The sequence below is a fragment of the Haliotis rubra genome, unplaced genomic scaffold, assembly GCF_003918875.1.
Source record: "Haliotis rubra isolate DU_JTF1 unplaced genomic scaffold, ASM391887v1 Scf186, whole genome shotgun sequence".
NCBI lineage: Eukaryota > Metazoa > Mollusca > Gastropoda > Lepetellida > Haliotidae > Haliotis > Haliotis rubra.
In genome coordinates this window covers 247,399-352,383 of record NW_025765847.1, presented here as the reverse complement: position 1 = coordinate 352,383, position 104,985 = coordinate 247,399, and the positions used below count along the sequence as shown (strand labels likewise).

The 104,985-nt window shown below is 40.8% G+C and overlaps 3 protein-coding genes across 12 annotated transcripts in view; 2 read left to right on the top strand and 1 right to left on the bottom strand.

The window, feature by feature from the left end:
* Window positions 1-9,548: 9,548 nt before the first annotated feature.
* LOC124273943 lies at window positions 9,549-68,027 on the bottom strand. 3 transcript variants are annotated; one of them, XM_046709287.1, is made up of 19 exons: window positions 67,910-68,027; window positions 66,341-66,362; window positions 42,789-43,334; window positions 42,451-42,532; window positions 42,216-42,268; window positions 41,914-41,928; window positions 30,510-30,543; window positions 29,044-29,163; window positions 24,379-24,581; window positions 18,333-19,402; window positions 17,792-17,831; window positions 17,458-17,555; window positions 15,973-16,743; window positions 15,541-15,621; window positions 15,238-15,365; window positions 14,593-14,740; window positions 14,228-14,458; window positions 13,971-14,045; window positions 9,549-13,681 (listed from the first exon to the last, which is right to left on the bottom strand). In XM_046709287.1, exons 2-19 carry the CDS (start codon window positions 66,360-66,362, stop codon window positions 13,556-13,558), a joined length of 3,843 nt encoding a protein of 1,280 aa, XP_046565243.1. In that variant the 5' UTR covers window positions 67,910-68,027; the 3' UTR covers window positions 9,549-13,555. The 3 variants fall into 3 exon arrangements, with proteins under 3 accessions (XP_046565243.1, XP_046565245.1, XP_046565246.1); XM_046709289.1 differs by lacking the exon at window positions 41,914-41,928; XM_046709290.1 differs by lacking the exons at window positions 41,914-41,928; window positions 42,216-42,268; window positions 42,451-42,532; ... (1 more) ...; window positions 66,341-66,362; window positions 67,910-68,027 and adding an exon at window positions 36,358-36,573.
* Window positions 68,028-74,648: 6,621 nt separating this feature from the next.
* LOC124273941 (beta-1,4-galactosyltransferase 3-like) lies at window positions 74,649-89,681 on the top strand. Of its 8 annotated transcripts, none has more exons than XM_046709286.1 (10): window positions 74,649-74,908; window positions 78,732-78,977; window positions 79,781-80,013; window positions 81,459-81,646; window positions 82,285-82,407; window positions 83,733-83,828; window positions 85,818-86,006; window positions 86,340-88,518; window positions 88,768-88,805; window positions 88,850-89,681. In XM_046709286.1, the coding sequence occupies exons 2-8, from the start codon at window positions 78,791-78,793 to the stop codon at window positions 86,362-86,364; spliced, it is 1,041 nt and encodes a 346-aa protein (XP_046565242.1). In that variant the 5' UTR covers window positions 74,649-74,908; window positions 78,732-78,790; the 3' UTR covers window positions 86,365-88,518; window positions 88,768-88,805; window positions 88,850-89,681. The 8 variants fall into 8 exon arrangements, with proteins under 8 accessions (XP_046565242.1, XP_046565241.1, XP_046565237.1 ...); XM_046709285.1 differs by having other exon boundaries at window positions 86,340-88,556; XM_046709281.1 differs by having other exon boundaries at window positions 86,340-88,707.
* A 13,937-nt stretch (window positions 89,682-103,618) lies between these two features.
* LOC124273940 (melatonin receptor type 1A-like) overlaps window positions 103,619-104,985 on the top strand; it is a 9,693-nt gene continuing 8,326 nt past the window's right edge. Inside the window, exon 1 of the mRNA XM_046709278.1 lies at window positions 103,619-103,835. The gene's annotated coding sequence lies outside the window, so the exon portion shown is untranslated. The remainder of the gene's footprint in view (window positions 103,836-104,985) is intronic.

The window sequence follows — 104,985 nt, the reverse complement described above, 5'->3', positions numbered from 1 at the left end:
ACTACCCCCATATACATAAACACTACCCCATATATACATAAACACTATCCCCATATACATAAACACTATACCCATATACATAAACACTACCCCCATATACATAAACACTACCCCCATACATAAAAACACTACATAAACACTACCCCATATACATAAACACTACCCCATATACATAAACACTATCCCCATATACATAAACACTATCCCCATATACATAAACACTACCCCCATATACATAAACACTACCCCCATATACATAAACACTATCCCAATATACATAAACACTATCTCCATATACATAAACACTATCCCCATATACATAAACACTACTCCCATATACATAAACACTACCCCCATATACATAAACACTATCCCCATGTACATAAACACTATCCCCTGAGCGAATGTTAATGTGATGTAGTGTGCGCGTTTGTGTGAGTGTTAGTGCCTGATGTTTTTCTGTTACTTTGTGATTTCACGTGTGTGTGGTTTTGTTAGTCGTGTGTGGTGTGCACATGCGTGTGCGTGCATTCCAATAAGTACATGCATGTATGTTGTACTCTTACGTTCCATTATTTCAATCCAGAACACCGCTGACTAATTTCGGCTGTTTAATTACATTGACGCAAATTATTTGTTTTCATATTGTTTATTGAATTTATTTGAATGACGTGGAATAATTAACTGTTTCAAAATCTGCAGCTTGCCAGTCAATGTGTTATTCTGTACCCTATACCCCCATCTGTGCTCCTATTTAACTGTCAATCAGCAGTTATCTATCCACATGGCTACTCTTCATCTCTATAGAGTCTTACCAGTGTAAATGTTTAATCTGTTTCATCTTCAATTATTGAAACGTTGTTATACGACGACAGCAGCAATTAACAGGCAATGCAGAACGGGCAATCTATGCCGCCTCCTTCAGTAGTGATGTTCGATAAGCCGTGGCGAACAATTGGATTAATTGAAGTAAGTAAGTTACAAGATCTTGTCAAACACGTCGCTCCGTCAGAATGTAACGAGACACCCGACTTGATTACACCGTAAACTGTCAGTAATGGTGGTGCGTGCATGTCGTTGTTTTCAACAATGGTGGAGTCGAGATGACACTTATCTCACTTAACGACGAGGAAGATACCCCGTTACTTGTTCTGTCCGAGTTTCGTTTTCCGTTCCACGTAGTAATAATAATTGTCATGTCCGGCCATTACAACAGGAGGATGCGTCAGTCACAGTCTAAGCCTTGCCCCAAGTCTACACTGATTAAATCAGTGGATAGTTGGCAGTTCAAACTTTTAAACAGGCTACTCTAAATAAATGGACAGTTAAGGATGGGAGCCTTGCAAAGGGGCAACGCGTTGTTATTATGTGTATGATCTAAGAATTTTGATTGACACTCATGACAAACCCCTGAGTATTAAGTCTGATTGTATGCTTTGGATTGCGGTACTAACGCTTAACGAATTTTACGTATGCTTCACCGACTTCGTCCTTGCCATGACAAGTACTCGGTTGGTTTGTACACTCAGCATTATTCCAGCTATATGGTGGCGGTCTGTAAATAATCGAGTCTTGACCAGACATTCCAGTAAGCAACAGCATGAGCGTCAACCTACGCAATTGGGATACGATGACATGCGTCAACCAAGTCAGTGACCCTGACCACCCTATCCCGTTAGTCGCCTCATACAAGCATGGATTACCAATTCTAACCAGAACTTCACGGGTAGACAAGTGTGCATTGGGGTATTCAGACATAGATTGACATATCATATAGTTAGAATCACAGTCATCAGAAACAAACATGGACGTGACACGCAATGTCCTAAGGTCAGTCACAGTCAATCAGAATATATATATATATAGTCGTATAAATAAAAAATAAGATTGAGAAAGTTCAACGCCGGTATGAACAGTATTTCTGTTGCATAATGGCGACACAGATCGACGTGAGAGGGCAGCCCTAGGTGATGCAGTCTTTAGATGTTCACCACACTAAAGTGAGTGAGTTTAGTTTTACCCCGCACTCAGCAATATTCCAGCTATATGGCGTATTCCAGCTATATGGCGACGGTCTGCAAATAATCGAGTCTGGACCAGACAATCCAGGGATCAACAGCATGAACATCGATCTGTGCAATTGGGCTACGATGACATGTGTCAACCCAGTCAGCGAGCCGGACCACCTGATGCCGTTAGTGCCTCTTACGAACAGTATGGCTTACTGAAGATCAATATTCTAACCCGGACCTTCACTGGTCTCACCACACTTCAGTGAAACCCAGGGACACGGCTATGCTGCTGACAAACCAAGATCATAACCCGGACGAAAATCGGATTCTAATTTCGCTATCATATGATATGCACCAACATTTCTCGCGTCTTGCTGGATCATTTCCGGCATTGCTCAACAGGACATGATATTTTACAATGTTGTTCATGATGACAGAGTTGTTTCTGCAAAGTATATACACATATACCAGGATGTGAGCTGGTGATCTGTTTTGAACAGGATTTCAGTTATATCAGGATGGAGGATCTGAACGAGTTGATGTGTGGGTTTATGGATCTTATCGAGTTTATCTGATATACACATGCGTTAATTGAACATCACCCCATCAGAAATCCGGACACCAATGACAAACCCTGACCATCTTGGCCACCAAGAAGACCCTCTTGGTCAAACCCTGACCATCTTGGCCACCAAGAAGACCCTCTTGGTCAAACCCTGACCATATTGGCCACCAAGAAGACCCTCTTGGTCTAACCCTGACCATCTTGGCCACCAAGAAGACCCTCTGGGTGTAACCCTGAACATCTTGGCCACCAAGAAGACCCTCTGGGTCTAACCCTGAACATCTTGGCCACCAAGAAGACCCTCTGGGTCTAACCCTGAACATCTTGGCCGCCAAGAAGACCCTCTGGGTCTAACCCTGAACATCTTGGCCGCCAAGAAGACCCTCTGGGTCTAACCCTGAACATCTTGGCCACCAAGAAGACCCTCTGGGTCTAACCCTGAACATCTTGGCCTCCAAGAAGAAACCCTGACCACCCTCTGGGTCTAACCCTGAATATCTTGGCCACCAAGAAGACCCTCTGGGTCTAACCCTGAACATCTTGGCCACCAAGAAGACCCTCTGGGTCTAACCCTGAATGAAGTGTCCCACACAGTGTCCCAAGAATGGCTACAGATCCCAGTGTTGGAAATCAGACCTCTAATCAGCAGTGTGGGGAGAGGCCTGTTGACTGTCATCTGTGAGAAGGGAGGGGGGTACCCCAGATACCACCTGGACAGTCTACAGTGATTCCTAGTTCCACAGTAATCATTTCTTTACTCCTGGACATGACAGTCCAATTTGTGATAGTGCCAGTTTATCGGTCAGTTTGGTGCTCATTTGAGTGTCTCCAACAATAAATCAGACCAGTAATTGTTCTAATGCAGTATATATCTTTAAATTCCTTTGGAAGGAACTAAAAGTTTGGGTTTTCAGGTATATAAAAGAAGTTTTTGAAAATGAAACATTACCTATTACAATGAACAGAAGGGTTATTACTTGTATTCCTAACAAAAGCTAACAAAACTAGGAAACTTTTGAAAAACTGGAGGCCCATTTCTCTATTAAACTCTGTATACAAAATTATCAGTACATGTATAACTACGAGGATTACGAAAACTCTGTCCTCACTCATTCATGAAAACCAAGCAGGATTTATCCCAGGCAGATGTATTAGTGACAACACTAGGATACTTTATGATATTATGTTTGAAATGAAGGCAAGAAAGAAAACTGGTATGTTACTGTTAATTGATTTTGAAAAAGTGTTTGACACTGTCTCTTAAGATTTCATTATGCTAGTTCTAGAAAAATTTGGCTTTGGAACAAAATTTAGAAAATGGATCTCAATCTTGTCAAGTAATGCCAGCTCTTATGTCATACAAAATGGCCATTTATCTTCACCATTTTATAATGAAAGTGGCTGTAGACAAGGCAACCCCATATCCCGTATCTTTCTTTCTTTGTAGCCGAAATTCTGAGCTGTATAAGGCAAAACAAAGACATTAAAGGTATTACTTTGCATGGGCAAGAATATAATTTTGGACAGTACGCAGATGATACCCAACTTTTTCCTAACGGATTTGAATCAAGCCTAAAAACTGCTATTGAAACGTTACATTCCTTTTATGAAATGTCCGGCCTCAAAATGAACATTGAAAAAACAAAAGTTATCTGGATATGCTCTATGGCTGGTAAAAATATTAAGTTTTGTGAAAACTTAGATTTGGATTGGCACACAGACAACTTTGAAGTTCTTGGCATCATCCTTAATGCCAATTTACAAGACCTCTGAGTCATGAATACAAGAAAGAGAATTGAAACCATAAAAAGAATCCTCGCATCATGGAAGCATAGATCACTGACTTTGATTGGCAAAATTAGTTATTAAATCCTTAGCCTTATCTACCTTAGTTCATATATTTTTAGCCCTACCTACTCCCCCTGAAGCTTTTGTTAAAGAATTAAATCAAATATTTTTTAACTTTGTATGGAATGGGAAAAGGGACAAAATAAAAAGGACTAATATGTTCAGGAAATATGATGAAGGCGGTCTAAGAATGATTGATATCAATTCTTTTATTCAAGCCTTAAAACTTTCTCATTTAAGAAAATGCTGCCAAAATCCCAACTTTAAGAACCCAAGCCAGTTTCCCTTATCTGAAATTTTCTCATTGGGAGCAAATATTAATATCCGAAATAACTGTAAAAATCCTTATTGGAGAAGTGTTCTGGATGCATGGTCAAACTATCTAAGAATCGAGAAAGAATATCCTGATAATATCAATTACATCTTATCTCAACCCCTTTGGTTGAATTATCAGTTTAAAGATAAATCCTTCTTTATACAAAATTGGTACCATAAAGGGCTGCATTGTGTTAGGGATGTTTGTAACACAAGTGGCCTAATGACTTTCAATGAACTGAAAAAGTATATATATAACATCCGGGGAACTTTCTTAGATTATCACAGACTGCTATGAAGCATTGCTTCTAAGTGGAAACAGTGCATCAACCAGCAAACGTGTATTATATAATCTAACCTGATTATTGGAAACAGTTTACTCGACTTGCTTAATTAAGCCTGGAAAGGGCTCCCTGTGATACGTGCCCCACAGTGTGTAACAAATGGGAGGAAAATTTTAATCTTGCCTCTCCAAACTGGAAAAATATAGATCTCCAGTACAGGTGTTGTACAAAAGATGTAAAACGTTTTTCAATTTCTTCACCGCATAGTCTACACTAAGAGGGAACTAAAGGTTATGGACCTAGTAAACGATGATATCTGCACTTTTTGTAAAACTGACCGGGAGGACTTAGCTCATGTTTTCCTTCAATGTATAATATGTAAAACATATTTGGGCGACTCTGGAACTACTTTTGAATACCCACATTAATATGGGTACCTGGATACCAATGCAATTCTTTTTGGCTATCCAGACCAATATAAATTGCTGAATCACCTAATCCTACTGAGCAAAAGGCATATATTTCTATGCAGTCTAAAGGGCAACACCCTATCAGTGGATAAGGTTATAAATAACATCAGACAAGCTTATGCTATTGAAACGTTCATTGCTTCAACTTTGAAAGTTCTTGGCATCATCCTTAATGCCAATTTACAAGACCCTCTGAGTCATGAATTACAAGAGAAGAGAATTGAAAACCATAAAAAGAATCCTCGCATCATGGAAGCATAGATCACTGACTTTGATTGGCAAAAATTAGTTATTAAATCCTTAGCCTTATCTACCTTAGTTCATATATTTTTTAGCCCTACCTACTCCCCTGAAGCTTTTGTTAAAAGAATTAAAATCAAATATTTTTTAACTTTGTATGGAATGGGAAAAGGGACAAAATAAAAGGACTAATATGTTCAGGAAATATGATGAAGGCGGTCTAAGAATGATTGATATCAATTCTTTTATTCAAATAGCTTAAAAACTTTCTCATTAAAGAAAATGCTGCCAAAATCCCAACTTTAAGAACCCAAGCCAGTTTCCCTTATCTGAGTTATTTTCTCATTGGGAGCAAATATTAATATCCGAAATAACTGTAGCCTTATTGGAGAAGTGTTCTGGATGCATGGTCAAACTATCTAAGAATCGAGAAAGAATATCCTGATAATATCAATTACATCTTATCTCAACCCCTTTGGTTGAATTATCAGTTTAAAGATAAATCCTTCTTTATACAAAATTGGTACCATAAAGAGCTGCATTGTGTTAAGAATTGAATGTCAGTTTGTGTGTTTGCACTGAAAAATGAACGATGTCAAAGCGGTGTTCAAACTCGTGTGTGAACGAGCGAGTTTTACGAGCGAGTTCACGCGAGATGGTGAACAACGCTTTACATCGTTCATTCAGAATAAGCTCCCTGAAACTGGCTGAATAATGCTATAATTCACCTAATTTCCTTCGAAGTTTACCACAATACGTTTTCCACCCACTTGTAGATGATCATTGTTTGGTGTGTTTAATACCTGTAAAATGTTGTAATGCCATTTGGTTCAAGAACGTACGTATTGCAGCGATGTTTGTATACACAGCGATTTTATTTTTACACATGTGTCAACCCTTGAAGAAATAGTTCTCAAAAGTATTCGATCTTTAAAATATAACAACAAATTCGTTATGAGGTTTGAAACTGCTTTAATAAATTATAATCAATAACGGTATCAAACAGAAACAAATATCAGAAGCAATAACAATACCATTTTAACAAACTGGCGTTGTACCTTTTCACTTGTAAATACCTTGTTTGACCGCGTAATAATACACTGACCGACTTTGAAGTTGTGCGGCGTGGCGAATAGAAACAGATCTTGTTGTATTCTATTTATTTGTGATTGTTTATTGTGAAATTTTTGAGCAGTTGTTAAAATGAACAGACCTCAGGGCAGAAAACCGCCGGATGAACCGCAAACTACGAGACATTAAACTCCTGTGAAGGAACAATGTTCGGCAATCCCGTTTGGTAGTGACATTTGCCAAACTTTGGGGTGACTTGAAACAGGTTCGTTCGCGAAATTTGTATCACCAATTATTGGGGGTCCTTGAAACCGAAGCGAAAAACGTTCACACACGTATGAACGGTGTTTACACAAGTATAGGGGTTCAAGAGTAATGAACTTACTTGAAATTTAGATCACATGACCGCTCTCTCAACCAACCAACGTTCGGGAATCTGTATGTAAACTTGAAGCACGAAATTATTTAAGAATTGAATGTCAGTTTGTTATTTTGCACTGAAAAATGAACGATGTCAAAGCGGTGTTCAAACTCGTGTGAACGAGCGAGTTTACGAAGCGAGTTCACGCAGGCTGAACTAACGCTTTGACATCATTCATTTTTCAGTGCAAGCACACAAACTGATTCAATATACTTTCACACTTTGAAAGTTTCATTAATACGTTACCACCACTTGTAGATGATCATTGTTTAGTGTGTTTTAATACCTGGCAAAATGTTGTAATGCCATTCGGTTCAAGAACGTACGTATTGCAGCGATGTTTGTATACACAGCGATTTCTTTTTTTACACATGTATCCCAACCCTTGAAGAAATAGTTCTCAAAAGTATTCGATCTTTAAATGTTAGGGATGTTTGTAACACAAGTGGCCTAATGACTTTCAATGAACTGAAAAACGTATATAACATCCGGGGAACTTTCTTAGATTATCACAGACTGCTATGTAGCATCCCTCCTAAGTGGAAACAGTGCATCAACCAGCAAACATGTATTATAAACTCTAACCTGACTATTTGAAACAGTTTACTCGACTTGCCTGGAAAGGGCTCCCTGTGATACCTGCCCCACAGTGTGTAAAAATAGGAGGAAAATTTTAATCTTGCCTCTCCAAACTGGAACAATATATATCTCCAGTACAGGTGTTGTACAAAAGATGTAAAACTTTTAGAATTTCAATTTCAATTTCTTCACCGCATAGTCTACACTAAGAGGGAACTAAAGGTTATGAACCTAGTGAACGATGATATCTGCACTTTTTGTAAAACTGACCGGGAGGACTTAGCTCATGTCTTCCTTCAATGTGAATATGTAAAACATTTGTGGGTGAGTCTGGAACTATTTTTGAATACCCACATTAATATGGGTATAACTCTGGATACCAATGCAATTCTTTTTGGCTATCCAGACCAATATAAATTGCTGAATCACCTAATCCTACTGAGCAAAAGGCATATTTTTCTATGCAGTCTAAAGGGCAACACCCTATCAGTGGATAAGGTTATAAATAACATCAGACAAGTTTATGCTATGGAAAGGTTCATTGCTTGTAAGAACAACAAATATCATGCCTTTGAAAAAAAATGGTCTCCACTCACAAATAGTTTTAAACTTTAAGTAGATGAATTACATATAGATGTTATTTAGTATTGGCTTTCAGCCACAGTTACTACTAAATGTAAACAATGTACAATCACTAAACTTTGTAGTTCAAACACACCTGTACAATTTTAATCAGATAAATTATGTATGATTGTTGCATATTACTGTGACGGCAGCTACTGACTGTCTTCTCTCGGAGAACTTTGTACCACTTCTGAGTCTTAGGACCCAAAGCCTGTAGAATTTTAATCAGATAAATTAAATCTGATGTTGTTTACTATTGGTTTATAGCCATATACTTACCTCAATTTGCAAACACTATGCCTTCTTGAACCTTTGCAGGTCAAATATGTTTACACATCTATAGTCAGATAAAACACACCTGATATGGTAGCCTATTTGCTTATAGTCATGAAGTGACTTTCCTTGCACACTTTCTGCCACTGTTCAATTATTGTATTTTCAAACATGCTTGTACATCTCTAAGCTGACAAATTACATCTGATCGTGTATACAATTAGCCTTTTGATATGCTATTAGCCTATAGCCATATGTGCCTTTCTTGAACTTTGCATCTCAAACAATCAGATTAACTATATCTGATTTTATGTATACTGGCATACAACCTTGAAGTTTACGTTCTTCGACAAACATTGTGCCATTCTTGAACCAGTTTGTACCAGCTTGAGATAGAGTATATCTGATTTTATACAGCAGTTTTATATAATATTGTATATCTGTACAGCCATAGAATAACTTCATTATACTTTCAATGTCCATCTCCTTGACCTTTGTTATGAAGCCAGTACAACATGCTGATGACTGTCCATACCATGTGATTGTACCCATTATGCTGGAATAAAAAAAAAGCAAAAAAAAAGCATATATCTGAGTGAGTTAAGTTTTACACTGCTTTTACCAATATTCCACAATATCAAGGCCAGGGACACCAGAAATGATCTTCACACATTGTACCCAAGTGGGGAATCGGACCAGGTTCTTCGGGTGACAAACAAGGCTAACCACTAGGCTACCCCGCCACCCTCTCATATCTGACATATTGGGTGGCCCCAATAAAAGCGTGCGTGTATGTTACAATCACACCAGTCACAGCAGGTGGTAAATCAACAACGAACCAGCGTCCATGAACAGATGCTTTTATTCAGACATAATTGAACAATCACCAGTAATACTTGCATCAACAAGCAGTGATACAGGAGTAAGGCAACATGGCACCCTTATACACCGGACTCTGGAGCAGTTCAATGGAAATACACACACAGGGATGGCAACCATTACACAACAATGTGTAGTTTATTCAGCACTTCTAACTGTGCAGCTTTGGTTCATGCAGTCATCCTTATGCGGGAATTATCATGGTTTCTATAATTCAATGAGGCTTGATTTGGCTTGATATTTACTTTGCAAGTCCTGATTGGTTGCTATGGTAACGCTAGATGATGTCAGATTGGACACTATTTCTGGTAAACGTGACATACTAAATGTAGATATGAAATATAAATCCTTCATATTGACTACTCCAAGTTGCATGGTATAAATTTCTTTACTGAAAACAACTGAATCTTTGTGACCTGACATCTGTTTTAAACATTCATCCTCAGTTCCCATCTTTAAGGAATATGGAACCTAAATAAACAGGGAACAGAGTAATAGTGAGGTGGAGGCTGTATAACCAGGATGTCCTGAACATGTGTACATTTAACTTGGAACCGCCTCTGTTGTCCAGTGGACACAGCGCCTGCCAGGAGAGTGTAAGGTATGTGGTTTCATCCCCAGTCATATCATGGAAACACACAGTGAAAGGTGGTAGTTGTTGCTGCCCTGCCTGCCACTTAGCATTAATGGCATCAAACAAGAACTGGTCGGCTGGGAGTCAGTATCCTGTGTCTGACTGGGGTATCCCTGTCAAACTGCAGCATGGAGTCTGGATGAGCTTGCACCAGAAAACCATCCTAACTCCAGACTAGTACCAGCAGGACTATTGCCCATTGCAGTATTTTGAATTCATAATCTTGAATGCAACAATAAACTCCATTTCTGTTAACCCACCAGCACTTACATTGTACTCTCCCAAAAATGTTATTTCTGCTGATGTACAAATATTCTCACTTCCTGTTTTCCATAAGAAAAAATATATGATATAGAATATATAAAAAAGTCAACACGTTTTGGTAACTTGTAAAATCAGTCTATCACACGGAATAAGTAGAAGTTTGAAGGAACATTTAGGGGTGCAACATGACTCTACACTAGCGATCCCTGTTGAAAGACAAGAGGAAATGTTGGACACTGCCCTCCCATAGCAAGAAGGAATGGCTGGCAGTAGAACAGACCAATTGCATGAAACAAGCATCATCATCTTTCAGGATGAATCAAGAACAATAATCTATAGAAAATAGAACCAAAAAGGATTTTGGTGATAATTCTTTGTACCGAATACAGATCACGATTTCATGAAAATATCCCCCCAACATTTATCACTTTTCATTTGGAAAACATGATCAACACTAAATGTCGAGCATCATCCTGACCCAGTAGTTTAAGAATGTGGTAGATTATTGCCATGGAATGACATTTTATTGGGAAAGGTATCTACTGGGCTGGGACCCTGTACACCATGCTATTGTGCCTTGAGGCCTAAAAATAAAAATGTTGTGGTTTCCATTACCCGACCGACCCTTGAATTCTGGTGCCGACCCTATATTTTAGTATGAATAAAAGAAGCATTCAGACACCATTGTTTTTTCCTGACACTGACGGACATCAGGCATTCTGATAGAGAAAGTCGACATGACGGCTGCAAGCTTGATTGAATAAACAATTACACATTGATAAATGTGTTATTAGTTTGTACTTTACTTCTGAAAAAAATAATGTTAAAAGAACAAAAATCCTACCTACCCTAAATTTTAAAGAGGTGTAATCAGAACCACAAGATTTTTTTATTTAGCCTAACACATTCACAGGAACACACTTTGCCCTGAGACAACTCAATGCTGTCTACAGCTATACAGAACAGCTACATACTGACTAAAAGCTTAAACAGAATCAACAGATTTTGGATAAAAATAAATATTGTTAGAGTTATTAAAATATCTTTATAACTCCATAAAAATGTTTGATTTTAATTGCATATACAACAACACTGTAACAATTGAAACAGCAAAATTCTTACCCACCAGATTTTGAACAGTTTGGTGAGTCAAGGAATGAACAAGGAAGACGAAGATGAATGAGATGGGAAATTGTACAGTGAGAGATGCAGAGACATTGCTGGACAAACATGGTTGTAGGTCTCAGCTGTAGGAGGCTGGCTTGGCTGGACACACATCCTACAGATCAAACACACATCCTGCTGACAGAACACACATCCTGCTGACAGAACATGTCCTGATTCTACTGGTGCCCAGTTGATATGTAACAATTTTCAGCAGCAAACAATTACGCCGATCTTTGACAATTTTTGTTATTCCTTTGGCAGAATAAAATCAAAGCATCAAATATAGCTAAAAATATAGTGTGAGTGTCTCTTGTAACCAGCCTTCTGTAGTTGTGCTCAACTGGTTGAATTGCAGCCATCATTAGGTGACATCTGTATGCTTCATGTTAATGAATTGATGTGCCATTTAATGTTGTTGTGTCCATCTAGGTAATATGGACTGCGTACAAACCTAATCTGGTAGATATCCAGTCACATTTAATGTTGTTGTGTCCATCTAGGTAATATGGACTGCATACAAACCTAATCTGGTAGATATCCAGTCACATTTAATGTTGTTGTGTCCATCTAGGTAATATGGACTGCATATAAACCTAATCTGGTAGATATCCAGTCACATTTAATGTTGTTGTGTCCATATAGGTAATATGGACTGCATACAAACCTAATCTGGTAGATATCCAGTCACATTTAATGTTGTTGTGTCCATCTAGGTAATATGGACTGCGTACAAACCTAATCTGGTAGATATCCAGTCACATTTATGAAAGTATTGTCAACAAACCAAACACTAGTTATATACTGCTAATATTGACACATTACTAATGACCGAGACAGATACAGAATCATTATTGGCCAAACACCTGTATTCCATTCATCATTAAATCAGTAGGCCCGACACCTAGGTTTGTTGTTTGAGGAGACGAATATTGAAACTGCGTGTACAAAATGACTGATGATGGTCTTTGATTGGTTACAAACTGGGAGATCAACATCTCCCCTAGCAACAGGCAGCTACATGTATAGTTGTAAAATTGCTGACATAGGCAGAAAGAACATTTCCCACATCATAGTAATACATGACAGAGCTCATCTGTGTGGATTCAATTCAAAATACATTGCCTTGGGCTGAACGGTTACAAATACCAAAGGCTGTGGTGTTCGTGGTATACACTCCTGGCCGACAGCGGATGAATACTTGGTTGCATGGCATTGATGAAACAGTTGACACACTGACGCTCCTTGCAACACTATTACAGCATCGGAAACAGACTCGTTAACCACACGTCATACTGTGTTTACAGATGCAAACCCTCCGGATGATGAAAGCAAGCAGGTGCTTGTTACTGATGCATCTAGCTGTCTAGCAGGACTAGCTTGTGGGTACATGATTCTAGTCAGTATACTTGAAAGCAGAGTGATGATGTAGTCCTGTCACCATGACAGGTCATCCTAAAAATGATGTGACATCAAGCAGCTGTGTGGTGAGATAGCAGCAGCTGTGTGGTGAGATGCTGGCATCTGTGTGGTGAGATAGCAGCAGCTGTGTGGTGTGAAGGTGGCAGCTGTGTGGTGAGAATGGCCTCATGAAAATGTGAAGATTGATGAAGGTACGGATGGATTCAGTGTGTGTAGGAGTTGTCCACTCTCCCTTTCTCGCACAGGTTGCATGATGACTTCTCTGTCATATGGTTTGTTTGTCCATTTCGTGCTTGTGTAGTACACCACTTGTCATTCTCAAGAAGGATTTGGATATTTACACATCTCCATGGACAGAAGAGCAGCAAATGGTTATGATGTGCAGAGCTAGAAGCACAGCTCCCCTATGCTCCCTTTTCCTGGCAGTCTATGGTCTTGGTCTCACAATTTGAGGGTATGCTTGCGCTGATAGCTGGAACTTGTCCCTGTGCTACACGTCTGTCTGCCGTGTGCTTCGACGATGAGGAAGACTGCGAGTTGACCTTGACATTAGCGGAGACCAGTGAGACTGCATCATAAGTTGAAGGTTCAGACGCTGAATTTCATTGTCTTTGGTCTGAAATAGGAGAATAGAAGCTGTAGACCAATTACCTTAAATCTCCCAAACATTAGCTGAATGCTGAAGGTACATCTAAATTCGAGAAAGCCTCACTGTCTTCTGCATCAGACACCATACTTCCATCAAACCAGCTGTCCAAAATGTCCAATATTCACTGAAGCTGCATATGTATATAAAGTTTAAAATCTCCAAACAGCCACTAACAAAGCCTGTTCTCCCTGGTGAGACATGTATTTGAGCAACTGACCTGCATGTCCAGGTGGAGACATGTATTTGAGCAACTGACCTGCATGTCCAGGTGGAGCTGCTGTGTGCTTCGATTCATCTCCTCCCGCATCTCCTCCATCAGTGACCGACGCATCTGGAATACACAGTAAAGGTAACCATGACATCATTCTTTCAAGACACCATACAACCAAACACAACACAATGAAATTATATCAGAAAACATTTACCATAAATCCGTTTTTTATATTTTTTAATCCATCAGAATGTTTTTCCCACGGGCAGTATGGACTGTCAGTGCACTGCAACATCCCCTACCTCATCCAGGCTGTGCTGTGGGTTGTACTCTGGAGGCCCGTTGCCAGGGATACCGAACACAGATGAATAGCTAGTCATGGGTGAGGGTGGCAGGAAGGGGGAGCTGTGGGTGAAGGATGCCTGGGCTTCTCTCTCCTCACACATCTCCTCCTCCTCCTCCTGTTCCTCCTCCTGCTCCAGACTTGGGCTCACCGTCTGCTGATACATCTGCTCCTTCAGCAACTCTGTCATCTGCAACACACCAAGTACACCCATGTCAGCCAGTAAACACTAAGTACAACCTTCTATTAAACTTTATTTACACATGCTTTTAGTTTAACCATTTTGATCTACAGAAGTTGTTATCAATCATTTGTGTGACTTACAGTCTGGATGACGTTCAGTGTTGAAAGGAAGGTGAAGAAGTCGCTGCCCTTGGTGACGGCCTTCATTCTGTGGGAGAGCAGTTGCTCCATGTTGTAGATCTGCTCCCTCAGCTCCCTCCACAGCATCTGCAGCTCCTCCACCTCCTCCCTGCAACAGCGACCACCACACTGACAATGTGTGAAGGAGGTACTCAGCCAAACTCATTCCCTATGCCACACACACTGCCATTCACACACACACCCTTGCCATGGACACACATCTCCCCTCCCAATCCTGTCACTGGTGCAACTCCCTCCCAATCCCCTGCCATCGACACAAACCCTCTCTTCCCAACCCCTACCATGGAAAGGCCACTTCTCCCCACCCTCTTACACAAAAACACCCACCTCTCCCCATTCTGTCACAGGTACTACCGCTTCCCACCCCATCCCCTGTCATTGACACAAACCCTCTCTTCCCAACCCCTACCATGGAAAGGCCACTTCTCCCCACCCTCTTACACAGACACGCCCACCTCTCCCCATTCTCTGCCACAGGTACTAGCGCCTCCCACCCCATCCCCTGTCATTGACACAAACCCTCTCTTCCCACCCCCTGCCATGGAAAGGCCACTTCTACCCACCCTCTTACACAAAAACACCCACCTCTCATCTTCCGCCATGTCCTCGTAAGCCAGCTGGTACTGCAGCAAACAGGACGTTTCCATCACCTGCAGCTCGGCCTTGTACGTCTGTAGTGAGTGTTGAAGCAGGCGTGTCTCCTCCTGGACTCTCTGATGACAAAACATGAAACAGGTAAGGACAACTGGAGAATCAGGTCTCTCAAACATCTGAATCCTCTGTACAAACACAGAACCAGTATTTCATGCATTTTCATCCAACATTAGATAACTCAAATTATATTGTGTTAAAGATAGATGTCAAAGGGAGACAACCAATGTTACACACCTTCTTCCTCACCAGATTCGGCCAGTCCTTGATGGGTCTCTTTGGTCGGTAGCGAGTGAAACTTCGACGACGACGACGACCCTGCCATATAAAATATACACAAGCATGAACACAAGACACTGATGAAAAAAAATTAAATGGATCTAACTATGATGTGATTGGAATCATTTTGTTTGGCAAAAACATAAAATTATAAGTAATAAGGAATATTTGAAATGTAAAATCTTGCTCTCAAATGAATAGGACAGAGTTGGGTGCCATTCATATGATTCGGTATGTTCCTCTTGCTGTCATGCATCATGAACCCCTAAAGATAATTGCATGTGAAAGAAAACGGAGTGGTTCTGGTTGGAAAATGACAGGCAGGTTCACTGTTTAAATGTGGGGATATTGAGACTGACAATGTTTAAATGTGGGGATATTGAGACTAACCCTGTAAGTGTCAGGCTGATTGATGAGGCGAACCAGTTTCTTGTAGTCGAAGATCTCTGAAGAGCTGCAGCTAGCCGTGCTCTCTGCCATAGAGGAACATGAGTAGTCACTGTCATCCTCTGCCAGCGAAATCCGGGACCCGAACTCACCACTGTCAGCAACGCTCAGGTTCAGCACAGACACTGCGGAGGACGGGTGTCCCACATTAGACACATGCCTAATGCCATGACCTGACACATGAGGAAAGCGGTAGCTCTCCCTGAGGTCTTCTTCAGTCTCGAATTCCTCAGGTTTGGCTAGTGGGGCTCTGATCTCATAGTACGGTGACACATGGACCTCCTTGCTTGTGTGTACTGTCTTCACCTGGGACTTCTTCTCTTGACTATTATTTTGAATTTCAAAGCTCTTTTGAGATTTGTTTGGCACAATCACAGAAACTCTTGTCTTCCCAAGTACTAAGCTTTGTCCATAAACTTTGGTTCCAGAATCTTCTTTGTCAACTGACGAGGGTGATGCTTTGCTCAATGGTGGTATATAATATGTACTGATATATCGACTAGATAGATGACCATTGGGCTCAACATTCTCCCCAAAAGTCCGTCTGAAAGAATTCAACTTTGGAACTGTCAACTCCATTGCTGTCACATGACCTGCATGCTCTAACAGCGACGTCTGTGTGGCCATATCGGTGACAACATCGTGCACAAGGACGGCGGTGTTGCTGCTTGCCAGCGTTCCTGCACTCTCGCTGCTGCTACCAAGGCTAGCCACCTGTCAAGCCAACAATGTTACAGTGAGACATCAACACTGGAACCTTGGAGGGATGGAAGCACCCCCAAATTCAGGACAAGAAAGTCTTGGAACTGGAGACTGTTGCTATAATTATATAAATATCAACGTTTCTATTGCAAGTTATTAATCACATCTTGATCTTACTGTTGGTACAACAACTGGTAGAGGTATAACTGACAGCTGAATCTCTACAGCCGTCGTATCCGGTACCTCACAGAGCAATCCTGCATCATGCAGAAACAATCCTGAATATTAACCAATTTATACTACTGCATTCATTGTCGGATGGTCCTTGTTTGTAGGTTGCCCCATCCAGCAGTGTTCAAGCTGCAGGTTTTAACGAGGCCATCAAATCACTGAGTCCATACCAGACAATCCAATGATTGATACTGTCATCAGTGATCCCTGTACGCTACCAAGTGTCGGAGACGACCATCCATATAGACGCTTCTTACAACCACCATAGGTTGTGGGGAACCAGTGGTATCCCCATGGATGTGAGCTACATGATGAGACACTTACCCAGGCCCTCTCATTCTCTGGTGCTGGCATCCGTGAGCTACATGATGGGACACTTACCCAGGCCCTCTCATTCTCTGGTGCTGGCCTCCGTGAGCTACATGATGGGACACTTACCCAGGCCCTCTCATTCTCTGGTGCTGGCCTCCGTGAGCTACATGATGGGACACTTACCCAGGCCCTCTCATTCTCTGGTGCTGGCAAATCTGCTGTGTTGTCCGCGTCACCAAATCCGCTGCTGTCAGACTGCACACTCCCCATCCTTGTCAGATCTGGTTGACAGACAAATACAATACTGTTTGAAAGTGTCCCTGCCATGATGACATGCAGCATAGCTTGACTGTGTGATATTAGAAGATATTTGCAATATGGTTGGTACAGAGTTAATTTGGTATATGACCTTTTGCTGGGGTTGAATTGAGATGTGTCTGAAGAGGAAATGCATTTGAATAGTGGCTGAAGTGAGGTAAAGTATGAGCTTAGTATACAAGCTCTATGGTTGACTTACCATCCTGACTGCGCTTCACATCATCAATAACAGACTTCATCTGAAACATGAAGAAACAGTGAAACATATCTCATACTAAACAGCTATATGACAAAATTACCCAATCTCATGTGGAGTGAGTGAGTGAGTGAGTGGAGTTTTACGCCGCTATTAGCAAAATTCCAGCAATATCACAGCAGGGGGACACCAGAAATGGACTTCACACATTGTGCCCATGTGGGGAATCGAACCCGGGTCTTCGGCGTGACGACCGAACGCCTCAACCACTAGGCTACCCCACCGCCCCCCTACAACCTGAGTATGTTGTAGATAAATCAAACATCTTAATGGTGAAGGAATCTTGGATCCTCATCCAACACATCCCCCCGGCCACAACTACTGACAGAAGGTTGTTGCATGTTACATGAGGCAATCCCGAACCCTGACTTCAATAAACACAAACATCTGATCCATAAAACTATAATACCAACATGGCAAGACCTAAACTTACATTGGACATTGTCACATGGCAGTTTTACTCCGGTAGAACTCTCAACATTACCTTAGCTGACGACATATTGTCATTTTCATCTAGCTTGTGGCCGTCGAAAGATGTCTGACAGCTGACTGAAACACTTCTGTCTGTCCGATCTGACTCTTCAAACACAGAATCTTTAGACAATGTCTGTATGAGAACAGGGTGTGATACTTCCACATCCGTTGAAGGTCGTGGGCTTTCTACCAGGGTGTAATCTGACCCAGAGTCGGACAAGCGCTCCAGCTGAGCGTTCACAATAGTCAATAAGGAATGAGTGCCATTTGCTGACTTGGGTAAGATGCTCCCTGAATCAGTTACATCCCGAGCACTGGGGTCCGTATCTGAAACCACAATCTTTACGTCATTTCTGTCACTGCCAGCTTCAACCACTGACCCTTCTTTCTCGATAGTGCTCTGCTTTGATGGACCGCCTGACACAACATAGTTCCCATCCTCATCATCGTCATTCATCAGAATGTTCACCTGGTGTTCCCGGTTCAGGCTGATGCTACCAAGATCCTCTCCACTCCTCTTCATCATCTCCAGCTCAAATATCCGCCTCTTTTCACTGATAGAGGACGTCCTGGAATCATTAGCTGGGGAATCGGAGCTGTCCATGGAACTACTGAAGTCAGTGCCAGAGTGTCTTCCCTTGGACTCATCCAGACTCCGGGAAATCCACACCTCCCCACTCTCCACATTGCCTACAGGATCTTCTGATGACTCCACCATGCTCCATCGCTTGGTGGATCTCGTCTTCTGGAAACGTTCCCGCCTTGTTGCAGCATCCATAGGTTTCCTCCTCATCTGAACAGCATCAGCTGTCGTCTCCTGTCTGACAGCTTTTGTCACAGCGTGGGGAACGTTACAGTCATAATACCCCTGACTAGCCAGCGCACGTTGATTCTCCACACTGAGGATGCTCGGGTGCATCACATGCTGTGGAGACTCAGCATCCGGAGGTCCTGACTCAGGAGGGGCAGCGATGTTGTTGTTGTTGCTGCTGGGAGGAGACGCTGCTGTTGTGCTTTGACCGAGGACTGACTTCATGGCTAGCATCGTTGAGATGGATCTGGACACAGATCCCCATTTCCCTGCAACAAGATCACACAGTAAACAAACAGAAATGCCTTCTAGGGCATCTGGAAAGTATGTTTGATTAGCCTTGAAATTAGGGATTGTAACTTAACATTTAGCAGCAATATAATCATGATAAAAGTAGTGTTTCAGAGGAAAGTATTGTTGACATAATATTTGTTTTAATAAGAACGAATTCATATAAGATTAACAATATTCATAATTACTTTAAGAATCAGAGATAAACTTAAGAACATTTGAAGAGGTTGCTTATGGAAAACATTTACTCTCATTTGACTTATTAATACGGAAGTAAAATATGGGAAGAATTCATGCAAAAATATGAATAAATCAGAAAAAATCAACCAAATTAAAAACAAATCAAAAGTAAAGACACAATACGATCATGCACACTGAACATCTCCATACTAAGACCAACAAAGTCTGAATCAACATCGTCATGACAACAGTCTTATTGCTGTTCCACATATCAGAATGATTTAGTCAATGTACTTTAGTGTCAAAGAGTCTTGAATAAAATCTGTTTACTAACTACACTGTGCACAGATTCATTAACAAGGGAGCAAGAAGTCAAGGTCATTCTGGTCAAGGGTAAGTTGAGACTTTATGAAGTTCAAGCATTTCATGAACAAACAAGGCGAAATGAAACAGGCACAGTTCACCATACAACATCTGCTAACAAAACAATTATTTGCAATGACCACAGTTTAATAAAACATATGGGATGACAAGCAGCCATGTTGTGGGAAACAGACACCGGACTTTAAGAGGTGAAGGGTTAACACAGCAGGCACTGAGCTACCTCACCAGATTGACCAATCGGTTTATCACTGAGCTTGCTGTCATCTCTGAAGCTCACAACATGACACATTACTTGAGACATCTTATTATTTTTAAAAGTTCACTTTTCATTTTTGTTACATTTTTGTACACTGTATCACATGGTTCCATGTCAACCGATCCGTGTTAGAATTGATCTTCAGTCACCCATGCTTATCGTAAGAGGCGACTAACAGGATCGGGTGGTCAGGCTTGCTGACTTGGTTGACACATGTCATCAGTTCCCAATTGCGTAGATTGAAGCTCATACTGTTGATCACTGGATTGTCTGATCCAGATTTGATTATTTACGGACCGCCGCCATATAGCTGGAATATTGCTGAGTGCGGCGTAAAACCAAACTCACTCACTCACTCACTACATGTTAACAGCAAAAATAACATTAAGTTTTAACACGATATTAGTATATACACAATGACAGGAATTCACAACAACATTGAACTCTGAAAACTGAAGGTGGACGAACAGTTTACAAGGACACTGGTTCTTATCTATGGATTCTTTACTGAACAACACCCTTGACCCATTCACCAAAATATCTTTGTTTTGAAAGTAATATTCCCAGCCTCATTATCAGCAATTCCCACAAAAATTCTCCTATAATTTAATGGCTATATTCACGCTCCACTAACATGGCAGCATATGGGATCAAAGAATCAAATATAATGGAGTGATGATATTTTGACACAGAAAAACTCAAGGATGCTAATCGGTGGAATTCAACATGAGTGCGGAACTACAGACAAACACACAGGTGGCAGTGCTATCTGACGGGGAGGAACCAACCACAAACGTCTTCAAAACCATAACACAGCAGCACTCAAAATTATTTTCAGTTCACAAATTGATCATTTTTATCATGAAATAACTGAAGGAAAACTAAGTTCTATGGATAGTCAACTTCTTTATTGCAATGAGTGTGATGTTTTGGCATAGGTGCTAACACCGTTATCAAGCAAGTATCACATCACTTGCTTGATAACGGTGTTAGCACCTACCCTGAAACGTCGCACTCATTGCAATAAAGAAGTTGTCTGTCCATAGAACTTGGTATTCGTTCATCGCCACAACTTCTAAAATGCCTCTCAAAGAAGGATGTAACTGGTTGGACGACTTGTCCGTTATGACGACATGGCTGGTTCCTTGTCTGTGTGAACAAACAACAGACCACATTCTCAGTCAACACGTGCTCAGACCACAAGGATGTGTCCCTTGTACAACAGACAGAGGAGACAAACATGTGGACATGCTCATTTTACCTGGCTCAGGTGTTCTGGAGTCTACTACTGGAGCAGGCAGTCAGTGTTCTGGGATAGGTTGTTGTATCTCCCAACATGACACCCGTCTATCTCTATAATATGTCCCAAGACTTCACTGGTCTATCTCAAGAACAGGTCCCAAAACTACACCCACCATTATCCATAGAAAATGTTCTACACCCACCAGGCTCAACAACATGTCCCAACAGATACCTGCTAATGTCAAATCTCTCGATTGTCCCAGCACAAACCCTGTCTATCTCTTGAATCTCCCAGCACAACTCCTGCCTATCTCTTGAACGTCCCAGTACAACCCCTGCCTATCTCTTGATCATCCCAGGAACATAGGACTGTCCACAGTGAAACCCTGATAATCTGGACACAGTTAATACAAAATACCCACTTTCCAGACAATTCCTGTAAAACCTATCATCATCGACATGATGAACAATGGTTTGTAAATCCTTTCGGTTTGTTAAATTTCAATACAGACTGATGAAACACTGCCATCAACATTGACAAGATATGAAAGTATAAGATATGTCTACATAATATATTTTGTAAGTGTTTATTTTCAAGAGCAGTACAAGCTGTACATCAAAGCAGTGACTGTCCAATGCTTGCACACTTCAGGGAAATTCACCAACCATTCAGGCCACTTCAATAAATAAACATAAAAATTTGGCATACAGTCCTTCCACATATAACTGATGAGATCTGGGAAGTCTCAGCACATTTATCTAATGGCAACAAAATAAACAACAGCCTGTCCTGTGTATTCCATGCGTCTTATTCCAGAAAGCAATATTAGTGCTACAATTATTGTAAGTCTCTGACCAACATCCATTATGGCAGAAAGAAGGTGATGCCTGACAACAGGAGTGGAACATCATCTGCATCAGGTGCTGTACTGGGAACTAGCTTCCTGACTGGACATAATGCCACCATACATGTAAGCAATGGCAATATAAGGAAGAACTGTCCATAGAGTGTTTGTATCAATCATATCACTCATATTATACTCTCAATATTTGGCTAAAAAGGACATGGGAATAATAAACTTAAAATTCTCTCTGTCTGTAAACTTTGAACGTTTGAACAGCAGTATAAACAATAGTATGTGAAGAAAGAAAACAAAAGTGAACTGATTCCCAGCATCAGCATTAAATAACTCCTAACAAGACATTGAGAAGTTCCCCCTCACTAACAGCACAGGTGAAGGAAGCACCAGTAAAATACTTCCCCACTCACAACTACAGCAGTGTGTTCTGCTTCCGTTTCATTCTATAAAACAGTTGCATCAATCTGTCTGTCACAACAAGTGCTGTCTCTATTTTTAAAATGTAAAATGTTAACCTCATGAAAATAAGGCAAACAAGTCCGAAATGTTGTACTGCATCATGTCTATTACTTTTCAAAATTGATGAATATATATATTTCTTTTGCCATCCCTTCCATAGATTAATTACACTCAATGATAAAACGATTGTTTATGTGAATAAAGTATTTCATTTTTTCGAATAATTAAAAGAATTTCTTCACATCCCAATTTTGTCAACTTCTATCAATGCTGTATTACATAAGTGGGAGTGGTCTCCCTTGAGCTTGGTTTCAATGTGGAATCATGTCACAACAAAAACACAACCAAACTTTTAGAGAAAAAAAGATCTCCGCAAAAAACAGGTAATAAACTTGAGGTTAATGGTGGTGACCAAAACACATTCAGCAATAATATACATGTTATATCAACAGTTAATAACAAACTCAACAGCTTTTAATAGACCCATCCAAATATGGAGGATAAAATCAGTCAACAGGAATATATCACAAAGTTAGCTACTGAAATCTACCATATGTACATCATGTCAACAAGGAAAAATATATCACAAAGCTACATAAATAATAAATTGTGATAAGAGAAAACAGTTTGGCCAAGCTTAATCTCACAGTTGGAGTATTTGGCAACTTGTATCTGACTACACGTAAAGCTGATGACCTTGTGTTGAAGGTCAGCCTAGAAGAGATGTGAGACATTAGCACATATGGTGAGATATTCTGTTCCTGGCCTTCCTATCAACAACTCTCCTTGTTTAGATCCAGCAATAATCCATATCCCACCAATCAGCTGTTTGACAACAGAATTCATCATTTGTTTGTTTACACCACACTCAGCAATATTCCAGCTATATGGTGGCAACTACAGAATGAGACTGTCCTGTGAATTGCACTGCAGCAATCCGGGCCTGATCACCTTTAAATTCCAGGTACACTAGGGGCAGTTTGTGAACCTACAGTCTATGTGCAGGGCAAGTAAGTGCTTCCTGTTCAACCAGGGATTTGCTCCTGTTTCCACCTGGGGCGTGATCCCCCACTTGTTTTCACTAACCTTGCAATTACCAAAATATATATCAAATATGCATTAAATGGGACTTAAACAAGAGATTCGTTGGGGGACAGCATGACATTGAAGTAATGGTATGCATCCTGGGACATGGACGAGGTCGAGCCAGACGACATGCTGATGGAATCACTCTCAGATTTGCATGGAGGTTCTAACAGGTCCAGGTTCTGGGGGCGTGATTGACCGAAGCAGTCTTCATCATCAAGTGCACAGTCTTTGACTAAAGGTGACATGGGTACATTTTGTGGTGTCTTGAGCTCGTTCTCCAGGAAGTCAACATCTTCGATCTCCAACGTTACACCATCTCTACTCAAGGTCATACCAGTTTCTTCTTCATTACCGTTCAAGTCAACAATGCCGACAATGGTACGGTCTTCCATCAGCATGGTGAAGTGCTTCCGAGGAAAATAGGCTGGAACACGACAGTCAATCATATCATCCATTTCAGCAGAATATTCTGAAGTGAACTGACCTGACTTCTTCATCATGACTTGCTGGAGCTCGGGATACTCAGCAAGGAATTCAGCAATGTTGATGCCACTGGCATGAGACTTCTGCATGAAGCGCACTGGCACGCGCAGCATTGGCGCCTCTTGCTCGTTGGCGAAACCGAAACCAAGACTTCGCAACATCTGCTCTGGATCCACATTACGTTGAGACAGTAAAATGTCGAGACTGCAACCACAAAAAAAACATCAGTGATTAAAATGATTCTACGTAACCTTTTCAGCTTACGACCAACGCCCTGCTCCAAAAGGCAGCTGAAGCACCAAGTGGTCATTCCTCCCATGCTTTAACATGGACTTAAACTCTCATAGTGCACTGCTGGCTTTGTGGAATGGTGCTCCTAGGTGCCCAGGACTGACTAGTCACATGTTGGCATTAAATTGATAATGAAATACACACATAAATAGATACATACACATCTGTGATAGTAGCAAAGTAAATAAGCAATTACATTTAAAGTGAAAAGGAGCCCCCACATAGAAGGGAATGTCATACCATGAAACTGCCAAAGTTTGTAGAGTTGCTTCATTTTGGGCTAAGACTTTCCAGAAGGAGTGAGGGAAAGGGAAAATATTACGGTTGCAGTGAAATGGGGACGTACTAGATAATCTCATGAAGTGTACCTATATGTGACAGTCCAAGATTGTACTGCCATGACACAGGCAGATATCAAACCTCAAAGTAATAGACTGAGAAAAGACCTCCATTTGACTGTCAGATATCCAATCTCTGTGTATCAGACTGATATTAGACCTCCAAGTGACAGACAGAGGGTGTCATACCTCTACATATCCATCACAGACTAGACCTCCATTTGACTGTCAGAGACTTGCTTCAAACACTGTGACAGTCAGGGATCAGACGGACACAAACCTTATCTCCATGTGGCAGTCAGAGATCATACCCCCATGTGGCAGTCAGAGATCATATCTCCATGTCACAGACAGAGATCACACCTCCATGTCACAGACAGAGATCACACCTCCATGTCATGTCAGAGAGAGATCATACCTCTATGTGGCAGTCAAACACCTTATTTTCATGTCAGAGACAGAGATCACACCTCTATGTGGCAGTCAAACACCTTATCTTCGTGTCACAGACAGAGATCATACCTCTATGTGGCAGTCAAACACCTTATTTTCATGTCACAGACAGAGATCATACCTCTATGTGGCAGTCAAACACCTCTATCTTATCTTTGTGTCATGTCACAGACAGAGATCATACCTCTATGTGGCAGTCAAACACCTTATCTTTGTGTCACAGACAGAGATCATACCTCTATGTGGCAGTCAAACACCTTATCTCCATGTGGTAGAGAGAGATCATACCTCTAAGTGGCAGTCAAACACCTTACTTCATGTCACAGACAGAGATCATACCTCTATGTGGCAGTCAAACACCTTATCTTCGTGTCACAGACAGAGATCATACCTCTATGTGGCAGTCAAACACCTTATCTTTTGTGTCACAGACAGAGATCATACCTCTATGTGGCAGTCAAACACCTTATCTCCATGTGGCAGAGAGATCATACCTCTAAGTGGCAGTCAAACACCTTACTTCATGTCACAGACAGAGATCATACCTCTATGTGGCAGTCAAACACCTTATCTCCATGTGGCACAGACAGAGATCATACCTCTATGTGGCAGTCAAACACCTTATCTTCATGTCACAGACAGAGATCATACCTCTATGTGGCAGTCAAACACCTTATCTTCGTGTCACAGACAGAGATCATACCTCTATGTGGCAGTCAAACACCTTATCTTTGTGTCACAGACAGAGATCATACCTCTATGTGGCAGTCAAACACCTTATCTTCGTGTCACAGACAGAGATCATATCTCTATGTGACAGACAGAGATCATACTCCGAAGTGACCCAGACTGACCATACCTTGATGTATCAGACAGTGTTTGTCCCGACAGGTAATGTGGCAGAGATCATACCTCCATTTGACAGACAGAGATCATACTCCGAAGTGACCCAGAGTGACCATACCTTGATGTATCAGACAGTGTTTGTCCCGACAGGTAATGTGGCAGAGATCATACCTCCATTTGACAGACAGAGATCATACTCCGAAGTGACCCAGAGTGACCATACCTTGATGTATCAGACAGTGTTTGTCCCGACAGGTAATGTGGCAGAGATCATACCTCCATTTGACAGACAGAGATCATACTCTGAAGTGACCCAGAGTGACCATACCTTGATGTATCAGACAGTGTTTGTCCCGACAGGTAATGTGGCAGACATGTCACAGACAGAGATCATACCTCTATGTGGCAGTCAAACACCTTATCTTCGTGTCACAGACAGAGATCATACCTCTATGTGGCAGTCAAACACCTTATCTTCGTGTCACAGACAGAGATCATACCTCTATGTGGCAGTCAAACACCTTATCTCCATGTGGCAGAGAGAGATCATACCTCTATGTGGCAGTCAAACACCTTATCTTCGTGTCACAGACAGAGATCATACCTCTATGTGGCAGTCAAACACCTTATCTTTGTGTCACAGACAGAGATCATACCTCTATGTGGCAGTCAAACACCTTATCTCCATGTGGTAGAGAGAGATCATACCTCTAAGTGGCAGTCAAACACCTTACTTCATGTCACAGACAGAGATCATACCTCTATGTGGCAGTCAAACACCTTATCTTCGTGTCACAGACAGAGATCATACCTCTATGTGGCAGTCAAACACCTTATCTTTGTGTCACAGACAGAGATCATACCTCTATGTGGCAGTCAAACACCTTATCTCCATGTGGCAGAGAGAGATCATACCTCTAAGTGGCAGTCAAACACCTTACTTCATGTCACAGACAGAGATCATACCTCTATGTGGCAGTCAAACACCTTATCTCCATGTGGCAGAGAGAGATCATACCTCTAAGTGGCAGTCAAACACCTTACTTCATGTCACAGACAGAGATCATACCTCTATGTGGCAGTCAAACACCTTATCTTCGTGTCACAGACAGAGATCATACCTCTATGTGGCAGTCAAACACCTTATCTTTGTGTCACAGACAGAGATCATACCTCTATGTGGCAGTCAAACACCTTATCTTCGTGTCACAGACAGAGATCATACCTCTATGTGACAGACAGAGATCATACTCCGAAGTGACCCAGACTGACCATACCTTGATGTATCAGACAGTGTTTGTCCCGACAGGTAATGTGGCAGAGATCATACCTCCATTTGACAGACAGAGATCATACTCCGAAGTGACCCAGAGTGACCATACCTTGATGTATCAGACAGTGTTTGTCCCGGCAGGTAATGTGGCAGAGATCATACCTCCATTTGACAGACAGAGATCATACTCCGAAGTGACCCAGAGTGACCATACCTTGATGTATCAGACAGTGTTTGTCCCGACAGGTAATGTGGCAGAGATCATACCTCTATGTGACAGACAGAGATCATACTCCGAAGTGACCCAGAGTGACCATACCTTGATGTATCAGACAGTGTTTGTCCCGACAGGTAATGTGGCAGTGATCATACCTCTATGTGACAGACAGAGATCATACTCCGAAGTGACCCAGAGTGACCATACCTTGATGTATCAGACAGTGTTTGTCCCGGCAGGTAATGCAGTGCAGCAGCAGTGAAGCAACATGGGGAATGGTTGGGTACCTGCTTGACCCCTCAAACAGGTTTCCCATCTGCCCAGGGGGCCAACTCCTCATAGCCTGTGATAGTATTACATCACACCCCTGGGAAAGTATTGTTTGTGAGGGGCACCTGTCTGCACATATGCTGTACTGTGTCAACATCAGGACACAGAGTTATCACCTGTCTGACTATCTACCTGTCAATCAAACTCACTCATGTGTGAACAGTAGTAATTTCTATCACTGAGGACTACGTGAATCAGTTTGCCTCAATCATGTGCATACTGGACCAGTGTTGTGCTCTGTTCTGGAATAGTGTTTTGTTCAGCACATGAACAGCCTTTTGCTTTGAACAGAAATAGTGTTCTGCTCTCTACAGGAGCAGTATTTTGTTCAATACATGAACAGTGTTTTGTTTAATGCAGGAAAATTGTTTTGTTCCATACTGGAAAAGTAAGTGTTTGGCTCTGTACAGGAATAGTGATCTGCTCATATTAGGAATAGTGTTTTGTTCAGTTTAATAAGAGTATCATGATCCATTGAGGCTCAAGGAACCAACTATACCTGTAGAGAATCAGATGTATCAGACTGTTTTCTTAGTCCTTACCACTTGTTGTATATTTTAGTCAAAAAGATCATTACAATCTACAGTTATAACTCAAAGTGTGGGACATACATGAGCAAGGTTGATGCCTGCTCTAGAACAATTAGTGATGCCCTGAACTTGATCTACTAATGAAGTCAATGGGACTTCCTTGAGACTATGGGTCCCGACTCATGGTCACTATGATATAATGTACGAAATCAGCATTTCTTCTGCAAATACTTGACATATTTTGGAAACTCTTGTTTCACCTAACTGCCTGATACCTTTTCTCGGTTGTGCTGTTTGGACTCTCTGCCTGATAGTTTCAATGATGCTCCTTGGTGGGCCTTTAAACAAATTAAGAAACACAGATGTAAATGAGTTGCTCATGATCTACCTGTTGGCGCTTGAGCCGCTTGTCTGGCCTGAGACCTCGGAGTTGAAGCTTGTCCAACCGTAGTTACCAGCAGCTTTCAGACTGGACAGCCGTGGGTCAAGTGGGGGCACTGCACTTGTGCTAAAATAATAGATAAATAGCATTCATAATTTAGGGTGAAATCAAACATTTGTTGACATGTTTTCTAGGAAATCGCTATCACAAAATAGCATTAGGGTATCATAAATTAGATGGTAAAATGTCACTAAAAACAGGTCACTAATTAAGATTTCATTTCTTTTACAATCACTCCTACACACAATGGTCAACAACAATCACTTCTACACACAATAATCAACAACAATCACTCCTACACACAATAGTCAACAACAATCACTCCTACACACAATAGTCAACAACAATCACCCTACACACAATGGTCAAGAACAATCACTCCTACACACAATGGTCAACAACAATCACTCCTACACACAATGGTCAACAACAATCATTCTTTCACACAATGGTCAACAACAATCACTCCTACACACAATGGTCAACAACAATCACTCTCTACACACAATGGTCAACAACAATCACTCCTACACACAATGGTCAACAACAATCACTCCTACACACACAATGGTCAACAACAATCACTCCTACACACAATGGTCAACAACAATCACTCCTACACACAATGGTCAACAACAATCACTCCTACACACAATGGTCAACAACAATCACTCCTACACACAATGGTCAACAACAATCACTCTTACACACAATGGTCAACAACAATCACTCCTACACACAATGGTCAACAACAATCACTCCTACACACAATGGTCAACAACAATCACTCTTACACACAATGGTCAACAACAATCACTCCTACACACAACAACAATCACTCTACACAATGGTCAACAATCACTCCTACACACAATGGTCAACAACAATCACTCCTACACACAATGGTCAACAACAATCACTCCTACACACAATAGTCAACAACAATCACTCCTACACACAATGGTCAACAACAATCACTCCTACACACAATGGTCAACAACAATCACTCTTACACACAATGGTCAACAACAATCACTCCTACAACAATCACTCCTACACACAATGGTCAACAACAATCACTCCTACACACAATGGTCAACAAAAATCACTCCTACACACAGTGGTCAACAACAATCACTCCTACACACAATGGTCAACAACAATCACTCCTACACACAATGGTCAACAAAAATCACTCCTACACACAGTGGTCAACAATCACTCCTACACTGAACACTGAGTGGGTAGTATTGTACACAGTAGTCAACAAGAGTCAGCCATCTAAAGAAGACCAGGGTGTAGATGCAGACATACACTCCTACAGCTCAATGGTCAAAAAGTGGTCAAGAAGACAACAACCTATAAAACTGTTTACTTATGTTTGTTTGAGTAGCCAGAAAGAAATAACATACCTCGCTGCGCTGACGACGGCTGATAATGTGTTTGCTGAAATCAACAAGAAGATATTTGTCAGGTGCAAAATATGAAATGTCTATAAGTTGAAGAGTTCATGTGACTGCAAAGAATGTGCTGACTAACTCCGGCTGTCAACAGCGATGCTCCACTAGATGTTATCACACTTTGTTTGTTTCACTTCCTTCAGTTGATGTCAATACCTATATTTACCTCATTCACTCTGCATTATTCTATTTTTTGTCTGTTTCCTCATGTAAACACGATAAGCCTTCAGGTCGTGAATTCATTCATGTACACTCCACACACAAGAATAAGATTACCACAAGCAATATATATTTCATGAAAAATATAAATTCTATTTATACTTATAATTAGTCATTAAAGACATTATGAAACATTCCCACCACATATTAGAGAAGTAACATTTCATAAATGGTTCCAGGTCTTTGATAGCATAGAGGAGACCTAGAGCTGTATACAACACGCAACGGACGGGAATACAAGCATGTAGAAATGTGCTTCTTCTTCCCATCGGTCCTATCTTTCACTATGTAGGAAGTGTCCATTAAGTAGGTTGTTAATTGTGAATCATTAAAACTGATTAATCATTAAGGTTAATTGGGTAGCACTGTTTTGGTAAACTGACAAATGCTTCTATATTGGATCCTGGGGCAAAGGGCCTGGAGAAGATGGGCAGGGTTGGAGAAGAGGGGCGAGGAGTAGGTCAGGGAAGGGGTGTGTGTGTGACAGTGTTGGAGAGGGACACTGAATGGAAGTGAGGTCTTCTCAAAAGACAATGGGTAAATCAAGCTAAGGATACGAGTCAGGTTTTCTTTCTAAAAATTCTATCATTTGCTTACCTCAAGACTGGCACAGACCTTATAATTTAAAAACAGTGTTTATCATCTGAACTGCTCACACAGTACACATTCAGTGCAGGTTATGGAGCCCACAGTGTAAATACTGCTCTACAGCCAGCAATAGATTGGGTTGAGTGGTGTTAAGAATCTGGTACCTAAACCTTTTATGTTGAGTTGAGGCCAGACAGAAGCTGCAATGGGATGTGAGATGTGTAGAGCAAGGACCAGATGGGAACCAATTATCAGGATGGCAAAACACTGAAAGTATCTCAGTTCTCAGGTTTGGGCAGCAAGTTGCTGCATTCCGAACAGAAGCCTGCCCAGATTATTGAGACCATTACAGAAGCATGGTGGAGGGTTTCGTTTGAGATATATACAGAGAATGCTGTGACCTATGTCCTGACATGCTTATCTGCCGTGTGTAATCTGTGTACCCTGATAACACCCCAGGCCTCCCCTCCCCCCTACCAATACACCAGGAAGTAATGTGTGAGGGCAGTTCCTGTAACCTGCCTCATAGGTCATCCTATCAGCTGACCCTGGCATTGATGACCTGACACTTGGTCAGAGTGGACGGACCAAGTACCTTGAAATCTGTTGTTAGGTATATTGTAAGTTCGGATACATCACAGCAGTAGCAGAATATAATGAAAAGAAAACCTTTCCTCTATGAAGACGAAAGTTCACCTGGATGACAGAAATCATTAGTATATCGGGGAACAGTCACATATAGTACATACACCCGCACACACATATAACAGGTACATATAGTACATACACCTGCACACAAATATAACAGTCACATATAGTACATACATCCGCACACACATATAACAGTCACATATAGTACATACACCCGCACACACATATAACAGTCACATATAGTACATACACGCGCACACACATATAACAGTCACATATAGTACATACACCATGCATAACACATATAACAGTCAGTCACATATAGTACATACACCTTTTATACACACATATAACAGTCACATAGTACATACACCCCACACACATATAACAGTCACATATAGTACATACACCTGCACACACATATAACAGTCACATATAGTACATACACCTGCACACACATATAACAGTCACATATAGTACATACACCTGCACACACATATAACAGTCACATATAGTACATACACCTGCACACACATATAACAGTCACACATACACCTGCACACATATAACAGTCACATATACACCTACACACACCACATATATAGTACACACACACACATATAACAGTCACATATAGTACATACACCCTGCACACACATATAACAGTCATATATCACATATAGTACATACACCTGCACACACATATAACAGTCACATATAGTACATACACCTGCACACACATATAACAGTCACATATAGTACATACACCCGCACACACATATAACAGTCACATATAGTACATACACCCGCACACACATATAACAGTCACATATAGTACATACACCTGCACACACATATAACAGGTACACACATACACCTGCACACACATATAACAGTCACATATAGTACATACACCTGCACACACATATAACAGTCACATATAACAGTCACATATAGTACATACACCTGCACACACATATAACAGTCACATATAGTACATACACCTGCACACACATATAACAGTCAGTCATATAGTACATACACCTCACATATAACAGTCACATATAGTACATACACCTGTAACACATATAAGTACATACACCTGCAACAGTCACATATAGTACATACACCAAGCACACATATAATAACAGTCACATATAGTACATACACCTGCACACACATATAACAGTCACATATAGTACATACACCTGCACACACATATAACAGTCACATATAGTACATACACCTGCACACACATATAACAGTCACATATAGTACATACACCCTGCACACACATATAACAGTCACATATAGTACATACACCTGCACACACATATAACAGTCACATATAGTACATACACTGCACACACATATAACAGTCACATATAGTACATACACCTGCAGTCACATATAGTACATACACCAAGCACACACATATAACAGTCACATATAGTACATACACCTGCACACACATATAACAGTCACATATAGTACATACATAACAGTACATATACATACACACACACATATAACAGTCACATATAGTACATACACCTACACACACATATAACAGTCACATATAGTACATACACCTGCACACATATAACAGTCACATATAGTACATACACCTGCACATACACACCTACACACACATATAACAGTCACATATAGTACATACACCCACACACACATATAACAGTCACATATAGTACATACACCCGCACACACATATAACAGTCACATATAGTACATACACCTGCACACACATATAACAGGCCTGGGCCTAGATTTTCTAAGCTCTCTTAGCGCTAAGATAGTCGTAAGTTAATGTTAATGCATGGCACTTCCGACTATCTTAGCGCTAAGAGAGCTTCGAAAATCTAGGCCCTGGTCATTAATAAAAATATCATGTGGGCTGTATTCTGTGGAATGCTTTTGAACACACAGTATCTCTAATGGTGGGAACACACAGTATCTCTACTGGTGGGAACACACAGTATCTCTAATGGTGGGAACACACAGTATCTCTACTGGTGGGAACACACAGTATCTCTACTGGTGGGAACACACAGTATCTCTAATGGGGAACACACAGTGGGTGGGAACACACAGTATCTCTAATGGTGGGAACACACAGTATCTCTAATGGTGGGAACACACAGTATCTCTAATGATGGGAACACACAGTATCTCTAATGATGGGAACACACAGTATCTCTAATGATGGGAACACACAGTCATCTCTAATGATGGGAACACACAGTCACATCTCTAATGGTGGGAACACACAGTATCTCTAATGGTGGGAACACACAGTATCTCTAATGGTGGGAACACACAGTATCTCTACTGGTGGGAACACACAGTATCTCTACTGGTGGGAACACACAGTATCTCTAATGGTGGGAACACACAGTATCTCTAATGGTGGGAACACACAGTATCTCTAATGGTGGGAACACACAGTATCTCTAATGGTGGGAACACACAGTATCTCTCTAATGGTGGGAACACACAGTCTCTAATGGTGGGAACATCTCTAATGGTGGGAACACACAGTATCTCTAATGGTGGGAACACACAGTATCTCTAATGGTGGGAACACACAGGAACACACAGTATCTCTAATGGTGGGGAACACATCTCTAATGGTGGGAACACACAGTATCTCTAATGGTGGGACAGTATCTCTACAGGGAACACACAGTATCTCTACTGGTGGGAACACACAGTATCTCTACTGGTGGGAACACACAGTATCTCTAATGGTGGGAACACACAGTATCTCTATCTCTAATCTGGTGGGAACACACAGTATCTCTACTGGTGGGAACACACAGTATCTCTACTGGTGGGAACACACTCTCTACTGGTGGGAACACACAGTATCTCTACTGGTGGGAACACACAGTATCTCTACTGGTGGGAACACACAGTATCTCTACTGGTGGGAACACACAGTATCTCTACTGGTGGGAACACACAGTCACATCTCTACTGGTGGGAACACACAGTATCTCTACTGGTGGGAACACACAGTATCTCTACTGGTGGGAACACACAGTATCTCTAATGGTGGGAACACACAGTATCTCTAATGGTTGGCTGGGCTCAAGTGAAGCAGAGTTTGCTAAAGTTTAAAAAGCTCATAACAAATATACGTCATAATCTTTCACAGTAAAATCCTGTCAATTCTATTGTATGGTCCTGAGGATTGGGGCATTGTAAGGTATAGATGACAAAATACAGCTACCAGTAAATGTTTTCTCCTCCTCCAGAAATCAACAACTTGTGACATTGTACTTCAGGAATGTGCAAAATACCCAAAATGTACACTGAAATGTTCTATATTTATACTGGTTAAAACTCATCTCCTAACCACTATCCGTCTTAAGCTGCTTAGATGTTATTTTTTATCTGGCTCAAAATGTAAGTGATGCTAGAAATATAAATAACTTGGCTATGTTAATTAAAACCACTCTGTTTCAACTGCGTCTTGGATACGCTGGTTTGTACGGGAAGTTGGGGATGTTGAGTTCTTTCATAATGTATGACATTGTTCATATCAAGAACGGACTGAAAATATTCAAACTGGAAAATGTTCATATCATATTCAATGTTTAAACATGGTATATGTGAAGATTTATGTGACTGCTGTAAATTTAAAGATCTAAGATGTCATCATATCAACATACACATTCTGTAAACTAATGTCAACAGAACCTGACCAGCTTCTATAGACTGTGGCTATATTCATACACCATGTAATGTCAAAATGTACACTTGAACGTATCACTCACATATTGTAATTGTTTTACTGCTACTACAGGCCTTTGACCTAAAGTAAAGAAATAAAGAGGTACCTCCTCGACTGAACAGTTCCTGGAAAGGACAATGTGATTCTAATGCATGTGTTTACTAAATATTTCCATGGATTTACTATGTACTAAGTGCATCAGAGTTCAACAAGTGACCAAAATCTGTTTCAATAAGGGAGTTCGATATCATTTGAGCCAGAATGAGTCATTAAATTACCACGGGGAGTCTAGCTGAAGACCACAAATTCAACAAGGATAATAAAAATCAATTATATGAGCATGTTTACACACATGCCTGAAAAAACACTACAGCTAAGAAAGTGTCATATATCAATATAGTCGATATGGTAGCCATTGATAAAATATGTTTGTGAGAAGTTTTAAATCATTGTAACACACTTCACATATACTCTTATGTCACCTGGGATGTTATTTTAGAGGTAAAGTGTTTCAAAAGTAGGATTAGTAGAATGAAGTTCATAACATCAAAATGACAGTTTCCAAATAGTCATGATTGTACATACACCCGTGATCCACTAGAAACGCCTGCCAGCTGTATACACTCAAATCCATAGCTTGTTACTCCATTCTACAGCACTGTAAGGCAGGTCTACACAGGTAGGTAGATATGAAGCCTTATCTCACACATTATCAGTGACTGCACTCAGCCACGTTTCATAACTGTTTTCTAAATCAGGCAAAATCCTCGGAAAACCCCTGTTTAAAGCGTGTGCCAGATTTCTTCCCAAGCTGTGCCAGGCACTGCCAATACACGTGAGGCCAGGTCAGCCTCATCTACTGCTTCAGAGGAGAGGTTTTCTTAAAGCTAGGGGATTAAATATGATTGTATTGTCAGGACTGCTCACTCATGATAAAATCTTCGGAGGTGATTTTTTATAATTGATTTACAGTGAGACAGCTGAAGTTGTTGACATATTTATGTTTGGTTATAAATAACTCTGCACTGTTAAAAAACTTATCTGGAAAGGAGAGAGAGAGAGACGGAGTGCATGTGTGTGTCCATCCGTCCGTGTGTACTGAGAGTTGAACTGTAACAGTGATATATGGCCATCAAAGGCTGGTCAAGTGGCTGGGCTCTGTGGCTGGGTGTGTTGGTCCTGACTGATTTACTTAGCATGAAGAGGTATGTTTGTTATCTGATCACCATGTAGAGTTTATGAAGATCCTAAAGCACCTGTCAACATGTGAAATATAGGATCATCGAAGACCTGGAAAATCGAGGCAGACCAATGACAGAGATGACTAAGTCCACACTAAACTGGTGATCGTCCTTAAACTACACAATCATTACATTTTGCCATAATATCCGTAAATGAATCGTTAATCGATGATGGCACAATGCCCCGTCAGCAGCACAATCACCAACAGGTGACACAATGCCCCGTCAGCAGCACAATCACCAACAGGTGATACAATGCCCCGTCAGCAGCACAATCACCAACAGGTGACACAATGACCAGTCAGCAGCACAATCACCAACAGGTGACACAATGCCCCGTCAGTAGCACAATTACCAACAGGTGACACAATGACCCGTCAGCAGCACAATCACCAACAGGTGACACAATGACCCGTCAGCAGCACAATCACCAACAGGTGACACAATGACCTGTCAGCAGCACAATCACCAACAGGTGACACAATGCCCCGTCAGCAGCACAATCACCAACAGGTGACACAATGACCCGTCAGCAGCACAATCACCAACAGGTGACACAATGCCCCGTCAGCAGCACAATCACCAACAGGTGACACAATGACCTGTCAGCAGCACAATCACCAACAGGTGACACAATGCCCCATCAGCAGCACAATCACCAACAGGTGACACAATGCCCCGTCAGCAGCACAATCACCAACAGGTGACACAATGACCCGTCAGCAGCACAATCAACAACAGGTGACACAATGCCCCGTCAGTAGCACAATCACCAACAGGTGACACAATGCCCCGTCAGCAGCACAATCACCAACAGGTGACACAATGCCCGTCAGCAGCACAATCACCAACAGGTGACACAATGCCCCGTCAGCAGCACAATCACCAACAGGTGACACAATGCCCCGTCAGCAGCACAATCACCAACAGGTGACACAATGCCCGTCAGCAGCACAATCACCAGCACAATCACCAACAGGTGACACAATGCCCCGTCAGCAGCACAATCACTAACAGGTAACACAATGACACAGTGAATTACAGGTAAGAAAGGGTTTTACACTCTTCTTGTATCAAACATATTTCCACAACTATCAGGCATTGCTGAGTATGTTATATCAGGGGTGGAAATAACCCATTGCCCGATGCCCGAGTCCAGTCTTTTTTTCTGTCGGGCAAGCAAATTTGTATATCACACTGTACCAGTGTCCAGTTGACTTTCCAATGTTAATTATGCTGTTTATTTAAAAAATCAACAAGAAAATCGGCCAGTATAGTGGTAAAATTATCAGGGCAAGTGATTTTACTTGTGCCACTGTACCGGAGTACACTAGCAATTTTAAAGTTATTTCCCCCCCTGTATATGTTGACCAGATTATGTAAAAATATTTAAGTCCTGTCTTTTATGTAAGCAGACATGTTTATCTAAGGGCCTGTTCGATTATTGCGAAACTGGTTTTGGTTTTTGAAACTGGTTTCTCCTCTTATAAACAAGTGTCTAGTTTCGGATACATGGTTTCAAAGTAAAACTAGTTTCTAGTTTTATAAACGAGTGGATGGTTTCACCATCCGGTTTCAAAATGGATACCAAAAAAATGTCTCAGCTACTGTATATGTGGAACTAATTGGATGACAGCATATGTTTTTCATTTTATCAGTGAATTAACAAATAATAAAGAGATGAGATGCTTTTGGAGATAAATATTTGCGTATATGTAATTATATCGTTACAAGTTATTATATATATACAAGTTACATAAAATAGCCATGTTCAATAGACTGGGGTTTTAAATAATATTTTCCTAGTTCTCAGTTGATTTTTATCATTATTTTGGTTCCAAAAACTGCTGCTCTATTTTGCCACCAAGATCAGCTGAACTTGGCTCTTTCGTTTCCGCCATGTCTGTTGTGAGAGAACGCGAAACTGAAACTGCGAAACCTGCCTCGGAGATGGTTTCGAAGTTTCAGATCCCAGTTTTAGGTTTCGACATAATCGAGTGCATGGTTTTCCCGAAACCAAAACCGGTTTAGCATAATCGAATAGGCCCTTAAACAGGTCAAGGGAGATAATTCATGAAGGTCTTGAAACATATATTTGTCTTTTGAGGTGGATCTACTCAAGACATCACCAAGAACCATGGTGTCTCTGTAGTAATGACTATGTGTTCTCGTGTATCTGAGGAGAAATGATTTCACACTTGCAGGTCAACCTGTATGTTGGCTTGATGACAATGCTGCTGATGATCAGTCAGGAGTAGGGGTGAGGATGGTGTTAGTTTGACAGGCATCAAACAAAATCTAAACAAATCAGTTTTCAACAAAGTCGCTTCTGTTATCAGATGTTAGAACACAAGCCTCTCTATCTGGACAAGGTTTAGTTTGTCCATAGGAGCCCTCTCTATCTGGACAATGTTTAGTTTGTCCATAGGAACCCTCTCTATCGGGACAAGGTTTAGTTTGTCCATAGGAACCCTCTCAATCTGGACAAGGTTGAGTTTGTCCATAGGAACCCTCTCTATCTGGACAAGGTTTAGTTTGTCCATAGGAACCCTCTCAATCTGGACAAGGTTTAGTTTGTCCATAGGAACCCTCTCAATTTGGACAAGGTTTAAGATGAGGGGGAGATCTGGTGCCTGCTCCACCCTGGAGATCAGCATGTGTGTTCATGGTTAATGTTAGAAATATCTGTGTTAGTGTACAAGGGTGAGACATTGGAAAGTCAGCAGTTGCTGCATAGTCACACCACATACCATGGAGAGTCACACCACATACCATGGAGCTGACACAAACAGTGAAACCTCGCCATCTGACACGTCACCATCTGAAATCTTGCTATCACAAACCTCCCCATCTGAAACCTTGCTATCATGAACCTCGCTATCATAAACCTCATCATCTGAATCTGAAACCTCCCCATCTGAAACCTCCCCATCTGAGACCTTGCCATCTGAAACATTGCCATCTGAAACCTCCCCATCTGAGACCTTGCCATCTGAAACATTGCCATCTGAAACCTCCCCATCTGAAACATTGCCATCTGAAACCTTGCCACCTGAAACCTCCCCATCTGAGACCTCACCATCTGAGACCTTGCCATCTGAAACATTGCCACCTGAAACCTCACCATCTGAAACATTGCCATCTGAAACCTCACCATCTGAGACCTTGCCATCTGAAACATTGCCATCTGAAACCTTGCCACCTGAAACATTGCCATCTGAAACATTGCCATCTGAAACCTTGCCATCTGAAACATTGCCATCTGAAACATTGCCATCTGAAACATTGCCATCTGAAACATTGCCATCTGAAACCTTGCCACCTGAAACATTGCCATCTGAAACCTTGCCACCTGAAACCTCACTATCACCATCTGAAACATTGCTACCATAAACCCCACCACCTGAAACCTCACCATCTTAAACCTCACCATCACCATCTGAAACATTGCCATCTGAAACCCCACCACCTGAAACCTCGCCATCTAAAAACTCACCATCGGAAACCTCGCCACCTGAAAACTAAACATCTAAAAACTTGCCATCTTAAACCTCACAATCTCCAACCTTGACACCTGAAAAATCACCATCTAAATACTCACCATCTGAAACCTTGCCATCTGGAACCTTACTATCTCAAACAGTGCTTGCTCAGACCTCGCCAAGTCAGACCTGGTTAAAACAGTGTATGAAATAAGGCCTGTCCAACTGCCCAAGATGGGCTAGATTTGATAGATTTACAGCTAGCCTGCCCGATGATCTGGTAACATTTTTAGATAACATGTTCCATACGTCTATGAAAAATTGAGTTATTTTCTTTGGATTGTCTAGTCTGGTTAAATCCATTTTGGGCTGGTAACATTTTGAAGTTACCAGCCCTGATGTCTGGCTGGGGTTTTGGCATATTTCATACACTGCTTAAACAACACACTACTCATGAACTCCAACCTTACACATTGCGTCAGCATAATAATCCATCTCTATTAATCTCTATTAATTAACTCTGATGAGACAGACATCAATATGTGGGATCCCAAACATCAAGCTGGATGAGTTGTATCCACGGTCGGGTAGACACTGACGACACTGACAGATTGAACACTTCCATGAACTGCTAGCTCCACAGATGACCATAGACTTACTCAGGAACACATTCTACACCTTGAATGTTGTTGATGATTGTTTGGTAATAACAACCTGTTATTGCATCTACAGATCTAATAGCCATGATTACACCTTAACTAACATGTGTAGAAGTAGTGTAGTGATCAACACACAGTAATGCTCTTAACTGGATGGTTGACTGTTGTATAACACAATATACACACAGATATATTGTCAGGCAGTTAAGACATTGCTTATAGCATACGATTAACATCAATGTCAGGAAGCAGATTGCTCAGGCTGATATTGTGTTTTTACTATTGTCCACAAATGAAGAGGTTTCACTGTATGTATTACAATGTCAGAAATGACCAATCATAATAATCTTGGGAGTTTCATCATTATCAGTAAATTAACTGAGGAGAGTTATGGTGCTATGCTATGACCCTGGATCGCAGGTGTAGTGAGGTGCTCCAGGGATTTATCTAGCCCTACTTCAAGGCCAACATTTCCAAATTCATGCTGTAATAAATACAGTTATGGCTTGTGGAGGTGACTTGTATTACTCCCACCAGGGATAATATGTAATTCAATTCGCTTTCACATTATTACATTGAATGCAACGTTAAAAGTCGAAATTTAGGAAAATATTGATCCGAATTTGAACAAAATAACAATTTGTTCCCAGTTTGCCTGCCCAAATCACTGGGTGTATTATCCTAGATAAATCCCTGGCCCTGAAACTGTGCACTCCTGGTTAGTAGCAACAAGGAAATTAAAGGGGGAGTTTTACAAACCTGGCGAGAAACAACCTGAAGACAAAGTACTTCTTTAAGAAAACTGACAAATACGAGGGCATAGACATTGGGTGTTTATACAGCAATGAGATGGTTGTATCAACCAAGTATTTAGCCACTGTCTGCTTAAAGTGGTCTGCTGGCGTGACAACGTCTTGAAAATATATTTCAATTGCAAAGGTTACATGAAAGTTGAAAGGCATGCTAGACAGAACACAGATATGTTGGATATATATGTATAGAGTTTGTGCAGTCAGTGTGTAGACCCCTCATCCAGAAAGCCATCTGGCAGCGCCACCTACCTTCACTTCCAAGTGGAAGGTCATCTACGAAGGCGTCATCATCAGCCTTTGTCCTGAAACATTTAACAAAGTGACACTCATTCTGACACAAGATCTGGTTCTGAAACATATAGGCACTGATCTGTCATTGTCCATTTTTCGGGAAAAAGATCTCTGTGTTATTTTTGTTAAACTCCCAGACATCCTTACAAAGAAAATCAAATTTTATCAAGATATTGAACACAGTAGTACTTACATTTCTGGCAATGGTTCCTCCACTTTAGGACTCAGGCTGTCCATCAGTTCTGTCCAGCTCTTGACCCCTTTTCCAATCATATCTGTCACAGGAAGTGAGTTGGGTTCAATGTGGGCAAACAGACAGTAGTTCAGTTTCATATAATGGCATACCAGCTTGTGTGGGAGGAAAGTTTCAAGTCATGCAGACATTATAGACTTTGGTGAAACACCATGGTGGGAACTTGGATCTGAACTCATGATCATAGGTGTCTAGTACAACTAAGGAACACAATTCTGCACAGAGACCCAAGGACAGATGGGCCTCTGAGATTGTAATGAGATCACTATGCTACTTACCTGACACAGATGGGGCCGACCTCTGACCTGTTCCAGACTGGGCCGGCTTGTGCCCTGGTGGAGCTGCTGCTCCATGGGACCTCACCTCTGCTCCACCAACTTCCTTCATCACTGCTTCGTGAGCCGCGCCCTCGACAGACACGCTCCGACCTACGGCCCGCTTTACCGCCATGACATCCTCATGACCAACATCCTGGATCTCACAGTGTCCGTTACCGTCCGTCACAAAGTTTGGGAGGTCCTCATCACTACAGCAGGAGACTGGCACAGTTTCATCTTCTCGAGCTGCTACTCCTCGCCGACGTATAAAACGGAATCCAGAGAAATTTTGTTGAAAATGTCGCACTTGTGCTCTTAAGTAATCACGTTTGTTCAACAAAGCCTTGACAAGTCGTCTAGAGTTTGAGGGTGTATTAGGCTCTCTGATTGGCTGTTCTGATTCAAGATCGGAAGTGTCAGGAACGTTGATTTGTTGGTCTACATCAAAGTCAGTTACACTTCTTTGGATGTTCTTGTTTCGATCAAAGTTGGCAGTTTCTTCAAAGTCTGGAAAACAATTAAATATACTTAACTCAAATATACAAATCATATTTAAACAACAGCATATTGTAAGCAAAACTGTCACATGCACAGAGGAAACTTACCCAAATCTATATACAATAACATGTTTTGATCCACAATGTCAACACACTAAAGGAAGTCCTGGTGGTCCTACTGTTGGGGACATCTTCCTTTAATCGGAAGGTCTGTTTTGTTAGTTAACCCAAGCAAAACATAGAAGTAGGATCCTCATAGTTAGTTCAGGAAGGGAAGCTGGCCTCAGTGTCTGTGACAAGCATTATATCATGACCTGACCTGTGTTCAGCTTCTCTACATCTTCACTTAGATCGTACGACATCATATAGAGCTTTAAACACCTAAATCGTACGACATCATATAGAGCTTTAAACACCTAGATCGTACGACATCATATAGAGCTTTAAACACCTAGATCGTACGACATCATATAGAGCTTTAAACACCTAGATCGTACAACATCATATAGAGCTTTAAACACCTAGATCGTACGACATCATATAGAGCTTTAAACACCTAGATCGTACGACATCATATAGAGAGCTTTAAACACCTAGATCGTACAACATCATATAGAGTTGAGTTGAGTTGGGCTTTACGTCACATCGGCATTATTCCAGCCATATAGTGACAAGAACAAGTCTGCATTAGTAAACATTGTAAGTACAGAGTCAAAATGAGTTTTATTTCAAAAACATATATTCATTTCATTGTCATTTAAATCAGAAAAAGTCATAGCACTAAATTTAAAGACAGGCAATTTGTTAGTTACATTACACAGTTACAATTTATGATACAGATCAACTTCCCTCAGGTAGTTCACTATCAGATGAGCGCTCACACAGGAGAACAGATCTTTCAGATTTGTTGCTTCATAATGTGAGTCCCTTGCAGACGATAAGTCCACACAGTCAAGCAGAATATGCTTGATGGTGAAAACCTCATCACAAGAGACACACATGGGGGGTCCATCCCCATCCGTTTTCAGCAGATAGTCATGAGTAAACCAGACTGTGGCCAATACGACATCGTCGTAAAATTACCTCATCATGTCTTGACTGACAACCCAAGTAGGTATAACCAATTGTTGGCTTCAATTCATACAGTTTATTTCTTCCTACTTGAGTGTCCCACCTTTTTTGCATGAGGTCCCGAGTATAGCTTTTGATAGTGGGGTGAAATCACTGTACGGGATCAGCAGTGGAGATAAGGTCTGTCAAGTCACACATCATATAGAGCTTTAAACACCTAGATCGTACAACATCATATAGAGCTTTAAACACCTAGATCGTACAACATCATATAGAGCCTTAATCACCTAAATTGCAGCATCAGCAGAATGCAACGTTTCAGAAATCTCAGCCTTCAACCATCATGCAGTTAATTTCACAAACAAGATAAGAACGTATGAAGTCAGAAGACAGTGTACAACACTCAAAAGATTATTACAAATGTGGTTCATTACACAAAGCAGGGAAATGGTTCTATGCATGACCAAGTGTTACCTGAGGGTAATGAGAAAATGCATTCTTGCAAAACAGTTACTGATTTCCATGACTACGTTCTGGCACTGGAGATATGGCATGCTTGGTAGGCTTGACAAGGTCAAGGTTGAAGCAACTGGTTCTGTTGCAGATTGATTAACAAACATGCAGCAACAGACTCCTAGAACAGGACTTGCTGCAGCAACAGCATGGGAAGAGTCAGATACCAGGGATTAAAACTTGTGATGATATGACACATATTTACATATTCTACCTTTGTGTGTATACAGGTGAAGTAGGGAGTACATTCAGGATTCTGGAGAGGAGGGACATACAGTTGGTAGAAGCACAATATATTCGTATCACATGAAGTTGGATATACAGGTGTATGACAGGTGATATATACATATCCTGGAGGTGGGTTATACAGGTCCTGGAGGTGGAATATACAGGTGCTGGAGGCGGGATATACACGTGCTGGAGGAAGGTTATACAGGTCCTGGAGGTGGAATATACAGATGCTGGAGGCGGGATATACAGGTCCTGGAGGTGGAATATACAGGTGCTGGAGGCGGGATATACACGTGCTGGAGGAAGGTTATACAGGTCCTGGAGGTGGAATATACAGGTGCTGGAGGTGGAATATACAGGTGCTGGAGGCGAAGGATATACAGGTGCTGGAGGCAGGAGATGGGATATACAGGTGCTGGAGGAAGGTTATACAGGTCCTGGAGGTGGAATATACAGGTGCTGGAGGTGGGATATACACGTGCTGGAGGAAGGTTATACAGGTCCTGGAGGTGGAATATACAGGTGCTGGAGGCGGGATATACACGTGCTGGAGGAAGGTTATACAAGGAAGGAGGTGGAATATACAGATGCTGGAGGTGGGATATACAGGTGCTGGAGGAAGGTTATACAAGGAAGGAGATGGGATAAGCAGGTGCTGGAGGAATATATACACATGCTGGAGGAAGGTTATACAGGTCCTGGAGGTGGAATGGTGGACAGGATATACCGTGCTGGAGGAAGGTTATACAGGTCCTGGAGGTGGAATATACAGGTGCTGGAGGTGGGATATACAGGTGCTGGAGGAAGGTTATACAGGTCCTGGAGGTGGAATATACAGGTGCTGGAAGATGGGATATACACGCATGCTGGAGGAAGGTTATACAGGTCCTGGAGGTGGAATATACAGGTGCTGGAAATGGGATATACAGGTGCTGGAGGAAGGTTATACAGGTCCTGGAGGTGGAATATACATGGTGGAAATGGGATATACACGTGCTGGAGGAAGGTTATACAGGTCCTGGAGGTGGAATATACAGGTGCTGGAGGTGGGATATACACGTGCTGGAGGAAGGTTATACAGGTCCTGGAGGTGGAATATACAGGTGCTGGAGGGGATATACAGGTGCTGGAGGAAGGTTATACAGGTCCTGGAGGTGGAATATACAGGTGCTGGAGGCGGGATATACACGTGCTGGAGGAAGGTTATACAAGGAAGGAGATGGGATAAAGCGATGGTGGAAATGGGATAAACACGTGCTGGAGGAAGGTTATACAGACGCAGGAGGTGGGATATACAGTCTGGACCAGACAATCCAGTGATCAACATCATGAGCATCAATCTATGCAGCTGGGATATGATGACATGTATACAGGTGCTGGATATACAGGTGGTAGAAATGGTGGCTTAAGCAAATGCTGTTGGTATGGAAGAATTGGGAGGTGTGGGAGGGGATGGAGGTGCTGAAAGTATGGGATGCTCCAGGTGTTGAAGATTCTTGGATAAAACAAAAAGAAGATGCAAGCACCTAATGACCTCTATACGTGTGTCCCCAGCACTGTACAGCAGTAACTGCCATCACTATACACAATAATAAATGAGATGCTATTCCATGAACACAGTTGGTCCAACACGACACAGCTTGTGTTGTGATACCTGAAATGGGCTCCAGGTCAGCACATACACAAGGCAGAATGTACCAACTCACACTCACAGGGATGGGTCACCCTTGGCCCTTGTAACATAAATATGAAAACTTGCTGCACATGGAATGGTTCTACCTTACAAGACTGTAGTGCAATAGATAAACCTAAAAAATACTGTTATACCTAAATACTGTAGTGCAATGGTTATACCTAAATACTGTAGCGCAATGGTTATACCTAAATACTGTAGTGCAATGGTTATACCTAAATACTGTAGTGCAATGGTTAAACCTAAATACTGTAGTGCAATGGTTATACCTAAATACTGTAGCACAATGGTTAAATCTAAATACTGTAGTGCAATGGTTAAACCTAAATACTGTAGCTAATGGTTATACCTAAATACTGTAGCACAATGGTTATACCTAAATACTGTAAATGGTTACTGTAGTGCAATGGTTATACCTAAATACTGTAGCGCAATGGTTATACCTAAATACTGTAGCGCAATGGTTATACCTAAATACTGTAGCACAATGGTTATACCTAAATACTGTAGCGCAATGGTTATACCTAAATACTGTAGCGCAATGGTTATACCTAAATACTGTAGCACAATGGTTAAACCTAAATACTGTAGCGCAATGGTTAACCTGACAACCTCATGTAAATAAATCTTGTAAAAAAAACACACATACAAGCGCGCACTCACACACACACACGAGCAACCACCACACACACAATTCCCTCTATGTACAGCAGCTGTGTAACCTTACAACCTACATGAACACCGCAACAGTGTCTCTGAATGTCTTAAATCATAATCTTCTATTCAGGAAGTGCAACTGGTCAATAAATCAACGAACAACACACCAGTAAAGTAATAAACCAGTCTACCATTAAAACAAAATATCAATACATACAACCAACATGGCCGAGGGCTTATCAAGAAATTGTTAGGCAACTCTCTGTCACTAAACTGTTAAATATGGGTGCAATATCTATTTGAGAAAAGGAATGTGCAAACTAAGGGAAGAAATTGAAATACAAGCTGGTTGAATATCCTGAACTTCCTGAGAACATGTCTTTCCATAGTATTTTAGAAGGTGGAAAGTACAAGATAGACAAATTTTATGGATAACATCTTTATTTGGTGAGTGCAATGTTTCGATATAGATTCTTGTACCGTTGTTCACATCTGTACAAGAATCTTCATACAGTTTGTTGATAGTCCTGAGAACATCCCAGGTCACCTGACAGAGCAACTGAGAACATCTCTGGTCCCCAACAAGATGACTGACAGGGTCCCTGGTCCCCAACAAGATGACTGACAGGGTCCCTGGTCCCCAACAAGATGACTGACAGATCATCCCTGGTCCCCAACAGGATGACTGACAGGGTCCCTGGTCACCAACAAGATGACTGACAGGGTCCCTGGTCCCCAACAGGATGACTGAGATCATCCCTGGTCCCTGGTCCCCATCCCAGGGTCCCTGGTCCAAGGATGACTGACATCATCCCTGGTCCCCAACAGGATGACTGACAGGGTCCCTGGTCCCCAACAGGATGACTGACAGGGTCCCTGGTCCCCAACAGGATGACTGACAGGGTCCCTGGTCCCCAACAGGATGACTGAGAGGGTGAGAGGTCCCTGGTCCCCAACAGGATGACTGAGATCATCCCTGGTCCCTGATCCCCAACAGGATGACTGACAGGGTCCCTGGTCCCCAACAGGATGACTGACAGGGTCCCTGGTCCCCAACAGGATGACTGACAGGGTCCCTGGTCCCCAACAAGATGACTGACAGGGTCCCTGGTCAACAACAGGATGACTGACAGGGGTCCCTGACTGAGATCCCCTGGTCCCCAACAAGATGACTGAGATCATCCCTGGTCCCTGACTGAACAGGATGACTGAGATCATCCCTGGTCCCTGATCCCCAACAGGATGACTGAGAGGGTCCCTGGTCCCCAACAGGATGACTGAGACTGAGATCATCCCTGGTCCCCAACAGGATGACTGAGATCATCCCCTGGTCCCCAACTGGATGACTGAGATCATCCCTGACTGGATGACTGAGAGGGTCCCTGGTCCCTGATCAACAGGATGACTGACAGGGTCCCTGGTCCCCAACAGGATGACTGACTGATCATCCTGGTCCCCAACAAGATGACTGACTGACAGGGTCCCTGGTCCCCAACAAGATGACTGACAGGGTGACAGGGACTCCCTGGTCAACAACAGGATGACTGACAGGGTCCCTGGTCCCCAACAAGATGACTGAGATCATCCCTGGTCCCCAACAGGATGACTGACAGGGTCCCTGGTCAACAACAAGATGACTGACAGGGTCCCTGATCACCAACAGGATGACTGACAGGGTCCCTGGTCCCCAACAACAAGATGACTGACAGGGTCCCTGGTCAACAACAAGATGACTCATGAGATAGAGTCCCCAGTTGCAACAGACTGACTGAGAGGATCTCAAACTCTGAGAGAACATATCTCTTATTTGACTTTTAGGGAGTTTTCTACCCTAGTTCATGAACATTTATAGATCCATCCGCACTATTAAAACAAAATATGCACATTGAGCCTCACCAGTCAATATCACCTCTAATGAGAATCTACACTCGCCTCAGGCACAACATTCTTCTCGTGTAACGATCCAATGAATTGACAGCTGAAGCATGTTTTTATACTCTGTGAACCGAGTCATCAGCACAACTATATGGCAATGGAAATATGTTATTTAAAAAACCTTTTTGAATGGCTGACATTTCACATTCTTATGAACTGCCATGTGGTCTAGTAGGTCTTAAGAGTAACGGCTCCAAATTTCAGAATGGGAATGGTTTTACTGCAGGAAAGCAAAAGTTTTCTGATGATATACCACTGAAGTTGACTGACATTAACTTTATTAACGCATGCATGGTCAGGATGAAGTGTGACCATTAGTGACATGCAGTGTAACCATGGGGCTTTACTGTTATTGCCGTTAGACAGTATATCACATGACTGGTCCAGGTATTCCTGTGGGCACCCACGTCCTACTCAGGACCTCCAACACAAGTACACAGGTACTCAAGTTACCCAATCCTGGCTTAACAGAAATGCTTCATTTAGGGCACAGTTTTCAAACTGGCTCATTTGGGAATGAAATACAGAGACATTTCATAGATGAGTAAAATATTTCAACTCAATTTGGATTGGAAAGATTGAAGTAATGCACGTGTTAGATAACCCACTCAACATAATGAGAATCTGTACCAAGAAAGTGTAATCCCTAATATAATAATATACTATTCACACTTAGCTAAGGATCAAACCATTGATTTAACAGAAAACTATGATGTGGCATCTAATTTGGTTTAAATATCCAAGCTTATTGTAAGCATGGATCCTAGGTTTCAGTATTTCACTGCATCTTGTGGATCCCATACCTGCTATTCACAGGTGTTGTGTCCTGGTCAATGACTCGCCATGATTTGCAAAATGGTTGATTGGTACCATAAAAACATTTTTATGGTTACTCATGTATCAAGTGCATAAGGTTAGATTAAAGTGGCTGTTTGCCTAAAGAGGGGTTACCATATTATTATTTATCCAGTTTTAAATGGATACAACTTCAAATTATAAATCTGTTTAAGTAAAGTTAGGAATTTTTGTGATCCTTAGCAAAGTGTGAGTAGTATATATGTTACATAACCACTTTGGGTGACAATTATGAATATTGGTGTGGTACTGACACACCTACAGACATAATCAGGATCATCTACAACAGTACGACACTTGAAAGTCATCGAGTCATGTTTAACATCAAAGTTCTGGGAGAAGTTCACCAGGATCAAACATGCAAAGTCACAGCATGTGATATGTCTTCATGTGAAACTCGATGACGATAATACCTGACAGCCAAAATATGCATTAGAAAATACATATTTCACTGACACAAGAATACCGTTTGCTTCCTCATGCATTCTAGAAAGTGTCTGTCTTCTTGCACAATCCCTCCATGGCCCTGCACCATGTGACCGAGGGTAAAATGACTGCCGGCTAAACCTCCAGGCAGGTGACAAACTTCCCCCCTCTCCTCACCTGCAATTAGCCTTGTATTATATACATCTCATATTTACACTACCTCTGACACAGCAGTGTCCAAGTCACAACGACACTCTTGTCCCTAGTGTTGCAGATATGCCTGCATGTCAAGGTGTTCGTGTCACACAAGTCACACACAAACCTGCATGTCAGACAACATTAGATCCATCACTTACCACATTTTTTCTTTTTATGTCTTCTAAAAGACAAGAAGTATTTTCCTCGCTTCTTCTTTTTCTCCACACTCGTACAACATGTACAGTTTCCCTGAGAGCTCATTACAGTGTAGACATTGAAGGGTTCTTGTCCTATATCAATTGTTTGCTCAGCCTAATTCACAGAACGCGGTCATGAGGCCTGGACTGCGTGGTTCACGTTCCAATTATTAATGTTATTTAGATATCTTACCCTGGTATTCATTGTCAGGTGGGTCACACACCCGATACCAACAATGCTCATGTCCAATGGGTCCAGTGAAAGCAAGCTTATCTATGTGTCTGGGCCCTCTCCTCCTCAGACTCTCAGTACTTGCTGTTAACAGTGATGCATGCTGGGCCCACTCCTCCACAGACTCTTAGTACTTGTTGTTAACAGTGATGCATGCTGGGCCCACTCCTCCACAGACTCTCAGTACTTGTTGTTAACAGTGATGCATGCTGGGCCCACTCCTCCACAGACTCTCAGTACTTGTTGTTAACAGTGATGCATGCTGTGTCTTCTCCTCCAGACTCTCAGTACTTGTTGTTAACAGTGATGCATGCTGGGCCCACTCCTCCACAGACTCTCAGTACTTGTTGTTAACAGTGATGCATGCTGGGCCTTCTCCTCCACAGACTCTCAGTACTTGTTGTTAACAGTGATGCATGCTGGGCCTCCTCCTCCACAGACTGTGTCTTCTCAGTACTTGTTGTTAACAGTGATGCATGCTGGGCCCACTCCTCCACAGACTCTCAGTACTTGTTGTTAACAGTGATGCATGCTGTGTCTTCCTCCACAGTACTCTTAGTACTTCAGGACTTGTTGTTGACAGTGATGCATGCTGGGCCCACTCCTCCACAGACTCTCAGTACTTGTTGTTAACAGTGATGCATGCTGGGCCCACTCCTCCACAGACTCAGTACTTCCACGGTTGTTAACAGTGATGCATGCTGGGCCCACTCCTCAGTATTTGTTGTTACAGACTCTGTCTTCCTCCTCAGTAGTATTTGTTGTTGACAGTGATGCATGCTGGGCCCACTCCTCCACAGACTCTCAGTACTTGTTGTTAACAGTGATGCATGCTGTGTCTTCCTCCAGATTCTAGTACTTGTTGTTAACAGTCCTCCACAGACTCAGTAACATTGCTGTTAACAGTGATGCATGCTGTGTCCTCCACAGACTCTCAGTACTTGTTGTTAACAGTGATGCATGCTGTGGCCCCTCCTCCACAGACTCAGTACTTGTTGTTAACAGTGATGCATGCTGGGCCCACTCCTCCACAGACTCTCAGTACTTGTTGTTAACAGTGATGCATGCTGTGTCTTTTCCTCCACAGACTCTCAGTATTTGTTGTTAACAGTGATGCATGCTGTGTCTTCTCCTCCACAGACTCAGTACTTGTTGTTAACAGTGATGCATGCTGTGTCTTCTCCTCCACAGACTCTCAGTACTTGTTGTTAACAGTGATGCATGCTGTGCCCACTCCTCCACAGACTCTCAGTACTTGTTGTTAACAGTGATGCATGCTGGGCCTACTCCTCCACAGACTCAGTACTTGTTGTTAACAGTGATGCATGCTGTGCCCACTCCTCCAGACTCAGTAGTACTTGTTGTTAACAGTGATGCATGCTGGGCCTACTCTCCACAGACTCAGTACTTGTTGTTAACAGTGATGCATGCTGTGTCCCTTTCCTCCAGAGACTCAGTACTTGTTGTTGACAGTGTTGACAGTGATGCATGATGTGTCCACATCCCTCCTTCTCCATTCAGAGACTCAGTACTTGTTGTTAACAGTGATGCATGCTGGGCCCACTCCTCCACAGACTCTCAGTACTTGTTGTTAACAGTGATGCATGCTGGGCCCACTCCTCCACAGACTCTCAGTACTTGTTGTTAACAGTGATGCATGCTGGGCCCACTCCTCCAGACTCAGTACTTGTTGTTAACAGTGATGCATGCTGGGCCTACTCCTCCAGACTCAGTACTTGTTAACAGCGATGACTGTATAACAGTCCATTTATCTTCAAAGTGAGATTGGGTATTATTCATAGTTTATCATTTATTTTTCAAATTTATTTTGGATTGATGTTGACTTTTTAATAAATGTGTAGTTGAGTTACCTGTGTTGGAAGTTAAAAACATGTAAGTGAACTCATACAAGTAACTAGTAAATATTGTATGGCTACAATACAGTGATCAGTGATCCGACTGACGCTGTGCTACCTGTCAGAGGACACATCAAGCAGGACCATTACACAGCTACTATGACAGAGTGAGAGTAGATCCAAGCGGTGACATCCCGGAACTACAAGGGAACAACGCTAACCAGGATATTCAATTAATCCCATGAACTGCATCATAATCCACGCTCCACACACTCATAAAGCACTGTAATGGGTTAACAGCTGTTTCATGTTGAAAAAAGAATTTACCTCTTTGGAGACAAAAATTCAGTTCGATGTGACAGAATGAAAATTAATTCATCTCAGCCAAGGCATAAAAATGTAGATATGACACAGGAAAAGTGATTTACCTCACTGATCATAATACAACAGATTCAATATGAGATGAAAGTCTCTGCAGTTTCGTAAAATAGGATAAATAATTCACTGATAAAAGAGATATACCTCAGTCGTGTCCCGATCATTTCCCAATATCGTCCATCGGTAACCCTACTCCTCCCTGTATGGCGAAATGAGCAACGCGAGCGTGCATGAGTCAGCTGGGGACACACACCCAACAGAGATCCATAAATCCCCCATTGGTCCGCGACACTTACAGTTGTACTACATACACTGCAATATTTACATACACATAAATCCTGGGATGTTTTTATAGCATACTTGAGCCAGTATTCCTACTTCTCAATTATCCCGGACAGACTAGTGGCGACAAGCTTCAATGGGCAGTGCAATATTGGTCACACCATCTTCCATCTTGTTGATATCTCGACACATAGAAGGGAGCCTTACCTTGGAGTATACTGTGACGGACTGACTATTACTGTTTGGACTGACGGTGACTGGGACTTTCACTTCGTATATCTGGCAAACAAGACTGAAACTTTCCTTTAACTTTCTCCATAATTTTCCCACGACATTAGCTGCTGAAAAATTAGACCTCTATATATTTCAATCAGATCAACAGTTTTCTTTAGTTTTACAAATCTATCTTTAAAATCATGTTTCATACCTTTAATTTTCCAACACAGTATGTATTTTTTTTAAATCTCAATAACGCGGTTATGGTAGAATGGAGAGCTATTATAATTTCGTCATATATCTCTGACTTTCCAACCCATTATGGAAACTATTCAACGCTCCAGACACCACATACTAATAAATATTCCTGTGGACAGGGCGAGCAGTTCTTTTCTGTCTGGAAATAACTCTGACAATCATCAAACAAAATTCCCAGACATCCTCCCACCCCACCCCAAACCAAATTTTGGGCATTTTGTAACAGTTGATAGATAAGTGCCTTTCATCAACAATGTGTCAGCTGTTCTTTATACATCCATTTTGTGGGAAAGTTAATTACAAAATGCCATTCCCCCTAATCATGTTAATGTTGCCTATAATTGTTCATCACAACCTATGAGTTGTAAGGATCAAGCCTGTTGTTGCAAACAGCCCTATCAGCAGTGCTTCATCTGACATGCTTTAGTCGGAGTTGACAAACAAGCTCCTCAAGTGTTTTCCTACAGGCAGCCATTGATGTTAACATGTCTCCATTGCCCAGGACCACTTTGCTCTTCTTGCAACATCAGTCACCTTTCTTCTTCATCAAGATCACACATGGTCAAAGTTCAGTGTGTCTGTTTGTTCAGTGATATATGTCAACCCTCCAGACGGTAGACAGTCGGCCATGAATCTGATAAAACACACCTCTCTCTCTCTCCATCCACACCTGTCTCTCTCCACCCACTCACACACATTCTGGGTACCTTGGAACAATCGGGAACAAGAAGTGTATGGTTCACTAGTTCGAATCAATGCCAGTTAAAGGACAAGCCCACTGAGACACCATACCCCAGTTTCACATAGACCACTTACACACAGGCTACCACAAGCTGACCAGTACTTATGTCATAAACAAGTACAGAACATGTATCGTTTTTTACGTCATTGGTGAGACGCGACCAGGATGTTGAACCTGACAGCTAGCTTTGTGCAGGTAGATGCTCCAACTCCTCAACCGTAGGTAGTCAAAGAGTTTCTTGAACTTCATGTTTTTATGCCAGGGCACCGAGTCAGAATGTCTGTGTACAAGAGATGCAGCAACAGGCCCAGGGATGATAAGTATTGTAACGTATGAATGTATCTACTGTATTCACTGGCTGATTCATTATATACTCAACAACAAAAAAGTTAAGCATCACCCCAATATTCAATATTTAAGCACTATATGGAGCATAACATGAACTACATATATTAAATACTTTAATACTGAAAATTGGAGTGGTCCTTAACTTTTTTTGTTGAGTACACATCAAATTGCCAAGAATACAATGAGATCATCATCCAGGAACGAATACTTCAGCAATCTGAAGTGGAGGTTACAGCCATAGGGTGACCCTCCAGGAAGACATCACTTGACAAAACCATCTTGGTAGATGCATCTCACTGTATCTAGACAGCTTGTCTTTTAGTTTAACGCTGTTGTCCACACAAAATATCAGAATTTTGAAAGTCAGAGTACTGCCTGTATAATCACCAGTTTGGTGCCAACAACAGATTAACTTCAGACATTTGAAAAAAAATCGATGTTCCAAGATTTCCTTTGTGTTGTATATAACATGTATACCACGATGACTGTGAAGTGCAATTAAATGTGTCATCCATTGTTATGTGTCATCCATTGTTATGTGTCGGCAGGACAGAATGACTGCTGCGTTTTGCACACTGTTAGATACGACCATAAGTAACCCATGAAAACAGCAAGTCACCCACTGGCCACCAGATGGATATCACCAGGATGTGCAAAAACAGATTTCCACATCTCAAACTACATGTATTTTTGAATGGGATTTAATCTTAACAAGCCTCATACAAACATGACTTACCTGTTCGTACAGTTGAACCGGTTATTGTCCATATGAATAAACATCACATAACATGGCAGAGATAGACAGCAGAGTATATTGGGGGGAAACTGATAACACTTCGCTGATAATATCAATGATAACCCACATCAAAGCTCAGTGCTATTCCTATATATTACACTGGGTCATGGTGACCTTGCTGGGACAGCAATGGTACTATCACTGAGACAGACATATATGGAGATATTTAAAGATGGCTACAGGCTGCCCAAATAACTGATGCATGGTGTAAAGGTGGCTAATGTGAAGTGCCCTAATGTCGCCCCAGTATCTTTCTATGTAAATGTGTCCCAGTATCTTTATGTGGTCCCAATGTGTCCCAGTATCTTTATAAAGGTGGCTAATGTAATGTGTCCCAGTATCTTTATAAGGTGTGAAGTGCCCAGTCGCTAATGTAAATGTGTCCCAGTATCTTTATAAAGGAGGCTAATGTAATGTGTTTTATAAAGGAGGCTAATGTAATGTGTCTTCTATAAAGGTGGCTAATGTGAAGTGCCCCAGTCGCTAATGTAAATGTGTCCCAGTATCTTTATAAAGGAGGCTAATGTAATGTGTCCCAGTATCTTTATAAAGGTGGCTAATGTAAAGCTAGTATGTAATAAAGTAATGTGTCAGTATCTTTATAAAGGTGTAATGCCCAGTATCTTTATAAAAGGCCCCAGTCGCTAATGTAAATGTGTCCCAGTATCTTTATAAAGGAGTAATCCAGTATCTTTATAAAGGAGGCTAATGTAATGTGTCCCAGTATCTTTATAAAGGAGGCTAATGTAATGTGTCCCAGTATCTGTGGCTAATGTAATGTGTCCCAGTATCTTTATGTAAGGATCTTTATAAAAGGAGTAATGTAACAGTATCTTTATAGGAAGGAGGCTAATGTAATGTGTCCCAGTATCTTTATAAAGGGTGGTATCTAATGTAAGGCTAATGTAATGTGTCCCAGTATCTTTATAAAGGTGGCTAATGTAATGTGTCCCAGTAAATGTGTCCCAGTATAAAGGAGGCTAATGTAATGTGTCCCAGTATCTTTATAAAGGTGGCTAATGTAATGTGTCCCAGTATCTTTATAAAGGTGGCTAATGTGTCCCAGTCGCTATATAAAATGTGTCCCAGTATCTTTATAAAGGAGGCTAATGTAATTGTGTCCCAGTATCTTTATAAAGGTGGCTAATGTGAAGTGCCCCAGTCGCTAATGTAAATGTGTCCCAGTATCTTTATAAAGGAGGCTAATGTAATGTGTCCCAGTATCTTTATAAAGGAGGCTAATGTAATGTGTCCCAGTATCTTTATAAAGGAGGCTAATGTAATGTGTCCCAGTATCTTTATAAAGGAGGCTAATGTAATGTGTCCCAGTATCTTTATAAAGGTGGCTAATGTAATGTGCCCCAGTCGCTAATGTAAATGTGTCCCAGTATCTTTATAAAGGAGGCTAATGTAATGTGCCCCAGTATCTTTATAAAGGTGGCTAATGTAAAGTGCCCCAGTATCTTTATAAAGGAGGCTAATGTAAATGTGTCCCAGTATCTTTATAAAGGAGGCTAATGTAATGTGTCCCAGTATCTTTATAAAGGAGGCTAATGTAATGTGTCCCAGTATCTTTATAAAGGAGGCTAATGTAATGTGTCCCAGTATCTTTATAAAGGTGGCTAATGTGAAGTGCCCCAGTCGCTAATGTAAATGTGTCCCAGTATCTTTATAAAGGAGGCTAATGTAAATGTGTCCCAGTATCTTTATAAAGGAGGCTAATGTAATGTGTCCCAGTATCTTTATAAAGGAGGCTAATGTAATGTGTCCCAGTATCTTTATAAAGGAGGCTAATGTAATGTGTCCCAGTATCTTTATAAAGGAGGCTAATGTAATGTGTCCCAGTATCTTTATAAAGGTGGCTAATGTAATGTGCCCCAGTATCTTTATGTAAATGTGGCTAATGTGTCCCAGTATCTTTATAAAGGAGGCTAAGTATGTAATGTGCCCCAGTATCTTTATAAAAGTGAGGCTAATGTAATGTGTCCCAGTATCTTTATAAAGGAGGCTAATGTAATGTGTCCCAGTATCTTTATAAAGGAGGCTAATGTAATGTGTCCCAGTATCTTTATAAAGGAGGCTAATGTAATGTGTCCCAGTATCTTTATAAAGGAGGCTAATGTAATGTGTCCCAGTATCTTTAATAGGAGGCTAAATGTGGAGGCTAATGTAATGTGTCCCAGTATCTTTATAAAAAGGAATTAATGGCTAATGTAATGTGTCCCAGTATCTTTATAAAGGAGGCTAATGTAATGTGTCCCAGTATCTTTATGTAATGTGTCCCAAGGGAGGCTAATGTAATGTGTCCCAGTATCTTTATAAAGGAGGCTAATGTAATGTGTCCCAGTATCTTTATAAAGGAGGCTAATGTAATGTGTCCCAGTATCTTTATAAAGGAGGCTAATGTAATGTGTCCCAGTATCTTTATAAAGGAGGCTAATGTAATGTGTCCCAGTATCTTTATAAAGGAGGCTAATGTAATGTGTCCCAGTATCTTTATAAAGGAGGCTAATGTAATGTGTCCCAGTATCTTTATAAAGGAGGCTAATGTAATGTGTCCCAGTGTATGTTGTCTGTCTCATTATATAAATTACAAACAATGTAAAGTTAATATCTGAAAAAGTGATCAATCTTTTTTCAGGTATTGGTGTATAGTCTCATTGGTCACCCAAGATAGCACACCTGGCAACTAATTGCATAATGTCCGCCTTTCTTTAAAAGCAGTAATTTTGTTAGCCAATAATGGGCAATCAATCAATGTATTGCGGTTAATCCTTTGAGCGGAGCACGTTGTTTTACGCCAGACATCAGGTAACGACAGAGTGTATTCAGGCCGGATTAGTAAATCTACATACATAAACACTACCTTTTGACAATTCGGCTGTGTAGATAAAAGTAATTAATCAATCAGCTGTTATCGGTTAATCCTTTGATCATGTTTATAATGTTGAATATTTACTCCAGACACAAGAAATGCCAAATGGGAACCTTTGTCGAAATAATCTTGAGTGTGTTACCACTAATTATACCTGTTATAAATTCATTACCTGACCATCAAGTGAATGATGACAAATAACATGTGTAGGTTTATACCACCTAACACGGGTATATTTAATAATGTACCAGGGCTCCAGAGAAGGGCCGTATAGTTTTAATGCGGGGTTTCATGTGCCAGTTAGGATACAAAATTTACTCACGATATGGGAGGAAATAATTTATAAGACGCAGATACCCACCACGGCAATGGTGTACGGTCTTAGAATCATTTACAGACGTATTTATCTGAAAAAGTATTGTTTTATTGTATATTGGCCTGTTTACACAAGACTAGCAATGTTGTGGTGCATATATGAAACAAAACACAAGATTACTGATACTCCATTAAATTCCATTCAGTACTCTAAATGTAGGCTTAAGGTTTTCGAGTACTCCTATATTGAAAAAATAAGGAGTACGTACTCCTGGTGTTAAAAAATTATCTGGAGCCCTGTCTACATTTTCAGCTTTCTTGTCCAACATGTGTATTGTACCACAATACAAATCATCAACAGAAAAACACTGGCAGCAAGAGTTTTGGGAATCACTGCAGACATTACAAGAGAATACTATGTATTCCTGTTGCTGCTTAACATTTCAGCCTGAACACACTCCTTTTATTCCCCTCTTGGATCACAAGGAACTAAAAATCATATTTGCACAGCTTTATGTATGGTATATCTGGATCTAGAGGTAGGAACTGCACAGCTTTATGTATGTTATATCTGGATCTAGAGGTAGGAACTGGCCAATACTAAACCTTTCCTGGATCACAGTTGGCCAGGACTGACTGACTGAGTTTGGTTTTACGCCGCTTTTAGCAATATTCCAGCAATATCACGGCGGGGGACACCAGAAATGGGCTTCACTCATTGTGCCCATGTGGGGATTCGAACCTGGGTCTTCGGCGTGACGAGCCAACGCTTTAACCACTAGACTACCCCACAGCCCCCAGTTGGCCAGGAGCACTGGCCAGCCAAGTACACTGCCTATGTCACTGTAGTCTGGAGATTTAGTCATGAAAGAGCCGAGCCACCCAATATCACTTTTAGCCAGGTTATCTGAGGAGCAGGAGGAGCTCCTACTGTCTCTTTGAATCAATGCGGAGAACAAGGAGGATAATATGTTCATGGATCTGTGTACAGTGACAGCCATTCATCTTGGCACAATATTACATTGTCACAACTGACTGTATGAAAAATAGATTCCTTTTTACCTGTGTTACCTAGGGAAGCGTATCTAATACCAACATAAAAGGTCTGCTACTCCTACCTGAACGCAATCAACATGTCCTTCCGTACAACAGTAAATCCTTACAGACCCTGCAAGCTCAAACCACACAATGTCATCATTTTCCGTATGAAGCACCTCTCCATCATCAACAGAAGGTATACATTTAACACATGACTCAATCCAATGAAAACTACAGTCCGTGACAGGTGCCCAGGGTGCCTATACTCCCTACTGTAGCAGCAGATAATGGAGGTATACACCGCTCAAAGACAAACTATCACCCTTAGCTCTATTAATGTCTTCATATCCAAGATAACCTATCTTGATAAAGGCCATTTGCCCACCAGGTCAAGCAGTCATACTGATGTACACAAGGTCAGCCTTCGTTGCCATGGTAAACAGTTGGTGAAGGACTGGTAGGAGACACTGTCTAGTGGGTGAGGAAACACTGTGTAGAGAGTGAAAGGAGACACTGTCTAGTGAGTGAAGAGACACTGTCTAGTGAGTGAGGAAACACTGTGTAGAGAGTGAAAGGAGACACTGTCTAGTGAGTGAAGAGACACTGTCTAGTGAATGAGGAAACACTGTAGAAAGTGAAAGGAGACACTGTCTAGTCAGTGAGGAAACACTGTGTAGAGAGTGAAAGGAGACACTGTCTAATAAATAATGAGACACTGTCTAGTGAGAGAGGAGACACTGTCTGTCTAGTGAGTGAGGAGACACTGTCTAGTGAGTGAGGAGACACTGTCTAATGAATTATGAGACACTGTCTAGTGCGTGAGGAGACATTGTCTAGTCTAGTCTTGCTTGACAACAGTATAAGGATCTCAAACAAAGAACGCTATTATAGTACAATAAAAAATTGTTATCCATAAATTGTGTCCACACTGTCATCATGTTTATGGCGACACTAAAATCATTTAGTGTGACAGCTGACAAGATAGTCCAGATGATAAACGTCTCCTATAGGACTGTAGTCACCCATACTTGACATTAGTTTCATAAACTTGCCACACAAGGATCAGATTGCCGCTACACACGTAACAACAATTCATTAAAACTCACTAGGTGTCAACAGCTTAGAGGTCTCACTGAAAAAAATCTGTTAAGTAAGCTTTCTTCACATTAAAGGAGAATACGAGTGAATTGCAATAATTTTCTGGGTGAAAGATAAAGTCATCAGAAACATATTCCCAAAGTTTCAATTAAAAATTATGTATAATTATGTTTTAATCGCGAAAACAGTTTCTGTAAATCTCTGCTTCGGCCATTATGCATATTTAGCTGGAACCCACGTGACCTTTCCGCTCTTGACGTCAAATGTGCCTGGAGTCCGCCATATTGCCAAAGACCAAGCGCTACAGTAGTACAAATCGTGTTGTTTCTGTGGGTTTTTTAAATGGTACGATGGTGTATTGCATTGCCTGGGGATGCACGGAATCATCGAACATGGGAAAGAACCACCATTTCTTCCGTTTTCCAAGTGAAATGACAGTCGGATGCATATGAAAGAGACATGCACGCATGGGGTATGGAAATCCCCAAGCTAGGCTGAAGAAGGAAAAAGTACCCACGAGATTCATTTATACTCCATCATTCCCTGTAACAACTTACTGTCAGTGGTATTTTTAACATAAATTAAATCAAGTCCGAATGCCAGTCGAATTTGCCCCCGCTACAAAATGACCCAGCAAATTTGGTCAAATTGCCCCAGTCGGGTAGTCAAAATGCCCCAATTTATTTGAAATGAATAAATATAGGCCATAAATGCATAGTTTTGTCAACTTTGATATTATGTTCTTCATATATAAGTATATACATAGTTATGAGTTTACTAATGAAACATTTATCAGAAATATTACTTCCTAATAATAATGCTGTTTTTCAAAGCTCATCTGTTTGCTTCTGCTAATTGTGACATTTATGACCCATCATCAATCACAGGTCAGGCTACATGATCTAGGTCAGCACCTCATAATGCCAGTAATTAAGTCCTGCACAGCGCTGGCCTGTTTAAGGGACAGGTTAATAACTGCTGGGCTAACAAGCATGTGGCCCACAGGTGGCGAGTGAGTGAGTGAGCATGTACATCACCGTGACAACGTCAGTAATCATGTCATCTTCAACTGATGCCATCACTAATCTCTCTGCAATTGAATACACACTGAATATTACTAATTAAATAGTGACAGAGTTGGAAAATTTTGGATAATAAACAGAATCTCGCCCTCACTGATAAACTTTAAGAACTCCTTAGCATGCTTCAGTGTTTTACATTTATATGTTTATATATTTCATACTTAAAGAGATCTGGGTAAGATTCTCCATTTTGCCAAGCCACTGAGAGGTAATTTAACTGAAAGGGAGCCATGATATAATGTATATACACATATTCAGTAGATGCCAGAACCATGGGGCCCCATATATAGTTGTATATAAAGTTGTGTTTGCTTATATTCCTTATACTGTATTATGTAAGTCACAGCAGGGGCCTGTGAATAATCAGCAGTCAATAACAGACTTGTGACAGGATCAGCGCAGTCTGAGGCACACGTTATTGCTTAACTATTGTCATGGTATATACATATTTATGTTGCTCTTACCACCTCAAGTAGCTATCTTGCCTGACATGTCAGAATGTACCAGCGAGACTTGGTTTAAGGAACTTGATTCAACTAGTACTGGGTGCAGGCTGACATAAACACCTGCCTAACAGCATGTACTTGTGCATGCCTGGTCTGAAATACTTCTCAAAGTTGAAAAATAGTCTGGGTTACTACCAGTTCACATACACTAATGACACATTGCTGTAAAACGTGAAGAGAACATGTGCATATAATCTTTACAAGGAGTCATGACAAGTTACACAAATCACAGGCAAATGTTGTAAATTTAACTTAGAGGTACTGACTGTGTTCAGTCACACACAAATTTGAATGTTTTTCAAATAGACTACCTACATGTAGACATTCATTCTAGGTCACAGTTTTCATTGAAAGGTTACACTTGTGCTTGTATAACATACGTTAGATTGAGCCTTAAACTGTGATAACAGTGTGTGAATACAACAGTGTGTGAACATATCTGTCTGACTTTGTGTCATTGCTCGTGTTCCACACCAAACAATATTCAATTTATATAAACAACAAACAGAATACTAAACTCGTCTCAGTGAAATACCATTTTTATTAAACTCGTGAAAGATTTAAAATCCAACTCGCTTTCGCTCGTTTGTTACCAAATCATGAACTCGTTTAATAAGAATGGTATTACAGGGAAGGTCGTGTGTAGTATTCTCTATGTATTATTAAAGAAGGAAGTGTGACAAGCAAATGGGTAAATGAACGCATTTACAAACATATATGCTTGTTTGCAAGACAGGCTTAATGGCACATTTACTTCTGAAGAGCTTAAGTTCTTTATGTGTGCCCCGTGGAGAACTTCCATACCTGAGAATACATGCTTAATGATCATAGGTGAAGGACATCAACTGCCACGACTATAGTACTGTCGGAAATAGAAAAAAGCTGTATTTTCTCATTTATCTCTACAATTTATGTAGTTGATATGTGAAAGTGTGAAATATCTGTTAAACTAAGTTCGGCCTAACTACAGTCTCGGTGGTAGAGAGATAGGAAACGGAGAAAAAGGACTTTACTGAGGGGAAATTAGTGCAGAAATGAGCAATGCGGTTTTTTCTAAGTCCAAAAAGACTTATTTGGAACAGACCATGGCTTTATGCAAATTAGTGTGCGACGATATTGTATTACAAAGGACACTTTTTAAATGCCCAATTTGAAATTAGACGTAGATTCATTATAAATGATAGCTGCCGTAAAAAATAAAAACTTTATGCCGAAACTATTAAGGATGTAGCTACCATGCAGTCTCACTGTCACTATAAAAAGAAACAGATAGGAGGGGCCGTCTCAAAAGCAAAACCTGGGGTCGGGCTTGGGGATAGAGATATCAGCTAAGATGAGATAATCCTTTAGAGCAATTATACTGGGGAGGTACACGGCACGTCATAACAATTTACAAATAATATCCAGTCCTGTCGATCTTCGGGTGGTCATGCCACCTATATACTACAATGCGTTTCTATGGTTTTCGGGTATCATACTCTTTTACATATCTCAACATAAACTATATGAAACTATATGAAAGAAAGACACGTAAGATGTTAATCAATAGATGAGACATAGTCAACACACATGAAAAAGCACAAAATATCTTTGAGATGACCCCTTGTGTCTGTAGGCAGCACATGCAGTTCATGCCAGGTGAGTCAACGGTCCGTCGTCATACCTGGCTGAGCGACCTAATTGCCATCTATAGTCTGATCTATTGTTTTCAGCTGCTATTCGTATTTTTTCTAAGTTTTGCTTGATTTTACGAGTAAACATGCTTTTCTGGATATCGTATTACACATCCCACTGAACGCCCAGTTAGGCCGAAGTGGGTTATTTCGACATATGCTATTTGCAATTGTGTAAATTTTAGGGATACAGCCTAAAAACAGTTTTTTTTCTACTTCCGACAGTACTTTAGATCTCTACATGCACAGTGTTGGAACAAGCGGACACATTACGCAGTGGACGGACTGTGTACAGTATTAACACAACAGCATTATAAGCCAGGGTACACATATCTACATGCAGGGTCACACTCAACTGTCTGGAATGTTCACATGCAAATCACTGACACTGGTGTGTGTGTGTGTGTGTGTGCCTGTGGTTTTACGCCGCTTTTTAGCAATATTCCAGCAATATCATGGCGGGGAACACCAGAAATGGGCTTCACAGATTGTACCCATGTGGGGAATCGAACCCGGGTCTTCGGCATGACAAGCGAACACCTTAACCACTAGGCTACCCCACCACCCCTATGACACTGGTAGTTTGTGTACAAGGAACTTTGATCTGGAGATGCTGAATCTTGTTGACTACAGCAGCAAACGTCATGCTTCCCTGAGCCAGGGATCAAGTCTAAATGGACGCAAGATGTTATTTGCCCACTAACTCAACTGAGCTTGCTGAGATAGGCAACATGACAAAAGGGAGATAATCAGGTTCGTGCCATGCTTCCTACTTCTCCCAGAATCCATACAGTAAGGCAGCTGTTCTCGATAAGGTATCTGTGTGATATTGTTTACATATTCCCACCGAGTATAACAATACATGACATGGTTTGATGATACAGCACATGATATAGATACACAAAGGTAGAAGGTCATTCACCTCAAGGGGAATAGTAGTCTGTGTCCAACACCAAAGAGAATGAATGAAAGTAACTCAAGCCAGGATTCATTTGGCAAGACAAGGTTCATTTGGAAAATATTGATTGCCAGAAATGAAACATTGTTTTGGGGTCAACTTGGGATTTTTTACATTTAAAAGACATGCATATTTCATTATGATAACTTTTAATGTTTGTGTCCTTGACATCAAAATTGAAAAATCTTCTTTTGCAAAAATGTTTTTTCTTAATTTCAAAGGCATTTTAATATTGCATTCAATGCAAAATGTAAAACTAAGCATTAAAATCTCTTAGTCAGTTAATGTCCCAGTGGCCAGTCCAAGTGCAAGTGACCTCTACAAACACATGAACATAACTAATCACAAAAAACATGTACTGAAAGTCAAATTCTAATCCCTGAGTTTGTACAAGATTGATCCAAGCACCTGAAAACAAATTCAACTTAACAAACGGACCACTTTTGTACATGCAACAAAAATTGAACTAAATAATACTCTTACAGAAACAGGTACAATGACAGAGAAACAGCTGACTAGACAAGTTGCATGACAATGTTGTATAACGATGTTGCAATGCCTCTACATGCTGTTACAGATGCTGTTACCTTTGTCAGGCTCCATGGTCATCTTGGAGCAAAACACACAGAACTCATATACAGGAATCCAGCAGGTTATCATGGGGGCAGGGCAGTGTTAAATCGCAAGCATCAAACATATTAACACAAACAAATAGAAAGTTCTTGTCCAATGATTGAAAGTCTAATATTACATTCCAGCAGTATCATAGATACACTACCCTCACACATTCAAATACATATACTACGATCCCACGTACATTCGAATAAAAAATCACATTGCAGCATTATCATAAATACACTACCCTCCCAATTTGAAACACACTAAACCGTTGTAGTGTGATGTGCTTCAGATAAATATCAATAACACACTTTTACAAAAACATCAACTTTTGATAGGACCTTTTTCTCTATCTTAGCTGAAAAACAATGTCTAAGACATTTTGGATGACAATCTGAAGAGCATTAACAAATTTAAAGTGCACATCTATGAATAAACAAGTTTTTCTTGGTTGGCCCAGAGCGGTTAAACTGAACATCAATAAAATAACACTGCAATGTTAAACAAATCACCAAATACACACACTGGTGAAGATCCGGGTTAGAACAGGTCTTCCGCTACCCATGCTTGTCGTAAAGGCGACTAACAGGATCGGGTGGTCAGGCTCGCTGACTTGGTCGACACATGTCATTGTATCACAATTGCATAGATGGATGCACATGTTGTTGATCACTGGATTGTCTGGTCAAGATTTGATTGTTTACAGACCGCTGCCATATAGCTGGAATATTGCTGAGTGCAGCGTTACACAACAAACTAACCAAGTTTACTTAACGACCACTAGATGAGTATAATCACCGGAGTATAGCCATAATTGTTACTTATCCAGACGTACTCATAGTTCTGTGTTTTAGTGAGCACCAAACATACAGTATTGCACATACTGGGCCAGCTGATAATTCTGGAGGCCACACTTAAGGGTAGAAGCCCTTAATCTGGTGTGACCCTGTAACCAGCTATACATGTACTTTCTGGGAGAAGCACAGAATATGGCTGGTATTCATTTTTATTATATTTGAACCATTAAAGTAAGGACATCACTGTTTAATATTACTGTACAGATTTTCTAGTAAGTAGAGGTGAATCGTTATCTGAAATCTCCTGACAATATGTGGATGATCATGACTTCAACAATGACGAACGATTCTTGGCTGTTACGGCTGAATGCGACAGTTGAGCGAGGGGGATTGGTCTGTCGGAAATGAGCAATCTAACGGAACCAACAACAATCACGGTTTTAAATTCATGTATACTTTGCCCAAAGGAACTAATTATACAACGTATACGTGTGCCTGATACAAGTTAACTTGTCGAATCAAACGTTACGTACCTCAGAGAAACTTGCACCTCTGCAAACCCTCCCTGAGAAATCGTCTTATTCACGACTGGTCTGTTGACACATGACAAATTTTAACTCTTAACGCGGTCACAGAAACCGCTAGAAAGGGCGTGTCCTTATTATAATGTTCAAACCGCGCGGTGATAACTTTGTTCGCAGTTTACTTTGAAATAATGACTGCACAAAGTACGTCACGTACCTGTCCGGCTGTAGACTGTTCCCTCTGAGACGTGTAGGCAGGTGCCCTTCCATAGTCAACATACTTCCGTCATCACACAGTCACACAGACAACACTGTCACACGAGCTATAGACTTCCTCAAAGGGAGGCGACTGCTGTTGTACACAAGAGAGAAAATGTTCAGTTGAGTGATATTGGGTATAATCATATTATCGCCTAGGTTTTCAAGTTCACCTGCTTATGGATCATATCGGGTTTCCTTGCATATATCGATTATGTGACCGGTGTTTATGTTAATACCGCGTGTGTTTGTGTGGTTATGTATATCGCCAGCAGGGGGGCTATACTATAGTCGTGATGGGAAATAACGGTTATAATCATTAGTCGATAACAAATAGCTACATCAGCTGCTGCAGGCGCATGGTGAATGGATGTTGCCGGTGTGTGTTGTGGTGGGTGAAGTAGTCTCCGGGTTCCCTAGACTGTAGCAATGACAGCTAAAATTCTTAAATAAACACAGAGGAAGGTTTACATAACAGGGATTTATACCAGACACAAGTGAGAAAGAGGTTAATAATAACGTACGCCTAACTAGATATTCATAAAAAATACATGAAGTGATAAAGCAGTTGCTGCGAAATCAGATTTTAAAGCAAAGCAAAACAAAACGTAAAAACAAACAAAAAAGTAAATAAATCCAAATTTAGAAACACAAATGTGCTACATAGAAATGCCAGTAAATACTTTAGCAATACATAAGAATGTTTACCACGTTTTAACCACCCGGTGTCACAATACTCTCCCCTTTTTGCCTCAGCATCGGAATGAAAGATGAGTTGTTCTCCACCTGGACATACAGGTTGTCGTTGTGGTAACCCCGTACATACTTATTTCACCTTGGGTTCACAGACAAGTGTTTCAAGAAAGCATATTCATACACAATGCCATTTAGAAAGTGGTTAAATGTAACATATGTTATATTTGGGATTACTCTTTCTTAGGAAAGTACAGATTCTAGTACATTTTGGGGTTGTCCCATCCGGGATTCGAACCCACACCCTCAGAGTCAGGCACCTATTCGCCAGCACGGTGGCTTAGCGGGTTAGGCGACTGACTTTGTGTGCTGGCGATTAGGTGCCTGACTCTGAGGGTGTGGATTCGCATCCCGACTGTAAAGAAACTGTACTTTACTGACTAAGTATAATCCCAAATATAAAATATGTTAAAGAAAGCATATATACGGTATATGGTCTCTGCTTTACACCATCACAGCAAGACGCTCACAAGCCTACCACTGTTTGTTATCAGCGACCCCGCCCATGGTGTTCCTGGGCGCCCCAGACAACCGAGCTATGCCTGCCGTACGACGTGACTCAATGCAACGCGTGGTCAGGTACGGCAAAGCAACGTGTTGGACGCTGCTCCATGATATCAGTCACTGGATTGTCTGGTCCAGATTATGTGTGGGCTGTCTTCATACAGCGGGTGTTTTAACAACAGAAACTGTTGGTGTTGGCTGAGAAGGACAGTGCACATGGGGTCGGGTGTCTCAGGGTAGGGTGGTCATTGTCAGGGTAGGGTGGGGTGTGTCAGGGTATAGGGGTGGGGTGTGTCAGGGTAGTAGGGTGGGGTGTGTCAGGGTAGGGTGGGGTAGGACAGATGGATGGGACGGGGAGTTGTGGAGAGCGACTGAGTATGAAATATATGCTTTTAAAAGGGTCTGTAAGGGAGACTGTATGTAAGACGCATTAATCACTGAATGGATTATCAGCCATTGCACGTGGACATTCACGGTTCTTGTCCCATTATTATTGTCTTGAATATTTAAAAAAGAAATCATAACTCTTTATTTTTATCAAAAGTCTTCACGGTTCCATTAAAAATACTACCCCTCAGGTACTGTGGTTATCGTTGGGATTTGATGCATTCTCAAGCTGAGGCTTGGAGGATCAGATGCCCCGGGCTTGGCGCGGTTCCATCTCCACTGTCGCCTGGGAGACTTATCAACAAACCCCTATGTTCTTTGTACATAGAATCAACGGTAGTTCTATGGCCTTTGAAATATGTATAAATACGGTATTTCCAAACAATTGATGTATATATAGAAATAGAAGCGCCAGTATAATCGCCCCATGGCTCCGTTTCAAATTGACTTGAGTTACATGTAGGTTTCGCGAAGTAATTCTCTCAGCCTGTATTTGCAATGACATGAATCTGAAATTCACCGCCATTGATATTTCGATTTCTACCCCGTGTACACATAAACTAACACAAGTGATTTCAAGCCCCTAGCTTGTGCTTAACACTCCATGGGCTATAAACAGCATACTAAGTTGTTGTCCCAGACCAGCGTTCCCGAAGTGGTTCCATATGTCAAGTATAAAGTGATTCCCATCATCCCTTGATGTGTTCGCCTTATCAGTAAACAACTGTGCAACGTGAGTACACTCAAGGTAAATTAGTTCCGAATGGGCAGTTGATCGGGACAGTAACCTAAGTCATTTTGGAGTGGGCAGATTTCGATAGTTCTGATCTCCAGCACATTGGTAACCTGAGACAGCTGTTACCGTTTTGATGGTACATTTAATGCCTATGTCATCCCAATGCAGTATCTATTTCGACGATCTTGGCACCTACATAGCGGTGCAAAGTACGTTTTACATTGGTATTTGCGCTATAGCTTGTCATGCATTTTGGTTTGCGACAAATTAAAAATAATCCCGAGGTTTCTACATAGGCTTAATTCTATACCGAGTGAACCATTGACATCACGTGGAGTTTGGTGTTGTGCATAGAGCCAGGTCAGAAATAAGTAAAGCAACGTTGATCACTACAATGTTGCATAATATGCTGGCACTTATAATGTTTAGAATTGTGTATTCCATATACAATATTTATTTCAGGACAGAGGGCATAGCAATATATAATTGCAGCAAAAATACTGAAACAATGTGTGGAATGTTAACCAAAGAAGCTATTATTTATCCCACAGAGAAGCAATGCACGATTCCTGTTGTATTGTTCGCTTGTTCGTACCCGGTGAAGCCCATTCTGGTGTCCCATGCTATGGCATTGCTGGAATATTGCTACAAGCGGCGTAAAACTAAACTCACTCACTCACTCTTTGTGTCCGGTGCTTGCTGTGTTGTTCGCTTGTTCTTATCCGGTGCTTGTTGTGGTGTTCGCTTGTTCTTATCCGGTGCTTGTTGTGGTGTTCGCTTGTTCTTATCCTGTGCTTGTTGTGGTGTTCGCTTGTTCTTATCCGGTGCTTGTTGTGGTGTTCGCTTGTTCTTATCCTGTGCTTGTTGTGTTGTTCGCTTCTTCGTACCTGGTGCTTGTTGCGTTGGTTGATATCCCAGAACGCTCGATTAGTTCGCTGCCTCTGCTGTGCCACCGGTCACTTCTATTCATGGTACACGGGCGTATATTCAAACTGATTAACAAAACTGATAATGGGAATGGATCAAGAGTGGTCGGCATCTTTGAAAGGCCAGTCGTTAATGGTGAGTTTTGATGATGAACGTACTTGCTATTCCGAGATTTTTCATTATACTATTATGATTTCACCTGAGCATTGCTTATCACAGTGTGACGCGTTTCTATGGTACAGTCAGTGTGAACAAATGACAGATATTTTCGCATAGGCAATTTATATAACGTGTAAACTGACTGAAACATCTGCCCATGTATCTATTCATGATAACGAAATTCCAACACTTTAACGAGGACTTCATCACAAAGTGACTGAAAATGACAGAATTGAAATATAGCGAGAGCCAATGTACATTTAATTATGTTTGGCTTTTAACCCTAGCATAACTAGGCTATTCATGTTTTGAACTTCATAAATAGACTTTAGTCAGTCTGTTAACTAAAGACACAGACTGTTGAGTCAATATGTAAAATGACTCAACGTGAATCACATTTTACACATATACAACGACTGTGTTATTGTGCATCTCGCATCAAGAACTTCCTAAATGCTAGCATAATGGAACTACGAACAAAATAAATGAATGAGAATACTAGTATCACATTTACAACCGATAGTGGTTACATATGTACCGTTAGGCAGATGCCATGCCCGAGGAATGTATCCGGCAATACAACACAAACATACACTGCCCCATATATCTGGAGCCGTGCAAACCAACATGTTGGATGTCATGTGTCTTGTATCAATCCAGTATTTTAATATCTATGGCGTTTCAACTCGTGCTGATTTCTCAACTTGTCTGGTAAGTCTGTTTCAGGTTTTGTACATAAGTGGCAAGTCTCACAGATCTGCTGAGATGACACACGTGACAGCCATTTTCATGATGTCCCCAGTTCCTTAAGACATCCATGGTGGCAGACATGATCAATTAATCCTTCAACATATTCTCGACTAATCCTTCGAACAAAGTATGTTGTTTCGAAATAATAACAAAATTCCCAGTCGGGTGGGTGTAATCCGTCTGCTTTAATAAAACCACTTATAAAAAAACAACAAAACACTTTCAGTATGCAAGATAACAATGATTACATTTGATGGTACCACTGTTTTGTATTGAAATATGGATGTTTTGGGAAACGTACAGCAGTATGTGTTTTGCTGTCAGCATTGCTTCGGATACAGTTTAGTGGTCCAGAACTTTAGAATTCTTAATGATTAACAACTACATGGCCTGTGCCGTGTCGGACATCATAACATGTCATTTGTGATAATTCACAGATGTGTAATCCGAGATGTCTCCACTAATTATACTTTAGTTCATTAACCGATCATCAACCGAATGACGTCAAACACATGGGTATGATTATACCATGGTTCCAAGACGAATGACATCAAGGGAGCAGTCATTGTATGCGATTTGGTTGCCTGAAACATATGTGTATGTATATTTTTTGGCATTATCATAGGGGAAAGGGTAACGGAAATGGGCTTTACATATTGCACCCATGTGGGGAATCGAACCCGGGCCTTTCACATGAATACATTACCACAAGGTTACCCCAGCACCCCTTTAAAATATAGGTTCGTCGCTATGTTAAGTATATAATTCATTGTTACAAAAATAATACCTAAACATTACTCGTAACAGATTCAGTATTTCTTCCTTCACACGTGTGTACACATCACTGAACTGGTGCCGGGAATAATTCCGGTTTTTCCTGTTTCCAAAGCAACAAGTTCGACTTCAAACGAGGAATCGTTTATAGTTGGCTGGTTTGTTGTTTAACGCCGCACTCATAACAGCAATATTCCATCTACATGGCGGCGGCCTGTAAATAATCGAGTTTGGACCAGACAATCCATTGATCAACATCATGAGCATCGATCTGTGGTACGATGACATGTGTCAACCAAGCCAGCGAGCCTGACCACCGGATCCCGTTAGTTAGATCCCTTTCGACAAGCATGGGTTAGGCTACTGAAGATCAATTCTAACCTGGATGTTTACGGGGCTTGATCCTTTATAGAGATTCACTCATAACATGTTTTCCATTTCTTTGTACCAGGCAAGTGCTTGTATTTTGGCACCGAGGTGATATTTGCAGATTGTCTAGCAAGCGTCCACCGTTTGTTTTGTGTGGTTTCAGGTGGAAGAAATAAATAAACATTCTCCCGTTGTAATATGGAAATCTTTATAATATTGGATAACCAATCAGTGTTCAGAAATGCGTGTTGATATTGCCTCCATGTTCGGTTTCGTTAAGGCCCTATATAAACTATTATTGTTTCTCATCACCGCCCGACACAAACATTCGACCCGACCCTAAGATTTTTTGTTATTTTTTACACTAAAGAAAATGCAACTTTAATATTCAAAATGTGCATGAATTTTTCACACTTCTAAGTTTTGATTTTCTATCGTAGAAAAGGTGTAAATGTCCACAGAAATCAAGGGATTTTGGACATAAAATAAAATGTAAAAATAAAATCCGCCCTCCCGCCCCAGTGAAAATGTGATGAGAAACAAGAATATTCTTTGTGTGACGGTAGCTTAGTCTCCTGTCAGGCTCATCTGTGTCACCTGTCCTCTGACGACACCTAATAAAATCTTGTGGGGCAGTGTCAGACAACTAGGTACAGCCAAAGCCGGTTACAGGCCGGGAGAGCCACATTTCCGAAACAGATAGCCTAAATTGATGTGGCTCTGTGAACATGGACTGTGGCTCTCCCGGCTATGCTGTCAAAACATGCTTAGTGATTCAAACCCGTTACCGTATTTAACAAAACAAGACATGTTTCTTCATAATTTTATTCAGATCACAACAGGTTTTGTTTCTATAATTAGCACAATATAATATACTAATAGCTATATTACATATAATGATAATATCACGTAATAATAATAAATAATAATAATAGGGATAGTCTTTTACCGGTATTGCTAAACATCACGTTTGTGAGTAAGAAAGATTAGTCGTTTCTTGTGAAAACAATATTATACATGGGGACACTCTTTTACCGGTTACGGTAATCCATTAATTAATTAATCTATTGGAAATGTGGCTTTACCGGCTACAGCCATGTAATTGAAATGTGGCCTTCCCGGCAATAGTCATTTTTGAAATGTGGCTTTCCCGGCCTGTCACCGTAAAGCCAGTGCCAGACAACTAGGTAAAAAACCTTAGCCAAACTTCCATTTAACGAGTAAACATTTTTATGCGGTTTGCAACAAGAAACATGATAATTACCTCCCTTACAGCAATGCGGTGACGATAGAAACTGTATCTCATGTAATATTACTCTGCATTAAGAGAATAGCTATGTTATCGAGAATGCTATGTGTTTTCGAAACTTTTCGTTTTGAGGGAGAGACACAAATATAGTTATGGTAAGTGGACTGTATTTTCGCTGTTTGTCTGACATCGATGTTTAGCGTTTGTTTGACTGAAAGGACGGAGTAAAATTATCTAAACACCGGTCTATCAGCGAGAGAGGAAAACATGAAAACAAAACACGAGTGATGCATTGATCTCGATGTTTCCATGTTCGGTTCTTTTCATCGCGAGTTTCCTTCATGTAAATGAATTACTCAACAGTGAACACATGTAAATGACACAGGTAAGATGTTACAATTACTCAACAGTGAACACACGTCGTCAGTATTGAGGTCACAGATGAAAGTGCTTCTTTCTAGTCATGTGAAACAAGTTACAAGTTGTCAAGCATTTCAATACTGTATTTCCGGAAGCTGTTGACCCCCGATGGACATTGTGTGACCTATCGCATGTCTTTGTAACATTGTTACTGAGACAGCTAGCTAAGATACATAGCTAACATGAAGACAACATAAGACCCCAAACCTGTTAGTGTTAACACAGAGCAACAATGTTCAGGAATAACGCCCACATAACACCTTGTACGGTTGAATTATTCATGTTGTGTATGTGAATAGATTTACTAGTATTAGGCAGTCTGGATATATAGAGGTTTTCACACGAGTGTGTTTTTCACCGGGATGGTAAATATTTGAATTGGTTTGATGCCCAAACCTGTTAGTGTTAACACAGAGCAATGACAAGACTATATAATGCTCCCACTGTCTCAATATATCGCTAGCCCTGGATCTTATGGAGTTGACAAGTCTTTACTAGAAAACACCCCATAACCATCCTCACAGAGCTGGCACATCTTTATTGGCAACCACCGCTTTACTGTTCTTACAGAGCTGGCATATCTTTATTGGCAACCACCCCTTTACTATCCTTACAGAGCTGACATGTCTTTATTGGCAACCACCCTTTTACTTACTGATCCCACCCCTTACAGAGCTGACATGTCTTTGATTGGCAACCACCCCTTTACTATCCTTACAGAGCTGACATATCCTCTTTATTGGCAACCACCCCTTTACTATCCTTACAGAGCTGACATGTCTTTATTGGCAACCACCCCTTTACTATCCTTACAGAGCTGACATGTCTTTATTGGCAACCACCCCTTTACTATCCTTACAGAGCTGACATGTCTTTATTGGCAACCACCCCTTTACTATCCTTACAGAGCTGACATGTCTTTATTGGCAACCACCCCTTTACTATCCTTACAGAGCTGGCACATCGCTTTATTGGCAACCACCCCTTTACTATCCTTACACAGCTGGCACGTCTTTATTGGCAACCACCGCTTTACTATCCTTACAGAGCTGACATGTTTTTATTGGCAACCACCCTTTACTATCCTTACAGAGCTGGCACGCCTTTATTGGCAACCACCCTTTACTATCCTTACAGAGGGGTGACACGTCTTTATTGGCAACCACCCTTTACTATCCTTACAGAGCTGACATGTCTTTATTGGCAACCACCCCTTTACTATTATTGGCCCACCCCTTACTATCCTTACAGAGCTGACATGTCTTTATTGGCAACCACCCTTTTACTATCCTTACAGAGCTGACATGTCTTTATTGGCAACCACCCTTTACTATCCTTACAGAGCTGACATGTCTTTATTGGCAACCACCCCTTTACTATCCTTACAGAGCTGACATGTCTTTATTGGCAACCACCCCTTTACTATCCTTACAGAGCTGACACGTCTTTATTGGCAACCACCCTTTACTATCCTTACAGAGCTGGCACGTCTTTATTGGCAACCACCCCTTTACTATCCTTACAGAGCTGACATGTCTTTATTGGCAACCACCCTTTACTATCCTTACAGAGCTGACATGTCTTTATTGGCAACCACCCTTTACCTATAGGCTGACACGCCTTTTATTGGCAACCAACTATAATTAGGGAACTGACACGCCTTTATTGGCAACCAACCTTTACTATAATTAGGGAACTAGCACGTCTTTATTGGCAACCAACCTTTACTATAATTAGGGAAACTAGCACGTCTTTTTATTGGCAACCAACCTTTACTATAATTAGGGAACTAGCACGTCTTTATTGGCAACCAACCTTTACTATAATTAGGGAACTAGCACGTCTTTATTGGCAACCAACCTTTACTATAATTAGGGAAACTAGCACGTCTTTATTGGCAACCAACCTTTACTATAATTAGGGAAACTAGCACGCCCAACCTTTACTATAATGGCAACCAACCTTTACTATAATTAGGCGAACTTTACTATAATTAGGAAACTAGCACGCCTTTATTGGCAACCAACCTTTACTATATTAGGGATTACGCCTTTATTGGCAACCAACCTTTACTATAATTAAGGGAACTAGCACGCCTCTATTGGCAACCAACCTTTACTATAATTAGGGGAACTAGCACGCCTTTATTGGCAACCAACGGAAACTAGCACGCCTTTATTGGCAACCAACCTTGGCAACCAACCTTTACTATAATTAGGGAACTAGCACGTCTTTATTGGCAACCAACCTTTACTATAATTAAGGAAACTAGCACGTCTTTATTGGCAACCAACCTTTACTATAATTAGGGAAACTAGCACGTCTTTATTGGCAACCAACCTTTACTATAATTAGGGAAACTAGCACGTCTTTATTGGCAACCAACCTTTACTATAATTAAGGAAACTAGCACGTCTTTATTGGCAACCAACCTTTACTATAATTAAGGAAACTAGCACGTCTTTATTGGCAACCAACCTTTACTATAATTAGGGAACTAGCACGTCTTTATTGGCAACCAACCTTTACTATAATTAAGGAAACTAGCACGTCTTTATTGGCAACCAACCTTTACTATAATTAAACTAGCACGCCTTATTATTGGCAACCAACCTTTATTTTTATTGGCAACCAACCTTTACTATAATTAAGGAAACTAGCACGCCTTTATTGGCAACCAACCTTCTTTTATTGGCAACCAACCTTTACTATAATTAGGGAACTAGCACGCCTTTATTGGCAACCAACCTTTACTATAATTAGGAAACTAGTTTTATTGGCTTTATTGGCAACTAGCAAACCAACCTTTACTATAATTAAGGAAACTAGCACGTCTTTATTGGCAACCAACCTTTACTATAATTAGGGAACTAGCACGCGGCAACTTTACTTTATTAGGGAACTACACGTCCTTACTATCACACATCCCGTGTAAAGCGTTGGCTAGTTACATAACTAATAGCTAAATTCAGTAATCTGGCAAGGCATGTTTGAACCCATACACTGCTAACTGATTCTGAAAAGGTTCACCTGGTAAAGTATACTACTCCCCATGTCATTGTATCCAAGATGTGTAGATGCTGATGATGTCAATCACTGGATGGTCTGGTCCAGACTGTATATCTTGCTGACAACTCTTGTTTAGTGGAATATTGTTGAAGTGAGCATTATTAAAACAAGCAAACAAAATAGCATCATGCATGAATAAACAGTCCTTAAACTGATGGTTCTAGGGGTCTTAAGTCCACATTGACTGATCATAGATAACCAGCAGATAGTGATGTTAGTTTGTTGTGTGTTCGTTAGTTGATCGTGCGATTGCCAGGTATTTTTGTAACTTCTATGAGAGGCATTTTAGAATTTGGAGCAGTATCAGTATGGATGAACAACTCCTTTATTACAGTGAGAGCGATGTTTCGGTGTAGGTTCTAACACGGTTATCAGGCCGTTTCTGTTCATTACTTGCTTGATAACGGTGTTAGAACCTACACAGAAACGTCGCTCTCACTTTAATAAAGATGTTGTTCATCCATACATTGTTGTCCATCCTCAGGTAATTCAGTGAGGTGCAAACTGATCCTGTATCAATTCGTTACCTTGATCATGTTGATGACTAATGATGTAAGCACGGTAATTATTACACTATGTGAGACAAAATGTTGTTAACATATATAAGGTCTTTGTATAACTTCTATTATCACTGACCATGTGACTTAATCTCGCTCACTATCCTCACTCAATATCCCTTTCTTCACATGGCAGATATCCTGTACGGGGAGATAAATATAAAGGGGAGATAACCACCGGCCATCATGATGTCCCGGAGTCTGCGGCGTAAAGGGACCAATTTGTTGTTGTTTGTGTACCTGTGTCTGTGGCTGTTTGCGTTGTTCAACTACAAAAGTCACTGTATCTTCACCATGCCTGACACGCTGCTCCGGATGTCCCAGATCGGTGGCAGTGATGAGGGCAAGTGTAAAGTCGACTTTGATGAACTAGGTTTGTTGGAATCTTATTTTTACATCTGTCACTGTGGTTGGTTCGTTGGTTGGTTCTTTAACGCCGCACTCAACAATATGCCAGCTATATGGCGGCAAACTGTAAATAATCCAGCCTGGACCACTGGAATCCAGTGATCAACATTATGAGCATCGATCTACACATTGAGATACGATGAAATGTGTCAAGCAAGTCAGCCAGCCTGAACACCTGATCCTGTTAGACACCTCTTACAACAAGCATGGGTTACTGAAGACTGATTCTAAGCCAGGTCTTCACAGGTTCTGTTACCGTGGGATCCTAAGATGGCAAAACACCAAATTCTTTGTTGATTCATTTCTTCATGTGAAAATAGTGTAAATGATGCGTTATGTTGGTGTAAACATATTTAAATGTTTGATGTAATATTGATATTGTTTTTTTAATATCCTGATCTTATGTTTGTATGTGGTTGAGGGTATGTACTTTTACATGGCCAGAATTGACAAATGCAGAATATGCACATTAACGAAGAAAGTGGCTTGATGAAGCTGAAATAGTGTACAAATATTACTTGATATAATAGATCATAAATAAAACATGGGGGCGTTGGGGTAGCCTGGTTGTTAAAGCGTTCGCTCATCACGCCGAAGGCCCTGGTTCGATTCCCCACAGGGGCACAAAGTGTGAAGCCCATTTCTGGTGTCCCCAGCCGTGATATTGCTGGAATATTGCTAAAAGCGGCGTAAAACTCAGCTCACTCACTAATAGAACATGGTGGATGTATGAAACTGCCTATCATGTGCATTCGGTTGTGATTGCAGAGATTGCCAAAGTAGATATATTTGAAGAGCCAGCAGTTGAAGATATTGTGGCAAGGAATCCCAGTGTACAGAAAGGTGGCTGGTGGAAGCCGAAGGAGTGCAGTTCCTGGCAGAAAGTGGCCATCATCATTCCATACAGAGACAGGTGGCAGCACCTGAAGAAGCTCCTCCACCGACTTCACCCCATGCTGAAGAGGCAACAGATCCACTACCAGGTCTTCGTCATTGAACAGGTGAGTAGATCCACTACCAGGTCTTTGTCATTGAACAGGTGAGTAGATCCACTACCGGTCTTGTCATTGAACAGGTGAGTAGATCCACTACCGGGTCTTGTCATTGAATAGGTGAGTAAATCCACTTCCAGGTCTTCGTCATTGAACAGGTGAGTAGATCCACTACCAGGTCTTCGTCATTGAACAGGTGAGTAGATCCACTTCCAGGTCTTCGTCATTGAACAGGTGAGTAGATCCACTACCGGTCTTGTCATTGAACAGGTGAGTAGATCCACTACCGAGTCTTGTCATTGAACAGGTGAGTAGATCCACTACCGGGTCTTGTCATTGAACAGGTGAGTAGATCCACTACCGAGTCTTGTCATTGAACAGGTGAGTAGATCCACTACCAGGTCTTGTCATTGAACAGGTGGGTAGATCCACTACCAGGTCTTCGTCATTGAACAGGTGAGTAGATCCACTACCAGGTCTTCGTCATTGAACAGGTCCACTTCTTACTTGAACAGGTGAGTAGATCCACTACTGGGTCTTGTCATTGAACAGGTGAGTAGATCCACAACCGGAGTCTTGTCATTGAACAGGTGGGTAGATCCACTTGTCTTGTCATTGAACAGGTGAGTAGATCCACTACCGGTCTCATTGAACAGGTGAGTAGATCCATTGAAACAGGTGAGTAGATCCACTACCGAGTCTTGTCATTGAACAGGTGAGTAGATCCACTACCGAGTCTTGTCATTGAACAGGTGAGTAGATCCACTACCGGTCTTGTCATTGAACAGGTGAGTAGATCCACTACCGGTCTTGTCATTGAACAGGTGTGTAGATCCACTACTGGGTCTTCGCCATTGAACAGGTGAGTAACTTGTCGGTCATTGAACAGGTGAGTAGATCCACTTCCGGTCTTGTCATTGAACAGGTGTGTAGATCCACTTCCAGGTCTTCGTCATTGAACAGGTGGGTAGCTTTATGGCAATATATACCTTGTACCAAACAATTTCTGCTATTTGTTATTTTATACCCATTTCTGGAAAAGATGTTGAGTTTGCTCTGTTTTGGTTTGGTTGTTGTTTAACGCGACACTCAGCAATATTCCAGCTGTATGGCGGCAGTCTGTAAATGAATGAGTCGGGACCAGACAATCCAGTGATCAACAGTTTGAGCAACAATTTACACAATTGGGATACAATGACGTGTCAACCAAGTCAGCGAGCCTGACCACTGGATCCAGGATAGTCACCTCTTACGAGAAACATGGTTGCTGAAGACCAGTTCTTAGATGTTTAGGAAACTACCCTGTATTTTGTACTGACAGAGTTTAACCTGTGTCGTAAGGATAATGGATTACAAACCAGTTTGAGCAGATTAAGTAGAGATTGTTATAACTAATTTTTATGTGTCATCTCATGGAGTTTTGCGATGGTTAAGTTTGGTATCTCGTGTTTCAGAGAGGAAGTGACAAATTCAACCGTGGTAAACTGATGAATGTTGGTTTTCTGGAAGCGATGGCGTATGACGAGTTTGATTGTTTTGTGCTGCATGATGTGGATCTGATCCCGGAACACGACAAGAACTACTACATGTGTGACCAGCATGCACGGCACCTCGCGTCCGCCATCGATGAGATGCGATACCAGTAGGACACTTCCAGATATATTTCTTGCTATAGTCACTGAAATAGTCACATAAAGGTTACAGCAGCTAGTTTAGAATATGTCGTCAAGAATTCTTTCATTGAGAGGCAACCTGATTGTATTCGGAAGTAATGAGGTACTTGATTCTATGGATAACAACTTCTTGTTTATTGCACATAGCAAACATTTCGGTGTAGATTCTCACACTGTTATCAAACAAAATGTTTTAGGAAGGAAATAGGGAGTAGGCTGCGATACAGGTGGCCCTGTTGATTAAGGGGCCAGTATTGGCTGTGTTCAGTTGTTCTGAGAGGTAATGGGTTTAGATCCTGCACCCACAGGCATGGGTGTATTGCTGATACATACAGAAACATACCCATGCCTCTGGGTTCAGTGATATACCCAAGCCTATGGATTCATCATTATACCCATGCCTGTGGGTTCAGCATTATACCCAAGCCTGTGGGTTCAGCATTATACCCAAGCCTGTGGGTTCAGCATTATACCCAAGCCTGTGGGTTCAACATTATACCCAAGCCTATGGATTCAGCATTATACCCATGCCTGTGATCTGAACAACAAACTGTGTGTACTAGTGACCCAAACAAGCTCTGTGAACTAATGATTCTTTCTGTTTCAGCGTCATGTACTACTACTATGCTGGGGGAGTGATTGCCCTCAACCGGGAGAACTTCAAGAGGATCAATGGCTACAGCAACTCCTACTGGGGCTGGGGCAACGAGGACGATGACCTGTCTGCAAGGTGAGTCTGTGCAGCTTATGTCTCTGTGAACGTGTCCTCTTAGCAAGCTCAGTCATGGTACATGCTCCACTGTTTCACTGCGACTCTGTCATGGTATAGTTGTCAGATTGTATAGGATGATTGCCTTCTCGGGACATAGTCAGCCTGTAGTAAATGGATGTCCTCTAAGGCCATAGTCAGTCTGTAGCAGATGGAGGCCCTCAGATGGATGCCAGCCTGTAGCAGATGGATGCCATAGTCATAGTCAGCCTGTAGCAGATGGATGCCTTCTAGGAACATAGTCAGCCTGTATAGCAGATGGATGGATGCCCTAGGGACATAGTCAGCCTGCCCAGCAGATGGATGCCTTCTAGGGAAGAGCCTGTAGTATAGTCAGCCAGCCTGTAGTAGATGGATGACATGTCCCTAAGGATGCCTTCTAGGACATAGTCAGCCTGTAGCAGATGGATGTCCTCTAAGGCCATAGGAGTGTAGCAGATGGATGCCTTCTAGGGACATAGTCAGCCTGTAGTAAATGGATGCCCCTCTAAGGCCATAGTCAGCCCTGTAGCAGATGGATGCCTGTAGCAGCCTGTAGTAAATGGATGCTTCTAATGACATAGATGGATGCCTCTAGGGACATAGTCAGCCTGTAGTAGATGGATGCCTCTAGGACATAGTCAGTCTGTAGCAGATGGATGCCTTCTAGGGACATAGTCAGCCTGTAGTAGATGGATGCCTTCTAGGGATATAGTCAGCCTGTAGCAGATGGATGCCCTCTAAGAACATAGTCAGCCTGTAGTAGATGGATGCCTTCTAGGGACATAGTCAGCCTGTAGTAAATGGATGCCTTCTAGGGACATAGTCAGCCTGTAGTAAATGGATGCCTTCTAGGAACTAGTCAGCCTGTAGTATGGATGTCAGCCATAGTCAGCCTGTAGTAAATGGATGCCTTCTATGACATAGTCAGCCTGTAGTAAATGGATGCCTTCTAGGGACATAGTCAGCCTGTAGTAGATGGATGCCCTCTAAGGACATAGTCAGACTGTAGTAGATGGATGCCCTCTAAGGACATAGTCAGCCTGTAGTAGATGGATGCCCTCTAAGGACATAGTCAGCCTGTAGTAGATGGGTGCCCTCTAACATAGTCAGACATAGTCAGCCTGTAGTAGATGGGTGCTTCTAAGAACTAAAGTAGATGGATGCTTTGTCCCTCTAGCCTAAAAAAGACATTTGTCCTGTGTTATGTTGAATTGATATGTATGTTGCAGTTTGTGATGGTGAACTGATATCAATGGTGACCTGATATAAATGGTGACCTGATATAAGTTATGTGTCATCTTCAGGATCCAGGATTCGGGGCTGCTGCTCACTCGGCCACCAGAACACATAGGCAGATTCAAGATGGTTCGTCATCACAAGGCATCCCGTGCTGAGAATGGGTTAGACACTTTAAGGAACACTATAAGAATACTAAGCTAGTCACCACAATAATCAGCATATAACAGCTGACACAATCAGTATACTATTATTATACAATGAAAATACTAATCCAGACACTTAACGTACTCAAATATATTCATTTTGATTATTAGATTAGGATTGTGTTACATTGTCGAATGGACTTTAGATACAGTACTGTTAACGCCATGGCCATAAATGTTACACACTTTAGCCACAGTACTGTTACACACTTTAGCCACAGTACTGTTACACACTTTAGCCACACTACTGTTACACACTTTAGCCACAGTACTGTTACACATTTTAGCCACAGTACTGTTACACACTTTAGCCACAGTACTGTTACACACTTTAGCCACAGTACTGTTACACACTTTAGCCACAGTACTGTTACACACTTTAGCCACAGTACTGTTACCACAGTACTGTTACACAGTACTGTTACAGTACTGTTACACACTTTAGCCACAGTACTGTTACACACTTTAGCCACAGTACTGTTACACACTTTAGCCACAGTACTGTTACACACTTTAGCCACAGTACTGTTACACTTTAGCCACAGTACTGTTACACACTTTAGCCACACTACTGTTACACACTTTAGCCACAGTACTGTTACACACTACTTTAGCCACAGTTACACACTTTAGCCACAGTACTGTTACACACTTTAGCCACAGTACTGTTACACACTTTTAGCCACAGTACTGTTACACACTTTAGCCACAGTACTGTTACACACTTTAGCCACAGTACTGTTACACACTTTAGCCACAGTACTGTTACACACTTTAGCCACAGTACTGTTACACACTTTAGCCACAGTACTGTTACACACTTTAGCCACAGTACTGTTACACACTTTAGCCACAGTACTGTTACACACTTTAGCCACAGTACTGTTACACACTTTAGCCACAGTACTGTTACACACTTTAGCCACAGTACTGTTACACACTTTAGCCACAGTACTGTTACACACTTTAGCCACAGTACTGTTACACACTTTAGCCACAGTACTGTTACACTTTAGCCACAGTACTGTTACACACTTTAGCCACAGTACTGTTACACACTTTAGCCACAGTACTGTTACACACTTTAGCCACAGTACTGTTACACACTTTAGCCACAGTACTGTTACACACTTTAGCCACAGTACTGTTACACACTTTAGCCACAGTACTGTTACACACTTTAGCCACAGTACTTTGGTTACACACTGTTATTAGCCACAGTACTGTTACACATATTAGCCACAGTACTGTTACACACTTTAGCCACAGTACTGTTACACACTTTAGCCACAGTACTGTTACACATATTAGGCACAGTACTGTTACACACTTTAGCCACAGTACTGTTACACACTTTAGCCACAGTACTGTTACACACTTTAGCCACAGTACTGTTACACACTTTAGCCACAGTACTGTTACACACTATTAGCCACAGTACTGTTACACACTTTAGCCACAGTACTGTTACACACTTTAGCCACAGTAATGTTACACATATTAGGCACAGTACTGTTACACACTTTGCCACTGTACTGTTACACACAATCACCACAGAGTTACTTCCCTTATGTATGCCAGAGACCTTTCATTATGGGTTAAAATCCCGGAGTTGTCCTGATAATGTTTTCAAGTATTGTGCATGGAGTCAGTTTTCAAGTGGTCAGTCTCCAGACCCAGCATTACTCTGGACAATTCCTTGCTGCAATACAGCTCAAGCTCACTCACTCACTCAGTTCAGTTAGTTTAGTCCAAGCTAGTCCCCTCGGAAATCTTTTCTCAGTTTTGCTAAGGCAACCAGGCACATGATCATGGTGTGTGTCTGGTTCGAGGTCAGTGACAGCATTTCACAGAGCTTTACGATGCAAGAATAAAGCTTGAGTATGAACACACCAACAAACATCAGCTGTGACTGTTTATATAAACAGTGTTGTGTTTTCCTTTTAGTAATAAAAGATTTTTTGGCTGGCGAGCACGATGGCCAAAGGATGGTCTGAATGACCCAGTGGGGATGAACTACACGGTGATGAAAACGTCCGTCGAACATCTGTATACCAACATCACCGTGAACATAGGCTACCCGCCGCCTGATCTACAGACCAGGTTCGAGAACGGCCCCAAGGAAACATTGCTGTGGTAGGTACCCATGAGAACCCTTGATCAGATGTTGTCTTTGATTGCTTGATGGCTAACCATGATAACATACGACTGGATAGGCAAATATGTTTTGAAGGATAATTCTGTCAGTAAGTTGGTTATTTAATTGTCAATGCATGGTATTGCTTTATTGCTTAGATGTTGCGGATGCAGTGTAAACTTTTGACTCACTAACTCAAATTAACGCATCACTATATTCATTTTTGACAAAGTTTTGAAGCTTTTTAAAAAAAATGAGGTAAAGAATAAACTTATGACACTGTGATGTTAAAGGCAGTATGTTGAATGATATGTTATTATCTGTCTTTGTAGGTTTTTAAAGTTCTACTACCCCTGAGATGTTGTTATGAAGAACACATGTGGAGGACAACAGGCACCTGTGTGGCCCCCAACAGAGGACAGAGACTGGGGAGTGGGGTCATGGATGGGTGGGGGACAGGGGCTTCCAGGGGGACAGGCACGGTGGACTCGAGACTGTCAGTTTGTGTGGCTATTTACTGAGCAGTGAGAGGAGTTGTATTAGTCGCCGACAAATGTACCTCCCTTTGCTGGCTATTTATCCAATCAGGTGGGAAGTTGAGCGTACCAATCACAAGGCTTCTATCATTTCTTACCTTGCGATTTGGAGTTTGTTGACTGTGGCAACACATTTGTTGCAGAGGTACCCTGAAAGAGGTAGTTCTTGCATGTATTTTTGATGGTTTCAGACCTGTCAATTTGTCTGTATAATTTTTTCCCTAAACTGAGTTGCACAGTGAGCAAACCTTTGCGGGCGTCATCTTTGTTGGCACTGGCAAGCTTGGTTCTAACGGCTTATCTGATTGGCTACTGTGAAAAGGCGGAGCCAGCAAAGGGAGGTAATACAATTATCATGCCATAGATGCATCCAGGGTACCATTAAAATTTATCGGATCGTATACCCTGGATTATCGAGGATGTAGTCCAATGTGAAGTATATAAAACCTGTAAGCATTCAGGAAACATATCATAAATCCTTGGTGTTATTAAATTAATCAGGACAACCAATTGCAAATTCTTTTCCAAATAATTAGCATTTATATGCACGTTTATGTGTGCCCCCTAGCCACTTTTCCTAAAAGCTGAAAGCACATGCATGGTAATGACTGATTTTTCACTTATGTTGTTATTTTGTTATAATAGGCACAGAAATATACATTTATTTTACATGTTTTAACTGAGATTATGTATTGGTGTAAGCCAGGAGTCGGTTGGTCAGTTACATGCCAGTGTAGGTCAGATTAACTTGTCAGTAACTAGACTGCTATATTGCCATCCATCACATTTCAAACAAAAGTAGCTTAAAGCTCATCATTAACAATCAATTCTATATATGCCTTACTAGTGTATATTTTCTATATCATTTCTTCTGTGAGTTATCAAGTGCTGTGATTGGTTCTAGATTCAGCCATTATATTGCTTCTGTCGTGAATGCCGGTCAGTATTGTTGTAGAGTCTAGCTAATATATCATTTTGAAATATATATTTATGCTTTTAAAACTTTTAGAACTTTCTTTGTGACTACTTCAAGATGCAAGAAGCATGGTGCTACATGGAGTGCGTCATAGTTGTGATGCAATGTTGAAACAGGTGTTGATTACAATATAGCCATACTTAATGGATAACAACTTCTTATTTCATGAGTACAACGTTTCGATACAGATGATTGTACAAGATACAACTTCAGTGGGTGCAACATTTCGATACAGAATCTTGAACCATTGTCACTGTCTTGTACTGTTGAAACGTTGCACTCACGAAATGAAGAAGTTGTTATCCATAAAGTATGGCTATATTGTAATCAACACCTGTTTCAACATTGCAATTCCCCGCTTCTAAAATGCCACTCACAGAAGCTGTTGATTATATCTGCTTTATTTTTCTCGAACAAAATTATTAACATGGAGGTGTTCAATCTAAGCTGTTATTTTATCAAAATCAGATAATCAAATAAATATCGTCAAACGTCAGTTCATGCAAAGTGTTACCCTGACTTTGGTTCCATGTTTGACTGGTCATGGTGCCATGATGTAAGTGGTGAGGTGATTGTAACTCCCATACTTTAACACAAACATATGACACTCTTCCCTCTGAAGGTGTTTTGGACGACACCCTGGTCAACTGTGTGTGATGTTTGACCTGTGTGACCGTATGACCTGTGTATGTGTGTCTGTGTGACCTGTAGAGGTGTTCAAGTCTCACTGGATCTTCTACATGAGTGTCTAATGTGTGTTGTATGTGAAATCAAAACAGCAAACTGTGATAAGTGTTAGATGTACAACTTTGTCATCAGGTACTCAGGTACCATTGTGTCACCACGTATCAGTGCAGGTGTCAATATTTACCATTGTGTCATCAGGTATTAGTACAGGTGTTGATGTGTACCATTATCATCAGGTATCAGTACAGGTGTTGATGTGTACCACTGTCATCAGGTATCAGTACAGGTGCTGATGTGTACCACTGTCATCAGGTATCAGTACAGGTGTCAATGTGTACCACTGTCATCAGGTATCAGTACAGGTGCTGATGTGTACCACTGTCATCAGGTATCAGTACAGGTGTCATGTGTACCACTGTCATCAGGTATCAGTACAGGTGTTGATGTGTACCACTGTCATCAGGTATCAGTACAGGTGTTGATGTGTACCACTGTCATCAGGTATCAGTACAGGTGTTGATACCACTGGTGTACAGGTGTGATGTGTACCACTGTCATCAGGTATCAGTACAGGTGTCAATGTGTACCACTGTCATCAGGTATGTGTAGTAGTACAGGTGTTGATGTGTACCACTGTCATTAGGTATCAGTACAGGTGTTGATGTGTACCATTGTCATTAGGTATCAGTACAGTGGTTGATGTGTACCACTGTCATCAGGTATCTGTACAGGTGTATGTGTACCATTGTCATAATGTATCAGTACAGGTGTGTACCACAACTGTCCTCAGGTGTTAATACAGGTGTTGACATGTATTATTGTCATCAGGTATTGATACAGGTGTTGACATGTATAATTCTCATCAGGTATTGATACAGGTGTTGATGTGTACAATTGTCATCATATATTTATATAGGTGTTGATATGTATAATTGTCATCAGGTATTGATACAGGTGTTGATATGTACAATTGTCATATATTTATGCAGGTGTTAATGTGTATAATTGTCATCAGGTATTAATACAGGTGTTGATTTGCACCAATGTCATCTTGTATAATTAAAGGTGTTGATGTGTACAATTGTCATCGTTCATCAATACAGGTGTTGATTTCCACTATTGTCATCAGTTCTCACAGCATGCATCAGGATTTTTTTGTACAGCTGAGTGAACGCATATTAGCAAATAGCCCTTTGATATGGATAACTTATATATTGATAAAAGCAAATATGTAAATGCTAGTTCTCATTGGCTAGTGTGTGCACATTATCAGATACTAGTATGGATCAAGTAAGACAGTTTGCAAATCTATCATATCTTGGGTTTCCTTATGCAGGAGCAGTGAGTGAGTGAGTGAGTGAATGAATACAATGGCAATTTTACAGGTATTTGTTCAGCATTGTTTCCTCCTTGATGTAAGTGTTATATGAGGACTTGTACATACTTGATTGTGGAAGTAAAGATTTACATTCAAACTTGTGTTTGTTTATGTCTGTGAATAATTGTCCCTGTATTCAGGGGCGTCTGTCCATACATAGGTACATCCCAATTCTTGTTACCGCGATATCTCATGAACTGTTGTACCCAATGTCTTTAAATTTGGTGACAGCCTACATTTGGGGATTACACAGACAACAGTCGATTTTGGTGACCTTGACCTTATTTTCAAAGTCGCCACGACACTTTGACCACTTTTCAAACTCTCGGTAACCCAATATCTCATGAACTGTTGTGCCCAATGTCTTCAAATTTGGTGACAGCCTACATTGGGGGATTACACAGACAACAGTTGATTTTGGTGACCTTGACCTTATTTTCAAAGTCGCCATGACACTTTGACCACTTTTCAAACTCTCAGTAACGCAATATCTCATAAAACATGTTTTCAAGTATGTCGACAGGCTACATTGGGTGATTATGCAGACACCAGTCATTTCAGGCATCTTGTATGTGACCAAAAAATAAAAAGTAGTAAATGTGTTATAAATATTCCATTCTCTAGCGGCGGGGGACATTGCCATATCAGTGGCAAACACTTGTTTGTTTTGTGTTTTGCAGTGTTGTGTGTAGACTGCGGCGTTGTTATAGATATGTGGCAGCTATAATAAAAGGTCTTTTCAGCTGAGTGTGGTTTGATTTCCACACTGTCATTCCATTCTTTCACGAGTTAGCAGATACATGTATGGACAATGAAAGCCATAGATAAATACATGTCATCTAAAAAAAATGTTTTAAAAGGCATGCTTAAAAAAGCCTTTCTTAAGGCCAACATGTTCTACAGGAAACAATACAGGCAGGTTCAGCACCTTGGGCATTGCAGCTATAAGGTTTGGAAAGTTTGTTTTGCAGATTTGCAACTTTGAGGGATCCCTTCTTTATTGTTTGAAACAAGAACAGCCTTTTGCTCCTTCATCTGGAGTACACTAAAGGTAAAAAATGGGCTACTCTGAACAGTTTTTCAGTTATGTTTCACAACCTAGCTAACGTCTCGACTTGGTGCCAAACTCCTACCAAGATAACCCTTCACGTGTGCGTTCTAACCCTACAAAGATGCAATTAACGCTTCACTTGTGTGTTCAACCCCCAGCAAGATGCAGTTAACGCTTCATGTGTCTGTTCACCCCTACCAAGATGCAGTTAATGCATCACATGTGATTCAGTTAAGTGCTCAACCCCCACCAAGATTCAGTTAACGCTTCATGTGTGTTCACCCCTACCAAGATGCAGTTAATGCTTCACTTGTGTGTTCACCCCTACCAAGATGCAGTTAACGCTTCATGTGTGTTCACCCCCTACCAAGATGCAGTTAACGCTTCATGTGTGTTCAACCCCTACCAAGATGCAGTTAACGCTTCACTTGTGTGTTCAACCCCCACCAAGATTCAGTTAACGCTTCACGTGTGTGTTCATCCCCTACCAAGATGCAGTTAACGCTTCACGTGTGTGTTCACCCCTACCAAGATGCAGTTATCACTTCATGTGTGTTCACCCCTACCAAGATGCAGTTAACACTTCATGTGTGTTCACCCCTACCAAGATGCAGTTAACGCTTCATGTGTGTGTTCACCCCTACCAAGATGCAGTTAACGCTTCATGTGTGTGTTCACCCCTACCAAGATGCAGTTAACGCTTCATGTGTGTTCACCCCAACCAAGATGCAGTTAATGCTTCACTTGTGTTTTCAACCCCTACCAAGATGCAGTTAATGCTACACTTGTGTGTTCAACCCCCACCAAGATGCAGTTAACGCTTCACTTGTGTGTTCAACCCCCACCAAGATGCAGTTAACCCGTCACGTGACTTCAACCCCCACCAAGATGCAGTTAACGCTTCGCGTGTGTGTTCACCCCTACCAAGTGCAGTTCACCCCACCCTACCAAGATGCAGTTAACGCTTCATGTGTGTTCACCCCTACCAAGATGCAGTTAACGCTTCATGTGTGTGTTCAACCCCTACCAAGATGCAGTTAATGCTTCACTTGTGTTTTCAACCCCTACCAAGATGCAGTTAATGCTTCACTTGTGTGTTCAACCCCCACCAAGATGCAGTTAACGCTTCACTTGTGTGTTCAACCCCCACCAAGATGCAGTTAACCCTTCACGTGACTGTTCAACCCCTACCAAGATGCAGTTATCGCTTCACGTGTGTTTTCAACCCCTACCTAGATGCAGTTAACCCTTCACGTGTCTGTTCACCCCTACCAAGATGCAGTTAACCCTTCACATGTCAGTTCAACCCATACCAAGATGCAGTTAACCCTTCACATGTCTGTTCACCCCCTACCAAGATGCAGTTAATCCTTCACATGTCAGTTCAACCCATACCAAGATGCAGTTAACGCTTCACTTGTCTGTTCAACCCCACACCCCACCAAGATGCAATTAACGCTTCACTTGTGTGTTCAACCCTCAGCAAGATGCAGTTAACGCTTCACTTGTCTGTTCAACCCCCCACCAAGATGCAATTAACGCTTCACTTGTCTGTTCACCCCCAACAAGATGCAATAAACTCTTCACTTGTGTGTTCAACCCTCAGCAAGATGCAGTTAATGTTTTAGTATTGGTTTAATATTGCAGTCTATTGTGGTATTTCTGTTTCTATTCTGATTGACAGCAATGCACAAGGGCCATCATTGACCGTTCAGATTGATGCCTCTAACATGACCTCAGTGTAGAGAGGACACACCAGCTAGACTTCAGATAGTATTTACAGCAATAAATGCATGATATTTTGGAGTCAGAATAGATTTGTTATTCATGGTGGTTCAACCCCCACCAAGATGCAGTAACGCTTCACCTATCTGTTCAACCACCAGCAAGATGCAGTTAACGCTTCACGTGTCTGTTCAACTCAAAATCAAACTCTTTTATTCTAAAAAAAACCACTCTTGGTTGTACAAGAGAAACAGGATTAAAGCTTTACAAGACAAATACATAAAGGCAAGATGGCAGAACGTACAACAATACTTTTACAATATAAATACAGCATAGTTACAGTTTACAATATAAATACAGCATAGTTACAGTTTACAATATAAATACAGCATAGTTACAGTTTACAATATAAATACAGCATAGTTACAGTTTACAATATAAATACAGCATAGTTACAGTTCACAATATAAGACAGCATAGTTACAGTTTACAATATAAATACAGCATAGTTACAGTTTACAATATAAATACAACACAGTTACAGTTTACAATATAAATACAGCATAGTTACAGTTTACAATATAAATACAACATAGTTACAGTTTACAATATAAATACAACATAGTTACAGTTTACAGTATAAATACAGCATAGTTACAGTTTACAATATAAATACAACAGTTACAGTTTACAATATATATACAACACAGTTACAGTTTACAATATAAATACAACATAGCTACAGTTTACAATATAAATACAATATAGTTACAGTTTACAATATAAATACAACATAGTTACAGTTTACAATATCGATACAACATAGTTACAGTTTACAATATAAATACAACATAGTTACAGTTTACAATATAAATACAACATAGTTACAGTTTACAATATAAATACAACATAGTTACAGTTTACAATATAAATACAACATAGTTACAGTTTACAATATAAATACAACATAGTTACAGTTTACAATATAAATACAGCATAGTTACAGTTTACAATATAAATACAGCATAGTTACAGTTTACAATATAAATACAACATAGTTACAGTTTACAATATCAATACAACATAGTTACAGTTTACAATATAAATACAACATAGTTACAGTTTGCAAGATAAATACAACATAGTTACAGTTTACAATATAAATACAACATAGTTACAGTTTACAAATACATAAATACAGCATAGTTACAGTTTACAATATAAATACACAGTTTACATAGTTACAGTTTACAATATAAATACAGCATAGTTACAGTTTACAATATAAATACAACATAGTTACAGTTTACAGTATAAATACAGCATAGTTACAGTTTACAATATAAATACAACAGTTACAGTTTACAATATATATACAACACAGTTACAGTTTACAATATCAATACAACATAGCTACAGTTTACAATATAAATACAATATAGTTACAGTTTACAATATAAATACAACATAGTTACAGTTTACAATATAAATACAGCATAGTTACAGTTTACAATATAAATACAACATAGTTACAGTTTACAATATAAATACAGCATAGTTACAGTTTACAATATAAATACAACATAGTTACAGTTTACAATATAAATACAGCATAGTTACAACATACATACAACATAGCTACAGTAAGTTACAGTTTACAATATAAATACAACATAGTTACAGTTTCCAATATAAATACAGCATTGGTACAGTGTACAATATAAATACAACAGTTACAGTTTACAATATATATACAACATAGTTACAGTTTCCAATATAAATACAGCATAGTTACAGTTTACAATATAAATACAACAGTTACAGTTTACAATATATATACAACACAGTTACAGTTTACAATATAAATACAACATAGCTACAGTTTACAATATAAATACAATATAGTTACAGTTTACAATATAAATACAAAATAGTTACAGTTTACAATATCGATACAACATAGTTACAGTTTACAATATAAATACAACATAGTTACAGTTTACAGTATAAATACAGCATAGTTACAGTTTACAATATAAATACAACAGTTACAGTTTACAATATATATACAACACAGTTACAGTTTACAATATAAATACAACATAGCTACAGTTTACAATATAAATACAATATAGTTACAGTTTACAATATAAATACAAAATAGTTACAGTTTACAATATCGATACAACATAGTTACAGTTTACAATATCAATACAACATAGTTACAGTTTACAATATAAATACAACATAGTTACAGTTTGCAAGATAAATACAACATAGTTACAGTTTACAATATAAATACAATATAGTTACAGTTTACAACATAAATACAACATAGTTTTACATTCAGAGATGTTACCTGTGATTTATATTCTATAGTTGGGGTTACATTCAGAGATGTTACCTGTGTATTTATATCTATAGTTGGGGGTTACATTCAGAGATGTTACCTGTATTTATATCTATAGTTGGGGGTTACATTCAGAGATGTTACCTGTATTTATATCTATAGTTGGGGGGTTACATTCAGAGATGTTACCTGTATTTATATCTATAGTTGGGGATTACATTCAGAGATGTTACCTGTATTTATATCTATAGTTTGGGGGTTACATTCAGAGATGTTACCTGTATTTATATCTATAGTTGGGGGTTACATTCAGAGATGTTACCTGTATTTATATCTATAGTTGGGGGTTACATTCAGAGATGTTACCTGTATTTATATCTATAGTTGGGGGTTTACATTCAGAGATGTTACCTGTATTTATATCTATAGTTGGGGGTTACATTCAGAGATGTTACCTGTATTTATATCTATAGTTGGGGGTTACATTCAGAGATGTTACCTGTATTTATATCTATAGTTGGGGGATTACATTCAGAGATGTTACCTGTATTTATATCTATAGTTGGGGGGTTACATTCAGAGATGTTACCTGTATTTATATCTATAGTTGGGGGATTACATTCAGAGATGTTATCTGTATATATATATATATAGTTGGGGGTTTACATTCAGAGATGTTACCTGTATTTACATCTATAGTTGGGGGTTACATTCAGAGATGTTACCTGTATTTATATCTATAGTTGGGGGTTACATTCAGAGATGTTACCTGTATTTATATCTATAGTTGGGGGTTTACATTCAGAGATGTTACCTGTATTTATATCTATAGTTGGGGTTACATTCAGAGATGTTACCTGTATTTATATCTATAGTTGGGGTTACATTCAGAGATGTTACCTGTATTTATATCTATAGTTGGGGGTTACATTCAGAGATGTTACCTGTATTTATATCTATAGTTGGGGGTTACATTCAGAGATGTTACCTGTATTTATATCTATAGTTGGGGAGATGTTGTTATCTGTATTTATATCTATAGTTGGGGGGTTACATTCAGAGATGTTATATGTATTTATATCTATAGTTGGGGGGTTACATTCAGAGATGTTACCTGTATTTATATCTATAGTTGGGGGTTACATTCAGAGATGTTACCTGTATTTATATCTATAGTTGGGGGTTACATTCAGAGATGTTACCTGTATTTATATCTATAGTTGGGGGTTACATTCAGAGATGTTACCTGTATTTATATCTATAGTTGGGGGTTACATTCAGAGATGTTACCTGTATTTATATCTATAGTTGGGGGGTTACATTCAGAGATGTTACCTGTATTTATATCTATAGTTGGGGGGTTACATTCAGAGATGTTATCTGTATTTATATCTATAGTTGGGGGGTTACATTCAGAGATGTTATCTGTATTTATATCTATAGTTGGGGGTTACATTCAGAGATGTTACCTGTATTTATATCTATAGTTGGGGGTTACATTCAGAGATGTTACCTGTATTTATATCTATAGTTGGGGTTACATTCAGAGATGTTATCTGTATTTATATATATAGTTGGGGGGTTACATTCAGAGATGTTATATGTATTTATATCTATAGTTGGGGGGTTACATTCAGAGATGTTACCTGTATTTATATCTATAGTTGGGGGTTACATTCAGAGATGTTACCTGTATTTATATCTATAGTTGGGGGTTACATTCAGAGATGTTACCTGTATTTATATCTATAGTTGGGGGGTTACATTCAGAGATGTTACCTGTATTTATATCTATAGTTGGGGGTTACATTCAGAGATGTTACCTGTATTTATATCTATAGTTGGGGGGTTACATTCAGAGATGTTACCTGTATTTATATCTATAGTTGGGGGGTTACATTCAGAGATGTTACCTGTATTTATATCTATAGTTGGGGGGTTACATTCAGAGATGTCACCTGTATCTATATCTATAGTTTATATCTATAGTTACCTGCATTTATATCTATAGTTGGGGGTTACATTCAGAGATGTTACCTGTATTTATATCTATAGTTGGGGGTTACATTCAGAGATGTTACCTGTATTTATATCTATAGTTGGGGGTTACATTCAGAGATGTTACCTGTATTTATATCTATAGTTGGGGGGTTACATTCAGAGATGTTACCTGTATTTATATCTATAGTTGGGGGGTTACATTCAGAGATGTTACCTGTATTTATATCTATAGTTGGGGGGTTACATTCAGAGATGTTACCTGTATTTATATCTATAGTTGGGGGTTACATTCAGAGATGTTACCTGTATTTATATCTATAGTTGGGGGTTACATTCAGAGATGTTACCTGTATTTATATCTATAGTTGGGGGGTTACATTCAGAGATGTTACCTGTATTTATATCTATAGTTGGGGGATTACATTCAGAGATGTTACCTGTATTTATATCTATAGTTGGGGGGTTACATTCAGAGATGTTACCTGTATTTATATCTATAGTTGGGGGATTACATTCAGAGATGTTACCTGTATTTATATCTATAGTTGGGGGGTTACATTCAGAGATGTTACCTGTATTTATATCTATAGTTGGGGGTTACATTCAGAGATGTTATCTGTATTTATATCTATAGTTGGGGGTTACATTCAGAGATGTTACCTGTATTTATATCTATAGTTGGGGATTACATTCAGAGATGTTACCTGTATTTATATCTATAGTTGGGTTGTTACATTCAGAGATGTTATCTGTATTTATATCTATAGTTGGGGGTTACATTCAGAGATGTTACCTGTATTTATATCTATAGTTGGGGGTTACATTCAGAGATGTTACCTGTATTTATATCTATAGTTGGGGGTTACATTCAGAGATGTTACCTGTATTTATATCTATAGTTGGGGGTTACATTCAGAGATGTTACCTGTATTTATATCTATAGTTGGGGGATTACATTCATACCTGTATTTATATCTATAGTTGGGGGTTACATTCAGAGATGTTACCTGTATTTATATCTATAGTTGGGGGTTACATTCAGAGATGTTACCTGTATTTATATCTATAGTTGGGGTTACATTCAGAGATGTTACCTGTATTTATATCTATAGTTGGGGGTTACATTCAGAGATGTTACCTGTATTTATATCTATAGTTGGGGGTTACATTCAGAGATGTTATCTGTATTTATATCTATAGTTGGGGGTTACATTCAGAGATGTAAAGTAAAGGATTAGCATTTTCATCACTGTGGTTATTCTCAAATGTGATAATCGTGCTGGTTTCATCTTCTAATAGTCTATCATTTATGTCAACACCTTGTGTATCCTGGTAATTTGAAATGTTATCATCAGCATGGTCATCTATAATGAAATCATTAATGTTTGTATTTACATTTCCATACAAACTGATTTCATTATTACACGATGCCGGAAAGGGTTGGAAAATGCTTTTTGGCTTCAATATCAATATGACGAATTTGACACAGGATAAAAGCACATATATGATACATGTACGACTCTACCTAGTTGGGTATTAAAGCTCAGATGGAAAAATGCACTTGAGGGGTGACTTCACAGGAGGAAATTTTGACGTTTTAACAACATTCGTAAAGATTCTAAGTACAAACTTTTGTTTTGAAATACAATATAATTATTCATATAGCCTCAACTAATTAAATTACATAAATGATTGGAAAAAGCTTTGTCTTTTTGAACATCTATATGTGAAAAAGATGGAACTCTTGTAGTAGTAAAAAAGTCTTAATTCAAATCGCATAGATAATCTTGTTCACCCATAGAAGTTTCACTTCGTGTATGAGCACTGAACTGGCAACATGCGACTTGGTATCTCTGCAGAACAATTAATTTCAAATTTATACAGTAGTTCATACTGGAGAAACAAAGGGGGAACCTCTCGTCAACTATGACAGGGTTTACTATAGAATGTGTGAAGCCCTTAATTTGACATATAGTCAGGTGTACAAAGTTGTAAACAAATCAGTTACCTCAGGGGTCGTGTCAAAATCACAACCAGGTAGGAAACACAAACTGGATAGCTTTGATAAGGATGTCATACACCGTGCAGTTTATAAACTGTATGAACGCAAAATCCCACCGACGTGTGCTAAAATACAAGACGAGATCAAAGATACAATAAATGTTTCGATAACAACACTTATTGTAGCTCTGGTAGAAATGGGGTTCAGGTTCACCAAAAGGGGAGATGACAGAGCTGTGTTTAGAGAAAACTACTCAATCCTGTCCATGCGATCAGCTTATCTAAAAACACTGGAAGAATACCGCAATTTGGGGTTTCATATTTTATACCTTGATGAAACCTGGTGTAATAAAAATCACTCAACCGATCGGATGTGGCTTCCTTCAGATTGTTCTAAGGCACCAGTGTTACCATCAGGCAAAGGTAGACGCCTGATCATCTTGCATGCTGGTACCCGTAGCAAGGGACTAATTGGCGGCTGTGACTTTGTTTTTGAGACCAAGAAATCTGATGGTGATTACCACAGCGAAATGAATGGGCGCGTATTTTTGGATTGGTTCGAACATCAGATTTTACCGCAGTTATCATTTTGTGTATGCTGCTTTTGCGAGAATTACCTCAGAAGTGTGGCAAAAGGCTGAAGACCGTGTTCTCAAAATCGAAGACGAATACTGTCTGCGGGGCGGCGTTAACGTCAGCCGAGTTGCACCTGTTGTAATTCAGCTAGAGTCCTCGACCAGCAGTGATACTGCCACTTGATATTTTGAGACGGTCCCTGACATGCGCTGCCCGTGCATTACATAACGCTGTCACCCTGTCTGCCTGCCAGGTGGGTCACAGTATAGTTTGTTTCTTAGACGTGTTTCTACCATGGAATTTTTTCTACGTTTTTCGATATTTTACGAGTACTCACTATGATTAGGGAATGGTACATCGTCATTACTCATATGCCATAATTAGGTCGAGGTGGTATGAATGATTATATGTGAGTTTTGAATCTGAAATATCAACTATTATCAAATAATTGCCAAAAGGCATTTTCCAAGCATTTCTGGTTTTTATTTTTTCAGCATTAACAGGTACTATAATACCAGTACTACTTGTAATCGCAATATGTTACATATAGTTTACAGTGTTACATGGTTGTTCCTTTCTAGGAGGTTGGTGGGTAGCCTTGATGTTTGTAATACTGTTTGCTTTACCACACAAACTATGAACATTACTACAGACTTGGTCTGTAGCATATTTACAATCTGAAGGAGAGTCACTGCATGTTTGTTCCTCATGTGTACGAGTAGAACACAAGTTCTCATGCCCACCAGCGCACCCCTGCTGCCTTTGAGTGGGGTCCAGCAGTGTTACCCACGGTTGTAGTAGTGATTCTGTGGGGTGGGAAGACAGGTACAGATTGAACTTTGTCCTTCAACTCCTACCAAGATGCAGTTAACTCTTCACGTGTTTGTTCAACCCCCACCAAAATGCAATTAACGCTTCACTTGTCTGTTCAACCCCCACCAAGATGCAGTTAACTCTTCAAGCGTTTCTTCAACCCCTACCAAGATGCAGTTAACGCTTCACGTGTCTGTTCAACCCCTACCAAGATGCAGTTAACGCTTCACGTGTGTGTTCAACCCCTACCAAGATGCAGTTAACGCTTCACGAGTGTGTTCAACCCCTACCAAGATGCAGTTAACCCTTCATGTGTCTGTTCAATCCCTACCAAGATGCAGTTAACGCTTCAAGTGTGTGTTCAACCCCCACCAAGATGCAATTAACTCTTCACGTGTCTGTTCAGCCCCTACCAAGATGCAGTTAACTCTTCACGTGTTTGTTCAACCCCCACCAAGATGCAATTAACGCTCCACTTGTCTGTTCAACCCCCACCAAGATGCAGTTAACTCTTCAAGTGTTTGTTCAACCCCCACCAAGATGCAATTAACGCTTCACTTGTGTGTTCAACCCCCACCAAGAAGCAGTTAACGCTTCACGTGTCTGTTCAATCCCTACCAAGATGCAGTTAACGCATCACGTGTCTGTTCAACCCCTACCAAGATGCAGTTAACGCTTCAAGTGTGTGTTCAACCCCCACCAAGATGCAATTAACTCTTCATGTGTCTGTTCAACCCCTACCAAGATGCAGTTAACTCTTCACGTGTTTGTTCAACCCCCACCAAGATGCAATTAACGCTCCACTTGTCTGTTCAACCCCCACCAAGATGCAGTTAACTCTTCAAGTGTTTGTTCAACCCCCACCAAGATGCAATTAACGCTTCACTTGTGTGTTCAACCCCTACCAAGATGCAGTTAACGCTTCACGTGTGTGTTCAACCCCCACCAAGATGCAGTTAACTCTTCACGTGTGTGTTCAACCCCTACCAAGATGCAGTTAACGCTTCACGTGTGTGTTCAACCCCCATCAAGATGCAGTTAACGCTTCACGTGTTTGTTCAACCCCTACCAAGATGCAGTTAACCCTTCACGTGTCTGTTCAACCCCCATCAAGATGCAGTTAACGCTTCACGTGTGTGTTCAACCCCTACCAAGATGCAATTAACGCTTCACGTGTCTGTTCAACCCCTACCAAGATGCAGTTAACGCTTCACGTGTGTGTTCAACCCCTACCAAGATGCAGTTAACCCTTCACGTGTCTGTTCAACCCCCATCAAGATGCAGTTAACGCTTCACGTGTGTGTTCAACCCTACCAAGATGCAGTTAACGCTTCACGTGTCTGTTCAACCCCCACCAAGATGCAGTTAACTCTTCACGTGTGTGTTCAACCCCTACCAAGATGCAGTTAACGCTTCACGTGTCTGTTCAACCCCTACCAAGATGCAGTTAACGCTTCACGTGTGTGTTCAACCCCACCAAGATGCAGTTAACCCTTCACGTGTCTGTTCAACCCTACCAAGATGCAGTTAACGCTTCACGTGTCTGTTCAACCCCTACCAAGATGCAGTTAACTCTTCACGTGTCTGTTCAACCCCCACCAAGATGCAGTTAACGCTTCACGTGTCTGTTCAACCCCTACCAAGATGCAGTTAACCCTTCACGTGTCTGTTCAACCCCCATCAAGATGCAGTTAACGCTTCACACGTGTTTGTTCAACCCTACCAAGATGCAGTTAACGCTTCACGTGTCTGTTCAACCCCCATCAAGATGCAGTTAACGCTTCACGTGTGTGTTCAACCCCTACCAACTCCCTAAGATGCAGTTAACCCTTCACGTGTCTGTTCAACCCCCATCAAGATGCAGTTAACGCTTCACGTGTCTGTTCAACCCCCACCAAGATGCAATTAACTCTTCACGTGTCTGTTCAACCCCTACCAAGATGCAGTTAACCCTTCATGTGTCTGTTCAACCCCTACCAAGATGCAGTTAACCCTTCACGTGTCTGTTCAACCCCCATCAAGATGCAGTTAACGCTTCACGTGTTTGTTCAACCCCTACCAAGATGCAGTTAACCCTTCACGTGTCTGTTCAACCCCCATCAAGATGCAGTTAACGCTTCACGTGTGTGTTCAACCCCTACCAAGATGCAGTTAACCCTTCACGTGTCTGTTCAACCCCCATCAAGATGCAGTTAACTCTTCACGTATTTGTTCAACCCCTACCAAGATGCAGTTAACCCTTCACTTGTCTGTTCAACCCCCATCAAGATGCAGTTAACTCTTTACGTGTCTGTTCAACCCCTACCAAGATGCAGTTAACCCTTCACGTGTCTGTTCAATCCCCATCAAGATGCAGTTAACGCTTCACGTGTGTGTTCAACCCCTACCAAGATGCAGTTAACTCTTCACGTGTCTGTTCAACCCCCATCAAGATGCAGTTAACTCTTCAAGTGTTTGTTCAATCCCTACCAAGATGCAGTTAACCCTTCACTTGTCTGTTCAACCCCCATCAAGATGCAGTTAACGCTTCACGTTTGTGTTCAACCCCTACCAAGATGCAATTAACGCTTCACGTGTCTGCTCAACCCCACCAAGATGCAGTTAACGCTTCACCTGTCTGTTCAACCCCATCAACAAAGATGCAGTTAACCCTTCACGTGTTAACCCTTCACGTGTTCAACCCCATCCAAGATGCAGTTAACGCTTCACGTGTGTGTTCAACCCCTACCAAGATGCAATTAACGCTTCACTTGTCTGTTCAACCCCCACCAAGATGCAATTGACGCTCCACTTGTCTGTTCAACCCCTACCAAGATGCAGTTAACGCTTCACGTGTGTGTTCAACCCCTACAAAGATGCAGTTAACTCTTCACGTTTCTGTTCAACCCCTACCAAGATGCAGTTAACCCTTCACATGTCAGTTCAACCCATACCAAGATGCAGTTAACGCTTCACGTTTCTGTTCAACCCCTACCAAGATGCAGTTAACGCTTCACGTGTCTGTTCAACCCCTACCAAGATGCAGTTAACGCTTCACGTGTCTGTTCAACCCCCCACCAAGATGCAGTTAACTCTTCACGTTTCTGTTCAACCCCTACCAAGATGCAGTTAACGCTTCACGTGTGTTCAACCCCTACCAAGATGCAGTTAACGCTTCACGTGTGTGTTCACCACCCACCAAGATGCAGTTAACGCTTCACGTGTGTGTTCACCACCCACCAAGATGAAATTAACGCTTGACGCGTGTGTTCAACCCCTACCAAGATATCGCTTCACTTGTGTGTTCTGACACTTAAAGTGTGGTGCCAAATGGCGCCAGAACGCAGATGACGCCTTTCGTGTGTGTCCAACTAGCCCAAACGCCCAAACCACTCCATGTATGTGACCGGCTTCCGCCAGGTGAGATGATTGACAGTTTGACTCGCGCCAACACTTCGTTAACTCATACAGGTGGGTTACCTAGCAACGCGTAAACTTTGTTAATTCACACGCGTGGCATGTGGAGAGAGGCTTGTTGTTATGCTCTGATCAATAGCCGCTGTTGTGTCGGGAAGGCAGATGAAGGCTCCAACTTTTCATCAGGGAACTGGTCGATCCCAACTGGCATTTCACCATGGCCTATACCGGATCCACTCACACAACTAACGTGCTGGGCGAATATCCCCGACTCCAGCAGCCGTGCAGCTAGGGATGAGTGACAGGGACGTCTTCCGAGACCCCAGTAGCTCCCGCAGGTGAGTTCTTCATCACATTTGGTATCCACTGAAACGTTGATATACTTGAGGTGATTACTTGAACTCACGTCAATGTGCATTGATAAATGTGTGTGGCATATGCTCAAATATGTATTGTTCGCGAATACGGCTTTGGTATTACATGGGTCATGTGGGCGGTGTGAAGCTTCCTGACACATACTGCACCTTTAAGGTGATATGTGTACTTTTGTTTTCACGGAACACAAGCCAATCAAATATAAATATATCGATGGCCATTTTCGTTAATTAGTTTCACTTTCCCTAATCGGCAGCTGTAGGTAGTGCTGCTCTTTGGTGACTGTGATAAGTAACATATGTACATAGCAGAAGAGATACAGCAGATAGATACCTCACATGTACAGACTTAATTAAACAGTATACGGAAGAGCACGACAGGCTGGTTTTCCGAAACCGTGTAACACGTATTCACCGCATAGGTGCATAGGTGTTTTTACACAAAATAGGCGTGGTATAACACATCATAGACGTGTTTTACTTCATATACAAAGCATGGGTGGTATAACACACATCATAAACGTGTTTTACTTCATATTCATAACAGACGCGTTTTACTTCATATACACAGCATAGGTGGTATAACACATATAACTTCATATACACAACAGACGCGTTTTACTTCATATATACAGCATGGGTGGTATAACACATAAACGTGTTTTACTTCATATACACAACAGACGCGTTTTACATCATATACACAGCATGAGTGGTATAACACACATAACTTCATATACACAAGAGACGCGTTTTACTTCATATACACAGCATGGGTGGTATAACACGCATCATAAACGTGTTTTAATTCATATACACAACATGGATGGTATAACACATAAAGGTGTTTTACTTCATATACACAACAGACGCGTTTTACTTCATATACACAACATGGATGGTATAACACATAAAGGTGTTTACTTCATATACACAACAGACGCGTTTTACATCATATACACAACATGGATGGCATAACACATAAACGTGTTTTACTTCATATACACAACAGACGCGTTTTACTTCATATACACAACATGGATGGTATAACACATAAAGGTGTTTTACTTCATATACACAAAAGACGTGTTTTACTTCATATACACAACAGACG

Coding starts and splice junctions, on each gene's coding strand:
- LOC124273941 (XM_046709286.1), top strand. CDS start 78,791: ATGATGTCCCGGAGTCTGCGGCGTAAAGGGACCAATTTGTTGTTGTTT. Junction 80,014..81,458: donor AGGTCTTCGTCATTGAACAG/GTGAGTAGATCC, acceptor CTCGTGTTTCAG/AGAGGAAGTGACAAATTCAA. Junction 82,408..83,732: donor GACGATGACCTGTCTGCAAG/GTGAGTCTGTGC, acceptor TGTCATCTTCAG/GATCCAGGATTCGGGGCTGC.
- LOC124273943 (XM_046709287.1), bottom strand. CDS start 66,362: ATGACCATGGAGCCTGACAAAG. Junction 42,269..42,450: donor GAGGAACCATTGCCAGAAAT/GTAAGTACTACT, acceptor TAAATGTTTCAG/GACAAAGGCTGATGATGACG. Junction 15,366..15,540: donor CGAATCTGGTGAGGAAGAAG/GTGTGTAACATT, acceptor TTTTGTCATCAG/AGAGTCCAGGAGGAGACACG.